The 110,150-nt window shown below is 32.2% G+C and overlaps 5 protein-coding genes and 3 long non-coding RNA genes across 9 annotated transcripts; 1 reads left to right on the top strand and 7 right to left on the bottom strand.

Annotated features, from left to right (window-relative positions):
* Window positions 1-9,987: 9,987 nt before the first annotated feature.
* LOC143043144 (uncharacterized) lies at window positions 9,988-12,507 on the bottom strand. The gene is made up of 2 exons (XR_012968219.1): window positions 12,417-12,507; window positions 9,988-10,155 (listed from the first exon to the last, which is right to left on the bottom strand). It is a non-coding gene; the product is annotated as an uncharacterized LOC143043144 (long non-coding RNA).
* Window positions 12,508-19,275: 6,768 nt separating this feature from the next.
* LOC143043143 (uncharacterized) lies at window positions 19,276-21,734 on the bottom strand. Its single transcript, XM_076215586.1, has 4 exons — window positions 21,606-21,734; window positions 20,507-20,651; window positions 20,099-20,179; window positions 19,276-19,447 (listed from the first exon to the last, which is right to left on the bottom strand). The coding sequence occupies exons 1-4, from the start codon at window positions 21,624-21,626 to the stop codon at window positions 19,317-19,319; spliced, it is 378 nt and encodes a 125-aa protein (XP_076071701.1). The 5' UTR covers window positions 21,627-21,734; the 3' UTR covers window positions 19,276-19,316.
* An 18,738-nt stretch (window positions 21,735-40,472) lies between these two features.
* Window positions 40,473-46,058, bottom strand: LOC143043142 (uncharacterized). Its single transcript, XM_076215585.1, has 4 exons — window positions 45,983-46,058; window positions 43,348-43,489; window positions 42,415-42,501; window positions 40,473-40,638 (listed from the first exon to the last, which is right to left on the bottom strand). The coding sequence occupies exons 1-4, from the start codon at window positions 46,001-46,003 to the stop codon at window positions 40,508-40,510; spliced, it is 381 nt and encodes a 126-aa protein (XP_076071700.1). The 5' UTR covers window positions 46,004-46,058; the 3' UTR covers window positions 40,473-40,507.
* Window positions 46,059-55,244: 9,186 nt separating this feature from the next.
* Window positions 55,245-60,343, top strand: LOC143085195 (uncharacterized). The gene is made up of 3 exons (XR_012981263.1): window positions 55,245-55,335; window positions 56,089-58,076; window positions 59,873-60,343. It is a non-coding gene; the product is annotated as an uncharacterized LOC143085195 (long non-coding RNA).
* Window positions 58,782-64,854, bottom strand: LOC143085194 (uncharacterized). The gene is made up of 4 exons (XR_012981262.1): window positions 64,695-64,854; window positions 62,014-62,152; window positions 60,418-60,507; window positions 58,782-59,163 (listed from the first exon to the last, which is right to left on the bottom strand). It is a non-coding gene; the product is annotated as an uncharacterized LOC143085194 (long non-coding RNA).
* A 1,686-nt stretch (window positions 64,855-66,540) lies between these two features.
* Window positions 66,541-70,594, bottom strand: LOC143085193 (uncharacterized). Its single transcript, XM_076261424.1, has 4 exons — window positions 70,451-70,594; window positions 68,519-68,666; window positions 67,836-67,925; window positions 66,541-66,803 (listed from the first exon to the last, which is right to left on the bottom strand). The coding sequence occupies exons 1-4, from the start codon at window positions 70,469-70,471 to the stop codon at window positions 66,673-66,675; spliced, it is 390 nt and encodes a 129-aa protein (XP_076117539.1). The 5' UTR covers window positions 70,472-70,594; the 3' UTR covers window positions 66,541-66,672.
* A 9,118-nt stretch (window positions 70,595-79,712) lies between these two features.
* LOC143085192 (uncharacterized) lies at window positions 79,713-84,892 on the bottom strand. Its single transcript, XM_076261423.1, has 4 exons — window positions 84,771-84,892; window positions 82,507-82,654; window positions 81,147-81,242; window positions 79,713-79,872 (listed from the first exon to the last, which is right to left on the bottom strand). The coding sequence occupies exons 1-4, from the start codon at window positions 84,789-84,791 to the stop codon at window positions 79,742-79,744; spliced, it is 396 nt and encodes a 131-aa protein (XP_076117538.1). The 5' UTR covers window positions 84,792-84,892; the 3' UTR covers window positions 79,713-79,741.
* Window positions 84,893-89,783: 4,891 nt separating this feature from the next.
* LOC143085196 (uncharacterized) lies at window positions 89,784-107,106 on the bottom strand. Of its 2 annotated transcripts, XM_076261426.1 has the most exons (7): window positions 106,968-107,018; window positions 100,647-100,826; window positions 94,030-94,840; window positions 93,076-93,168; window positions 92,357-92,416; window positions 90,976-91,082; window positions 89,784-90,560 (listed from the first exon to the last, which is right to left on the bottom strand). In XM_076261426.1, the coding sequence occupies exons 3-7, from the start codon at window positions 94,823-94,825 to the stop codon at window positions 90,069-90,071; spliced, it is 1,548 nt and encodes a 515-aa protein (XP_076117541.1). In that variant the 5' UTR covers window positions 94,826-94,840; window positions 100,647-100,826; window positions 106,968-107,018; the 3' UTR covers window positions 89,784-90,068. The 2 variants fall into 2 exon arrangements, with proteins under 2 accessions (XP_076117541.1, XP_076117542.1); XM_076261427.1 differs by lacking the exon at window positions 100,647-100,826 and having other exon boundaries at window positions 106,968-107,106.
* Window positions 107,107-110,150: the final 3,044 nt, after the last annotated feature.

Raw genomic sequence — 110,150 nt, 5'->3', positions numbered from 1 at the left:
TTTAAAACATCAAACATTTTCGCAGAACTAGAACACATATTTATATACAGCTAGCTTAGGCCCATTTCCGAATATTCTAAACGTTTTTCAATTCAATCACTCTTTTAAGTTGAAATTTAACCCGTTCGCTATGGCCGTGTCTGCAGTGACGTTTTTGGATTTCAATGAGCTTTATCACAGGTTTACACCCTAGAATGAATTAAGGTTTCTTTTATGTTAGATTGTCTTCAAAACGTCATTGTAAGTGCAGAAAAAACCTAAGAGTGACACCTCAAAAATGTTCCAATATCGTTTGAGTGGACTAGTTTGAGATACAATACAGTATTAGGTGTCAGACCACCAATTAAAAATCCCTATTTGTTCAACCAAATTTTGCAATTTTCACAGCTTTCTAAATATTTTACCTTAAGTTTAACTTCAAGGAAACCAGGTATATCCTGAATTGTACATGTGTCACCTTTCTACATGCCAATTTTCAACCAATGTTTAAAGTCTTGTAACAAATTTCTGATCTTGAAAAGACAGGTACTACCAAAATAACTCCCGGTTTTCTGGAAATCTTAAATTAGTGTACTATGTAGCGCATTAATCCTGAATTTTTAATGCAAACTCATAGACAAATGAATTTTGGTTCAAATAAAGGCAACAGTAGTATACCGCTGTTCAAAACTCATAAATCCATGGATAAAAAACAAAATCGGGATAACAAACTAAAACCGAGGGAAACGCATTAAATATAAGAGGAGAACAACGACATAACACTAAAATGTAACACACATAGACAAAATCCCACGAGAATAACAAATATAACATATATATATAACATCAAAACCAAATACATGAATTTGGGATAGACAAGTACCGTGACACGTCTTATCGCAATGTGAATTTACACTCAAAAATAAGAGAAAACAAACGACACAACGTTATAATGTAATACACACAGAAACGAACTATAATATAACAATGACCATATTCCTGACTTGGTACAGGGCATTTTTTAAGGAAAAAATGGTGGGTTGAACCTGGTTTTGTGGCATGCCAAACCTCGCACTTTTATGGCCATATGAAATATAACATCAAAATGACAACACAGGACTACAATATAAATAAATTGGAGAACACAATTGACAAAGAATCACACGAACAACAGCCAACAAAAGGCAACAAGTTCAAAATTTTAATACGCCAGAAGTGTATTTTGTCCACACAAGACCTATGTGTGACGCACAGATACAAAAGTTTGAAAGCCGAAACGAGTACAAAGTTGAACAGCATCGAGGACCAAAAGATCAAAAAGGTTGTGCCAAAAACGGCAAGGGTTTTCTGTTAAGTTACCAGAAAATCCCTATAATTTAGAGTAATTTATACTTTTGCAAACAGTAAATTTAATAAAATGAATATACAAAAGATGTACATGATAAAGCTGAAGTATTAACTAATTACAGGAAACAACTGAAATACATTTACATAACCAGACATTTGAAACACAAAAGTAGACACATCCGAATACGTTTAAACCTCTACGCCAAGTGACGTCCTATTTGAAACTGAAAAATGACGAAAAAATGACGTCATTTGAATTAGTAAAACAGAGCATCAAAAAATGAAAAATGACGTCACATAAGAATGAATAAGATAGAATTAGGATTAATTTAAGATTATATATTTGAACTAAATACTGATATTGCATTTAATAACAAAGCACATTTTAATTCTTATTAATATAAAACTGAGGTAGCAATTAACTATATTATAAAACTATGTCAGGTTTGTTATGAATCTAACTTCAAACGTAAAATATCGTACTGATTACTTTGAACGAAATCAAATCTGATAAATGAAGGCGGTGATTAATTTTCTTTACCATAACACATAAATATAATAGAAAAGACGTCAACACATTTGACAAAATCCGATGAGAATTACAAATATAACATTAAACATTTAAACTAAATATTACATGAATTTGGGATGGATAAGTACCGTACCACGTCTTATAGTAATGCGAGTTCACACTCGGCAAAACAGTCACAATCGGGAATAAGTCACGTTTGGTAATTAAAAGATTAGACGACATTATGACAAAACACAATCTACCATGTGGTAAAAATGTCCTTAGCTAGTCTGGTCAACGAAACATCGTATGGATCCACCAAATCGTGATGGTGTCCATAAAATTTACGGAGTGTCAATTTTAATCTGTCCTCCTCATAACTTTGTTGGAGCAGTTTCTGCGTAAGGAGCACACTCCTGTATAAGAAGTCCGTATAGTGTGAACAAGCACGAGAATAACGTATCAATTGTGATATGTAAACACCATACGAAGGGGCAGAGGGTATGTTACTGCTGAGAAATGGGAAATTGATAATTGGGAAGTTGAAATCGTCCCGTTTATCATAGATTTTCGTGTGAAGTCGTCCATCTACGTCAATATTGAGGAAAAGATCAAGGTATGAAGCAGTCCTTCTAGTATCAGTGGTATCCTTAATTTCAAGTTCACTTGGATATATGAGATGTAAGTATTGGCTGAAATATGGGTTATTCAATGATAGAACATCATCAATATATCGGAAAGTAAAATTAAAGAATTTCGCAAGGTGCTTTTTCTTTTTGTCTTTTAAAAGGTTCTGAATGAATTCTGCTTCATACGAGTACAAAAACAAATCAGCCAGCAGGGGTGCACAATTAGTACCCATTGGAATACCGACTGTCTGTTGAAATATAAATCCTCCAAACTCAACAAATATATTGTCGATCAAAAAGTCCAGCATTTTGATAATATCATCTTCTGTATATTTTCTGGGAGATTCAGTGTGATTTTTCACGAAATATGAATTATTGTAACCCAAAACAAGAAATTTGTATCTACGATTTCCATTTTTATAGAAAAAGCTCTGTTTTATGAGATGGTGTAGTCGATCTTTCAACTGAGCATGGGGAATAGTAGTATATAGCGTAGAAAAATCAAAAGTTTTTATGTTGCTGCAAAATTGCAAAGATTGTGATTGAAGGTTAAGCAGTAGATCTTTCGAATTTTTGAGAATCCACATCTGGTTAACACCACTGGTAGAATATATCTCCTCACAATATTTTTGAAGCCCATCTTTAACTGTCGAAAGAATAGTAGTCAGTACTTTAGAAAGATGTTTGGTTGAACATTTTGAAGACCCAGCTATTTATCGTTCTTTATATGGAGTTTTGTGTAATTTGGGTATCCAGTATAATGAAGGCAAGTTTTCTTCGTTTTCTTTGATGTTGATACCAAAAGAAAGAAGGACAGATTTATGATTTTGTAAAATTTCGTCCTTGGTAAATGATGTTAAAGAATATGTAGGATTACCAGTAGTTTTATCAATTCCAAGCTCTGTAGTGAGACATTGCAAATAATGTTTTTTACATATGAAGACAATATTATTGGAGGCTTAATCTGCTGGAACAACGACATAATGGTCTAAATATATTTCCCTTTCACCAAAAGTTTCATTTCTGCAAATTTGTGGGTTAGTTTAGGTAAACAATGACATCAAAAGCACTATTTTGTGTCAGAGTAGGACTACTTTTACATACGTTCTAAATTGGAGGGAGTAATTGGTGGTCTGACACCTATTAGCGTAGAATAATGCTACGGAGAAATAAATAAATTTTGGTGTAGAGTATGAGTGATACAATTTCTTCAAAAATCCCCAAAATGCTAGATTTGTTAAGCTTTTCGATATCCTTGATAATTGACCACGATCTACATTTTACACAATGGATGATATACAATCAAGATAATTTTTGAACTTTTAAGTAAAGGTTGTCCTTAGCTGATTTCTTCCAGAATCACATTATTTCCTGGATTCAGTTGTCAGTTGTCAAGGCTGGAGATAAAGTCTGGCATCATAATACGCATAACTGAAACAAAGTACAGTACCAGCGTTTTATAATGATTGTTATTGTGACACTTGTTTTTCATTCGTTTGATATGTTTAACTTTTTTTTAACATTTAATTTATTTATTCCGGAGCAACTGATTTCACTCCCTGTTTTTATTGCAGTTCGTGTTGTTTTTTAATTTTATACTTATAACTGTTGATGTAAATGTTCTTTCGTTTTGTGAGTCTTTGTTTACTCCTTGGTTTTGATTGTTATTGTCTTATTAAGGAATTTTCTGTTATGTTTTTTCCTTGGAGTTCGGTATTTGTGTTATAATACTTTAATTGTTGTCCTTTTTTACTACTGTCCAACGTTGCATAGAGGGTTTGGCGCTAGCATACATAGCTGTCCCCGCCACATTATGAAAGTGTCTGCTAGAAGTCAGAATCATGCTATTCAATATTTCTTTTGTGTATATCATATCTGTTTTTCGTTAATTGTTCGGGGTTTTTAACCTAAAAACAATTTTACCAATATACGCGCATTGAACTGATAACAGTATCGTTATTTGGTTGATAATCCATGGCGTGCCTTGCTTCAAGTAATTATGTATAACAAAATAGGATTGATTGTACGATCACTGTGTGCGATATCTCTGTAGATCAAAAAGATACTTTATTTTTTTTTTAAATCGGGTTTTTTTTTACAATACAATAATAGAGATTTTTACCGACATTTTTTTTTCTAAAAATATATTTACTCATTCATTCTAAACTTGTATCCAAAAACTCATTGCTTTCATGTGAATTAATATATAATATAATGTATTGAGTAATATTCAGGTCGTTAATTGTCTGTCAATATATTCTATACATTTACTAGAATTATCACAAACATGCTTTGAAAATTGAGAGTAATTCCGTTTTACACATATAAATAGACTTGTCTTTTTTTACCTGCTTCGATATTTTGTTTCCGCCGCTTTACACTCTTCGACTTAAAACATCTGCCGAACATTTGGAATGACATGACGTCCATTTGCCATAGATAAGGAATCTGCCGTAAATTTGGAACCTTCCATAGATTTAGGTTCTACATATATATTATTATACATGTAACCGATTGCCTAAAATATATTATTACTCCGTCATTACCACAGTTACCATTTAATACGCGGCTCAATATTTTCATTTTATTATGGTTTCATGGAGGTACAAAACATGTTGGTTGGTGACAATTAGCCCAGAGATCTTGTTGCTGTTTTACCAAAGCGGCGTCATAACATTTCCTTGGAGGACAGCAAACTCCAGATATTGGCCGATAACACGTATTTATTAAACCTACAGCATAATAAAAGAAAATCATCTTATACAAATATAATAATTATTTTGGATCTAGATTTGAATGAAATATAAATGTTGTAACTGAAGAACGCAATATGGTCTGTACATTTTATGACGATGTTATTTTAAATATATCATTAATTTTTTCCCTGTAGTTCTATTTTTCGGCGCAATACATTCATCATAAGATACATTTAATCATTTAATGAGTATTTTTAGCCGGTTTCCCATTAAACAAATTGTAGGCATCTGTGCCTGAGTAGTTAGTGTAGGTTATCTACATCCATCACTAGCCAGCTGTTAAACAAAGATTATCAGTTGGAATCAGCATATGACAAGTGCGTCTGATTCGTGTTCTAATTTGCCGTTTCAGAATGTAATGCATTCTGGGTAATATTTTTAAAAGTGTACACCACAACGTCCTGATTGGTTGATAATTGCAATTTAACCAATGACGTGACGTCATTTTAATTTTTGGGTACGAAAAATGAAATTACCCATGATGCTTTAGATTATGAAACGGCCAATTGACTAATATTGTCAGTTTTCCTTTCTAAATTGTATGTTGTGGTTCGCTCCAGGCTTCGTTCATCCAGTACAAGCTCATCGACATGATATAGCCAAAGAACTGAATGTTTTGTTAATTTTAACAACAACAATAAATATATAAAAAAAACACATGGTTATAATTAGCTATATGTGAGACTTTTATACTGTATGAAATAAAATATATACACATTAAGTCGACTTTTTAACATTTTCGGCAAAAACTGGTGACATCGACTAAATAAAAAATGGACGGATGCCTGATTCTTCATTTACGCTTTGCATTATTTAAGAACACACACTTTCTTTTTATCTTTATCATCGATGAATTTGAAAACATAGAAAATCCTTTTTATGATAAAATTTGATGCTGATAAAGATAAACCACTGATATACCACTGACAAACCACATAAAAAGAAAAAAAACATTTGTTTTTTTCAAAATCTTTTAGTTCTGTAGAAATCCAAACAGAGAAATAAAACATCGCTTTGTTATCGGACGGCTTTTCATTTTTACTTTAGGTGTCTTGTGTCAATAACGATAAAATTGATTGTCTTCTGCTGTACCCGTAAGTCGTAAGTACATGCATGCGAAATTATTAATCAAAGCTTAATTAGTATTTTTTTAATATACTAACCAGATTCGCATCCACAAGAAGAATCACACTATTCCCCTTTCGTTCCAAGTACACTGGAACAAATTCCACTTGGAGTTGAACCTCCTAGAACCGAACCGAATAAATAAATGAGTAGATAAACTAGGAAGATATGGTATGAGTGTCAATGAGACAACTCTCCATCCAAGTAACAGTTTATAAAAATAAACCGTTATAGGTCAGAGTACGGTCTTCAACAAGGAACATAGACTCACACCGACCAGGAAGCTGTAAAGTGCCCAAAAATAACTAGTGTAAAACCATTCAAATAGGACAAATGGTATAATCTACAAAAACAAACGAGAAACGAGATGAAAGGAGAAACACTTACGAACCTCACAAACAAATGACAACCACTGAACATCAGATTCCTGACTTAGGACAGGTGCAACCATTCAATTCGTTAGTTTAGTTAGTTCATTTCAACTTGAATACAGATGCTACGAAATTCCACGGTAATAGAAAAATGTAAAATAAAAAATACCGAACTGCGAAGAAAATTCTAAACGGAAACCTCCGAAGCAAATCGCAAAATAAAAAGCTCGAACACATCAAACGAACGGATAACAACTATCATATTACTGAATTGCTACCGGCATTTTTATGTATGTAGCAAATGGTGAAATAAACCTTGTTTTATCGAGACAGTCAACAAATCCCAACATGTGAAGAGTCGACGTAATCCTGACAAGACCGTACAAAATGCAATCAACGACAAAACACACAACCACAAAGAAATAAAAACAGTTAAAAAATAGATAAAATCTAGCATTTGAACTGATAATAAAACGAGTTGTATTGTAGCATAGTGATGAATCATTCATATTTCTTTTTAGTATATGCATTGTATTCCCTAAATAATTTTAAAAAAACGGTGTTCTGTGGTTATCATTCTTAAGGGCAAAAACAGATTATTAAAACATCGTGTATCAAGTCGGAAGCCAATTTTTATGCATGCCAATTCTATCAATGACCATGATCAAATTTTATAAAGTAATTGTTCCTTTTATACGTGAAGATAACGAAAGCACCTGCAGAAACAATGCAGATAAGGATTTTATGACACTAATTTCTTCTTGGAGCCAATATTGTTGATTTCATGAAAGAGAGTAATAGACATGCAACGTACAAAATCACTGAACTAGACGTATCAATGAAAGATGTGGACCTTCTGTTTCACAAAACACAGCTTTCGTGTTTTTGCAGGTAGTTGAATTTGACTTCTACCTATTGATTAATTATTTAATGTCAACTGATCTTGATATTATTGTCATAAGAACGACATAGAGTTTTGCTTTTTTGTATCATTGTGATGAATTTATTTATGGTTAAGGACATATAGGAATGACGAACAGGTCCGTAAACGATCTCTTTATCTGTTGGATCTGCAGAAGGCGTGTCTTAAATTATCATTTAATGGTACATGTACAATCCGCCAATTAGCAGTGCAAAAATACTGCGTTTAGCAAATAAAGGAAGATGAAGGAACTTTCTTTAAAAAAAATCAAGTATCATAGGTTATAGAAAATGATAAATTGTCATATAATATTAAAATGAACTGGCTGAATGGGTGGAATAAGTGTGGATATAACGAAAAAATCTCGAAAATACCGTCAATATATAATGACGAACGAGGAATATGACATTCTAAATCTTGTAATGTATTAGTCAATATATATGGAGTAAGAACTAAAATGATTTTTTGTTATATTTTTTATCATATAAACATCTGCATTACAGATAAAGTGTAATAGCAAGTTACATCTAAGTGTCCTTTGTATTTTTTTAAAAAATACATTTGAAAAGCCTTCTAACAGGTAATGACAACAAAATTTGAAGAGAAAATCCATACCTGCATATGAAAATTTTGGAAGGATATTTCTTTTCTATGTAGGGATTTTTATACTCTTGTTTGTCGTTTAATTGTTTTCGTTATTTCCACAGTGTTATACATTTATTGTCTACGTATAAATTTTATTATCCGTTAGATGTGGTATCTTTTGCTTTGATTTGGTTCAATGAATTTGGACGATGTATTACGTTTGACGTTTGATTCAGAATTAACCGGACATAGAGCAATTTTCTAATTGCTGCCTCAGTTTGATATTAATAAATATTGCAATTTTCATTGTTATTAAATGTAATATCAGTATTAAGTACAAATATAATCATAAATCAATCTTAATTCTATCTTACTTTTGATAGATAGATTTATTCATTCTAATGTGACGTCATTTTGTGTATGCGGTTTTACAATTTCAAACGTGACGTTAATTTTTTTTTTTTTTGTCCTTTTTTACCATTTCAGATGTGACGTCACTTAGCGTTGAGGCCTTCACTTATTCGGGTGTGTCTATTTTTTGTGTTGGATTGTGTTGGATTTTATCGGTGTATGTAATGTATCCGGTTGTTTTCTGTAATTAGTTAATACTTCAGTTGTATCATGTATATCTTTTATATAGTCATTTTCTAAAATGTACAGTCTGCCAAAGTATAAGCTATTCTAAATAATAGGGATGTTCTGGTCCCGAACAGAAAACTCTGGCCTTTTTTGGCACAACTTTTTTGAATTTTTGGTCCTCGATGCTGTTCAACTTTGTCCTTGTTTTTGTTTTCCAACTTTTGTATCTGGGCGTCATTAGTGGATATTGTTTGGACAAAACGCACTTCTGGCGTATTAAATTTTAAACCTGGTGCCTTTTGTTAGCTATTATTCGTGTGTTTCTTTGTCAAATATGTTCTATTAATTTTTATTGTAGTCCTGTAATGTTGTGTTGTCATTTTAATGTTACATTGAACATGGCCATTAAAGAGGGAGGTTTGGCATGCCACAAAACCAGGTTCAACCCACCATTTTTTTCTTTTCACAAAATGTCCTATACCAAGTCAGAAATATGGTCATTGTTACATTGTAGTTCGATTCTGTGAGTGTTACAATTTAACGTTGTGTTTACTCTTATATCTGAGTGTGAATTCACATTATTTTAAGACGTGGTACGGTACTTTTCTATCCCAAGTTTATGTATTTTGGATGTTATATTTGTTATTTTAATCGGATTTTGTCTAATGGTGAGTTCGTTTCTGTATTTGTTTTATTTTGTATGTGCATTTTAATGGTGTGTCGTCATTCTCCTCTTATATTTAATGCGTTTCCCGCGGTTTTGGTTTTTGACCCGGATTTGTTATTTTCTATCGATTTATGAGTTTTGAACATCGGTATACTACTGTTGCCTTTATTTTGTCTCTCTTGTAATATGTACAAGGTTTCCGATCGGAACCGACAGTAAAATCTCAAACCAATATTAGAATCTAGGTATTTTACTTATAAAAGTCAATGTTGCAGAAGCTTGTATAAGATAAAAATGAACGAAGTGAATACACATCACAATCGCTTGATCAGTGGAAAACAGGAATATCTGATGTTAAAATCAAATTTTAACCAATAAACAATAATTGTGATTGAACGGTAGTTTCCAAAAGATAAATTAATGCCAGGTCGGGATTAAAATCTGCTTAAAACTAACGCATAGGAGACTGCTCAAAACAATTATTACATTTGATTCACCACCATATAATACTACAAATTCACAGTTTTATATCTTTATTTTGTAATTGCATGAATTAACGAGGATAATGACATGTTGGTGGGTGACAATTAACCCAGTACAGTTGTCGTTCTTCTACCCACGTGGCATTATAACATCTCCTTGGAGGACAACAATGGTCAGACATTGGTCGATAACATGTATAGCCTATAGAATAAATGAAAAAATAAACATAATTTATAGCTGTATACAGATATAAGAAGTTATATATGATATGTCTTAAGTCAGGATTAATATTAGACTGAAAAACAAATGATGTATTTAGATGGTCTGTAAAGATAAATGCCGATGTTATTTTAGTTATGTTGTTATGAACATTATTGGATTTTACCTTGGCATTTGAAATAGCACAATAATTATGGAATACACTTATTATGTAATGAGTTCTAATGTCAGAATTATTGCAATATCAGGATATCTATTTAACACAACGTAGGCCTCAGTAGCCGAGTGGTTAAAGTAAAACAACTAAAACAATCACTAGCAGCTGTCAACACAGATGTTTTGAGTTCGAATCTGAAACGTGTCGTGTGTGTTCTACCCTTATGATTCTTTTGGGATAGATACTAGGATTAAAAGCTTAGTGTTAATAAAAGCTGGATATATGAACCGCTCAACATTTATCGAGGGATAAGTCAAGGATATCCATGCATTTTTAAAATATTTGTTATTGCTGTCGAGATATAAGCATATAGTATTATACAAGATCATAATCTTAAAACAAAATAGATGGGAAAACACATTTTTGAAAACTCTGTCAATATTCAGAACAAAGAAGAAATTTTAAAAACAGGGTTTGATTTAAACAGATCAAAAACAGAAGCCATTTTTGTTAGGGAAACAGAAACATTGCAAAGAAAAAAAAAACATCAACTTTACAGACAATATATATACTTGTTTATTTTATGATTAAAAATGATATATTATGATTTAGTTCAGATGTTAATGTATAATAAAAGTTACCAAAGAGTAAACCTGTACTTCTGGTAATTAAACAAAATGGCCTTTCAATAGATTGCTGGACTAGACAAATAAAATGTTAACAGTATGCAATATATTGTCGAATAGAAAAAACAATTGTGAGTGTACTGTGAAGATTTTGTGGATCTCTCTGGGCACTCCGGCCTACTCCATCCATTGTGATGAAAGTATTTAATTATAACGAACCGATCAATGATTTGATTCAACTTACAATTGGCATTTACGATCTACTTAAAAACCAACGAAACGCGTTTTCCTTTTGTAATCTTTTATGTTTGTCTCGTGATAATTGAAAATAAAAACAATTCAATTGTTTACAATCAGTTACTTCTGCAGAAATAACTACGGATTTTCTGCAATATTGTAGTACGTGAACAGCTAATGAAACCGATGTAATCATTAAATCTGGATTAAATTGGTTTCATTAGCTGTTCACGTACTACAAAGGGGGACGAAAGATACCAAAGGGACAATCAAACTCATAAATCTAAAACAAACTGACAACGCCATGGCTAAAAATAAAAAAAGACAAACAGAAAAACAATAGTACACACGACACAACATAGAAAACTAAAGAATAAACAACACGAACCCCACCAAAAACTAGGGGTGATCTCAGGTGCTCCGGAAGGGTAAGCAGATCCTGCTCCACATGTGGCACCCGTCGTGTTGCTTAAGTGATTACAAATCCGGTAAATAGTCTAATTCGGTAGGTCATATTCATGAAAGGGAAGGGGATTGTAGTTACGACGTAAGGAACATATCCGATATCATTTGTGAAACGGTTATTCCATAACGGTCAACCAACTCGTGATGGCGTCCGTAAAATTTACGAAGGGATGATTTCAACTTCACTATTTGGAACTCTTGGTTTAATAGCTTCCTTGTGAGCAGCAAACCTCTATCAAGAAAATCATGATAGGAAATGCAAGCACGGGAATATCGTATCAATTGGGAGATATATACCCCGTATGCAGGTGCTGCTGGAATGTTGCTACTTAGAAATGGAAAGTTCACAATTGGAAAGCTGAAATCATCTCTTTTGTCGTAAAGTTTTGTTTTCAACCGACCCTCATTGTCAATTTCTAGATGTAAGTCAAGATATGAAGCCGACTTAACTGTATCTGTAGTATCCTTTATCTCTAGTTCGATTGGATAGATGCGTTCCACATAGTCACCAAATTTTGAATTGTTTAGTGAAAGAACATCATCTATATAGCGGAAAGTAGAGTTAAAGGATATTGCTAACTTCTTATCTTTCTTCCTAAGAAGTTCCTGCATGAAGTCAGCCTCATAATAATAAAGAAACAAGTCGGCGAGTAGAGGGGCACAGTTTGTTCCCATTGGAATGCCGACATTGGAATGCCAACATTGCAGACATAATCCAAAATGTTTTCATTTATGTTTCATCATTGTTATACACTAACATGATTCACATCCACAAGAAGAATCACACACATCACCCTTCTTTCCAAGTACACTGGAACAAGTTCCACTTAAACCTCCTGGAACATGGACTGATAAAAAAAAAGGAATCATTCTTATCATAAGAAAGTAATCAAAAGAAACGGAAGGTACATATGTGAAAATCAAAACTGAAGAGTCGAAGTGAGAATAACAAAATCGTACAAAATACAAACAAATACTAAACAACCAACCAAACTAAAACAAAACGCAGTGTCTCTGGCAGGATTAGCAGATCTCTAATGCACGTAGATTTGATATAACATATGGCATTCAAAATAAGATAAATGGTTCGAATCAATTCAAATATATTGAGGACTCCAAAGAAAACATCAATAATGTATGTTTAAGGTATGTGCCACTGCTATACGACAGTTAGAAGATTCGTTTTGTTTTACTGTGTATGATTGTATGTTGTTAAAGCTATTGTCTTAAATGTTTAAAGAAAAATGCAGTAACACCGGAAAATTTGTTTTTTAAAGAAAAATGAAAGAAACTTGATAAGCCAATTTGTTAAACATGATAAAATATGAGATGGTATGTGTGAGCCTTTGAATAACTGACTTAAACAAAAACTGCACATGTCTTGCTTGATCCTACCTTTTGATACTTACCCTATTGAAGACTTGATATATTGTTTAACCATAAGACCAAAAAAAAAACTTTTAAAAATGTTTGGTACTTTTTCCTAATTACAAATGTCAATAATAATTTGCGTTTTCAGACTTCCAGTATTCAAATTTACTCTCGTTAATTTATCATACAAACTGTGCGGAACAAATGTACCTGGTCATAATTGGAAAATCTGACTTTTTAACAGATATTTGTTTCAGATAGTCTAACCATTCTTCAGTAACAGTAAAGCAATAACATACCATAGTGTTTTGCTGGTCTGCAGTAATTGTACGATTGTTAGCATCCCTACAGCAAGGTGCTGTTGAAGTACAGTCATATTTGGTACATGTTGTACTTCTTTGCAATCTTAAATGATAATCGGTACACCAAACAATTCCAAATACACTCTACAATAACATTAAATGACGCAGTTAGTATCAACAATGAAGATATATTTTTTAACCATTGCCGTTAGCCGATCATTGCTAAATTTAATGACAACATTTTTATGTTGTAAGAAAACAAAAATTATATGGGGACGAAGTCCCCTATTACGGTAGAATAATCAATAAAAAAATAATTAAAAAAAAATCTGCAAAATTTCCCGAAATTTCCATTCTACTAATGGACTCAAAATTGTTAACTTTTTTTTGTTTTCAGACATTTTTAAATTACCGCATTTGCACAGAAATCTACTTCCTGTTTCCGGTCTCTTTGCCAGGAGACTTCGAGTAATATATATATTTATCAGTCTAGTAAAATATTAGAAGGAACACAATACCAATTTCATTTCTAATAATTCTTTGATATAAAAAAAAACATTACCTGATGATAGCGTGTCTTTGTTTACATTGAATTTGACGTTATAACATAAATAACGTCACAACTAAAAGCCCTAACAACAGAACCAAAATCGGAAACGTTACGGCATTTCCGTTTTTTTTTTTTAGCCATTTTGAAATTAAAAAGTTTGAATTAAAATTTTAAAAAATATTCATACAGACTTCGTCCATTTTCACAGGTAATGCCTGCCTCATATTATATTGATCTGGGGAATTATGTCTGTATATACCGCTAATTTTATAGTACAGTATTTATATTTAATCTATAATGTAAATACACTTCTTTGTATTTATCTTATTTAACTTATGTTTAACTTGAACGATACTCCATCGCTTGAGTTTCATATTTTGTTTTCCGCAACAGCTTGTTCCTGCTTATAAGGTAAAGTAAACTCATCTCTTTGAATGTCATATATGTAACAAGGCCATATATATTAGCTTGATCATTTTGAAATATCTGTGTTGCCAATTACAATGAATATCTTAAATATTAGTATGGTTCTCTAGTTGTAGCAAAAATTATAACATGATCTGTTCACATGTAACTTCATATAATTCGACGACAAATAACCCGAAGGTTTTACTTCCATGAGTAACTATACAATTGCAACCAAAGTTGTCAATTCCTGGGGAATCATATCCTTTGTATTTCAAAAATGTAAAATTTTATTAAATAATCATCCTATATGGTGCATATCTGGGAACTCATTGACGATGCCATCACCTCAGTAGTCGCTGCTAAGGAACTGACATGAATAGTAATTTACTTGTCTTTACATATCCGTTGATAAATGTAATAAAATGTTAAGAAATTTAGAGTCTAGCTTGGAATCATAAGATTTTAAGCATCCATCAATTTTATTGTTCACAGTCAAAATGTCATACCAGGCATCGAATTCATCTCATATTCAAATGCTAAATGATCAATGTAATACGTTAAATTAGCATGTCTTTCTAAAAAACCTTTTTTCTTTAAACAAAATGGTGCAACACTTGTGCTAAAAAATACATCATAATTTAAATCAAAATTTTATATCAAAAGTTTAATATGAAAACGAACACCTGGTCCAAAATGTTCCCAAAAGATTGGTCTGTATATTTTTCGTGGTGTTCTGGAGTTGCACAACCAGAGTAAAATATACTTACAAGTATAATGAAATACTTCATCTTGCTTATATTCTTATCTTCAAATGAAGTTCATACACTCTTTCTTTTTCTAATCATATTTTACTAAACTGAGTGGGTGTTTTGATAACCGGATTATTCACAAAACACATACTTGTAATCTTCATGATTGTAGGTTATTTATTGTGATAGCTTCTGAACTGTTGGTTGGGCTGTTTGTTCCAGTAACGGATATATTTGTATCATAAAACTACATCGTATAAGTCTACTAATCAGCTATGTTTTTGTAAGTATGCTTTAATATTCAAATATGGGTTTTATAGCAAACTTAAGTATTGAAATCTTACAAATGTCACAGCTTGTATTTATATTTTTCTAAAAAAATGGAAATTAAGCACATTCAGTAACTAGATTTAAAATTCAAGATTTTATTTTATATAAAACCGCAACATTGTGATGCATGAAAAAGATATTCAAAAGGTAGATTTGACAATCTGAACAAATTTTTTTTATTCTATCTATTTTATATGATTTCTAAGATATCAGACAACTTATTCAAAAGAACAACCATTTTCAATAAATCAAGTTCACAATTTCCTGTTTTTGCTCTGAATTAAAAAAATATTGTATATTTTAACCTTCAAGAAATTACTCCATTGTTTAGAAACATTTTGTATACAACTGATGATTCATGAATACTCCTTAACTTTTACCCGTTCATCCGTCGGTCCCTCCCATCTATTTTTTATTGCATTTTTTTGGCATACAACTGATGAGTGCTTCGTGATTTTCCAACAAACTTCCAATGACGTAGGTGTTATCATTTTAAAGCAAAGAACATAAAAGAAAGCAGTACATATTTTACACAAAATTGTTCCGAAACATAGCTGTATCTTTGGCGATAGATGAATTATTTAGGTAGTTTTGGTGTCAATTGAAAGGCTTGGAGACTACGGGTCACTGTAAAAGTCTTTTAAAAAGTCACTTTTGAAAAAAAAGGTATATAAATTAACAATAGGCGGGCATGTTTACCCTGTTGTTCAGATCAGATTTATCTGTTTTTCTACTATCATACTTCCGAAAACCAGAACGCTTTAATATGCAATTAAAATATGTTTACATTCTCAGCATCAGTCAGGATAGGATATAGTTTTTAAAATGAAATGACTGCCAATTCTTTTAAACTTTTAACGAAGAAGACATTAATATTTGAAGCTCACATAGAAAGCAATGGGAACACGGACTAGTGTTTTATACATAAAGTCGACTGTCAAATTCACCTACAGAAAAATATATAAAACAGTTTAATTAACGACTAAACTTAGAATACAACAGTTAACAAAAAATAAATATAACAGACATGAACTAGAAGCTATCCCTGAATTACAAGCTCCCGACTTGGGATAGGCATTTTAGAGTGTGATAGGATTAAACACGCTTTCTTTGAAGGCGCTCCCTCTTTTAACATGAGACAGTGGAATAACAGTACATTGAAATAACTATAAAAAAATCTGTTGATAAGTACACAACTCATCAGATCTATAGAAAACAGACAAAACATCTAACGAATAAACTCATCACATATACACCAGGAGTAAAATTGTGAACGCATTACATCTTCATCGTCTACAAACACTTATCAGTGATGCTAGTATGCATGGGTCTTCTAAATCAAATATCTTTACACTATTCCACCTGCTTATCAAAAGCACTAACAACGTCAACACATCATTCGTTGTATCATTTGACGTATTGGTACCGGTGCAATCATTTCCAATAGTGGACAATCGTATGAGATAAAAAAAAAAAAAAGATAAAAGAAAGATAAAAAAAAAGAAGATCAAGAAAAAAAAAGAAGTAATCTTCAAGGTAAAATAATACCTGAAGTAAAATCTTAAATCTGAACTGTCCTATTTCAATGTAGCAACAATCCTTGTAAGAAGGTTGTTGCTCACTAGGACGCCATATCCTTAATTAGCTATAAAACCAGGTTTAATCAACCGTTTTCTACATCAGGAAATGCCTTTTTCTAGTCAGGGACATGACTGTTTTCCATTCGTTTGATGTTTTTGAGCTTTTAGTTGTACAGTTGTACGAGTGATAAAATGGAAATCTTCTCTTCTAAAACTTTACCGACACCATCACGAGTTGATTGATTGTTATGGAATATACGTTTCAAAGATGATAGCGAATATGTTTCAAATGTAGTTTCTACGTATACAATCTGCCGCTTTTTCCATATTTGATCATCAAAATTAGACGTATTACCGGTTGTGTACTTACATGGACAATACGACAGTGTCAGCTAAAAAGAAATCGCCTACAAGTTCGTAACATCTGGGATCATCCCAAGTTTTAGGTTGAGTTTTAATTGCTAAATTTTTAGTTTTCTATGTTTTGTTTTGTGTATTACTAGAACACACCCTCGATATCTCGGGTCATGCCGTAATTGAAGTAAAGTGTCTAATTATGTGTAAGCCTTATTTTATCCTGGATTTTTAGTACTGGTATTGTCATATGATAATGTCATGCTGATTTATAAGATGCACAGTTTCACTACTTTCAAAATCTTTCTGTTTGAACCGTCGACCTGGAACCTTTTAATTATTGGTAATATTTATCATTTGGAAAACAAAAGGGCCTGGAATGTCGAGTTATTGTACTATATAAGTTTTTCTTTGATTCGCCGTATATACGTCATGTCGGCTAACAAACTGGAAACTGTACCTACGCCTTATTTTAAGTGTTGATTGTTAGTATTCGTATTGTCATTTTATAAATGCATGTTAATTAGAATACTACAATAGGAAACAATGTGGTAATGATTGAATTTAGAAGTGTCAACCCTGTGAATATGACCCGTGTAATGTGGATTCATTATTATTCATTAGTTAACAATTTTCGTCAATTTCGTTGGTACAGAAGAATCACGAAATTAATTATCCAACGAATAACAAATTTTTATAACGTATGCATCTTCGGCAAAACCACGAAATTAAATGTCCAAGTACATGCAAGTTTAATATAATCCACGAAAATTGGTACCCACGAAAATAAATGAATCCCCAACAAATCCCAAATACATCGTTTTGTGGTGCACCTGACAGATGCAGAACGTTCAGAAAATGTAATAGGTAACATGTCACATAATGAAATGACTAAATCGCATCGGATTGTTCCAGAACTTAGTAATTTGTCTAATTGCTTATTGTTTGAAACAGTTATCGATATAAAAGTGTAAAATTGCCAGTATACCCTATCAAGTATATATATTTACACTTTTATAAGTTTGACGTGTGGCTTTCTTCGGTGATACGTTTATTAGGTGAACAAAAAACGATATTTAGATTTAGTTGTATAGATTGTTTGTCTGATGTCTTTTTTTTTTCTTTTACGCCATGGCGTTGTAAGTTTATTTTCGATGTATGCGTTTGGATGTTTCTTTGATATCTTTCGCGTCAGTTAAGTAGTCCAAACACTACAACAGTTCTGCCTTTTTTTTGTTCGTGATTTTTTTCTGCATAAACATATTCACATGTGCGAATTACTTTTTTTAAGGGACATTCGAGCTTCAAATTTTTAAATTATATAGAATCTTACCCAAATAAATCCCAGGAGAAGTAGTTTTTTTTAAATATAAATGAACACCTCGGAATGATGACATTTCGAACATTTTTGTTTCGGCATATTTTCTGCATCAACAGATATAAAAGAGGGACGAAAGATACCAAAGGGACAGTCAAACTCATAAATCTAAAACAAACTGACAACGCCATGGCTAAAAATGAAAAAGACAAACAGAAAAACAATAGTACACATGACACAACATAGAAAACTAAAGAATAAACAACACGAACCCCACAAAAAACTAGGGGTGATCTCAGGTGCTCCGGAAGGGTAAGCAGATCCTGCTCCACATGTGGCACCCGTCGTGTTGCTTATGTGATTACAAATTCGGTAAATAGTCTAATTCGGTAGGTCACATTCATGAAAGGGAAGGGGATTGCAGTTACGACGTAAGGAACATATCCGATATCATTTGTGAAACGGTTATTCCATAACGGTCAACCAACTCGTGATGGCGTCCGTAAAATTTACGAAGGGATTATTTCAACTTCACCATTTGGAACTCTTAGTTTAATAGCTTCCTTGTGAGCAGTACTCATATAATGTAGTCCATTATCACAACAACATAATGAATGTTGTCTTTGCCATTTGTTACATGAAGCAGACAATAAAAAACAAAATCTTATATTTTATTTCGTTGTTGTTCAACATATTTTACGCAGGAAAATAACATTTTGGTGGATGACAATTTCTCCAGAAGAGAATTTGTTGTAAAACCCACTTGGAATCATAACATTTTCGTGGAAGACAGCATGCTCCACTCATCGGCCGATAACATGTCAAACCTGTTAAATAATTGTTGCAATTAGCATTCCATAGAATGTTTATATTATTCCGAATGTACTAACGGCTGAGTGTCAAATAAAAAATTATATTACCGCAGAGGATTGATTGTCTGTATGAGTAAATGACTAAATTATCATTAATGTCATATGATTAACATTTTCTATAAAAAAAAAATATTTTTCATTGTTTTATCATTATTAGAAACATGTACATGATTTGTTATTTTGTCGTTTGAATTGTTTTATATTGTCATTTCGGGACCTTTTATAGCTGGCAACGCGGTATTAGTTTTGCTCATTGTTGAATGCCGTACAGTGACCTATAGTTGTTAATTTCTGTGTCATCTGGTCTCTTGTAGAGAGTTGTCTCGTTGGTTACCATACCACATTTACTGTTTTGCATCAAAATCTCTTCTGATAAAACTAATATAAGACTTACAAATGTACAAAGCGTATTACCTTAAGCGAGTCCTATTTTTTTTTCGTTGAAATCCTTGTATCCTCTTTTGTTATAATTTATTCTCGCAATAAACCAATTTAAAATCTAGTTTGATCAATGCAAAAGTATTTAACAACACGAATAGAAAGATAATTTTTTTGCATGCATTTTAATAGTTACTGCATGTACATGTATATTAAAACAGAACTAACCTAAATTGCAACCACAAGATGAATCGCAAATATCCCCCTCCTTTCCAATTACACTTGAGCAAGTTCCTCTGAGTGGTACACCTACAGATGGTAAAAAAAATGATAATTTTTATCAATTAGTTACATCAGTATAGTATATAACACATATAAACATGGCGTTTAAAGTGACAATCATGTTATACTCATTCGAAAAGTTTCATTTTGATGTAACACGATAAACTAAATGTAATCAAAAACGTCCGACAAGGGTTTTGTTTAAGAGTACTAAATGATGATAGATATCCTACTTTTATATATAATAACCGATTTATCTTTTATTCTGACTTTTGTTTTCAACTCAGTAAAAATATTCGACTTTTGGAGTTTCCAAATTTACAATTATTGAAATGCACATTCATTATAACATACCAAGTCCACCATCTTCCTCGGTAGTTAGTAATTCACCGTTAGCATCTCTACAGCAGGGTGTTGGTGAGGTACACTGATAAGAGTAGGTACATTGTGTACTTCTTTTTAACCGAAAACTAGTACACAACACAAAACATACTGCACTCTACAAAGATTAGGGTTCATTATAAAAATAATATGAACATTATATATGACCTGTTAAACATTCATTACAGACAATAAAAACCAAATCAAGTGCCATTTCATGTCAGTGCTACTTTGAAACAAGAAAACTCATGTTACTTTTAGGGAAAAGTATCTTAAGTCTTCCAAAGCAAGAGACAGATCAGTTACCAAAACGGTGGAGTGCAGCATAAATATTTATAAATAAAAAGGTTTTAACATTTGACGCGTTGTTTACAATTCAGGCGCAAAAATAACGATGAACGCTGTGGGTCACCCTAAAAATAAGTTGACATTAAAGAATAATATCTTATCAAAATAATGCTTGTTGAAATTTACAGTTTTTATCTTTTGATGAGAAAAAAACAAATTACTTTCTCGTAACAGATTTTGATATGGTTATTGAAAACAGTTTCTAATATGATTTCGGTAATGTAACAAACATTTTTAACATTAGTTCAGTTTAAATTTTATTTTTTTCAAAATTTGTGTTCGGTATGCTGATTTATCATTCCCCGTTGATAAAAATTAATTTGAACATACTGCGTTCGAAATAGTTTATAGTCGTAACTTTTAATCAAAATAGAATTACAAATCAGTAACCCTAAGGTAGAAGAAAGGATTGTCGACAAATCGCTTTTCTCGAACCCTCTTGTTTACACTGCATGATTTGCACTATATACATTAGTTTCATTTAGTTTGCAGCATTGTGCAATTTGTTTTCACAGTCAATAGATCAAACTTAAATGTCTTAAAAATAAAGCTTGAACGTTATTTTATGCAAGTGGTATATAATATATTCTAATACACAAATAATCAAAAAATAATTCAAAATATATGCGCAGTTTAAAAACATATTTCCCCGTTAGTGGGGGTATTGACAAAATTTCCAAGTTGTACTATAAAGATAAATAGACAGAAATAACAGCATTCTCACCAGTATGATCAAAATTTTCATTGTTGTAGAATTCGAATAATATCCTTATATTCAACAATTTCTTCCACTCCTTATTGTCAGGAAACAAACTTTACAAAAGTATCCTAAACAATTTTTTTATTAAACGACATATGTTATGTGCGACAGATGATATTTGTTATTGCATTATTGATTTAATGTAGTTGTTTTGCATGGAACCATGTAGTTAAACATTACTTTTTTTTCATTTTACTACGTATATTCGATGCCACAGAGTGTACTTTTTGATAATACTTGTTCTTCCAGTATTGATTTAATGTAGTATTTTTATCATGGAGTCATGTAGTTGAAAATTACAGTATATTATATAATTACGTATTAGACATTGAGCTACAAGTTGTACTTTATTGTTAAGTTGAGCTAAACTATTTAATGTGTAGACCTCTCAGGGCGTATTTCATTCTATATATAGATACAGAAGTAAAAAATAAAACTGATGGCACGTAAGCTAAATTGTAAGTGAACTGTGAATCCAAGCGTTTGTTTTACTTCCTGTACCCTAGGGCGCGTGTCTGGTGCTGTAGCAGTAAACACCTAAAAACTATTACGCCCTTAGTTAATTCTGGCCCAAGATCCTACACAACTTTTGAAATCATTTAAAATTAAGGAATGTATCTTCCTCACTCAAAGCTGTGATTCATTGCCCGGCCCAATCTTTGTACATGCCAACTAAATGAGAGAATTCTGTCGGGTATAATTTAACCAACTTTTGATTTTACGTGTTTCTTTACTAAACCCAAAATAAGTAATCCTCTTTTTATTCAATGAATAATATACAACCGATTGATATGTGCATATATCTTAGGTATTTCGTATTACTGACACAGGCGCTACACAAATATATTTTCCACACACAAATTTGTTATCATTTCGTTTGATGTGTTTGAGCGTTTGATTCAGACGCTTGATAAGGGACTTACTGTTTTGAATTTTCCACGGAGTTCAGCATTTTTTGTGATTCAAAATTTTATGATACCGTTTAGTTATGGTGCATTCCTATATATCCTGCTAATATAAAAGTTAACTGGATCAGTACAGTTTTGTTGTTCACCAATGAGTGATTAGATTCCATATCCGTGGTTTTTGATTGCTCGTTCTAATAATTAAAAATTCACCATTGTTAAAGTTCAACTTCAAGCATCCAATGTTTTTAAAATTTTTATACAATGTGCAAAAATAAAGAAACAATATTCAAACTTTCACCATTTTATATTTACTTGACCGTTAGCTTTCCACATTTTTAAACTATACTATTGAATTGATAGTCTTTGATTGATAAACATGTCCTTTAAACAGAGATACCAGGTTATTTTATGTTTATCGATTCGCATATCCATTAAAATATTGTATGCATACTAGTTTTGAAACAAAGTAATCTAATATCCAAGAAAATGCATTTTTTCTTTCATTATCGAAAATAATTACCCATGAGTACAATTTGATAAACATTAGGTAGACTGCTGAACTACACATAAACACACACATTGTCCATGAAACTTTTTATTTTGTGATCTATTGTTTGTCTGGGTTTTTTTTCTTTTTTAGCCATGTCGTTTTTTGTCAATTTATGAGTTTGCATGTCGCTCTGTGATCTTTTGTCCCTCTTTTACACATAGTCCTGCTTAGCTCGAAAGGCTAGGTCCAATATTATCGATGATTTCAAATGATAAATATCAGTTTATGTCATAGTGGGGTCAGAGTTTGAACAGTATCTATATGACTTACCTGTATGTGATTTGAAGGGTATTTATAATTTATCTTTATCTTTACAGTATTAGGACTGACAGGTTGCTTACAGTAAGTATAATCTAATAAAAGATTGAATACCCCTATAACTTTTAAATATTTGAGTAACAAAATCGTCTTCATATTTCGTGCAAAAATTGGATAATAATTTGAAATCGACTGGGATGATAAAAAGTTGTATGTAAACAAGTTGTATCAGGCATTGTTAAGCATGGGCAAAATGGTAAATTAAAAGCAAACTTAATATTATTGTTATATACATATATATCTTCCTTATTCTACAATCTATCCATACCTGTATCTTGGCATTGCACAAGGTCATGTTTTTATCTGACGTCTTAACACTAAGTACATTGGATGTTTGATGTGTACTGATTGATAATTTAGTCTGAGATACATATTTCTTTATTAGTTGTAAGTGGATTTAAACTAGCTGTCTGCCGAGTACTCTCAAATCTGTCCTTATTGTATTTTTGTTGTTTGGATATACAAGTACCCTACCACGTCACCTCTGTGTAGTATTTGTAATTGTATCCATCTGATTAGTAAGCCTGTTTCAACTGATTTTTATAGTTCTTTCTTATTTTGTACCGTTACACAACTGTCCCAGATTAGGGGAAGAGTTGGGATCGCGCCAACATGTTTAACCCAACCACATTCTATATTGATGTGCCTGTCCAAGAGCAGGAGCCTGTAATTCAATGGCTGTCGTTTGTTAATGTGTATCATATTTGTGTTTCTGTCATTTTTTAGTTAGTTAGTTTTCTCGTTTGAACTGTGTCGCATTGTCATTTCGGTGCCTTTTATAGATAACTATGTGGTATGGGTTTTGTTTATTTTTGAGGGCGGTACGGTGACCTATTGTTGTATTTTTTTTATTCGTTTTGTCTCTTTTGAAGAGTTGTCTCATTGGCAATCATTCCACATCTTTTTTTACATATACATGTGATAAGAAAAATGTAGACGATTCTAAGCTTGTACTTGAGACAACGCCTCGTTCGTGATGGAACACACATGCTCTATGAATCTGGTATATGTCTTTTGAAAAAAATCCACAACCGACGCAAAATTTTTACCAAAAATTGGATGCTTTTTACCTATGTTCATTTTTATTTATTCTAAGGGTATCGCAATATAATTAATAACGTACACAATAAGATCAAGAAGTTTCGATACATGTATTTATCAATTTGTTTGTTATAGTGAACTAGTATAAAGAAAATCGTCTTCTAATATTGTAAATCAAATGACTATGAATATGACAGTACCTTTTTATAATGATAACGTATTGTTTTTTCTTTAGTGACAACAGAACATGGTCACGACTCTGGATTTTCCAACCACTATAGTAATTCACATAACGGACTTTTTGAACTGGGAAGAAAAGTTCGACTTAGCATTAGCTATACCTGCATGGAAATATTTCTACAATTCGACAAAAGTATGGAAATGTATTGAACTAGACTATAGTGAACTTGAATCGAAGGTCGACATACAGCGTAGTATACACAAATTTGTAACATGCATTGTAAAATATGGGCGACATATTGAAAACCTATATTTTCATAAAGAAAATTTAGAAGATATTTTATATGTACTAGAAGCAACATCTAGTTCATGTTGGAATCTAAATGATCTTGCAATTGGGTATATCCCATTTAACAACATTTTACAACCAACTAAAGGTTTTACGAAATCTTACTCCTCATTCGTTTGCAAAATTTTGGCAAAATCTCCAGTTCTCAATTCTGTTGATATATCGTCTTTTAAGCCTTCGATAGATAATGACAAGGGTCTTTCAACTCTTTTGTCAATGATACACGATTAGCATGTAGGGCATAAAATTTCAGGAATAGATTTTCTTTTGGTAAGCCCCTATGGACAATTTGACTATATAAAGTTCCTCAACGTATTTGACAATTTGAAGAAGTTGGCAATCAGACGCGAATGCATAACAGCTAATTGTCTCCTACACATGGCAGATAGAAGTCTCTCTGAACTCGCTTTGTACGGAGATCATGAATCAGATGACACTACAGTTCCCAACGATCAATCTTTGAATGAACAGTTTTGGAATAAGATACTGACATAACGTCCAACTTTTCTTGTTGATCTGAAAATTAAGCAGTTGCCAGTAGTACTAGAAGACTTTCCATGTTTAATGCCTTTACGGAATATTGGACTTACCTTTTTCATAACTGATCTAGAACTAATAGATATTTTGAAGCACTTTACAAAGTTCTATTCAAAAACACTGGTTGATCTTTCATTTGTCTTTGACGATTCAGATGCCGATGGAGAGTTTGAGTTTGATGAACAATTCCAAAGGCTTTCTGTTGGTCTGTTGGAACTGGTAGGGACGTGTCCTAAATTATCTGTCTTACGGTACAATCTGCCAATTGACAGTGCAACAATACTATGTATAGCAAAGGGAAGGAAGATGCAAGAACTTTGTTTTTATGGAAACCAAGTACGTACATCGACGAAACCGATATATCGTCACATAATATAATATGAAGGTACAATGGCTGAATGAGTGTGGATATGGCAGAACAAAGCTCGAAGAAACTGTTTCATCAATATATAATAAAGAATGGCATTTGCTACTAGACGAAGAATATGAAATTTTAAATCATTAATCATTTAATATGTTATTTATATGATTAACTATGGAACGCCACAGCTGCCTTATGATAACAATAACCATATCATTACATGTAAAGATATATCATGAAGCAAATGTTCTATACTATAACAACATTTGCCTATTATACTCTGTCAATTTGCTATATCACTAAGATAAATTTATATACTATAAAGACACTTTGATACAACATTGAGCTACCTTTTTATACTATGAAGACATCAATGATCTTGATATAACATGGAGCTACATTTTCATACTGATTTGTGATTTAACTATTATGTGATATTGCTATGTCATAAAGATACATTTTATACATGAAGATATTTTAATATAACATGAAGCAATTTGTTCATACTATTTTGTAACCACAGTATATTATAACGATAAATTTGTATACTATACAATCATCACGATACAACATGGAACAATTTTGTCATACTATTATGTCATATAACTATCTTATAAGACATATTTTAATAATATCAAGCTAACAGTTCGTATATCACGAGGTGTCATTAATATACCAGTAGACTATTTGATAACACTATAAGACCATTTCATCATACCATAATACCATTTCACCATATCATAAGACCATTTTATCACACCATAAGACAAATCTATAAATAGCGGCGACATTCCCCGCGAAATTCATCCGCAACATCGATTGTAATGGGATAAGAAGTCCATGAAGGAATTTTTTTTTTGGGCCTTATGGAATCGCTTTCAAGATGACTGAATTTATCGACAGAAGGGGGCGCCACTAGGATTCTTGTGCGCTATCCTTTTCGTATATGAATGAATACAATATACACGTAATTTTCACCCAGCCAAAAAAATTACCGGGCTCTTTATTTAACAAGCAAATTTTTATGATTATTGCATAAAACTTCACACACTAGACAAGGCGTATCATGCGCTCATGGCGCAGCTGCTTAGTTTCAATCGTGAACAATCCAGCCTAAGACTTGAAATTCAACGGGATATTGTATATATATTTCGCATCGATGTTGTTATATTTTTGATTAATTTTCATTTTGTTTCGTTTATTTCTGTTTATTCATTCGTTTCTCTGTCGTATCGCACTTTATAATCACCCAATAGTATCGTACCTGTCTGATATTGGTACGGGGATAACTGTTCGGTTTGAGTACTGAAATCAGAGATGAACACTTCTTTTTTTAACACCTTCAAATAATATATATCAAAACATAAATGTTTTCAGCATATTGTCATCTCAACTTAGACTTCCTATATACTAGGATATTAGGTTATAGCAAGGATTTGTATAGTTAATATACATATCCTTGATTATAGGACGTGCGGCTGGAATATGTCACATTTGTCTGCTATTTGTTATGTGAATAGGTAGGAGAAAATATCAGAAATATATGATAAGTTTTAAAAAAAATCCCATTACTTGTTAAATAAAAAGCTCGGTATTTGTTTTCACAGCTACAAGTTTGGGTGTTCATTGCTGTGTTTCTGTCCACAAATTTTCCCTTGGCTTCGTCTCTTTGCATTTGTAGTAAATTTTTCAACACACCTCATGAAACCAAACCAAAATGGAAAAAAGTCACACTTTTACATACGCAAATTTTTAAATGTTATATGCATTTGTAGAATCTTAATTATACGAAAAGGGTAGGGTACCGGAACCCCAGCGTCTCCCCTATCAATTGAGTATTGAAATACACCCCTCCCACATTAACCCGAAGGTGTCTATGTATAACGTTAACGCTAGATAAAATCGTAAAATTTATATAGAAAAGTAAAGATTTATCAACTTTCAGCATGGATTTGTTAACTTCGTTTGAAAGATCATTTTGATTTTAACAATAATGTCATTCGAAACATTTTATTCCTATTTGGCTCTTAGCTTTTAGTTAATAATAATATTCAAGAATACGGCTTAATTGTAACGGGTAAGGGATACGGGTTACACATTTTGCATCGTATCTGTCAACATGATTTGCAAAGATGTGCTTTAAGTAAACCATCTAAAACAAACAGGTTGCTGTCATGATAATTAAAATTTGGCGAAAAGAATAAAGACCATCTTTTTGTTTTTGTCTTGTATGTTATTTAGTTTTTATTTATTTATTTTTAGGAGGTACCAATCTTTATGTATAAAAAAGAAGATGTGGTATGATTGCCAGTGAGACAACTGTCCACAAGAGACCAAAATGACACAGACATTAACAACTATAGGTCACCGTACGGCATTCAACAATGAGCAAAGCCCATGCCGCATAGTCAGCAATAAACAATTCAAAGAAAACTAACGGCCTTATTTATATAAAAAATGAACGAAAAACAAATATGTAACACATAAACAAACGACAATGTGCCTATCTTGTCGACACCAAGCCTTTGCAAATCCGCATCAATATTGTGATTACGACAATTTGTACATAGCCGTGTTCATCTTTGGTCAACTTGTAATGACGAGTAAAATCATTCTAAAAGATTACTTCTACTTAAGTACCGTTGTAGGCAGCACTAATATATCAAGGACACAGAATCAAATAAACTTATCATAAAACACCCCTCTTGACTATATTTCCAACCAAATGAATTTATCCTCCATATGCAGTCACACGTATTTAAGCATAAATGTTTTAGTTCACCACATGTTATGCTAGTTCAGACTATCTGGTCAATAAATAGTTTTGCTTGTTTTATGTATGCTCTTCTAATTCTTTCATATAAGCCTGATGTTGATGTGATGTTATCCTTCTAACGTCAGTAAATAAGGAGTATAATAGTAAAGGTAATGTTGTTGCAAGGTTTTATGTTAAAATGTAATAACTTTCATTTAAGATGTATACCATGTTAAAACTTAAACGTCCATTATATTTTTTATATGATACAATTTTTTAAAGCCTGCTCATTGAAGGTTGATGCTTCTAAAAAGTGCCGACATCCAAGAAAACCAGGACAAACAAGAGAGTGTGCATAACTGGGCAATATTTTCACATACCCTTCATAAAAAACGAGAAAAAAATTCTTCGTTGTGTATAATATGCTTTTGTTTGTCTGGTAGTCGTTTTTTTAAGCCATGGTATTTAGGAGATAACTAAATGGTATTTTAACCTTGGCCTTCGTAAAACGTAGAATATACTGTCGCAAATTGAGTTTACCTAGCGACACGGAGCGGAATAAGCTTCACATCCACAATAAGAATCACATATGTCGTCCGTCTTTACAAGTGCACTGAAACAAGTTCAATTTGAATGGTCTAGACGCATGACTAAAAGGCAAATGAGGAAATATTCATATCATTGAATAATCAGTCAATTTGCGGACACATCAATTTAAGTACCGATGTTTACGTAAGGTATCTGATGGGGGCGACATTTTATAAGTCACATTTGGAATGCGACGTTTGACAAATTGTTTCCCGTTTGAATTGTTTTACCCTAGTCGTTTGGTGCTCTTTAGGTAGAACTCCACAGTTAGGTGTGTAATTTGGCATTTTGGTCCCTGTTGATTTTCCAAATATGAAATATAGGCAATAAAATTCAAATCTATGGAAGATACTGATTACATACATATGCACTGTGCTACCTTACAGTCATTGTGACTTGGATGGAGTGTTGTCTCATGAGCACTGATACCAAATCTTCTTATTTCTATTAATTTAAACAATTGATAGTGAAAAGAGAGTGAAGACACATAGTGTATGAATATAACATAAATGAGGTAAATGGTATTATCTGATCCTCTAATGAATTTTATTTTCAATGCTATTATATGCGACTGTCATTCAAGTGAGAGGTTTAATTTGCTTCAAATCTGGTTTTACACATAAGGAACAACCTGTACCACTTCAGGAATGTGACAATTGTTTTCTTTCATTTGATGTATTTGATTTTTTTTGGTTTTGCCATTTGACAAGGGACAATCCTTTAGGAATTGTCAGTAAAATTCTGTATTTTTATTATTTTACTGTATACTACAAGTATCTAATATTTGTAAGAAAAAACACTAGCCAATATAAATACTATAATTATAAAAATGGTCTGACCCTGTTTGATTTTATAAGCAATTAGAAAAAAATTATTAAAAAAATATGTTGGATGTATTTTGACAGTTTTTATATTTATTTCATTTAAATGTATTTCATTGCATATGGTTAAAGTGGGGGGGAACAACCATACATGTACATGTATCATGATAGCAGCCAATTAAATATCTTTCTTAAATTGTATTTATTCAATGGGTAATTTATATAGATATAGGAAGATGTGGTGTGAGTGCCAATGAAACAGCTCTCCATCCAAATAACAATTTATAAAAGTAAACCATTATAGGTTAATGTACGGCCTTCAACACGGAGCTGAATCAATATATTTTTTTATATATTGTAAAAAGAACTTACTCCCAGGTTAGGGGAAGAGTTGGGATCCTGCTAACATGTTTAACCCCGCCACATTCTGTCTGTATGTACCTGTCCCAGGTCAGGAGACTGTAACTTAGTGGTTGTCGTCGGTTGATGTGTTACATATTCGTTTTTCGTCCATTTTTTTTTTTTTTACATAAATTAGGCCACTATTTTTCTCTTTTGAATTTGTATTATATTTGTCATTTGCTAATTATTGAAGGCCGTACGGTGACCTATAATTCTAAATTTCTGTGTCATTTGGTCTCTTATGGAGTGTTGTCTCATTGGTAATTATACCTCATATTCTTGTTTATATTGATATGCTAATTTGTCGATTATTTTTTTTGCGTGATCCGACCTTTTGTATATCACCCTTGATATCAGCTTATTTTATTGAGTAACGTTTAACTAAGGTATATAACATTTCTAAACCAAGAACAAGACACTAAATTACATGTTATCTTTTTCCTTATTCAGAATCAGTGCTAACTTTCGATACTTACAATTGCACCAACTCATTTTACATAGATAACATACCAAGGTGATCCTGGCTAGTAAGCATACGATTTTGTACATCCCTACAGCAAGGTGCAGTGGAAGTACAGTGACGTGACTTGGTACATGTTGTGTTTCTTCTTAAATGATAATTTGAGACTGTCACACAAGTGAGAGGTTAAGCGCTATGAAAACACTGTTTCTACAAAAGAAAATGCCTGTACCAAGTCAGGAATATGACAATTGATGTCCATTCGTATTATGCATTTGAGCTTTACATTTTGCCATTTGATCAGGGACTTTCCGTTTGAATTTAACTCTGATTTCAGAATTTTTGTGATTTTACATTTTTGTTGTACACCACACAATTCCTACTACACTCTACAAAGAAGGTTCATCGCTTGGTTTATTTCAAAATGTTTTTCGCAATGGCGTAATACAGGAATAGCCACTCCATATTAAATTTGGTGTAATATTCATTTGTATCATACAATACACATCATGCATTTGTTTAAAGAATATTATTCGATAACTTTTGAAAAATAATGAAATTATTCCCAAAAGGTTGTTTCACTAATTTCAAAGTGCAGTATTATGTTCATCTGTATTAAAATACACATCTTTTTACAATATGTTTACATCGTATCTGTGACGTATATATATGCCACCATTACCTCAGTAGTCGGTTCATAAGTATGATAAATAAAGTTACTTATCTTAATTTTCCGTTTATCAATTAAGAAAGTATTATGAACCTAAAACTCCAAGTAAGAATCAAGCGGTTTTCAACATCCATCAATGCCATTGTTTAATTAAAGGGCCATGCTCTGCTGAGTGATAAATTATTGTATATTCATCAAAGACAAATCGCAATATGTTCTATTGTATACGTTTAACTTTGCATTCATGCAAGAATTTTGTTTAACGAAATATGGCATAGCACATATGGTGATTAAAAAAAACTGATACTTGAATAAACTGGAACAAAAATCCCAATTATGAAAATTAGTTTCTCGCAAACAAATCCAAATGAGAAGTCCATTGACGCAAAAGGTTTAATGACTGACGATGCACATACTGAAGTAACAATACACTATACCTACCAGTATAATGAAATAATGTACCTTCATTATATCGTTATTTTCAATTGAAGTTTATACAGTCTATGTCTCATCAAAATTCGCCAAATGGAAAGGGGAGCGTTGTATTTTCAAGATTTTGTCAGGACGCACGTACAGTCCGGAAGATTAAATTTGTAACCTGTGTTCTTTATTGAAAAGTAAATTAAGTATAGAATGGATAGAAATGCCATTGATTGTATTTTTATTTAATGAATGGCTATTATTTATTTTGAATTTATTGAACCATAAAATAAATTTTTGACTCTTCATATTGAATAATCCGCGAATCGGATTATGTAAAATGTGAAGAGTCAAAAATATATTTGATGGTTAAATAAATTCAAAATGAATTATTGCCATTCATTATAAGTAAATGTCTATCAAAAATAATGTTCAAAGAACTTTTTATATTGTTTATACATGTTATATTAACAATAACAACGTACACACATGATGACGTATGAATACACAACGCCAGAGTGGGCGTGTCGCCATAAAAATTGACAACATTGAAAATAAAACTAATAATTTTAACCAATCAGAAGACAGTAAATACACCAAATTTATTTATAAGTTGATAACATCTTAAAGAATTCAAGATTATAATCCAAAGAACTACATTATTAAGATGCATGAGTATCCTTTAGTTTTTGTCTGATTTGTTTGACAATATTGATTTTAATAAATACCTGAATTTATCTCATGTACTTTATGAGGAAGATGTCAGTTTCAAAAGAAACCTTTTGTTTATTTCAATCTTGAGTCGATATAAACTCATATCGCTATGGCAAAAATAAATCGAGAGACGGAGATGAAGATACAAACAAATCACCTAACATTCTTAATATTTGAACAATAAGACTTAAGAATCAAGCTCCACCAAAACACTTGGGTTGATCGCAGTCATTCTGGAAGGGCATATAACGTATACCCTGTTCCTCTAGTGGAGTCCTTCGTGTAGTTCATTACATTTACAAATTAGTTTATGTCACAATCTGGAGAAAGAGGACGAAAGTGTAACAACGACAATCGGGAGAAAGAGGACAAGTGTGTAACAACGACAAACGAGAGAAAGGAGACAAGATGCAACTATGACAATCGCGAGAAAGAGGACGAGAAGGTAACTACGACAATCGCGAGAAAGAGGACGAGAAGGTAACTACGACAATCGCGAGAAAGAGGACGAGAAGGTAACTACGACAATCGCGAGAAAGAGGGCGAGAAGGTAACTACGACAATCGCGAGAAAGAGAGCGAGAAGGTAACTACGACAATCGCGAGAAAGAGGGCGAGAAGGTAACTACGACAATCGCGAGAAAGAGGACGAGAAGGTAACTACGACAATCGCGAGACAGAGGGCGAGAAGGTAACTACGACAATCGCGAGAAAGAGGGCGAGAAGGTAACTACGACAATCGCGAGAAAGAGAGCGAGAAAGTAACTACGACAATCGCGAGAAAGAGGGCGAGAAGGGAACTACGACAATCGCGAGAAAGAGGACGAGAAGGTAACTACGACAATCGCGAGAAAGAGAGCGAGAAGGTAACTACGACAATCGCGAGAAAGAGGGCGAGAAGGTAACTACGACAATCGCGAGAAAGAGGGCGAGAAGGTAACTACGACAATAATAATAATAATAATAATAATAATATCTTTATTTAGAGAGAGTAACTCATTTGGATTACACCAATTTTCAATAAGGCTCTCTTAATACAATAATAATTACATAACAAATAAACAATGCATCAATAAAAATGGTAAATAAAGATTATGTACAATTTAAAATACAATAAACAATTATGATATGGCATTACAGTAAAAATATGATGGTAATGTTAAAAGTACATAGATTTGTATTTATGTTTAAATTCTGATACTGTATTTGATTTTTTTATTGAATTAGGAAGAGAATTCCACACTTTTGGTCCATTGTACGAGAAACTAGACTTATACAACTCTGTATTTGGTTTTGGAATAATAAAATTATCTGAGGATGAAAATCTCGTATTATATTTTTGGTTTGCAGAAGCTGATACAATAAGACTGGGCATATATTCTGGAGCTAAGCCATGTTTTGCCTTATACATTAGTAATGATTTGTGATAAAGTATTCTTTGTGTGATTGGCACAATGTTACATTCGTGAAATAATTCTCTTGAAGGTTTGGTGTAATCATGTTCGTCTAAAATTATTCTTGCTGCCCTTTTTTGCAGTTTTAGTAAACTATCTAATAGAAAGTTATTACAGTTTCCCCATATTGAACAACAATAATCTAAGTGAGGTAAAACGTAAGCGTTATGGTACATTTGTCTAGCTTTATGATTTAAATATTTCTTTATCCTTTTTAGTAAAGCTAAAGAAGAGTTAACTTTTTTGATTATATAATCGATATGAGATGACCAAGATAGAGATGCATCAATAAAAACACCTAGAACTTTTTCACATGTACTTTCTATAATTTGTTGTCCATTTAAAGCAATATTAATGTTTTCATTCGATGTAACGGAAAGCTTTTGTTTAGATCCAATGCATATAGCTTTCGTTTTAGATACATTTACAGCCATTTTATTGTCATCACACCAGCGAAAAATATCTTGTAAAACCGTATTAAGTTTTTGACTGATGCAACTTTTGACGACAATCGCGAGAAAGAGAGCGAGAAGGTAACTACGACAATCGCGAAAAAGAGGGCGAGAAGGTAACTACGACAATCGCGAGAAAGAGGACGAGAAGGTAACTACGACAATCGCGAGAAAGAGGGCGAGAAGGTAACTACGACAATCGCGAGAAAGAGGGCGAGAAGGTAACTACGACAATCGCGAGAAAGAGGGCGAGAAGGTAACTACGACAATTGCGAGAAAGAGGGCGAGAAGGTAACTACGACAATCGCGAGAAAGAGGGCGAGAAGGTAACTACAACAATCGAGAGAAAGAGGATGAGAAGGTAACTACGACATTCAGGAGAAAGAGGACGATAGAGTAACTACAACAATCAGGAGAAAGAGGGCGAGAAGGTAACTTTGACAATCGGGATAACGAGAAACAATTGGGAGAAAGAGAACGGGAAGTTAACTACGACAAACGGTAGATAGAGAACGGACGAGAAGGTAACTACGGCAATCGCGAAAAAGAAAATGAGAGTGTAACTACGACATATTTTTGTTCATATTTTGAAAAGATGACTCCAACTTTACCTCTTGGAACCTTTTGTTCAATAGCATCCTTGTTAGCAGCAACCCTCTATCAAGGAAATAGTGATAGGTAACGTAAGTTCTGGAATATCGTACAAAGTAGAAGTAAGTAAAATGTATACTCCATATGGAGGCACTGCTACATCGAAATGAAAAGTTTACAATTGGGAACCTGAAATCTTTTGTTGTGTGGTAATGTTGTGTTCTGAACACACCCTCATTGACAATTTTATGTTATATGTTATGTTACTGATTGATCATTTATAGCCTCTCAACAGATAATTTTTTTTCTGCATCGTTTCTATTCGATTGTATAAAATATAGTCTATACTAATACATCTTGTGTTGATCTTTGTAAGTTTAGCTACGAGAACTGTATCTGTTGTATCCTTTATTCCATGTTAGATGGAACAGATAGAAAGCTGCACTCTGCACAGTGCAAAAATTACATTGTGTTCTTTACATGTACGACATAAGGGTCAGAAAGGCAAATTTTAAGTATTTAAGCACAAAATATTGGTTTAACCCCACCACACAGTATGCTTTGTGCCTTGATTAATGAATCCTTTTTCAATTGATTTTTATAGTTTGTTCTTAGGGAGAGGGTTTAACGCTTACAAACATGTTTAATACCGCCACATTCTTTATGTGCCATTCCCATATCAGGAGCCTGTAGTTCAGTGGTTGTCGCTGGTTCATGTCTGTCATATTTTTTTTTTCGTAAATTGTTTTGCTATTAATTAGGCCGTTAGTTTTCTCAATTCAGTTGTTTTTTAGTTTTCATGATTGTTTTTTTTTTATAGCCAACTATACTGTATGCTTTTTTTCTCATTATTGAAGGTCGTATGTTGCCTATAATTGCTTACATCTACTTTATATGAAATCTGGTGGATAGTTGTCTCATACCATATATCATTATTCTTATAGTGTACCAAAACATGCTATCTGCACTATGTTTAGTTCGGTGTTGTTCATCTTTGTATGTTCGTCTATTTCTTCCGGAGGAGCCTGGAGTTGGTGTGGTCTGTTGTAATGTCCAGTATGTTTGGTAATTCATGTTATTCTTGTTATGTATTAGTCAGTTATTAGAGGTACACACTTAAAATGATTTTGTTATCACGACTATTGTTAAGTAAGTATTTGCATTTATGATAAATAGCAAATTTTAACTTAAGGAGGCTCGAGGGTATAAAAATTTCAGAAAAAAAATAAATATTTGTTTTTCATTTCAAATTTTATTTGTTACCTTTTGTAGTTGTTACTTATCATATGGTACAAAAATCATTCAAAACAAACAATTCGTGTTGGCCCCAGATGACTTTTAAAATGTATACATCATTGAAAAAGTTCCAAATTATCTCCCTTTGGTGGAAAAATGCCATTTTTTGGCTTTAAAATTGAAATATCTTTTTTAACTCATCGGTGACCTATATTTTTTAATATAATTTCCATATAAGCTGCACTTAAACTAAATTATTGTAAAATTTGAGCGATTTCTGTAATAAATTTCTTTCTTTTTTTTCAATATTACCTTTATTTCTCCTATTACTTCAACAGAAAAAAACCACCTTTACAAAAATGTATGCTTCTTTTGAAAGCAGATTGTGAGCGCAAATAAACGGTGACCCCACTTTTTTATTTTATTTTTCTGTTAACTATAAGATAAAGTTCATGTATAGAAAAATATAGAGAAATGCTATATAAATGATTTAGACCCGAGAACCCCCTTAAGGGTCCTTGATATTCTATACTGTAAAAGCAGAACTTTTCGTTGGGGATTTAATTAAGAAAGTAAAACCCCAACGAAAATTTAACTGTAGATTTACATTAGTTTATGATCTAAAAAATCATAACATTATATAAATTATATAAATGATGTACATAGATGCATACAATGAAATTAATAGCTTAATTGATTAGACAACGATATGAAAACGTTTGCTTTAAGTCAGATGATAATCCTAATCTTTTGTTTGTTCAGTAATAAATAATGATCAATGACTGTCAATCAATATCAATAAAAAGTCTAATGCGTCTGTAATGCCCTCAAGTCGGAATACATTTATTACACAATAATTGTCCTGAGATAAAACACCAAAGGTGTGTAAAAGCCAGTTAGCCTGTGCAGTTAACAACACTTAATTAGTGTTCACTGTTCCTATGAAATGCAATTACTGATTTTACCAACGGAGAAAGTTAAGATCAGTTTTATTGAGTATTCAATTTGTCAATTATAAAGTTGCATTTACATAATTTTTTTCTCAACTTAAAAACACAAAAATAATCCTCACGAACTTACTTTTGGATACAAAACCACGAAATGTTAACCCCACGAAAATTAATGTTTATACAGTATATTTTTTAAACATCTGTCCATTTGATGTAGACACTTTTCAAAAGCGCCGCCAAAAAAGACATACAGGGGAAACTGCATATCTGAAAATTATTTTCGCATATACAAAATAACAAACGAAAGTTGTTTTCTACGTTGTGTTGTGCATACTGTTGTTTGTCTTATAGTCGTTTTTGGTTATTGACATGGCGTTAAAAGTTTGTCATCCACTTATGAGTTTGAATGTCCGTTTAATTAGGTATCTTCCCCCCTCTCTTGTCATATTTACAAGGTATTCAACCGGATCATAACGATTTGGTACAATAAAGTAGGTATTTTCCTTATCAAAATAAGCGCGAAAGAAGCGTGTATGCGATAAACAACGAAGAGGGTACATACGATAATTACTAGATCAGAGGAAGGCAAGAAAATATGACGTCATAATCAAATTTTGATCAATGAAAAATTGTGATAAAACGAACACTAACAAAGAAGAAATAAGTATTAGTTCGGGAAAAGTGAAAAACTGGCTCTAGGAAATAGAACCGATTGCTTACAAAAGTTTACATTTTTTTCTCCGCCTTAAACAGGTCAGGAACACTACCTTATATGGAAATGCATAAATTAGCATAGTTATGGTCTCGCACGGGTAATTATTTATTTACGTGTGACGCAATTTATTGTAACCTGGTTTTTTTACCAATCCACTAAATGAGAAACAATGCATTATGGACTACTACGTGTATACAATCAACCGAGAACACGTGCTACTTACTGAAATACAACACATTTTTTCGTGCAATGCGGGATTAACTATTTCGCTTAGTTTGTCATTTTTTTGTATCCACATTTATAGTCCGTGATATAAAGTATTCGTTCCATGCTCAGATTAATGAAGAGTTGTTTATATGCGAAGAACCAAGTGTTTTTAATTACCAGATATATAGTTATTTACATGTTTGATGATGACATTCAGATTCCATGTATTCGTCCACCAGACAGCAACGAAACAACAGTGAAAAACCAATTACCCATAAGACAAACATTCAAGTGTAAAGCTAGCCGTCGATAACAGCCGATTCTAATATTCATGTCTTTTGAGTGCAGCAACTTTCGTATAGATAGTTAAAGAGAAATATGTGATCCATGCATTTTGTGTTCATACAAAAGACGAAGACTTAGAGTTTGTCAAGTATCTGATTGGGTCACTAAACTTTTTAAGTTTTCATAATTTTTTTGTTGATATTGTACCTACTTTTATGTTCAAAAAGTAATTTAAATCGATGAAAAAATGTGTTTATATATTTGTCTTTAAGAAACAATAGCGTATAATCATCAATCGGGGCCATTTATAGCCGACTATACGGTATGGGTTTTGCTCATTGTTGAAGGCATTGCAGTCGCCAATCATTACTTAATCCACTTCATTTGTGCTTAGTTGTCCCATTTGGCAATCATACCCCATCTCCTTATTTTTGTATATAAACATCCCTCAGAAGTTCGGGTTTCCATTATGAAATATTTAATTTCATACATGACAGTGTTTACAAAATCTATAAATATTGGTTTTTGACATAATTCAGTATTTGGGACTTCAAACATTTCCCTTTGCTCTGACGGTAGGGGCAAACAACTGTAGTTTCATATTGTTTTCGTCTTTGCTAAGATTTTTGTCAAATGGAGATAGTAGATTTTTTTAAAATTTTTAACGGACTCGACCTCGACCATTTGTCAATCTCAATAAAATCATTAATGATGTTATCCTGTTTATGTTCGACAACGTGGGAACTTTGATATGTTTTGTGAAAATCGCAGCGTTAGACCTAAACCTACTATATTTCTTTCATATTGGATATAAAAATTTCTATTTTTGTATATGAAATAAGGCCGTTTTTTTGGGTTTTTTTTATGTTGTTAACACAGATAATGTTTGGTTCCTTTTATAGCTTACTTTTTAGCAACAAACCTAATATGATTGCTTACTTTACTAGATTGTGTCTTGAATGGAAAGATGACTCATTTGGCACTCATACCTCATCGTTGTATTTCTAACTTAATAGGTAACATTGCATCCACTATGATCCAGAGGTTTTATAAAGTCGAAGATATTGCTCATGCGTCAATAGGACAGCAGCCGAACGATAAAAATACCTCTGACGGAATCTGTTGTTGTCTGTTCAATGGTCGGTTCTTGTCTCTTTGACACATTCCCCATTTCCATTCTCAATTTTATTAATCGAGTGATGAAACTATACACAATATGATAAGTTATTTGCCGCCCGAGCTTTTATAACACTTATTTTTAGCATACTGAATATTATGATGTTCAGATCCTGATAAAAGTTTAAACATCCAGTACATATAGAAGTGTTTTTGTGCCAGTTTCGTGTTTTTTCGAGGCAGAAATGCTTTGGAATGACATTATATATGTTTAAAAGAGATAACAAAATTTTCATACTTGACAGTGATCATTTCATCCGAAATTTCACGGTTTCACGCCGTGAAATTATTGCACAGGTACAATGCATAAAAATGGGGAAAAAAATGTTTAACTACTTTTTTAAGGCGAGAAAGAAAGTCGAACAGTGAAGCTCGTAACCAATACCTTTTAAATCTGAGCTTGCAAATTGAAGATTATGTTATATATTTTACAATGAACATGTTCGCAGAACAAAAACATTTATTTTGAGAGTCACAGACACTATATTAGTTGACAGTCTTTTCACTAATTCCACGTGTTTTCGAGTTGTAATAAACTCGTAGTAGCCCACAATGCATTGTAGTTCATTGAGTCGATTGGTCAGTGTTTCAAGGACATTTTTGGCCTTGTATTTTGAAAATTACTATGCAAATTTATTCTGACGTCAGGAAATCTAGAGTTCTCGACCTTTTAAAATAGTTAACTATGCATACGCGGTTTTGTATTTTTATTTTGTTATGGTATGAATTATGGAGGATAAAAACATGTTACCGGGTTACAATTAGCCCAGTAATGTTGTTGCTGTTCTACCCACGTGGCATTATAACATCTCATTGGAGGACAGCATCTCCCAGACACTGGTCGATAACATTTATAACCTATAGAATAATACAAAGATATCAATAGATACAGCGACATGTATTTATTTGGGATTTTAATTTGAGTGAAATACAAATGATGTTACTAAAGAATTAAGATGGTCTGTAAAGATTGAAGGCGATGTTATTTTCAAATGTTATGATGAACATTATTGGATTTTTTTCTCTATATTTTGGCATAGTTCATTCATCATGGGATATATTTGTTTTTTAATGAGCGTTTCACTATACATGTCATAATCATCTGATTTAACCGGTTTTCATTAAACAAATCGTAGTCCTCGGTGGCCGAGTCGTTCAAGTAGTTCATTTACAGCAATCACTAGCCAGCTGTCAATACAGAGGTTATGAGTTTGAATTCCGCATGTGGCAGGTGCATTCAACTCTTATCTTAATTGACTAGTATTGAGTTTCCCTGTGAGGGTTTGTGGTTATCTCCAGCTTCCTCCATCCATTACAAACTTGTCGCCGTCATATAGCCAATAGTGCTGAAAAAGTTGTTTTTTAACACCAACAATCAATCAATCAATCAATTAAACACATCGTTATCATTAGATATGAAATTTGTGTCATATAAATAAGACGATGTGGTATGAATGCTAATGAGACAAACATCCATCCAAGTCACAATGTGAAAAAAGTAAGCAATTATAAGTCAAAGTACGGCCTTGAACATGGTGTCTTGGCTCACACTGAATAGAAAGCTATAAAAGGCCTCAAAATGACTAGAGTAAAACAATTCAAACAAGAAAACCATCGGTATTATATATATATATATAAAAAACGAGAAACGAGAAACACACCAACAAAAGACAACCACTGCACAACAGGTTTCACTTAGGACAGGTGCATAATGCCGCAGGGTTAAAAGGTTTTAACAGACGCCAACCATCACACTAAACTGAAACAGTGGTGTAACATTACAACATAAAAATCTAAGACATACAATAAATTAACAATTGAAATGGCTTAACTCGATCAAAAACATGTAAATATACACTGAACGAATACGTTTGATCTATGACACAATATAAATGATAGAAATATAAAAGATGTAGCAATGTCAAAAAGACAACTTTAACCTAGGACAATACCTTTATAGTGTATAAAATAAACATTAGAACGGAAAACATGTTAAAACATTCAGTCCACTTTTTAACATTTGATGCAAAAACTGGTGACATCGACTGAATAAAGATGTACTAATGTGTGACTGTTCTTAATTTATTCTTGATATGTGCACAGGATCTTTTAAACTATAAACATGGGCGAATGTACTTTAAATTAGAAACTCCAGCTTCCAGAATAGTGGTTTGTAATGAATTTTGTTTCTGTTTCTACTCTATTTTAACTACATGTATCGGCCGTATCTTAAAAGGAACTACTTACTTCTTGTAAGAAGACTTCCGGACCGCTCTTTCTTTTTGTACTGGAGATTTTTCTTCTTTTTAGTGTTTTTGTCGTTGTCATTGTTACATTTAAAAACATAGCCATTTATTAGAAATCCATTGAAGTTGAAATATGTTGATCAAGATAAAACGCTTATAAACTACACGAATAGAAAAAAAACTTCCATTTTTCCATACTGTGAGTTCTGGCAAAATGCAAACAGAGAAGGAAAACATGGCCTTTTTGTACCTTTTACTTTTACTTCAGATATTCTTTTTAAGTAACGATTTAATTGACTTTCCTTTGTTGTACGCGTATAACAATATCGCATGTATAATATGAAGTAATAATGTGTATGCCTCATTCATGTCTTTTTAATAAACTTACCTGATTCGCATCCACAAGAATCACAAACGTCACCCTTCTTTCCAAGAACACTGGAACAAGTTCCAACTGCACCATCTAGGGGTGAAGCTAATGGGTAAATGAGGTATATATTCAATTTTAGATTAGAAGGCAATTTGCAGACCTTTCATAATGTTATTTCAATTTGAATACATATTTTACGAGATATACTCCCCGAGTGAGACATTCAAGAAATCCCATTTGAAATTTAAAGCTTGAAATTGAAAAAAAGAAAGATATTTATCGAAAGAGACATAAGGGGGAATCAAAACTAAATATTCCAAGAGAGACTGACAATATCGTACAAAATGCGAAATACGACAAAAAAAGAAAACCAACAGCTTTCATGATATAACATACAAAACTAAAGACTAAGCAAAACGAACTCAACCACAAAAAAAAAGCAGCTACTCCGGAAGGGTTACAAGATCTCTATTGCATATAAGGCACACAAAATTCATGAATATCATAACAATAAGGTAAAATTGTAGAATCTGTTTCTTATATGATTTGAAATTTATAAAAAAAACTATTATATTATTAAGGAATTTGTAGATATAAAACGTGGCATTTGAAACAAAATAATTATGAAAATGGTTTGAACAAGTGAAAGTGTAAAAATAATAAGAGATAATAAAAGTAATATAAAAAACTTAATATGTCAGAACAAGTCAAAATCTCTATATTACTTCGTAACCGATAACTATGCTAGATCGGATTTTAAACCAAAAAATAAAACAAGACGTTAAATTTCCTTTTGGACACTCTCGGTAAGTTTATAAGTTTTTTTAGTATTTACACTTACGTTAATACATTATACCTACACACTCTGCGGGACAAGTTTGCCATTCCAGGATTGATAAATCTGACTTCTTACTAGTAAGAGATATTGTAAACAGTAAAGCAATTACTTACGAAAATATCCTAGCTGGTGAGGAAGTTTTTGATTGTTAGCATCTCTACAGCAAGGTGCGGAGGAAGGACAGTCATGTGATATGGTACATTTGGTATTTCTTCTTAAATGATAATTGGTACACCACACAATTTCTAATACACACTACAAAGAAAGTAAATGACGCAGTTAGTTTGTATAATGTAGACAAACATTTTTCGAGGAAGACAAGAATAGCCGATCCTTGTTAAATTTAATAAGTTCCTTTGTCTTAAGAAAATAAATATCAAGTATTGATTTTTGGGATTGTGGCTCTACACTTTATCAAATAGAAGCAAAAATTATTCAAAAGGGCTGCTTTACTAATCTTAAAGTCCAAAATTTATTTTTCATCTTTTGTCGATATATTTCTTTTTGATTTGTTTTTATATTTCTGATTTGAGTTGGAACGATATTTCAAAGCTTGAGTTTTCTATTTTGATTTCTTTAAATGATTTGTCTGCTTCCAAAGGTTCTATATAGAACAGTCATTGCCGAAAAAGTGTTATGGACACCATATAGATTGGACTGACCGTTGTTAAATATCTGTGTTACGGATGACCATGAATGTTAGTATGTTCCTCTAGATCTAGTTGTAGCCAAAATACTGTCATCATCTATTCGAATGTAGCATTATATAATGCGATAAATGACCCGAATTTTCCTTGCCAAGAACAACAAGACGGGTACGAGACTAGTGGTGCATTGAAGTTTAAACCATCTGCAGGACCTGACTGACTCTACCTCGGTTTTTTGGTGAATTTGTATTGCTCAGTCTTCAAATTGCTATGATATATGTACTGATAAATGTCTTCTCGTCGTTTTTGCATTTTAATATAATGTTGTCTTTTGCATTCTACTAATCATTTTTTCAAATACCGTACTTTGATGCGCTTGTACAAAAATAACAATGCGGGACGCGAATATTGTAAATATTGTAAATATTACAAATCCTAAAAAGTACTGTAAATATAACTTATAGAAATGTGATCCCTTCACACTCTGTTGCATTTAGAGACAAAGGTCAGATATATTAAAGGATGTATGAGAGCCATTTTTTGGTCCCTGAAATAACAAATTAGTAACATTAATCAAGCTATTCAAAATAATGCTTCGTTTATTGATTAATGAGAAGATTAATAATCCAAACACTTTAGAGCACAAAAGTCACAGTGATGTTGAAATTGACATAATCAACCTACAATGGCAATTTTACACACATCTTTTTTTTGCACAAGGGATATGAACAAGGACCTTACCAAAAAATAATTTAATACACATTAACGTCTTTATAAAATACATCTTATAGTAAATATCTTTTTTGGTAAAGGATTGGCTAAAATTTACATATTTGAGACAAGATCTGAAAATGATACGATTTTAGCAGTTATTACAGGTTTCGATAACTAAATTGAAGAAGTTTATACAATGTAAATATAGAAGATTTTATTTTAAAAATATAAATGATGATGTCTAACAGACTTTTTCGTGCATAAAACAGGTCGTTAGTTTTCTGGTTTGCATTGTTTTGCATTTGTCATTTCGGGGCCTTTTATGGCTGACTTTGCGGTATGGTTATGGTACTTGAAGGCAATTCGGTGATCTATAGTTGTTCATTTTTTTGTCATTTGGTCTCTTGCATAATGTCTTGTGGGGAGTTGTTTCATAGGAAATCATACTACATCTTCTTATTTTTATTTTGTCTGATAACCTCTGAAGAATATTTTTTATAGATTTATGATACCTTCTGATTTTCAAATTCGCGGGACCTAAAAATATTATTTTTATCACATCTAGTCCTTGTGCATGCTATATTTTGATGGGTTTTTTTTCCAATGCTGAGTTTAGAGATTATAAAGAGGTATGATAACAGATTGTGTATCTACCTATTGCAGTTTGCGCGTTTCGTGTACGAAACACTCATCAGTGACGCGCTCTTATAATGTAGACAACGTAAAGAACGAACTTCAATGGAAGAGCATTGAGGACTAAAATTTTCGAACGGTTCTGTTAAATACAGCTAAGGCAATCTATTCCTGTGGTAGACAATCCTTAGTATTTCTAAAAAAATAAAGTTTTTTTTTTTTAAATGTTATATGTTACATAGCTGATTTCAGCTAATTTACAGGATATTAATAGTACGGTGGTGTTTACATCGTATTTGTGACCTTAATGAGGCATCATCTTAATAGTCAGTGCTTATAAACTGACATGATTAATAAAGTACCTTGCTTAAATTTTTCGTTGATAAATTTAAAAATTATTAAGAAACTAAAAGTCTAGCTTTGTAACATGAGGTTTTCAATATTTATCAATTTCATTGTTAACAATCAAAAGATCATACGAATTTATTCAATATTCATCAATTCAAAAATTGCAATATGATCAATAATGTATGTGAAATGTGCATGTCATCAATGCTTTCTTTCCATAAACATTCTTTTTTCAATGTAAAGTGGTACAACACATTGTGATAAAAAGACAACATAATCCTTTCAAGAAGATGCGCATTTTGAAAATAATTTTTCTCGTCAATGCTGCCAATTCAGAAGTCTGTTGGCGGAAATGCTTTAGTGGTATGCTGAAGATCACAATCTAAAAAAAGTCAAACATACTTACAAGTACAATGAAATACTTCATTTTCTGTATATCCTTATCTTCAACTGAAGTTCATACATACTTCTAATCATAATATATTTACAAAAGTGGGCATTTTAATAACCACATTTATCACGGAACCATACAATCTGCACGAATAAATATTGTTATCTTCTTGAGTTCAGACTATTTCTTGTGATAGCCACTGAATCAATGGTGAGACTCTTGGCACAGTAGCGGTTTTATTTTATTATTTGCATTGTATCGTCAAGAAACATCATAGTATATCATGTCTTATAAGTAATCGGCTATGTTTTTTTCACAAGTAAACTTTAATATTGAAAGCATACAAATGCCATAGCCTGTATTTCTATTTGTATCAAAGACATCAAAATTCAGCACATTTCGTAACTAAGATTAAAAGTAGTGGATTATATTTAATATTACCACAAAATTTGCTGCATGAGAAAGATGTAGAGCAGGTAGATCTTGACATTTTGAACAATTTTGACATGTCAGATTTTCTCGTTATAAAACTACCTCCAATGTATGAGGAGATTCTTTTTTGCATTTGACCGCTTTCTTGTTGGCAGGCATGCAGGATCATTGGACATATTGTTTTTAAACTATTCTTAGGTTGATTATGGTCATATTTGGTTCCCATTGACCAAATATCTTCGAAGAATATTTTTGGGAAAATATCGTTCTATGGACGCCAGTGATTGCAACAGCTCATGCTGGTCCTTATGGTCTTGAAAAAATGACAGCAACATGTAACATCTAATTAAAACATACACGAAATCATGTCAAAATGATTATAGGATGCAAATTTATCTTACCGCATTTAACGAAATATTTTTAAATGCTTTTAACTTCTAACATCCCATCTACATCTCTCTTGTTATCAATTGTAGTAGTATCCTTTTAAAACATACGTTAACTAAGGTTTCAATTGAATAAAAATGTACGGTAAACGAAAGAATCAAAGTGAACATAAATGTTGCAAAAAAAATATTTTGTTATCACAACACACACGCACAACTTAATTTAAAAACTTACTGATCATTGCTTCATAGTTCACTGGATAATCAGAGTTTTATTGAAGTTTCATGTTGAGTGCAACTTTTGGTACGAAACCATATTGATATCTTGTAGAAAACCTACTTACTGCAATAATTTAATATAAATCCTGTATTTTCAACAAATTTCAATTTTTCTAGGAGAAAAAACATTTAAAAGGAAAAAATGTTCCCTTTGAAAAATATATGAAGAATTATTCCCATGGGAGGATAAATTGTTCCCATAGGAGAAGTTAAATTCCCATGGTAACTTTTTGTATTCATGTTTTCCCATGGAAACCTGAAAATTCCCATGAGAAAAGTACTTTTTCCAATAGGAACTTTAAATTTTCCTGTGGGAAATTCTAATATTCTATGTACTTTTAATCAGCTGTAGTGACAATAGTAACAACAGTGACATGTTAGATCATATGGGAAACATTATCTGTTTTTATTGTGTATCACTTGCAATTCTGAATGGCAAATTTGTCCCACACAGTGTTATTATCTTAAATGTTTGTGATTTACAAATACATTTAAACGAACAATGAGCAAGCCATTTGTCTAGTATTGAAATTTCTTTAAAAAAAAGACACAGTTTTGGAGTTTGTATCACGTGATATTTCATGCAAAAATAAATCTACTTGGCCACTACAGAACTGAAAATGGATATTTCTATAATAAGAATTTACGAAATATATTCACTTTTTATACAAACATGGCACCTTTTCAATATTTCTTATTTGTAAATAAACTCATCTTATTTGTATGTGAGTACAGCCTTTTGATTTTTTTCATTTTAGACATCATCTTCAAATCTCAGCAGGTAACAAAGATACAGCATTTCAAACTTGCTTTGGACAATACAGAATGTGGTGCTAGCTGTTTAAATGACTAATGATAGTTTGATCCAATATTAATTTTATCCTGTATCTCTAACATATTTCAGCTTGCAATTTCCACAAGTAAGAGCATGTATACTATATATTTTCCGTAGTGTTTACATACAAATTGTATTGCTGCTCTGTTACTGTGTTGTTGTCTCAAAACCACAATTGTTTAAACCTCTTGTTTGTGGTCCCTTAAATTGAGGGCTCTTATTTTTCATTCGATATGTAACTTATATATCGTTGAGATTTCTAGGCCTTTTTATACAATGTGACTTGGATGGAGAGTTGTTGCATTGACACTTATACCACATCTTCTTATTTATACTGTTATAAGTCATGATACGGAATTGAAATTTTAAAACCAACACAGTGCTTGCGGATAATATATCTACAGCTATGTATCTATTGTCTTAAATTCGATCCAACAACGTCAGAGCAAAGGCATTTTTTTTATATTTTCCTCGGCAGAACACATGCTTCTGTGACATTGCGTCAATACCGATCAGTTATATCCTGTCAAATTTATATCTGAGCTTTAACGTTGTTTATTAACCAGTTTAAGGAGTTATGTATGAATCTGCCCCATTATTAATAAAACAAAACTCGTCCATTACAGACTAACAGGGCATTAATACAGGGCCATTATGAATAAACAGGGCCATTTTGAATAAAAACAGGGCCATTATGACTAAACAGGGCCATTATTCAAATACATTTCTGGGGAAAATGAAAGTTTCTTTTGAATATTGCATTTGGTATAATTATATATATTCAATTTCTCCACAAATAATATTACACATTGACGATTCGGTTATTAAAAGTGTTAAGAAATTGGTGTTTTCAAATTAACCTTGTTATTTGTCCTAGGTCAGTAATAGTGGCCTTGAAGGCTGTAATGTCCCTCGGCGTTGACTCATGCCAATACAGGCATCCTCGACCGTTATAAAAGACCTTGGACATATAACAAGGTCATTCTGAAATCACCCATTGATTATCACTATAATAACAAATGAATATTTTTTAACTGCATATGAGACTACTGGTTCATAGAAATAAGAAGAGGTTCGACAATAATTTGCTCTGGTCACATAAAAAATTTAATGTGTATTAGCGAATTAATAATAACGAGCTGTACTTTTGTTTGATAGGTCTGAAATGGGCTTCCGTAGAAAATAATTTGCAAACTTTTAGACTAGTAGGCACTTTAAATTTCGGTTTGCCTTTTAGGTGAACGCGTTTTGTTCTTTTATAAATAGATAGATGTTTTTGTGTTCTGTTAAATTGTTCCTTTTAAAATTGTTATACGATAAATTCTATATATAACTTTTGAATTATTTTCAATCTCGGTCTATTTCTGAAATTTATTCTTACATACTTTTAATTTTTAACCCTATATGCTAACATTGCCTATGTAAATTTTAGAATTGATCGTATGCACATTGAACGACAAATTTATGTGACGTATAAAATTTTCTGCCGTCAGACACACAAATCAATAAATGTGTTTGTAGATATATGTTTTTGTGTTCTGTTAAATTGTTCCTTTTAAATTGTTATACGATGATGACTGATGTACCCATATTTTGACTATTTTATTTATTGTGTCTGTTTAGTTAACACATCAATGTAAATATAACGGAATTTGATGAGACTGTCATCAAAGTGAGAGGTTTAGCGTTATAAAACAAGGTTTAATCCACCATTTTCTACATTTGAAAATGCCTGTACCAAGTCAGGAATATGACAGTTCTTGTCCATTCGTTTTTGATGCGTTTTGTTATTTGATTTTGCCATGTGATTATGGACTTTCCGAATTGATTTTCCTCTAAGTTCAGTATTTTTGTGATTTTACTTTTTAGAACCAATAAACCTTATCACTGTCAATGTCATTACAAGAATTAATTTTTTATAAGTTAAAATTAATTTCGAGATAATTTACATACATTTTTTTAACTGCAATGTAAAACAATTAAAACGAGAAATCTCAAGGCCTGATTTTTATACAAAACAATAAAAACAAATATGATGTACAACAACAAACGACAACTTCTAAATTATAAGCTATTGACTTTTGACAGGCACATACATAATGTGGCGTGGTTAAATATGTTTGCTGGCGCCAAACCCTCCCCCTGACCTAGGACATGCATTTCACAACAAACAATACAGTTTGCTGTTCTGCGTTATATCCTACTTGATTACCTTACGCACGAAGATGAAAAGCTGAAAAAAGACCACAAAACAATACATTGAAAACCAAAAGCCGAGGAAACACGATTTCAACAAACAAACTTTGAGTTATATCAGGAGATCCGAAAGAGTAAATATATCATGTTCCAGATGCGACACTAGTCATGCTGCTTATGTCGATGGTGAGTCTCTGTCCGTTATGTCACATTCGGGGAAAATAGACCGGGTTGTGGTTACAACAATTGAAACAAATCCGAGAGGATAACGGTATTTGAATACGCTTACAATGAAAAAAGTCCGTAGAAGGACTGGTGTAATAAGTAGAATAAAACAAATTCCAAATTCCAAGGAAAATTCAAAATGGAAAGTCCGTTTTTAAATGGCAAAATCAAAAGCTCAAAAACACCAATCGAATGGAAAACAACTCTCCTATTCCTAACCTTTAACATGCATTTCCTTATGTAGAAACTGGTAGATTCAATCTGGTTTTATCACTAGCTAAACCTCTCACTTGTATGACAATCGCATAGAATTCTTTTACATTATATCATACTATAATTTAAAAAAGCATAGTACAATATAGTTACCTTCTATATACGCCGTAGAAGGAAATCAGACATATGAAAATGGACATAATTTATATAAATTCGGAAAGAAAGGTTAAAAATGTAGAATTGCACGATTTTCATTCCAAGACACTGCTGACTGAATAAAAAATTTCATACCTAAATATAACACGTGTTTTATAAGGTAAATAGATCATTTTAGTCCAGAGACCAATGCCTGTTATTTTATTGTGGTTGCATGAAAAATGCTGTACTTACAATGTAATAAAGATATCATTTCCTAAAAGAGAGGAGGCGAAATAAGTCATAGGAATATTCAAACTCATACGTCAAACATAAACTGGAAACAACATGGCAAAAAATGTAAAAGACAAAAAGACAAACAACAGTATACAAAACCCAACATAGAAAGCCAAAGACTGATCCACATGTGACACCCGTTGTGTTGCTAACATAAGTACAATAAGTCTAATTCGCTAGTTAACATTTGTGGAAACAATTTGGACACTTAATACAATTGCGTAGTACCCTAAGTAGTTGTTTTATGATACAAATGCTATGTGTCTGCCTCTTTGTGACTTATAAGCTTGACAAAGTTGCGCGATGTAGTATGGGAATTAAACCTTGGAACAGTAGGTTAACAAAACGGAGTGTCTTATGTATTTTCCCAAAAGAGGTATGTATTTATACAAAAATTAAATATAAATAAATATACTTCATTTTTCAAAAGAATTCTTGGAAATTCCTGTAAAACTATGTAACAGAGAGATGGATGCCCGGCATAAATGTTTAATAGTATTCGTTTACACTGTATAAAAATAGTTATATTATGTATATGGTACAAGCATTACTGTACAGCCTACTGTTTGTATTTTAGTTTGATTATCAATACTCAATATATTGTGATTGTCCTCTTCAATTATCCATTCATTTCCTAAACATGTTTATCACTGATCTTAAGCTGAAACAGAAAATATAATACTTTAACATAAAATTACAGATGGAAACGAACATTTACTTAATAAATATTTTGATTAGACAGATATTTATAATGTACACCAATTTATTCTATCACACATTGAAATCATTTACATTGTCTTCACCATCAATGATTGGTTAATTTAGTTTTTGGTGTAAATGAAAAGGCAAGAATAGATACTTTGACCTATAATTTACTTTTTACACATTGTCACTGGGATAAAGAGTTGTCTCATTGGCACTCATATCACATCTTCTTATTTATATTAAACCGAAACGACGAAATATCAATTCCATAGTATAAATGAAAATAATACTTAGTAGATTTGCACTATTGAATTTACCTCCCTCGGGAACACTCAACCCCAAAATTGATAGGCCACTGATGTATGAGTAAATGATTACATAAGGACTCGTATGACCAAAAGAGCCATTAAAAACATTTCCATACTTCATTGAAGGTCATTTGCCTCAAGATTTAAAATTCCTTTCTATCTTTTAAAATATAATTAATTCAATGAATATTTGAAAAAAGTATTAGAAAGGGAATCAATACTATCTTTAGTCAAATTCGATTTGAACACATATTTCATCCACTATTCCGTACTTGGGCGATTGAGGGCTGGTCATATTGTTCAGTCTCTGTTCTCGAAGAGAAGACTGTAATGTTGTCTCCTGGTGTTTTATGGTTATTTTTGTCGTTAGGGTATGGTCTTAGCAATGTACACCTCTCAGTTCTTTTTTACATGTTTTACAGTTCATGAATGATAACTTAAAGACCTACTGTATCTTAATATCAATGCCTCACGTACAAGTGTAGTCAATTTTATATTTATATCAACCAAACAGGGTATGAGGTTAAGAAATTATAAAAGACGTATCAAAGGCGACATAGAAACTGTGTTTCCTAACAATTAGCTGTATGTAGAGGTTGGATGTTGGAAAATATATAAACATTCTATCCAATCACTGGTATCAAAGGACACGACTTTGAGTGACTATGCGAGTAAATTTTAACCAATATGGTACACACCACAGAAATCATAAATGAGGTTTGCCTCGGATAACTTTTAGTCGATGGTATTGCGTGTATTGTGTTTCTCCGTATATTTAATCACACTCGGTTGGCATTGAACACAGCTCGGTCTATATTGTGTTGAGGAGGCTGTTTGTTTTTTGGTAGTTATTCGGTTTTTGACATGACGTGGACAGTTTGTCTTCGACTAATGTGTCAAAATATCCCTTTGGTATCCTCTACCTCTCTTTTAAGGCCCTATCGTGAACTTTTTTTTACTGAGTCTAGAATCGCCTTGCAGGTGATGCATGCATAGTTAGACTACTGAAGTTGCAAAAATAATAACATTTACAGTATACTATATAAAAATGTGTACTGTATTGTCATGTTGAGCTGAATTATTGGATATATAGAAATTTGAGGGCTTGTATCATTCTAAATTTACATGAACGAAAGTAAAAAATCAAAACTGAGGAGACAAGTGTATGCTTTACTTCCTACACCCAGTGCTTATTTAAACGGAATCACTCATGCATTCATTACCATCTGACGGTTGTGGAAAAAATAATTTTTAAGATTTCATAGTTAATCATATTTAAAAGAATTCTAATTCGATATTTTTTGTGGTGGTACAGTATTTGGGTTATTATATATATATGTAGGTACCGAATATTTTGTTTAATAAATCTTTTTTAACGTAGTGTTACAACAATGCAACCCAAGCTGGCAAATCCAAGAAACCAGAAAAAGAGCATGATGAAGTATGGAATATCTGATTCAGGTATGACCATTACGCTACAGAAAAGTTGAAATAACTAATAGTAAAAAAAACTTTTAAAAGGTGAAGATTTCATTACTACATGAAGAACATTTTTCAAGACTTAAAAAAAATCAAAGTGGTATTATAACATACTTGTTATGAAATTCCATCAAAAGTAGGTAATTTCTTGTACTATATGGAAACATCTACAATGTATACATCCATGGCCATTTTAAATTAGAATAGAAATGTCACAATAGGGAATAGGGTACAATATGTATCCTCACCAGCATCGTTTAGCAAAAACACAAATCAATCACTCTTTATTCGACAAAGCTTTTTTTACATTTTTTGTTTGTTTGCAATGTACTGAATTAATTAAGCAATAACAACTTTAAGTGTCGAAATTGTATAGCAATCATAGTTTTTTTCCGGGTAATGAAATGAGCGACTCTTTTCAAAAAAAATATTACGATTAAAATTGATCTTATGTTATACTGAAAGGGTATGATTTACAAGTATTTTTAGCCTAAGATTTTTTGTGAAAAGAGCACTATAATTTTAGCACTTATGCGATATATATAACGTTAAATGTTGAAATTGTATAACATTCCTGTTTATGCTAAAATTTTAAAGTTTACAGAATCATTTAACTTTTCTAAGCAGTTCATAGCTACTTTCAATCAGTTAATTGCTGGTTTTTTATGTTGTTTTTTTTTGTTTTTTTGGGGGTTTTTTTTCTTGACTTCATAGTTAGTCAGTTTCAAGACAAACGTTTATAAATTATATTTTGTTCATTTTATCCCTATCCAACTGTTACGGCTGTTTTCATTCTTTTGCGTCTCATCTATAAATAGGCTTTCTACCGATGCAATGTCAAAAACAAAGTTGTTGATCACCGATGAATGATGAGACCATATTAAAATGAGTTGTTAATAATTAAAGATTCACCATTGTTAAAGTTTAAAGTTGAGCATCAAACGTTTTTACAATTTTTACACAATGTGCTAAAATTAAGAAATGCAATTCAAATTTTAAGCATTTAAGATTAATAAAATTAACGGTACCAATTTTCTTGCACCAGATGCGCTTTTCGACAATACATGTCTCTTCAGTGATGCTCGTAGCCAAAATATTTGAAATCCAAAGCTTATATAAAAGATGAAGAGCTATAATCCAAAAGGTCCAAAAAGTATAGCCAAATCCGTGAAAGGAATCAGAGGTTTGCATGAGGGAGATACATTCCTTAATTTATAATAATTTCTAATATTTTGTAACAGCAAATTTTAATAACACAAAAAATCCGTATTTTCATGCCAGTACCGAAGTACTGGCTACTGGGCTGGTGATACCCTCGGGGACTAATAGTCCACCAGCAGAGGAACTTGTCCGTTAGCTTTCCTAACTTTTTAAATACTATTCCTTCTCATTATTCGTTGGATACAAAACTTCGTTGATTTCCTGGTAACAGGGATACCGCGTATTTTAAATGTTCAACGATTTGCAAATCCTTTAAAAGATTGTATGCATACATTTTTAAAACCAAGGTAATCAAATATGCACGTAAATGCAAGTTTTCTTCAATTCTTGAAAATAAGTACTCATAAAAATAAATGAATATACAGTAGGTAAAATGCAGAAAGACATATTAAACTCACATTTCCTATAAATTTATAGGGATCGATGACAGTCATGTGTAAATTAATATTTACACATAGACCTGATTAGTCCTGTAAAGATACTAGGTCAACTATTATGGATTTCAAATGATAAATATCAGTTTAAATCATTGTTGATCAAAGTTTAAATAGTATCTATATGAATAACCTGCATGTGATAGGACGGGTATTTATTATTTAACCTTTATTATTACAGACTGACTAGTCGCATAAAGTATTTATGTTTTCATCTAATTGAGTAAGTATTGTATTTTTTTAGTAATATGATAAAAAGATTTACTTCCTCTCCAACACTTTTAAAATCTGTGTAATAAATATCGTCGTCGTTTGTCGTGCAAACTTACTCACTTTGTGTAATTCAACATCACACTTTTGATCTTTGAAGTATTCTGTTTATAAAATCAATAATGATACTATAAGGGATATATTCAAAATATTATTTAGGATGCAATATTCATTTTTATAAGACAAAAGCTTGATAATGAATTGAACTCGACTGGGATGACATACAGCAGAGTATACACAAGTCGTATCGGGCATTGTTAAGTATGGGCGATATGCTAAACACCTTAAACTTGATTATAATAAGGAGAATTTAGAAGAAATTCAACACTTACTTGACGCAACTCCTCGTTTGTTATGGAATGCGCAGGCTCTTTGAATCGGGTATATGTCTTTAAAAGAAAATTCACAACCAACTCAAAACTCTACAAAAATTTGTTTTCAAATATGTTAATATTCATTTATTTTAAGGGTACATGTACCACCATAGAAGGTTTGACTTTACACAATATAATCAAAGAGTTTCGACAAAATTACTTTGCAATTTGTTTGGTATAGTGATCCAAATAAGTGTTATTTAGTAGCTAGTCCTCTCATTTTTTTGTTTAGCTTGGATGACTTTGAATATCATGAATATGACAGGTCTTGTTATTTTTCATAACGAATTGTTTTGTATAGTGAACACATATTTTCGTTCTCAATTTTACAGGACATGTTTACGATTCTGGATTTGCCAACCACTACAGTAATTCACATAACAGATTTTCTGAACTGGGAAGAAAAGTTCGACTTGGCATGGGCTATACCTGCATGGAAAGATCTCTTCAATTCGACAAAAGTTTGGAAATATATTGAACTAGACTGTGGTGAATTGGAATCCAAGGTCGACATAAAGCGGAGTATACACAAATTTGTATCATGTATGGTAAAGTATGGGCGAAATGTTAAAAACCTTAAACTATATTTCTATAAAGAAAATTTAGAAGATATTTTACATGTACTAGAAGCAGCTTGTACTTCGTGTTGGAACCTTAATTATCTTGGAATTGGGTATATGCCATTTAGAAACATTTCAGAACCAACTCAAAATTTTACAAAATCGTTCTCCTCGTTCCTTTGCAATCTTTTGGCTAAATGTGCAGATCTCAATTCTGTTGATATATCGTCTTTTAAGCCTTCGATGGATAATGACGAGGGACTTTCAACTCTTTTGTCAATCATACAAGATCAACATGTAGGGCATAAAATTTCAGGAATAGATTTTCTTTTGATAAGCCCTTATGGAAACTTTGACTATATGAAATTTTTCAACGTATTTGACAATTTGAAGAAGTTGGCAATCAGACGCGAATGCATAACAGGTTATTGCCTCCTGCAAATGGTAGATAGAAATCTCTGTGAATTAGCTTTGTACGGAGATAGTGAATCAGATGACATTCCAGTTCCCAACGATGAACCATTAAATGATCAAATTTGGAATAAGATACTTACAAAACGCCCAACTTTTCTTGTTGACCTGGAAATTAAGCATTTGCCAGTAGCACTAGGTGACTTTCCATGCTGTATGCCTTTACGAAATATTGGACTGACCTTTTTCAAAACTGATCTAGAACTAATAGATCTTTTGAAGCACTTTACAAAATGCTATTCCAAAACACTGGTATATCTTTCATTCGTGTTTGACGATTCAGAAGAGGATGGAGGGTTTGATTTTGATGAGCAGTTCCGTGGCCTGTCATTTGGTCTGTTGGAACTGGTAAGGGCGTGTACTAAATTATCTTACTTACGGTACAATATGCCAATAAACAGTGGAACAGTATTGTGTATAGCAAAAGAAAGGAAGATGCAAGAACTTTGTCTTTATGAAAATAAAGTATCATACATTATAGAAAACGATATGTCATCACATAATATGAAAGTAGAATGGTTGAAAGAGTGTGGATATAACCAATCCAAGCTCGAAGATACCGTTTCATCAATATGTTATAAAGGATGGCACTTGTTACCGGACGAAGAATATGAAATTCTAAATCATTAGTTTTTATTTTTATATGAGTGAATTTTTGACATGTTATGTCACAAACTCGCTGAAAGTTGTGTATCTTCAAAAACAGTAGTTTTTATAGGTGAACGTTTTCAACCCAGCTTATGTGTTGTTTTGTTGGCATGAAGAATTCAAAGTTTTTTACGAGACAATAATATAATACGTTAGCATAATAAAATCATTAAATTGCACACTGAAATATATTGATGATGTTCTACCACGTTTCTCATTTCACTATGGAGTATTAAGCATTCCAGATAAAGTTGAATTCAGAAAAGCACTACGGACACACAAAAGTAATAAAAGGGTAATCTTATTTTCAAAACTCTTGAGTTAAAGAGGTTTTGATAACGCTATGGCAAAAACATAACAAAAAAAAATCAAATCAAATCAACAAAATACTACATTAAATAGTTAGGACTGAGGAAAACGAACTCGACCAAAAACTCGGTTGATTTGGAAGGGTAAGAATATCTGGTATCACTAGAAGTGTTCGTCATGTTGTTCATTGTAAATACAAATTTGGTTATGTCACAACTGAGGAAAAGGACAATAGTGTGATTACGACATTTTATCTTTAGTCAACTCGTAATGACTTGCGATGTCTCCGACTTTAGCAACCTTGTGAGCAGCAATTCTATATCAAGGACAAAGTAAGTAAATACTCCTCTTAACTATCATACCAACCAAATGAAATATATCCTACATATGCAGTCATATATATTTAAGCATGAAGAAATTAGTTTCAATCCACCACATGTTATGCTTGTACAAGTTCAGGCTATCAGTTCCATGATTTGTTCGGTGTTGCTATTTTTTTTATGTTCCCCGAATTCTTTCACATGAACCTGATGTTAGTGTGATGTTATCCTTGTACGTTTTAGTTAGTAAATAAGAAGTATACGAGTAAATCTTATGTTGTTACAAAGTTTCTAGTTAATATGTAATAATTTCAATTTCAGATAAATACCAAGCTTAACTTAAGTGCCCTTTATACTTTATATTCTATATACATTTTTAAAGCCTGCTCACTGAAGGATTATGCTTTCAAAACGTGCCGACAACAAAGACAACCAAGATTAGCAAGAGAGTGTGAATAACTGAAAAATATTTTCACGTACACTAAATAACAAACGAAAATTATGTTCTTTTTTGTGAATAATAAACTTTTGGTGGTCTGTTAATCTTTTTAAGTTTGTCATCGAGTTGAATGTTCATTTGGTATCTTTCGTTTCTCTTCTCACATTTCCTAGGCTTTCGTCCAGTACATAACATAAAATCGCAAACCCATAATGCAATCGTTGTATTTTCATTATCAAAATCAACTCGGAAGACGAGTGTCTGAGATAAACAACGAAGAGGCTTATTTTTTTTATCATAAAATCAGAGAAGACAAGAAAATACGATGTCACAATTAAATTTTGACCATAAAATAAAACGAACCACAAATTATATTTTTTATAAAATATTTAAAGGTCGGGAAATGTTAAAACTTCCTCAGAACTGTCTATGAAAAATGTTTATAAAATATAACAGATTGCTTTTAACAATCAAGGGGTTTTTTTTCTGACATAATACTAGTCTACTATAAACACGTGGTTCACTATCTTTATTTTGGAGGATAAAGACATCTATGTCCGTGACAATTGGACCATTTATGTTGTTGCTGATCTACCCACGTGGCATTATAACATCTCGTTGGAAGTTCTATTCCAGCCATAGGACTATAACATTGGTAACCTGTAGAATAGTTGAAAAATCATTAGAAATATGTATTTGTTTGAGATTTAAATCATAGCTTGAGTAAAATAAAAATAAGGTTACTGTAGAGGCTAGATGAATGACGGGTTTTTTTTGGGAGAAGACTATATAAATTGATTAACTTGTGTCTCATCCCTTTTGCATATTTAAGCAAATAGAATATGTTTAAACCAAACTAAACTAAACGAGCTTTTAATGAAACATGTATGTTTAAACCCGCTACATTTATTTCCACCTGTTCTATGTTAGGAGCCTGTTGTTCAGTGGTTGTGGTTTGTTGGTGTGGTTCATAAGTGTTCCTCGTTACTCGTTTTTTTTATATATATTATGTCGTTGGTTTTCCTGTTTGAATTGTTTTACACTAGTCATTTTGGGGCTCTTTATAGCTTACTGTTCGGTGTGAGCCAAGCTCTGTGTTGAAGGCCGTACTTTGACCTTTAATTGTTTACTTTTTATACATTGTGACTTGAATGGAGAGTTGTCTTATTGACACTCATACCAGAACTTTTTTAAATCTTTTTTATCTTTTGGCATGGTGTTTTTATAATAAAATACATATTTTCGGCTTCTTTTATTTATAATAGATACATATATGATTTGTTCACTTATCATTTCAGAGTAATCTAATTTTTATTAAACCAATTGTTTTCACTAGGTATGAACTTTGTGCCATACCTTTATATTTTAGGATAACAGCATGAAAACTCTAACCACATTAAGTCGTCTTTTCTTATCATTTGATGCAAACACTGGTGGCATGAATCGAAAAAAGGTATTGAAGTATGAATCTTCTCATTAAACGCTTGACGTTATTCAAACAATACTTAGAGTTCAGATACGAGTTGTTTTAGATTTGTTTAGTACTTGTGATATATTTTTCTATTTAATGTTTTTAACGTTTTGTCTTTTTAATGTTTTTAACGTTATCATTGTTAATTTTGAAAACATAGGTATTTATTGGAAATCAATTGAACAAAACATGTCATTGTTTTAGAGATGTAACGCTTATAAACCACACGAATATTGTGAGTTTTGTATAGAGATGCGAACAGTGAGAGAAAACATGTATTTATTTTTGTCCTTTATACAAAATAGACCGCCTTACATTTTTTACCACAGGTTTTCTGTGTTCCTCACGATTAAATTGAATTTCTTTTATTGTTCGAATATGACAACATCGCATTTATAATAACACAATACTAATGTTTATGCTTCATTTATTAACAAAGTTACCTGATTCGCATCCACAATAAGAATCACATAAGTCATATTTCTTTCCAAGTGCACTGAAACAAGTTCCATTTGAACGGTCTAGACGCGGGACTAAAAGGTAAATGAGGGTATATTCATATCATTAAATTAGCTAACAATTTGCAGACCTATCAATTTCAATACAGATTTATACGAACATTCCGCAATGAGTGCGACATTCAAAAAGTAAGATTTGAAATGCAAGGCTTGAATTTGTTATCCTGTTTGAATTGTTTTACACATGTTTTAGTCATTCTGGGGCCCTTTATAGCTGTTCGGTATTAGCCAAGGCTCTGTGTTGAAGGCCGTATTTTTTATCTATTATTGTTTACTTTTTGCAAATTGTGACTTAAATGGAGAGTTGTCTCTTAAGCACTCATACCACATCTTCCTATTTATATTGAATTTAAACAATCGATTGTGAAAAGAGACTGGAGATACATTAGGGAGAATCAAAACTGAAGAGTCAGAGTAAGAATGACATAATCGGACAAAAAAAAGAAAAATTACTACAGGACAACCAACAGCCTACAAAATACCACATACAACACAAAAGACAAGTCAACACGAACCAACCAAATAGCAGCGGTGATCACATGCACTCTGGTAGGGTAGACAAATACCTACTCAACATGAGGCTCACGTAGTGTATGAATATCATATAAATGAGGTAAATGGTAGAAGCTGTTCCTCTTGTGATTTCTTTTTTAATTCTATATTATGCGATGTCATTCAGGTGAGAGGTTTAGCTAGCTATAAAAACGGGTTTAATCCACACTTGTCTACATAAGAACTGCCTGTACAAAGTCAGGAATACGACAGTTGTTGTCCATTCATTTAATGTGTTTTAGCTTCTGATTTTGCCATTTGATATGGGACATTACGTTATGAATTTTCATTTAAGGTCGGTATTTTTGTTATTTTACTTTTTACTACTAGATATATAGTATCCAAAAGAATTTGTTGGAAATAACAACTGACAATTAAAAGTATATCATTATAAAAATGGTCTGCCCGGTTAAATTGTATAAACAATTCGAAAAAAAAATATTTCAAAATATGTTAGACGTAGTTTTCACTCCCACCTGACAGTTGGTATATTCATCTAATTTTACTGCATTTGATTGTATATTGTTAAAGTAAGGCAATACAAGCATTTCATGAAAGACACAGCTTCTATCAAAATATCTTTCTACAATTGTATATTCAATGTCAATTTTACAGGCACTATCAAAAGCAGAAAGAAAACGTATGTTTTCTATCAATTGAAAAAGAACTTAATATGCCAATTTATCAAAACGGTATTAAATGGTGGGGAGGTGCTAGGGCTTGTGAATAACATAAACGATCCCAGTGTTGTTGACCATTTTTTACTTGATCCTAGATCTCAGTCTTTTTTTATTATTTTACTTTTTACTAGGCTGGATAGAATTACTAAACCACGAAACAGAACATGCAGAACGATACACTAAATTTTTATTTTATTTTTCTCTCAATTTAGAATCAATGATGATTTTCGTTGCAGGTTTCAGTATAATATTTACAATTGTGCTAGCTCATTATACATGAATAACATACCAAGATGTTCCTGGTTAGTAAGTGTACGATTGTGTGCATCCCTACAGCAAGGTGCGGTAAAAGTACAGTCATATGACTTGGTACATGTGGTATTTCTTCTTAAATGATAGTTTGTACACCACACAATTCCTACAACACTCTACAAAGAAAGTTCATCGCTTGGTTAATATCAACAATGGTTTCGCCTTTACTTAAGACGGGAATAGCCGCTCCTTCTTAAATTTTAGAACAATGCTCATTTATCTAAGGAAATAAACAGTATGCTTTTTTATTCCGGATAATGTTGCTCTAGACCATTTGAAAAGAACTGAAATATTCACCAAAAGGCTGTTTCACTAATTTTAAAGTGCAGCATTTATATTCATCTATGTTAATACACTCCTTTGTTGTTGTTTTTTTATTTTTCCTTTTTTACTTGAAAACATATTCCTTAGCTTGAGTTTCCTTCTTTTACTTCCTTTAAAGAAGAAATCTGCTTCCAGTACTTCCTAATAATTCCTTATAAAAAAATCATACAGACGCCATAATGATTGGACTGATGATAATGAAATTTTTGTCTTGCGAATGACCAAGAATAAAAGTATATTCCTTTAGTTGTAGTGAAAAGACTGCCCTCGTCTCAACGATTCTAGCATCAGATAATGCGACTCATTCCCGCATTTTACTTCCCATGACGGGTGTAAACAGTCATGCAATGACGTTCTAATCGGTGTTGGACCTGATCGATGACTTCACCTCAGATATTTTGTGAATTTTAGTTACTCAAGCTTCAACTTCTGTGGACTGATGTTAGTCTTTTTTTATTCTACTAGCGGTTTAAAAAAAATTGATGCGTTAATCCATCTGTGGCAAACATTGTGCATATATTCACAGACGATTCCGTTAAAATCAATCATCATGAAATATGGAGCTATCAGCACAACACATTAGCTGTAACTTTAGAATTAAAATTTCTTTAATGTACTCCTTAGACCATGAGGGGTTCTGCAGGATAAGGGACGATTTTCGCGACGTCAAACTCTGACATATCGGGAAAAGATGCATTTTTCGACTGATTTTTATCATTCAAACTGATTTAATTTGAAAACGAGTGCATGGACCCCTATTTTTAAAAACAGCAATTTGTTTCATTTTGCAAGGAGATTATTTGTTTAATTTTGATAAACATGCAGCAAAAAATGACGTTTTTCCCCTCTATTCATGAACATTTGATAAAAATAAAAATTGCATAATTTTTAATGATACTTATAAAATACAGAAATTACCGATTATTTAACAAAAACCATTTTGTGTTTATCTTTTAAAACAAAAAAGTTATGTCTCTCTTTCGAAAAAGAAAATACGGACACAAATCTGAATTTTGAGCAAATATACAAAATTTCGAACTCATTTTACTCAAAAAGTAGCACATGAAAGTATATTTTGTATTACATATTTGATTTAATGAGGTAAAAAATAGCCTATATGCAAATTTTCATCAACTTGTAAATACAGGTTTAATACTGTATCGTATGCCCTTAAGTCTGATTCTCTTAATTTTAAAGTCCGGTTTTGAATTGTTATTATGTTTTGTTGTTCAGATTTGTAGAAAAGTTACTCCACCATTCTCTATTCATTTGAGGCAAAAACTTAATTGAGGGGTTTTATTGATAAATGAACAGAATAAAATACAATCAGGACACTTAAGTGCACAAAAGTCAGTATGATGTCATGAAAAAATACACATAGTTTTTTATACAAAGGATCTGTGCACGCCCTGACCAAACAAATATATATGTAAACAAAAATATCTCTGAACACCACATCATGTAACAACATATTTTCTTTGTAAGTCATGGTTCAAACTTTAGGATTCAAAGCAAAATCTAAAAATGAGTATAGTTTAGTAGTTGTTATCCGAGTGTCCCAAATGCAAATAATTATGCAAGATACTATTTCAAACATGTAAATAAATATATCTGAAAGACTGTCTAAGAGCCTCTGAATGATGTTCTTTGGTAGATTTATGATACTTTTTGATTTTGGAATTGGATAAGGTTTTGTTTGCTCGGATGTTCCTCTTGTTAAGAGCTGATAAAGTGGTATGATAACAGATTGTGTATATATCTATAACAGTGTCCTGGATACCAAAAGCTATAAATGCCTTATTCTACAATGTTATATGATTCATTTGTTTAGAAATTCCTGAGTTCAGTCAATTACTTACATCATATTGAGTAAATGATGTGTGACTAATGTATGCCATCATTACATGCATTACCTCAGTAGTCGTTACTTAAGTATGATTAATAAAGTTCCATATTTCAATACTCCGTTGATAAATTTAGAAATTGTTATGAAACTAAGGATCAAAATTGGTATCAAAAGGTTTTCAACATCCATCAATTTCACAGTTCACAATCAAATGGTCGTGCTGAGCTGATAATTAATTGTATATTCATTAAAGAAAAATAGCAATCTGTTTTATAATATAAGTTTAATATTGAAATGTCTTCAAGACTTTGTTTTAAACATAAAGTGGTAGAACACATATTGTGATACACATGAAAAACCTTAAATAAAATTGAACAAAATGCGCTTTATGACAATACATATCTCGCAAACAAATCCAGATGAGAAGTCTATTTACGCAAACGTGTTCTGAATTTGCACATACTAAAATACCAATACACTGTACTTACCAAAATAATGAAATAGTGCATCTTCATTATATCCTCAGTTTCAACTTAAGTTCATATAGACTTTCTACGTCTCATCATAATTTACTAAACGAAAGTGGGCGATGAAATAACAAGATTTTGTCAGGAAGCACGTACAATCCGGACGTTTAATCTTGTAAACTGTGTTTTTATTGACAAGTTAACTAAGTATAAAATGCATAGAAATGTCATTGCTTGTATTTTTACAAGTTGAAAATATCGAAGTTTAAGGATTATATTTCAAAGAACCGCAACATTTCGATGCATGAGTATCTGCATAGGTTCTTTTCTGATTTGTTTTACAATAATTATTTTAATAAATACCTTAATTAACTAAATGTACTTTATGAGGAAAATATCAGTTTTAAAAGATACCTTTTGCCTTATTTTCATTCTTTAGTCGAAAGAAACTGATATCGCTATGGCAAAACAAATCAAACGAAGAGATAAACTAGTCCCCAAATATATTTTTTATTTTAGAACTATGATACTGAGCGAATCAAACTCCACGAAACACTTGGGTTGATCTCAGTCAATCTGGAAGATTAAGGTAAAAATATCCTGCTCCTCTAGTGGCGTCCTTCGCGTAGTTCATTATATGTACAAATTAGTTGATGTCACAATCTAGTGAAAGAGGACGAGAGTGTAACTACGACAATCGGGAGAAAGAGGACGAGAGTGTAACTACAACAATCGGGAGAAAGAGTACGAGAGTGTAACTACGACACTCGGGAGAAAGAGGACGAGAGTGTAACTACGACAAACGGGAGAAAGTTTATAAAAAGACCATAAGACCATAAACTCACCATACACTCAATTATTCATGGTATGGTATCAATATTTCTGACCTGAAAAAACTGTTATGAAACAGATACACATCTATCTACTATATTAGATACGGAATAAATATATATAAAAGTCGACGGCTGATAAGGATTTACCTGGGATTATTCCCGAAAGAACCCGAAACATTGCATATTAAATTCTAAAAGAAATAAGCAATAAAAAAAACGTAGTGTCAGGTCAGAAATATTGATACCATACCATGAATAAGTGGGTTTATGGTCATTTTATAAAACAAAGTGGGAGTTAATAAAATATATACTTTATATACAGGCCCTGCTACATCGAAATGAAAATTTTACAATTGGAAACTTGAAATCATATCTTTTGTCGTAATGTTGTGTTCTGAACACACCCTCATTGACAATTTCAATATGTAAGTTTAGCTACGAGACCTGTATCTCTGGTATCCTTTAATTCACGTTGGATGGAAAATGTAGAATGCAGTATTTTATTGTCTTCTTTACTTGAACGACATAAGTGATAGAATGGCAAATTTTAAAGAAGTGTGGACAAAAAAGACAAGACAGTCTGCATATTTGAAAATAAATTTCACATAAACAATACCAGACAAAAATTGGGTTCTTTGTTGTGGTTTGTATATTGTTGTTTTTATTCTGTTCGGTTTTTTTTTTTCGTATTTTACCATGGTGTTTGACATTGACTTGAATTTGAATACCTGTTTGATATCTTCCGGTTTTCTTGTCATATTTACTTCGTTTTCGACAGGTACCTATCCATGTGTTACAATTAAGTAAAATCTCAAACTCATAATGGAATAGTAGTATTTTCAGAATCAAAATCAACGCAAAAGAAGCATGTCTAAGATAAACAACGAAGAGGCTATATATCACAATAACAAAATCAATGGAAGTCAAGGCAATATGACGTCATAATCAATTTGACCAATCAACAATTAAGATCAAACAACCACTCGTTGATTATAAAACAAATAATCGACAGGTCAGGAAACGTTCAAATCTGATTTAGTTCTCAAATTATTAGAGATATTTATTCATATACATATAACCGATTCCTTTAAGCTGTTTATAACACCGGCATAAACGTTGTTAACTTTAAATACGCGTTTTATATTTTTAATTCGTCATGGTAGAAATTAGGGAGGATAATAACATGTTGGTGGATGACAATTAGCCCAGTAATGCTGTTGCTGTTCTACCCAAGTGGCATTATAGCATCTCATTGGAGGACAACACATTCCAGACATTGGTCGATAACATTTATAACCTATAGAAAAATTAGAAAAATCATTAGACATAGATATGTGTATTTCTTTTGGATTTAAATTTGAGTGAAATACAAATAGTGTTATTGAAGAATTTAGATCTGTATAGATTAATGACGATGTTATTTTAAAAATAGTATATAATTGATTTTTTTTTATATTTTGGCTTAGTTCATTCATCATGAGATACATTTATTATTTTATGAGTGTTTAATTTTACATGTCCGAATAATGGCCTCAGTGGCCGAGTTGTTTATGTAGTTTATTAATAGCAGTCGCTGTCAATACAGATGTTATGAGTTCGAATCCCGCACGTGGCAGGTGCGTTCGACTTATCTTAATTGACTAGGATTGAGAGATTTCCTGTGACAGTTTGTGGTTCTCTCCGGGCACTCCGGCTTCCTCCATCCAGTAAAAACTGGCCGCCATGATATAACCAATAGTCCTGAAAGTCAGTCAATTAAACACGTGCATATGATTATCATTAGCTCTGAAAATTGGGTCATACCTTTATATGATATAAACGTTAGAACGGAAAACATGTAAACACATTCAGTCGACTTTTTAACATTTGATGCAAAAACGTGTGACATCGACTGAATAAAATGCACAGATGTAAAGATACCTGACTCTTCATTATTTACGCTTGATATTATTTAAGAACTGCGTCAAGACTTACGAAACGCACTTTCTTTTTGTACCTGTGATATTTTTTTTTTATGTTTTTATCTTTATTATTGATAAATTGGAAAACAAATGTATTCATAAGAAATCAATTTAAGATAACATTTTATGTTAATAAAGATAAAACGCTTATAAACCACACAAATAGAAAGAAAAAATCTTTTTATTTTTAAATCTGTGAGTTCTGTGGAAATGCAAAAAGAGGAAAAAAACATGGCCCTATTTTCTGAACGGCATTTCATTTTTACTTCAGGTTTGTTAACGAATAAATTGAGTTTCTCTTGCTGTTCACGCTAGATAACATCGCATGTATGATAAAAATAACACTTTCATTTTTTTAATACACTAACCTGGTTCGCATCCACAAGAAGAGTCACAAACATCACCCTTCTTTCCAAGAACACTGGAACAAGTTCCACTTGAACCTCCTAGAACCGGAGCTAATAAATATATTGATATTCATTTATATTATAAGTTAAGTAAGGAATTTGCAGACCTTTCATTATTATGTTTCAACTTAAATACAGATTCTATTAAAAGTCCCCTGTAATTGAAAAACAGGTAATTTAACAAATACCGAACTCCGAGGAAGATTCTAAGCGGAAAGTCTCTCAGCAAATGGCAAAATCAAAAACTGAAACACATGAAACGAATAAATAACAATTGTCATATTCCTGACTTGCTACAGGCATTTTCTTAGGTAGAAAATGATGGATTAAACCTGGGTTTATAGAGACATTCAACAAGTCCCATTTGAAATGTTATGCATGAAAAAAAAATCGAAAAATATCGAAAGAGACTAATGATACATAAAGGAGAATCACAACGTTTACTGAAGAGTCGAATTGAGAGCAACAAAATCGTACAAAAACAAACGCAATTGTATGTACTTCAAGTATATACAATTACGCTGATGCATTTATCCTATTCACTGTGCGGGACAAATTTCCCATTCCAAAATTGATAAATCTGACTTTTTACTGGTAAGAGATATTGTAAAACTTCTTTCAACAACATTAAGGCAATAACATACCGAAGTGTTGTTCCTGGTCAGTAAGTGTATGATTGTTAGCATCCCTACAGCAAGGTGCTGTTGAAGTACAGTCATATGATTTGGTACATGTTGTACTTCTTCTTAATCTTAAATGATAATTGGAACACCACACAATTCCTAATATACTCTACAAAGAAAGATAAATGACGCAGTTAGTTTAAACGACGTAAACAAAATGTTTCGCTATTGCACAAAATACGAATAGCCGATCCTTGTTATAATTATTGTTCCTTTGTCTTGAGGAAATAAATATCATGTATTGATTTGGGGGATTGTTGCTTTTCACCATACAAAATAGAAGCAAAACAACACCAAATGCAGCATTTTTCTTTAATTATGTCAACACATTTGTGTATTTTGTTGAAACAATCGATAGCTTCTGTTCCTTAATATGATTTTCGTGAAAGATTGTTTCGGTTTCAAAGGGTCCTTTGGATGGCAAAACGTAGATTCAAGTATTTTATCATTGGGACAGATAAATCCTACCGTGCAAAAAATGACTCTGATTCCAAAAAAAAATCTGACATGATCAAGATACTTGATTTTTTGATTGACAACACGTTTATTACCGAGAAATTATTCAAACGTGTTGTTTTCAATTTTTTACATCACTGGGCATCTGCTGGTGATCTATCAGTCCCCGAGGGTATCATCAGCTCAGTAGTCAGTATTTCAGTACCGACATGATTTAACCAACTTAACTTAAATTATCCGTTTTTAAATTTATAAATTATTAAGAAACTAAGGTTTCAACTCCCTACGGCAAAGTTTGCTTTAGATTTATTTGGCTATTTATTTTAGGTATTTTTGACATATTGCTAGCTCTTCAACGGTTTCGGTACTTATACATCTTCCAAATGTTTGACTTTGAGCGTTCCTGACGAAGGTAAATCCAGAAAAGCGCTTTGGATGCAAGAAATTATTCAAACGTGTTGTTTTCAATTTGTTACATTTGGTGATGTGTTTTTAAACAAACCATTGGCATTTCCATATGAACCAACTGTGCCTCTCTTCTTGCCGACCTGTTCTTTTATTCTTATGAGGCTGAAATTGGGTGTTTTTGCCAATGATGATCCCACAAAACTAGAGATAAAGGATACTACAGATACAGTTAAGTCGGCCTCAAATCTGCTTACCCTTCCGGAGCACATGAGATCACCCCTAGTTTTTGGTGGGGTTCCTGTTGCTTATTCTTTAGTTTTCTATGTTGTGTCATGTGTACTATTGTTTGTCTGTTTGGTTTTTTTTCTTTTTTAGCCATGGCGTTGTCAGTTTATTTTCGATCTATGAGTTTGACTGTCCCTTTGATATATTTCGTCCCTCTTTTAGAGCTATTATAAACGTTGTTGAAGGATTAAAATCGTGTCTAAAAAAAGATCAATCAGAAATGGTAATATATTCCTTGGGTCGTAAATCCTAATTTTTCTGATCAATTTCAAGTTTTTAAAACAATTTTATATGGTGCTTAGCTTACATAGCACTGATTACAGTCAATTATTACAGGGTATTTATCAGTATGTAGCACGATCGTAGTTGTGACCTTATTGAATTATCAAAAGTCGGTGCTTACGAACACATCAATTATAAAGTGCCTTTCTTAAAATGTCCGCTGATAAATTTAAAGTATTAAAATACTAAGTGTCTAGCTTGAAATCATAAGATTGTCAACATGCATCAATTTTATAAAATTAAGACTTGGAAAATTGCCATGAAGATAAATTAAATGTGCATGTTCATATATAACTTCCTTCATTGATATGACTTGATACAACGCCATAATTTTTAATCAACTCTGTACCAAATTTGCATTATGAGAGATAATTACTCGTAAAAATGCTTCCAATTGTCAACAAAAGTTCTTTGGTGTTATGATAAAGCTGTTCACCCTGAAATTAAATAAAATATACATACCAGTATAATTAAATACTTCATATTCCTTATATCCTTATCTTCAAATGATGTTCACTTTCTATTTCTTATCATTATATACTTAACAATAGTGGGCGTGTTGATAACCGCATTAGTCAGGAAAGACGTACGATCCAATCTTTTTAACTTTTTTATCATCATAAGTTCAGATTAGTATTGTGATACACACTGAACAATTGGTTGGGCTGTTTGTTACAGAAGGGATTTATTTTTATCATTTGCATTTTATCATAAAATACATCATATTACATCATGTCTAGTATTCAGCTATGGTCTTAAAGTAAACTTTAGTATTGAAAGCGTACAATTGTCACAGCTTGTATTTCTATGAATAAATAGAAATTCAGTACATTCTTTGATTAAGATTTAAATTGAAAAATATATTTTATATACCCGCAACATCATGATCAAGAAAAACAAATGTACAAAAGGAAGGTCTCCACATTCTAAACAATCTTTTCCTTTTAGATTTTCTATTTATCTAATACTTTTTAAGATAACAAACGGATTTTCGTTTTGACATTTTGCCCTTTATTTTATTATGTTTAGTCATGACTCTTTTGTTGGTCATAGGACCCCTAGGAAGGGTTGTGATATAGATTCATCAATTCTAATATGTTTGACGTGAAATTTGAACAAGTTTTGATAAAAATATATATACTCAGCAAGACAAATATTGGAACATTTTCAAACTTTCAGTTTCACAATGTCATGTTGTGTTTGCTACAAAGTTGCAAAATCTGGTTTAGTTTAAGCATTAACAGAGCACGTGGTACACTGCTGCTTCAAAAAAAAGGATGTATACTGGTTGACTTTTACCCGTCCGTCCGGTCGCATTGTTTTCGCATTGGTATGAATATTGATTCACTTATAGGGTCTTTGCATCGGAAATAAACACATCCATTCTAAAACCAGTCGTTGGTATGATACGGGTAATATATTCTCATATCCCCCTCCCCCAAATGGGATGGATTTTGCTTAATTTTCCCATTTTGAAGACTTAATCTTTCAATCAGTTTCATTAAGGTTGGAGCTGGCATGTCAGTAACTGATCATGATAGTAGTCCTTGGTTTATATATGTCATTGTCATTTTTCTTATATTCTTTTGTTACCTATTCTGACATCGGACTCATTCTTCTTTTAAACTGGGTTTTACTGTGCGAACTATTGTGTGTTTCTTGATTATGCATTGACTTGGGATATAGTGAGAGGGTTGAGATCTCAGAAAACATGTTTAACCCAGCTGCATATGTTTTGGAGTTTAGTATGACGTCCATTTTCACTTAAATAGTACACATTTTTATTTAGAGGCAAGCTAAAGTCCACCTTTAGGTGCAGGATTTTCTCGTTACAATTTATACCCATTTGTGGCCTTCTTTTGTGATCTGTTCTTTGGTCGTGTTGTCTCTTTGACATTTTCCCCATTTGCATTCTCAATTTTATGGTATACTTCTGATTCGTTTTCACATCAATTGCTCATCACCTTCCTGTTAACGGAATACTTATATATTCTTTCACATATGGGCCATGTTCGTTTCAAATATGACACGAAATACATATGTAGACTTTCTTAAACTCAAAATCAACATTCATCTAATTTGAAATTAATTAAATTGGTATGATTGCAAAAAAGACAATTATCCGCAAAATTTCTAATAAGTGAATGGAATCAAAATATAAGCAATCGAATGTCATTCGATACTGAAAAAACATACCGTATAATTAATGAATGGCTATTATTTATTTGGAATTTATTGAACCATAAAACTAATTTTTGACTCTTCACATTGAATAATTCGCGAAGCGGATTATGTAAAATGTGAAGAGTCAAAAATTAGTTTTATGGTTCAATAAAATCAAAATAAATTATTGCCATTCATTATAAATAAATTTCTATCAAAAATAAGGCTCAAAGAACTTTTTATATTAATTATATTAAAACATTAACAACGTACACACAAGTTGGCGTATGAATATACAACGTCAGAGTGGGCGTGTCGCCATAAAAATTGACAACATTGAAAATAAAACTAATAATTTTAACCAATCAGAAGACAGTAAATACACCAAATTTATTTATTTGGCTATAAAAAATGAAAACAACATGTTATACACTGCATGCCCTTAAAGGGCTTGTCTGGAATTACCTTCATCATGATCAGTTAAAGCAAAATGTTTGAAACCCACTGATGTATAAAAGCCGACAAAGATAAAGACCTATACAATATACTTATACCTAGACGATCAATAAAGGCCTTCAAAATAGTTAATCATCATAGGGCAACTTTGCTTTAGGAAGTTGAAACCTTACTTTCCTAATTGTTTCAAAATATATAAACGGACAATTTTAGAAATATTTGTTACAAATCATGTTCGGTCTTTTTCTGAAATTAGTTCCATCAAAACTTTTGATTTTTCAACCCTGTATACCACCATTCCCCATGTGAAATTGAAAAATCGCCTAAAAGAAATAATCCACAATGCCTTTCAACATAAAAATGGTAGCATACGCTATAAATTTATTACTTTGGGATTTCATAAGACATATTTCGTAAATAGTGACAAACAAAAAGGTAAAATATGCTACACAGAAGAACAAGTGGTCAGTATGCTGGAGTTTCTTATCGACAACATATTTGTTGAGTTTGGAGGTAGACTTTTCCAACAAATTGTCGGCATTCCTATGGGAACAAACTGTGCGCCTCTTCTTGCCGACCTCTTCTTATTTGCATATGAATCGGAGTTCCTCCAGACACTTGTAAAAAACAAGAGAATCAAAGAAGCCAGATTATTTAATTTCACTTTCAGATATATTGATGATGTTCTTTCCATAAACAATCCGAATTTTTCTGAATGGGTTCCATTAATATATCCTAAAGAACTAGAGATTAAAGAAACAACAGACACGGCTTCCTCCGCCTCATTTTTAGACTTATATCTCGAATTTGACTTACACAGTCATCTCAGTACCAGAATCTATGACAAACGAGACGATTTTAATTTTGAAATCATAAATTTCCCCCACCTTAGTAGCAATATACCAACTGCACCTGCATATGGGATATATATTTCCCAACTTATTCGATATTCAAGAGCTTGCAGCTCCTACTCAGACTTTGTAATACGTCATCAGTGTCTGAGTAGAAAGTTGATGAAACAGGGGTATGTCAAAGAACGTCTCGTTCTTTTTCTAAAAAAGTTCATCGGAAGGTACCAAGACCTTGTTGATAAATATTCCGTATCAACTTCTCAAATAATACACGATGGTCTTGATGTATAGATTCTTCGTACTGATGTTGTTTATCATCTTAACAACGTGTTTTATAGTTCTTTCATTTGTCTTTGTTCTATTATTAATATTACTTTTACTGTTGAATGGTTTCATGTGATATCCGTTTCACGTGGCTCGGTACTTATACATCTCGTCAATGTGTTTGTATTGGCTTTCATTTTTTTGTGGTTTGTTTTGTATTTGCGACCTTTTGTATTTCTTTTGTTCTTATAACGTGACTCTGTACTTTAAAAGATCCCGTCAGTATGATATTGTTCTATTATATGTCATTATGATATATTTCTATTATGAATTACAATATACGTTGAACCACAAACGTCAAAATCATTCAATCGCGTAGTGGAATTAACTATTTTTGGATTCTTATAAATTCTATACATAATTTTTGGACTAGTTTAAATCTCGGTCTATTTCTTAAATTTATTCTTACATACTTTTGATTTTTTAACCCTGTATGCTAACATTCCCATGAAAATTTTAAAATTGTTTGTACGCACATTGAACGACAAATTTATGTGACGTATAAAATTTTCTGACGTCAGACACTCAAATCAATCCATGTGTTCGTAGATAGTAGATGTTTTTGTGTTCTGTTAAATTGTTCCTTTTAAAATTGTTAAACGATGATGACTGATGTACCCATATTTTGACTATTATATTTATTGTGTCTGTTTATTTAAAGCATTAATGTAAAAATATCGGAAATTGATGAGAGTGAGAGGGTTAGCGCTATAGAACCAGGTTTAATCCACCACTTTCTACATTTGAAAATGCCTGTACCAAGTCAGGAATATGACAGTTTTTGTCCATTCGTTTTTGATGCGTTTTGTTATTTGATTTTGCCATGTGATTATGGACTTTCCCAATTGATCTTCCTCTAAGTTCAGTATTTTTGTGATTTTACTTTTTACTATTAAAGCCCAAACATTAAAATAAGAAACATTTCAATCGAGAAAAATAATGGCCTAATTTAAAACAAATATGACGTTTAGACATGCTTTGATAAAAGGCACCAACCATCTCCTTAAAATAGGACTGTGGTGAAACAGAACAACATAAAAACAAACAACAAAATCAAATGAAAAGGGCTTTAAACTCATCATATCGATTCTAATCAGAAAATATCTAATTAATAAACTCATCTATTAAGCCAGACGCGCTTTTTGACTGCAAAAGACTCATGAGTGATGCTAGAATTGTCCCTATTTAAAACGAAACAAGTATCTACCAGGTAAAATGAAACGTGAAACAAACATTTAAGTAGTCTAAAAGCTGTAACAGTTCCTTTTTAGCTCACCTGGCCCAAAAGACCAAGTGAACTTTTCTCATCACTTTGCGTCCGTCGTCCGTCGTCGTCGTTAACTTTTACAAAAATCTTCTCCTTTGAAACTACTGGGCCAAATTTAACCAAACCTGGGCACAATCATCATTGGGGTATCTAGTTTGAAAATTTTGTCCGGTGACCTGCCAAACCAACTAAGATGGCCGCCATGGCTAAAAATGAAACATAGGGGTAAAATGTATATTTTGGCTTATAACTCTGAAACCAAAGAATTTAAAGTAATCTGACACGAGTAAAAATTGTTTACTAAGTCAAGATCTATCTGCCCTGTAATTTTCAGATGAATCGGACAATGGGTTGTTGGGTTGCTGCCCCTGAATTGGTAATTTTAAGGAAACTTTGTCCGTTTTCGGTTATTATCTTGAAAATTATTATAGATAGAGATAAACTGTAAACAGCAATAATGTTCAGCAAAGTAAGATTTACAAATAAGTCAACATGATCAAAATGGTCAGTTGACCCCTTAAGGAGTTATTGCCCTAAATAGTCATTTTTTTTCCAATTTTTCGTAAATTTTGTAATCTTTTACAAAAATTTTCTCCTCTGAAACTACTGGACCAATTTAACAAAATTTAGCCACAATCATTATAAGGGTATCTAGTGTTACATTGTGTGCAGTGATCCGGTCAGCCAACCAAGATGGCCGCCATTGGCTAAAAATAAAAGATAGGGGTAAAATGTAGATTTTGGCTTATACCTCTAAAACCAAAGCATTTAAAGCAAATCTTACAAGGGGTTAACTTGTTTATCTAGTAAATATATATCTGCCCTGAAATTTTTAGATGAATTGGACATCTGATTGTTAGGTTGCTGTCCCCCCCCCCCCCCCCAAACCCCAAATTGGTAATTTTTAAAGAAATTTGGCCGTTTTTTGTTATTATCTTGAATACTGGTATAGATAGAAATAAACTGTTTACAGCAATAATGTTCAGCAAATTAAGATCTACATTGTTTTTCAAGTCATTATCTATGTGCCCTGAAATTTGTTAATGAATTGGACAACTGGTTGTTGGGTTGCTTCCATTTTTAAAGAAATATTGCCGTTTATTTGTTATTATCTTGAATACTATTATAGATAGAGATAAACTGTAAACAGCAATAATGTTCAGCAAAGTAAGATCTACAAATAAGTTAACATTACCAAAATGGTCAGTAGACCCGACCCCTTAAGGAGTTATTGCCCTTTATAGTCAATTTTTAACAATTTTCATTAAGTTGGTCAATTTTGGTAAGTTTTTACAAAATGTTTTCCTCTGTTGCTAAAGGGCCAAGTTCATTACAGATAGAGAAAATTGTAAGAAGCAAGAATGATCAGTACAGTTTGATCTACAAACACATCACCATCACGAAAACACAATTTTGTCATGAATCCATCTGTTTCCTTTGTTTAATATGCACATAGACCAAGGTGAGCGCCACAGGCTCTTAAGAGCCTCAAGTTTGTTTATGAATGTTCATGTATAAATTTGAAACAAGTTCACAGAAACGATTGTCTTTTTTACGAGCAGTGTAGTTTTCATTTAATTTTTAATTCTAGGATAATACCCGAATATTCTAAACGTTTGTTATTATCGTGTCTGTTGTGACGTTTTGGATTTAAATGAGCGTTATCAAAGGTATACACAATAGAATGTTTGACTTAATGGAATAAATGTTTCTTTTATGTTAAATTCAATTTAAAAAAACATTGTAATTGCAAAAGAAAACCTAAAAGTGACACTCTCGAATAATTTCCACTATATATTGAGTGGGAATATGTGTAGATACAATCCAGTAATTACCTAGAGAGAAATATAATTCAATTTTTGCGTAGAGTAAGAGTAGGGAGTGATACAATTTCATCAAAAATACCAATAATGTTTTATTTGTTCAGCCTTCATAATTGACCATGATCTACATTTAAGGCTTCATAAAACAAAGAAATGATCACGGGCAATATTTTGACACTGGCATTAACTGGTATTTCCGTGATATTCTTTTTTACATAATGACTCTTATATCAACGTTAATTGTTTTTTTTTTTATCTATCATTGCGTCAGACGGTTATTAGTTAAATTTTTTAAATCAACAATAGTTAGTGCATATATATGAGAAGATGTGAGTGCCAATGAGACAACTCTCCATCCAAATAACAATTTATAAAAGTAAACCATTATAGGTCAAGGTACGGCCTTCCACACGGAACATTGGCTCACACCGAACAACACGTTTTAAAGGGCCCTAAAATTACTAATGTAAAACCATTAAAACGTTAAAACCAATTCTAATCTATATTAAAAACACGATAAACGAGAAACACGTATACATTACATAAACAAACGACAACTACTGTACATCAGATGCCTAACTTCGGAAAGGTGCAAACATTTGTAGCGAGATTAAATGTTTTTATGGTACAAAACCTTCTCCCATTTTTGATACAATAGTATAACATCACAATATAGAAAAGCACACGATAAAATATCAATTGAAAGGCTTAACTCAATCAAAAACGTAAATTACGACACTATGGAAGAATAAATTTGATCTGCGATACCTGAATGCAATACATAGTTAATAAAATTATTAGGGATAAATATTCAAGGTCAAAAGTAAATAATCGAGTTCATACAAAGCTATGGTAAGATACCACTGTGAAATATTTAACAATTTTTAGAAAATCATCACTTTTGGAGAAAAAAAAACGGTTTCATATTCTACACAGGTAAATGAAAAATAGCTTTATTGTTACTCCAAATAATCAAAGCTGGTATAATGACAAAATCTATATTAACATAAAATAACAAAAAGCATCACAAATAGTATCAAGAGGTCAAATTAACAATAAAGAACTGTATATCCTCATAATGTTAGCTCATGCCAAGTACACAACTTTTTACATTTCCCCAAGGAGAAAAAAAAAAACTAGAAACTGATGAATCATCACTGTAAAATAGCCTCATCACCTCAATGGCTGATATCCATTAATTGTTAACTGGTCTCTTTTGTACTTTTATGTACAGGTTGTCCTCATCTTAAGTCTAAAGTGTAATCATAAAATGAATTTAGTTTTTAAAGACGCTGATGAAGTCTGGCATAATAGTACGCATAACTGAAGCAATGTATTGCGCTTTACACAGCTTGGCTTTTTTAAACTTTTATTTGCCATTTATAAGGAATTTTCCTTGGAGTTCGGTATTTTTGTTATTTAACTTTTAAAGTTGTACTTTTTTACTACTGTCCAATGTTGCATAGAGGGTTTGGCGCTAGCAGACATATCTATCCTCGCCACATTATGTAAGTGTCTGTCTGGACTCAGTATCCAGTAACTCAATGGTACTTTTCGTTAATTGTTCCTGTCCCGGTTTTTCAACTCTAAACAATTTTACCAATCAATATACGCGCATTTAACTTATAACAGTATCGTCATTTGGTTGACAATGCATTGTGCGCCTTGCTTCAAGTAATGATGTATAAAACAAATGGGATTGCACGATCATTGTGTACAATATCTCTGTAGATAAAAAGATCACGTATCGACAGAACTTTTTCAAAAAATATTTTTACTCATTCTAAACTCATATCAAAAAACTAATTGCTTTCATGTGAATTAATATATACATGTATTAAGTAATATTCAGGTCGTTAATTGTCTGTCTATAAAAAAGAAGATGTGGTTTGATTGCCAATGAGACAACTATCCACAAAAGACCAAAATGACACAGACATTAACAACTATAGCATGTATAGGTCACCGTACGGCCTTCAACAATGAGCAAAGCCCATACCGCATAGTTAGCTATAAAAGGCCCCGATAAGACAATGTAAAACAATTCAAACGAGAAAACAAACTGCCTTATTTATGTACAAATAAATGAACGAAAAACAAATATGCAACACACAAACAAACGACAACCACTGAATTACAGGCTCCTGACTCGGGACAGGCACATACATAAATAATGTTGCGGGTTAAACATGTTAACGGGATCCCAACTCTCCCCCTAACCTGGGACAGTGGTATAACAGTACAACATAAGAAAGAACTATAAAAATGAGTTGAAAAAGGCTTAACTCATCAGATGGACAAAAATACAAGTGGACGTGGCCCGGTACTTATACCCCCGACACCAAAAGACACAGTGAACAGATCTGAAAGTACTCGCAGTTATCAGACAGCTAGTTCAAAGCCACTAACAACTAATAAAAAATCATGCAACTAAGACTAAACTATCAATCCGTACACATCCAACATCCCATGGATTTAGTGTAAAGACGTCATAAACAGCCAGAGAAAAACAATATATATTTTATACATTAACTAGAATTATAACAAAAATGTTTTGCAAATTGAGAGTAATTCATATTTACACATATACTAGTAAATAGACTTGTCTTTTTTTTTACCTACTTCGATATTTTGTCTCCGGCGCTTCATACTCTTCGTCTTAGAAAATCTGCCGTACATTTGGAATGACATGACGTCTAATTTGCCATAGATTAGGAATCTGCCATAAATTTGGAACGCACCATAGATTTAAGTCCTACATATATATTAGTATACATGTAACCGATTGTCCAAAATATATTAATACTCCGTCATTAACATACTTAACATTAAATACGCGCTCAATATTTTCATTTTATTATGGTTTGATTTATGGAGGTACAAAACATGTTGGTGGGTGACAATTAGCCCAGTGATCTTGTTGCTGTTTTACCCAAGCGGCATCATAGCATCTTCTTGGAGGACAGCAAACTCCAGACATTGGCCGATAACATGTATAACCTACAGCATAATAAAAAAAAATCATCATATACAGATATAAGAATTTATTTTGGATCTAGATTTGAATGAAATATAAATGTTGTAACTGAAGAATGCTATATGGTCTGTACATTTTATGACGATGTTAATTTTAATATATTATTATTTTTTTCCCTGTAGTTCCGTTTTTTTGGCGTAGTCCAATCATCATAAGATTCATAAATCATTTATTGAGTATTCATAATTTAACTTGTCAGAGTTATTTAGCCGGTTTCCCATTAAACAAAATGTAGGCATCGGTGCCTGAGTGGTTAGAGTAGGTCTTCTACAGCCATCACTAGCCAGCTGTTAAACAAAGATTATAAGTTGTAATCAGCATGTGACAAGTGCGTCTGATTCTTATTCTAATTTGCCGTTTCAGTATGTAATGCATCCTGGGTAAAATTTTCAAAAGTGTACACCAAAATGTCCTGATTGGTTAAAATGTCATAAACAATGGAAATTTAACCAATGACGTGACGTTATTTTCATTTTTGGATACGAACAATGAAATTACCCGTAATGCTTTAGATTATGAAACGGCCAATTGTCTAGTATTGTGAGTTTTCTTTTGTATGTTTTGGTTTGCTCAAGGCTTCATTCATCCAATACAAGCTGATCGCCATGGTATAGCCAATATAACTGAATATGTTGTTATTTCTAACAGCAACAATAAATATTTCAATTAAACACATGGTTATCATTAGCTATATGTGGGACTTTTATACTGTATGAAATAAAATATAAACACATTAAGTCGGCTTTTTAACATTTGATGCAAAAACTGGTGACATCAACTAAATAAAAAATGTACTGATGCCTGATTCTTCATCATTTACGCTTTGCATTATTTAAGAACTGCTTTACGAAACACACTTTCTTTTTGTACCTTTGATGTTTCGGTATTTTGTGTTTTTTAATATGTTTTATTTTTATCATCGATGAATTTGAAAACATAGGAAATCATTTTATGATAAAATTACATGCTAATAAAGATAAACGACTGATATACCACCGATAAATCACATAGAAAGAAAAAATCATTTGTTTTTCAAAATCTATTAGTTCTGTAGAAATCCACACAGAGGAACAAAACAACGCCTTATTATCGGACAGCCTTTAATTTTTACTTTACGTGTCCTGTGTCAATAACGATAGAATTGAGGTTCTTCTGCTGTACACGTAAGACAACATCGCATGCATGCAAAATTTATATTTAATGCTAAATTAGTATTTTATAATATACATGTACTAACCAGATTCGCATCCACAAGAAGAGTCACATTCTTCCCCTTTCTTTCCAAGTTCACTCGAACATATTCCACTTGGAGTTGAACCTCCTAGAACCGAACCTAATAAATAAATAAGTAGATATACTAGGAAGATGTGGGATGAGTTCCAATGACGCAACTCTCCATCCAAGTCACAATTTATAAAAATAAACCATTATAGGTCAAGGTAGGTCTTCAACAAGGAGTCTAGGTTCACACCGAACAGCAAGCTATAAAGTGCCCCAACCATTACTGGTGTAAAACCATTCAAACGGGACAAACGGTCTAATCTATATAAAAAACGAGAAACACTGATGAACCACATAAACATACGACAACCACTGAACATCAGATTCATGACTTAGGACAGGTGCAAACACTCATATCATTATTTAAGTTAGTTCATTTCAACTTAAATACAGATTCTACGAAATTCCCCGGTTATAGAAAAATGTAAAATAAACAATACCGAGCTCCGAGGAAATTTCTAAACGGAAACTCCCGAAGCAAATGGCAAAATCAAAAGCTCAAACACATCAAACACGTCAAACGAATGGATAACAACTATCATATTACTGACTTGCTACCGGCATTTTTTTGTATGTAGAAAATGGTGAAAGAACCCTGGTTTTATGGAGACAGTCAACAAATCCCAACCTGTGAAGAGTCGAAGTGAGACTGACAAGATCGTACAAAATACCATTAACGACAAGACAACCAACGGTCTTTATCAACTACCCAGAAAATTGAAGAATCTATTACTCTTTAACGTTGCATTCAAAAAAGGTAATTATAGAAATGATTCGAACTAGTTAAAGTGTGTAAGTGATTTCAGAGAAACATCAACAATGTTTGTTTAATGTATTTATCTCCGCCAATAGACAGTTGGGAGATTCTTTTTTTGTTACTGTGGATGTTTGTATGTTGTTAAAATTGTATTTACAATATTATAATAAAAACCACTAATATGTAAAAATGATATGCCAGTAATAATTTCAAAACATATTGAAAAAGGGGCATGCGTAAGCTTGTGAATAAAATAAAAGATAAATTTTACTGAATATTTGTTGCGTGTTCCTACCTACTGAAAGTCATCGTAGATCTCATGCTATGTTATAGAGTAACTGATAACTAAGCTAGAGATTCTAAAATAAAACGATTTTCTAAATTTCGTTTGGCTTAATATTAATGATAATTTGCGTTTACATACTTTCAGTATATACAATTACGCTGCTGCATTAATCATACACAATGTGAGGGACAAATTTGCCATTCAAAAATTAGTTAATCTGACTTTTAAGTGGTAACAGATATCGTAAAACTTCTTACTACAACAGTAACATACCGAAGTGATTTTCCTGGTCAGTAAGTGTATTATTATAAGCATCCCTACAACATGGTGCAGTTGAAGTACAATCACGTGATTTGGTACATATAGTACTGTTACTTGATCTTAAATGATAATTGGAACACCACACAATTCCTAATATACTCTGCAAAGAAAGGTAATTAGCGCAGTTAGTTATAACGACGTAAACAAAGTATTTTTCATTGCACAAACTAAGGTAGCCGATCCTTGTCATATCTAATAACATTGTTCCTTTGACTTGAGGAAATTAATGTCATGTATTGATTTAGGGGATTGTTTCTCTATACATTACAAAACACAAAGCATCAATCCCATAAAACTTAAGATAAAGAATACAACACATACAGTTAAGTCTGTTTCATATATTGACTCACATATAGAAATTGACAATGAGTCTCAACACTTTACGACAAAAGAGATAATTTCAGGTCTCCAATTGTCAACTTTCCATTTCTATGTAGCAACATCCCCTCCGTGCCTGTATATGGAGTATATTTCTCCTTTTTCATAAGATATATCCTTAGGTGGTTTTTTTTCTGTCATGATTTCCTTGATAGAGGGTTGCTGGTCAAAAGAAGGCTATCTAACCAAAAGTTATAACGATGAGGTTGAAATAACTCCTTCGTAAATTTTACGGATGCAATCACGAGTTGGTTGACCGTTATAGAATATTCGTTTCACAGATGATAACGGATATGTTCATAATGTCGCACTACAATCTCGTCTGCTTTTCACGAATGTGATCTACAGAATTAGACTTGTTACCAGGTTTGTATAAACACGATCAACACGATATATCACAAGATCTGTAAATGATACGATTAAATCAGTTTTTACAGATTTCTGGTAGTTTACAAAGAAATATGTTACTGTGTTAACATAATGTTCATATGGCAGATTTTATTAACGAATATAAATAATGAAGTCCGACAGAATTAATGTATGATAACATTTTGAAAGGTTTTTTTTTATAGATGTATGAAACTTTCTAATTTTCGATGTCTAGTTTCGAATAGAAGTAGTTTTATCACACCTAGTCATGTTATATTTTGTTAGTTGTTACCCAATTATGAGTTGAGATATTATAAACATTTTTGAAGGATTAAAATTTTGTCTTCAAAAGATCCATCAGAAATGGTAATTTATTCCTTGGGTAGTCAATCCTTATTATTTTCATAAATGATGTAATATTTGTATAGATTTAAAATCAATAATATATTGTGCATAGCTAACATAGCATTGCGTGTAGTCTATTATTTACTGGGTATTAATAGTACGGAGCCCGAAGTATTTACATCGTAGTTATGAACTTATTGACGTTATCAGTGGTTGTTGCTTACGAACTGACATGAATAATAAATTGCTTTTCTTACAATCTACGTTGATAAGTTTAAATTATTAATAAACTAAGAGTCTAGCTATCTTATCCCAGGCATAGATTACCTTAGCCGTATTTGGCACAACTTTTTGGAATTTTGGATCCTCAATCCTCTTCAACTTTGTACTTGTTTGGCTTTATAACTATTTTAATCTGAGCGTCACTGATGTCTTATGTAGACGAAACGCGCGTCTGGCGTACTAAAATATATTCCTGGTACTTTGATAACTATTTGTATCATAAGGTTTTCAAATTACATCATTTTCATTTTTCACAGCCAAAAGGTTAATACGGAGCATCCAATTAAATTATATTTTTATTAGATTAAGAATTTTAATGTGATCAACAAAACACATTAAATGTGCATGTTCATATATAACTTCCTTATAGTCCCTAGTGTTGACAGTGGGTTACTTGCCATTATTTTTTTTACCCCTTCCTAATTTATTTCTCCATGTTTAATGCCTCAAATTGCAAGTAGGGGGTGAAATTACACTGTAAAAAAATTTGGTCCCAGAATTTTAATGGAAAGCAGTGATTTGGGCCAGCTGAAAAAGGTTTAAAATTAGCACTTCGGAAGCTGTCAAAAGATTTCAAGACGCCCTAAACATAAAATTGTTCATATTTTGAGTTAGAGCCGATGCAGTTTTCTATAATTTTGATATAATTTGTCCCAAAAGTAGTACAACACACTGTAGAAGTTTCTTTGAGAAAGCGCAGTTGGGATTATTTTTACTTTCATTTATGTTCTAAAAGAAATGCACTATGAAATAATTGTGGTCTCGGACCATAAGTCTATTTACGAAAGGTCTTTAGTGGTATGTTGAAGATGCTTTCTGAAATAAAAGTTAAATATACTTACCAGTATAATAAAATACTTCATATTCTTTATAACCTTATATTCAAATGACGTTCATTTTCCATTTCTGGTCATTATATACTAAACAATAGTGGGCGTTTTGATAACCGCATTTGTCAGGAAACACGTACGATCCAAACTAATAACTCTTTTAATCACCATAAGTTCAGAACTGGGTTGCACAAACGTCATTTAACTTATTAATAAGTATTAGTTAAATATATCTTAAACCTCAATTAAAACTAAATGACCGTTATTTCTGTTGCACAAAGGTTTATTAGAGTTGAATAACGTTTAAATGTGACACTGTTGTTTGGTAATAGATCCAAAGCCACCCAGAAAATATAGAAAAAGGCTACTTACATAAGATGACCTCACAGATAAGGAGCTCCGAGCAAGGTACAGATACGGGAGAAATTCGATCATAAGGATCACCAACATAGTGCGGAAGAACATCGAACATACTACCCAGAGAAGTCATTCTCTCAGTGTAGAGATGCAGGTAACCGAAAAACAAAATAACTTCACAGTGTGATATTTCTCAAAGTTTTAACATATTTTACTACGTAAAGAAGTATCCTACACATTTTAATGATAAGTGTAACAGAAATGTAATGTTCTTGATTGATAAACACATGATAGGCAAAGGAAATCGTCAAAAAGTCGAATCGTTTCCCTCCAATATCTTTGTTTGTTTTGTTTTTTTCCACACAAATGAATGTATAAAAAATAAATGGTATGGTAAATGAGGTTCCTTGAGAGATTTTAAAGACAAATACCGTCAATCTACTTGTATAGTGCAATCAAACTGTCGTCGACAGGGACGTTCCTAAGCCCCAAACTTAACCCCACTTCCCGTCCCCTCCATCATTACTCCTGGCACATCAAACACCGTTTCCTCAGACCTCTTCCTTTTTCATTTTGCTTTCTAATTCTTCATGCACCGATCCCGCCCCTTTATCCCCCTTTTCGACATCTACACCTACTACCTCTGCCTCCTCTCCTTATTATTATCAGCATGGGGGGCTCAAAACTCAGTTCTTTTTTATTGGGATTGCCACTGAACAATTGGATTGGCTGTTTGTAACAGTTGAGGATTTATTTTTATCCTTTGTATATTTTTTTTATAAAATTACATTATATTACAGCATGTCTAGTATTGTCTAGCATTCAGTTATAATAAACATTAGTATTAAAAGCGTATAAGAGTCACAGCTTGAATTTCAAATTTCTAAAGAAATCGAAATTCAGCACCTTGTGATTAGGATTTTAAATTGAAAAATATATTTTGTATAACCGCAATACGGTGATGCATGAAAAAGACGAACAGAAGGTAGATCTCCACATTCTAAAAAAATCTGTCAGATTTTCTATTCATTTAAAGATTCATGAGATATCAGAAATAAAATTGAGAATTGAAATGGGGAATGTGTCACAGAGACAACAATCAGAACAAAGAGAAGACAACAGCCGAAGGTCACCAATGGGTCTTTTCTTTCTAACGTTTTACATTTTACTTATATTTTTAACCGTGGATCCCTTGTTGGTTGGCAGGAGAATCATTTGTAGAATATGAGCCTTTCTATACACAAACAGATGTGAGTTGCACTTTGGCTGTTTGATCAATATCTAATATTTCGCTCTACAATTTCATGTGATTTAGATTCAATAAATTCAAATATGTATTATGTGAAATTTGATATTTTGAAGTTTAATATACACCCAAGACACTTATAAAAGAGGAAATCCTGGATAATCATATATCTGTTCTATGTTCCTTTGGAATATCAACCAAAGATGAAAAACTGAATTTTCCATCCCTGAATATTCCCCAGCTTCCTTAACCAATAAAAAATGGCCGCCACGAAATAGCCTAAATGCGGGTGCATCAAAGTGGCGTTAAACCACCAAAAATCAATCAATCAATCCATCCCTGAATTGGTTACTTAAACTTGAATGTCCCTACGCACAATGGTTTACTGCTTGATCTTCCAAGTGCTCAACGTAACCTCTTTCTACATTATTAACATCAATGATATAAGCAATCAAAGCTGGGCGTCAAAGTTTTTGTGAAAATGACAATTAAAGAGGTGGCGTGAATCAAACAAGAATGCTAAAAGAATCCGAAGATTGTTTACAGTATATACAGTCTAAATCCCTTTCGTCTTGCAATAGTATTAAAACATTTGACTTTTTTACACTTTACACAAGTATTTCCAAACTAAAAGACAACTTGAGAGAGTAATTATTGCTTTGTTTCTTTAAAAAAAAACGACCGAGGTAGATACAAGTATTAGGGAGAGACAAATCCTACTTTGTAAATAATCTCTCTGCTTCAGACAAAACAAAATCTCTGAAACTGACATTATCAGGATGCTAGATTTCTTGATTGACAACAGCACGTTTGGAGGACGTGTTTTTTTCAACAAACTATCGGCATATCCAATGGGAACCAAAGGTGCCCTCTTCTTGCCAACTTTTTTCTCTATTCTTACGAGGCTGACTTCATACAGTATCATCTTAGGAGAAAGAAAAGAGGTGAGCAGTATCCTTTAATTTTACTTTTCACTATACAGATGATGTTCTCTCACTCAATAATTCAAAATTTGGTAACTATGTTGAACGAATCTATCCCTTCAAATAAGAGATAAAGGATACAACGAATACAGTTAATTCTGCCTCAGAGCTGGACTTACATTATGAAATAGACAATGAGGGTGATTTGAGATGATTTCAGCTTTCAATTTATATGTCTCAAATATGGCAGGAAAAACAAATTTAGGCTTTCTTAAACTTGAAATCAACATTCATGTGATATATTAGTTGTAGTATGCTTGCCAATGAGACATGTACTCGCCAGATTTCAAATGAAGTGGATGTAGTCAAATATAGGCAACTGTATGGCCTTCGATAAAAAAAAATATCGTATTGTCGGCTATAAAAATAAAAACACACGACATTTCCACGCGTTCGAAGCGATTTCTGGATTTATTATCAACCCAAATATTTGAAAAATGAATAAGAACCGGAACAGTTAAGAAGCTATAAAACAAAAGACCTAAAATATATAGCCAAATCCCTCTCAGGTCAACTTTGCTTGAGGGAGTTGAAACCTGAATTTAAACTCATCAGACCGATTCTAATCAGACAATATTAAACAAATTAACTCATCACATAGATACCAAGATTAAAATAGTGTAGGCCATACGCGCTTTTTGACACATTAATGACGGTAGAATGGTTCTACTGTAAAACATGTTCCAACCATTCGAGCTGCCTAGAAAAAAAATTAACACTCTAGGTCAAAATGTTGTGATGCACATCATTGACAGTAGTGGAGGGTTCTATGAAATAAGAAACAAAGGATCTACCAGGCAAAATGACACGGTAGTCAAACATTTAAGTGGCCCAAAAGCTGCACCAAATCTTTTTTGTACATTAATTTTCATGTATAAACTTTTCATTAATTCACAGATGTTTATAAAGGGCAGTCTAGTTTAAAAAACAATTTCTATCTAAGTTTGTTCAAATTTTATTATTATTATTTTATTTAATTTTATTTTGTGCACTGCTGTCCATAGAAATAGTTATGGTAAAAACGAAGGTAGAACAAAATACTCAAGAGTTCTTCTAATGTATTATTGTTATTATTGCTGTTTTCATTGGTCTATAATAATATCTGTTACGTTATAAACTGTTCAATGTCACAAGTTTGTTTCTTATACTATCATAATAGTTAATTGTTAATGCCACCTGTGGGACCATGATCAGAATAAAATATTTGATTTGATTTGATTTATACCCAAATATTGTAAACGTGTTTTATCACTCTTTAACACGTATATCCCAACTCGTCTGTTATTGTAGTGTCTGTAGTAACGTTTTGGATTTCAATTTGCTTAACTAAAGGTATACACAATAGAATTTTTGATTCTAATAAAATTACTGAAGGTTGTTGTAAGTTTAATTTACATCAAAAGTTCATTGTTATAGCAAAAATGATAAACAAAAAGTGACACCCTTGAATAATGTTCCAGTATAATTTGAGTAGGACTAGGGGAGATATAGTCCAGTTTAAAAAAAGGCTATGGAGAACTACAATTTTGGCGTAGAGTAAGAGTAGGAAGTGATACAATTTCAGAGAAAAATCTTTTGCACTTTTAAGTGCAGTTTTCCTTAACTAATGTGCATATTGTTTAAAAGAACTTTCATATTTCCTGAATCACGTTTTCTCCTGGATTTAATTGTCAAGGATGCAGGTTAAGTCTTACATCATAGTACGCATAACTGAAGCAATGTTTCACAATTTTTGTTTTTGGTTGAATTTATTATTTGCCGTTTAGTAAGGAATTTTCCGTTTTGAATTTCCCTAGGAGTTCGGTATTTGGGTTATTTTACTTTTAATGTTGTACTTTTTTGCTAATGTCCAATGTTAAAGGAGGGTTTTGCGCTACCATACATCTCAATACCCGTCACATTATGTAAGTGTCTGTCAGATGTCAGTATCTTGTAATTCAATGGGTTTTTTTTTCTTTATATCATATCTGTTTTTGGTTAATTGTTTTGTACATGAATCGGTTCGTTTGTTGTAATCTCGCTTGAATTCATTTACATGTCTCACTTTGTGCCTTATAAAGCTTGATATGCAGTTAGGGTTTTGCGCATTTTTGAAGCCCATGCATAGACCAATTGTTGTTCAATTCTATGTCATTTCTTCGCTGATGGAAAGTTGTCTCATTGTAAATCATACCACATCTTTATTTTTATTTTTAAACATAGTCTGAATTTTTTAACAAAAAAAAAAGTTTGAAATGACTTCTGTTTTAAACAATGAGATAAACAGTACATTTTTGTAGTTTATATTTCTGTCCACTTGCTTCCGTTTTTTAAAAACAATTTTACCAATCCATATATGCGCACCTAAAAACTAGCAGTATCGCCAGATCAGTTGACAAGTCATCGCGCTCCTTATTTCAAGTATTGATCTATAAAAAATGGGAGTGTGCCATATCTGTATAGATTAAAAGATACTTTATTTACAAAACTTTTATATTTACAATACACTGAAAGAGATTTTCCCGACCGAATTTTTACAAAAAATATATTTACTCATTCTAAAATTATATCAAAGACTAATTGCTATCAAATGATCAAGTAAATTAATGTATTGTTCAATGCATTAAGTAAGATTCCGGTCGTTATTTTTTTTATATCTTTTATATATTTACTAGAATTATCACAAACATGTTTTGCACGTTAACAGTAATTCATATTTACACACAGAAACGGAATTGTCTTTTTTTAACCTGCTTCGATATTTTCTCTTTGGCGCTTTACACTCTTCGACGCAGCAATCATTCCGGTCTTGACCAATGCTTTCACAAGTTCCTTGCCATTCCCAACTTGTGTGCTGTATGCTTGACCAGTTACACAATATGTTGCTAAGTGTTCACAGTTGTTGCTGAACACACTGTATATAGTTATCCTATCCTCTTCATTGTACCCAATCATAACTTCTGCCATGGTAGCTGTGGCCTCGTGAGGATAACGATCTTCGTACTCTAAGACATAAAACGCTTCATCTAATTGTTTTATTTCCTGTCTGATGAGTGGTGAATCGTTTATTTTATTTCCAGAAGATGGCGGTTGAAAATGAACGATTTCATATTCATTACTTTCCGGAAATACATTGGTTACTATTGCATGATGGGAGTAGCCAAAGAGTCTTTTATATTTTATATGATCTCCCCTCAATAACTGAGATATTTTCATCACTCTCCCTTCTTTTGGAATCTACAAGACCAAATGAATGTTTATTCATATTTATTTGAAATTTAGATACATTTATGTTCTTAATTCTTTTATGATAAAAGGAAATAATACAGTTGTCCTCCATTTATTCATATAATGTATTGACAAAAATATAAAACATTTCAAGTATATGTTGGTTTGTAGCTCTTATGATTGTTTTTTTAATAATTTTAAAAAAAGAATAGACAAAAGGAAATAACAGAAAATCACATTATCAGCAGATCGTACGACGGCATTCGTTTCTGTATTGACATAACGGGCACAAATATGGGAAAATGTACATGTTGTTTTTACTAAGATAAAATTAACATCTAGGAGAATAACTTTAAGTTTGAAAAATGTACTTTTTGGTACCAATGGCCATTAGTTCTGGTGGGTTTCAATTTAAATGACTTACTGGAAATGATTTAGACCGTTCCAATGCTTCTATCTCTTTACTTTCAGAAGTTTTATTTCTCAATCTGGCAGAGCTACTTCCCTGTAGAGTATTTATCAGGAATTCGCCTACATAAAAGAATATATTATTATTCATAAGAATTGTAGATTTACAGAGATTTTCTCTTTGCAGTTCTAATACTAGTAATTTATTTGTTAAAAAAAGCGTTCAGTACAGTATCAATACTTCTTCCTTTTTTGGCTGATGATTACAAGTGATTTATAGCTGATGTTAATACCATGAACATGATCATAGATCAACTTCCCGCCTCAAATCAATTTCACAATCTGCATGGAACTTCTTAGGGTAAAGAAAGTGTTGTAATTTCGAATTCAGTCATTCTTACAATTCTTATCAAACAAACATGCGTATGTTAACTTTTATACAACAAATTGTACCTTTTGAACTATTCCAACTTGTTTAATCCATGCGCTGTTCGGTTAAAGGGTCACAGTTCTATTTTAACAAAACGTGAATTGATAAAAGAAATAAAAAAAAGGAAAAAACATTTATTTTTTTTTTCAAATACAGATCTCGATTTTTTATTTTATAAACATGCACATGTACAATATAACCTAAAAACAAAAGTGTGGGACGATGCCTTGTAAAACTGTTCTCGAACATTATAAACTTCAATGATATCCTGTATACTCGAGACCAACAATTAAGAAAGCCAAAAAAAATATTTTTCAATAATGTAAAGGTGTATCGATTTATCGATTTGTGTTCGAGTCTAAAATCAGAAAAAAAAACTGTTGTATTTTTTACATGAATAAAGTAAAAACCAAAGGTGTAATAACTGAAAAAATATAGTTTATGCAAAAATTGTTAAAGGTACAATTTTCCGAATCAGCTTTAACATGATCTATTCAAAGACACCAGGCTTTCAATTCAGTATCTCAGACTCATCAGTTCGGATGAAAGACGGTGGAATCTCAAATCATTTACAAAGCATTTTAACAAAAAAATGTATGTATTATAAGACTAAGTTTTGCGTTATTATCATGATTGGCAACATACGCTTGGGTAAATATAATATGCGACACCCGTTAAACAAAACACTGAATATTAGTAAGTATAACGCCAGACCACTGCTAGAATCAAAAAACATATTTGCACCAAATTACAATTAACGGTTTTGTCGTGAATGACTACTGATACTTATCACGTCAGCGTTGCTTTGAAAAGGAAACAGAAACAAGCGCACGCATCAAATGTGAAGTTTCATTTTTATCTGTTCATGTATCAAGTGCATGGGTTTTGAAAACCTCAATTCTTTCAAGTCTTTAGTCTACTTATTGCCTTCATTTTTGTCAATTTAAGTATTATTAAACATAAATACCTGCCGAGCTGTTGTCCATTATCCCTTTAGAAGCTACGATTACTTTACCCATGGTTGCAGCTGTTAAAATTGATAATATTCAAATTATAATTGGTTTTTCATTCTTTAGATCACTATCTTTGGATTAAATATTGATTTCAACTTGCATACAGGATTACACTATAAGTTTTGTAGACTCGACACAAGTGGTGTTATTTTCATTATTGTGATTTCTCTAAAAAAAACATTACCGACATTCGCAGTCTCTGCTAAAACCCACTAACCATTAGTCCATGTAAAGTAAAAGAAATGGTTAGAATATAGGAATATTTTCTTTATATGAGGTTCAGATTTAGAAGTTTTTTGTCCCGACTGCAGACTTGAGAGAGTTTGTGCATATTTATGATTCATATACGTTTATAAACTAATAAGGAAAATAATTGTTGGTCTTAATAATATATTTCTCTGATTAAGTTAAATTGAACCTCATTTATTTGTTATAACTTATTTTGTATTCGAACTCGTTTGCCTAGTATTCTGTTTATTATAATCCTTTCTTGAACTAACTCCCAACAGATGTATATACCTTGATTTTATTAAGAAAAATAGTTCAACAATGTATATGTATTTGCAATGTAAGAGGTTTTTTCAATACATATTTTGTTTTCATAATTTATTCATACAATCTTATGTTGCAGTATTGTAACAATAATAAGCAGCATTATAAAAAATGTTTGTACCTGCATCAGTTGTAGACTCAGTAAAATCTGCAATGGCTGATGTGACTGAATATGATGGCTGAGGCGTATGGGTTTCTTGGTTACCATTTGGTTCTGAGGAAAAAAATACCAAACAGCAGTGAACAAAAACCTTCATTAACAACACATATAAATTGTATTTTCATACGCGAGATGTAATCTGCCTATGACTTTGGTATTCTTATTGATCGCTATTTTTATAAAACAAAATTTTTTTTTTTGACAATGCCACTGTTTACCGCGGACTTATTTTAAAAGATCAATAATGTATTTTCATTTGCTAGTAGTATATGGTAGGAAATCATTTAAATATAGTAAGGAATCTTAATTGATTTACATAATTGAACTGTTCAACGTGCAACTTATTGGTTTTTAACGATAACAGAATAAGTTTTATTATAAAAATTGAATCATTCGTTATAGTATGTTCTATAATAGGGTCAATACAGATGCTGGTGAATTGGTTTCCCCAAGGCTTTGGCACAAACATGTTTTAACAATTTTGTTGTTAATTTCATGCATATATACCTATACAGTTGTATGTAATTCCCTTGTGGAAATATGATTTTATAGTAGCTTAGCTGTTCCGAATAGTGTTTTATACTTTATATTTCATATATAGACTCACCAGTGCTGACCCCCGACTTGATACCTATGCTCGATTACATTTGAGACAGATTTGTCAGTCTTGATAAAGCACGTGCCGTGATTATACATGATATATACATAGGTATATGTAGCACTTATATGTAATAACCGATGAAACTTGCCATCAAGAATATCATGATTAGTTAATACAGGTGCTGATATCAGTGTTAGGACACACATACAATTTACAATTAATTTTCGCAGTCAACGAATAAAATTGGCATCCTTTCGGACGATGGTCCTGCACTGTTGAAGGACGGATGTATAATGGATTATCTCATAACATACCTGATAACACAACAGTAGATTGAGCATTAGACTTGGCACACTGTGCATTTGACATCTTGCTTTTGGAGTCCGACTGTTTTAGTATTTTATAATCAGTATTTCGGTTATTATTTTCAGTTTTCCCTTTCGGTTTTATCGGGGATGGTTTTTTATTTTTTTTACTTTTGACTTTATTTTTGTTCTTTTTTGCCTTGGCCGTTTCTTTCGTCGTTTGTTGATTGTACGCCACTCCTGCTGTATGTCCTGCAAGACCATCCAGAGCTAGTGAAGTAGCAATATCAACCCATTGACCCGCGTCACCGGGTTTTTCTTTTATTTGTTTTATTTGATTAAAATATCCGTATGGCCTATCCTCGTCATGGATTAATGTGTCCGCTGTTGTAATGGTTGCATCCATTATTGCTCCTCCTGTTATCCCTCCAGCAATTGCACCAATAGGTCCTAATAATCCAAAGCCAGCAATACCACCTCCTATAGTACCAGTCGTATGTGAGGCGGACTTCATAGCCTCATCGCCTCCCATTTTGTCACCGGCTACATAGTGCACCATACCTTTGGCATGCCCTACTATAGGAATACTATTCACTGTGTCATTTATCATGCCAAGAAACTCCATCTGTGTTTCCTTAGCACCTACCATGTCACCGTTGAAAGCTTGATACACAGATACGGTTTGGGAAACAATAGGACATCGTTTGGCAAATGTTTCCTGTGTTTGTTTAGCACCTTCTTCGTCGCCAGCAGATATCTGGACGATCGACTTAACTTGTGCTACCAAAGGAATCCAATCCGACATCTTTGACTTAAAGAGCTGAAATAGAGGTTATTGTAACTATAAACCGTTGACACAGTTACATTGTATAAGTCTCGCCTGTATGTATTGAAAGTAAAATGCAAATTCTGAAATTTAAAATAGCGATAACTTAACATGGAAATTATGCAAAATCGTCAAAATTAATGAACTATGAATAGAAGAGGTCCAAATAATGTCAGGGGCAAATAGAAATAAGATATGTCTGTACACCAAATATCTTGTACATATGTTGTTCCCTTATACATACCTTTTCATACATATATTTAGAAAACTAATCGTTCCCAATATGAAATAAGCGTTAATCTAGATGAACAAAAGATGTGTTCGAGTCTACACCTGCTAAAGTATTCGACAAAAACTTAGTCCGAGTTTCGAATGGTGAAAACAATAATATAATGGTGCCCAGCTCGTTTGCATTTTACAATTTTTAGTGAAAAGATATTGAATGTAAGAATCAATGTATTACTGAATAAAATGGACCAAAAAATCAAAAAGCATAAAAGAAAGACGAAAACTGTATTCATTCCTGAAAAAGGCGTGACTATAACAGAGACAGACGTTCTATGGAAACTAGAAGAAGCTAAAGAAAAGATGAAAAGAACTAGAGGCTCTTAAGAGCCTGTGTCGCTCACCTTGGTCTATGTGCATATTAAACAAAGGACACAGATGGATTCATGACAAAATTGTGTTTTTGGTGATGGTGATATGTTTGTAGATCTTCCTTTACTGAACATTCTTGCTTCTTACAATTTTTCTCTATCTTCAATAAACCTACCTTTTAGTTACAGAGGAAAATATTTATAAAAATTTACAAAAATTTACCAAATTAATGAAAATTGTTAAAATTGACTATAAAGGGCAATAACTCCTTAACGGGTCAACTGACCATTTTGGTGATGTTAACTTATTTGTAGATCTTACTTTGCTGAACATTATTGCTGTTTACAGTTTATCTCTGTTTATAATAGTATTCAAGATAATAACCAAAAAACGGCTAAGTTTGTTTAAAAATGGCAGCAACCCAACAACCAGTTGTCCAATTCATCTAAAAATTTCAGGGCACATAGATAATGACTTGATAAACAATTTAATCCCTTGTCAGATTGCTCTAAATGCTTTGGTTTCAGAGTTAAAAGCCAAAATCTACATTTTACCCCTATGTTCTATTTTTAGCCATTGTGGCCATCTTGGTTGGTTGGCTTGGTCACCGCACACATTTTTTAGACAAGATACCCTAATAATGATTTTGGCTTAATTTTGGTTAAATTTAGCTCAGTAGTTTCAGAAAAGATTTTTGTAAAAGGTTACAAAAATTTACGAAAAATTGATAAAAAATTACTATAAAGGGCAATAACTCCTTAAGAGTTCAACTGACCATTTTAGTCATGTTGACTTATTTATAGATCTTACTTTGCTGAACATTATTACTGCTTACAGTTTATCTCTATCTATAATATTATTCAAGATAATAACCAAAAAACAGCAAAATATCCGTAAAATTACCAATTCAGCGGCAGCAACCCAACAACTGGTTGTCTGATTCATCTGAAAATTTCAGAGTAAATAGATGTTGACATGATAAATAAATTTACCCTGTCAGATTTGCTCTAAATGCTTTGGTTTCAGAGTTATAAGAAGCCAAAATCTTCTTTTTTACCCCTATGTTCTACTGTTAGTCATTGTGGCCATCTTGGTTGGTTGCCTGGGTCACCGCATACACTTTTTAAACTAAATACCCTAATAATGATTTTGGCTTAGTTTGGTTAAATTTAGCCCTAGTAGTTCAGAGGAGAAGATTTTTGTAAAAGTTAACGACGACAGACGACGGACGCCAATTGATGAGAAAATCTCACTTGGCCCATTGGGCCAGGTGAGCTAAAAAGCAACCGACAGAAAGCTGACAGCTAAAATATAGAAAAAGAAAACTAATAACATTAAGAAAAACGAAAAACAGATGATAGATTAAAGAAATGAAAGCGCTTATGATAAAGAAATTGTACAACTAGATCGAAGCTGTAACCACATTGTGTCGCTCATATCGATCTATGACATCTTCAACGATAACGATTGTACACTAGAATCTAGTTCATGACTAATATCTTTAGGTTTTTTTCTATCTTGTATTGGTGATTATGTTTTCTTATACAATTTCTCTCTTTCTACTATAGTACCATGTTTGTCTAAAACACAATTATTAGTATATAGTTCCCCATTCAAGAACAATAACTCCAATAAGAAGATATATATAAATTCAACTGTCTGTGTTCTAGTAAAAATTGCGCATTTGATGTTGAATTTTTTATATGAAACATTCTTTAAGAATGATATTTTTCAAAGTTGAAGTGTGATTACGATATCATAACATACTCGAAGGCTGATATCTTGACTGAGGGTTTATGCTTAATAGAATTTGAAAACATCCCAGTAATACTATATATAATACTCCGATATTACAGATAAATCAAGATAGTATATATAGACATTTATGCGCAATAACTCTGATGAAAACTCGGAAAACTTTATAATTAGTAACGAAAGAACAATTTTGTTCTGTCATACTTCCTCCATCTATAACGGTTTTCAAAATATCAAACGAAACTTAAGTTTTACATTATGTTCCGTTTTCATTCATGGCAACAATAATAATTCAAAATTTGGTGACTATGCGGCACGCATCTATCCCATCGAACTAGAGATAAAGGATACTACAGATACAGTTAAGTCGACCTCATATCTTGACTTACATCTAGAAATTGACAATGAGGGTCGGTTGAAAACAAAACTTTACGACAAAAGAGATGATTTCAGCTTTCCAATTGTGAACTTTCCATTTCTAGGTAGCAACATTCCAGCAGCACCTGCATACGGGGTATATATCTCCCAATTGATACGATATGCCCGTGCTTGCATTTCCTATCATGACTTTCTTGATAGAGGGTTGCTGGTCACAAGGAAGCTTTTAAACCAAGAGTTCCAAATGGTGAAGTTGAAATTATCCCTTCGTAAATTTTACGGACGCCATCACGAGTTGGTTGACCTTTATGGAATAACCGTTTCACAAATGATTTCGGATATGTTCCTTACGTCGTAACTACAATCCCCTTCCTTTTCATGAATGTGACCTACCGAATTAGACTATTTACCGGATTTGTTATTACATAAGCAACACGACGGGTGCCACATGTGGAGCAGGATCTGCTTACCCTTCCGAAGCATCTGAGATCACCCCTAGTTTTTGGTGGGGCTGGTGTAACTTATTCTTTAGTTTTCTATGTTGTGTCGTGTGTACTATTGATTGTCTGTTTGTCTTTTTTTATTTTTAGCCGTGACGTTGTCAGTTTATTTTCGATTTATGAGTTGACTGTCCCTCTGGTATCTTTCGTCCCTCTAGGACCTTTTGGATTATAGCTCTTCATGTTTTATACAAGTTTTGGATTTCAAATATTTTGACCACGAGCATCACTGAAGAGACATGTTTTATCGAAATGCGCATCTGGTTCAAGAAAATTGGTACCGTTATTGTATTAAATATATCAATTATATTACCGATTTTAAAAAAAAGGACCCACAATTTGTGAATGTTTAATTTTATCACTGAGGAATTATAATTTGAAAATTTAGAGCTTAAAATTTCTATGCGACTGCTACACTGTTGAAAAGAATATGATGTTATCTGAAGTTACCACGATCCCAATATGGCGGAGGGGAATCCCCGTAAGATATTTCCCTCTTAAATTTCTTTGTTTTTACATAAACGTGGCTGACATTACTCAGCCGTCGTTTGGTTAATAACATTTTCAATGAGTTATTAAAATATTAACCTTAAAGCTAGGTTCACACTGCCGATCAGATCAACTCGATCAAGCCCGATCAAGACAAATTACGTGATCGTGAGACTGGTCTGACTCAATCGACAAGGATGTGCGGGATAGTCTACCTTACTCGTCATCGATCTGATCATCTACCCGAGAGTTTTTGACATGTCAAAAACAATCGAGTAAGGACCGAGAAGCAAGTCACTCGAAAAGAGATCGAGAATTCGTCGAGTAGCGTTCGAATAGATCGGGAAAGGATAGTGTAGAGATCGAGATTGGTCGGAATACAACAAAATTCCCGATCAGTACTCGATCATTTCGACCTTTACTCGACTAATGTCTGATCATTTCCATATTAACTCGACCAATGTCCGATCGCTTCCAGATCACTGCGACTTCTATATTTATTTTACCCCAGACCAACTCGACCAATACCCGATCCCTTATTTTTTACATGTCAAAAACTCTCGGGTAGATGGTCAGATCGATGAACTCGATAATTATGGTACTCCAAGATGGGATGGTGGTAATTGTCGAACAAACTAGTTAGGTGATAGTAACCTTTATGTAACACGAGGTTTCTTTTCAATCATACAGTGTTTAACATCACTGTACATGAAATGAAACACAATTACCGATTTTGACTTAAACAACTATATTGGAGTAAAGACCAATACAAGCGCAAGAGACAAAAATGAGTCGGGGAAACAAATTCAATTATTTTGTCAAATGAAACTTTCTTTAATGCTACTCGCTGTTTGGATACACATTGATAACATTCAGTGATGATTCACCGTCCTATTTGGATTTGGCAACATATCAAAATATACTTTACTGACTGAATACCGGACGACGAAACATTTATTCATACTTTTATATATTTTTAGTTTATTTTCACCTGTTAACATCCTGTTAAAAATTAGTTTTACTCAGTTACTTAATCTAAAGTACTTAGTGTGCCATTCAACCGAAATTATTTTATAATCAATTCGTTGTGTGATTTACCAAAAGTTTTTCTAAATACTGAAATATCAGAATATGTAAATATATCATAATAACATAGACGTAACAGACCGTACACCATGAAACATGTATTGAATCATTGATTAATGTTAATACATACACGAAGTTCAATTGTACTTTAATGGTGCATTTAAAAATAAACATTACACAAATATCCTTATTTCACCTTGACTTTGGAGAAAAATATTATACTGTGCATAACTAGTCACTAAACTTAATTTTACATTATCGTTTTTCTCAAACATTTGTTATGTACGAGGGCTTATAAGATATATGTTAATCAATTTGTCAATTATTTACTTAAATGTGTTGTATAAATTACAAAAGGAATTATTGGCCAGTTTTACTTATTTACTCATCGGTTGTCATGGTTGTTTTTTGTTGGTTTTTTTTTTTTTTTTTTTTTTGCGTCCCGTAGCCAATATCACAGTTATGTCATTCTATGCACAACAATAATTGTAACAATAAGAATAAGTTGCAAGTAAAAAAAGATGAGGTATCTGCTTTGATTAAATTATCACTCCAACTATGGTGCCACAGACGAGATGTCACCTGCTCCGTATATAATCAACAGATGAAAAGTTGACAAACATTTTCTTACAAATGCAAATGTATATGACCTATGCACATACATATGATAAGGATAAGCCGTAGAACATTTATCAATATATAAAACTACAAATATAAAACATATAAACATGCACAATGCATCATTTCATTTATATTGACATTGTGTCTACACACAATTTTTTATAACAATGTGGTGTTTATTTCCATTTTCTTCATTCTAAATCGCTTCTGTCAGCTGATATCAACAATAAGTAATGACAGGATCAGGTGAACACATATTGACATATTAAATAAATCTATATATAGTCATAGCCATGAAGTTGATTGAGAAATATGCATTCACATTTATATTTCAATCAACAATAATGAAGATACATCTGATTTATATTGTTTACCTTGTGTCAAACTAGGTATAATATCCGACTTTCATTTACACAAACGACACAAAAGTGCCTCCCTTTTTAAGCAGATGACGTAACATCCTGGTTCAAATGTATAGCTCTGTACCTCGAGGACCACTTACTATGCAATGAGTGGTAGGGATGAGCCGCTGGAATAGGTCACTTTTTCATGCTCTATGATATATGAAAAGGGAGAGAAATTCAGATTAAATATAGCAATAGGTTGATATTTTCAATTGCTTGATTATATCATAAGTGTCTGAAACTATTCAGATGTCCTTAATTTTTTGTGATGCGGTTAAACCACAGTCGTAAATGCAGCTATTTTTCAAACCAATTAAAGTCTATTTATTCAAATGTGATAGTTCCACTGATGCTAGTAATAGATGCTATAAATGTCATCATTTCGACATTTGAACCTAAACATTGAAAGTTTTGTTTACATGAAACATGATAACTATTATTTAAAGACATTCCATATTGTCAGCTTTGAGAGGGAATGGCAATGTCTCGGGCAATGTAACTTTTGATCCGTTTTTCATTAATATAAAACTCAGTGAAAGTGTTTCTCTATGGAGTGCTACTACACTTATCTGACCAAACATCTTTTATTGTCTGTTCAAATTAAAATTTCTTTTTTAACGAAAGATATATAAGGGGCAAAAAGAGGACAGTGTTACAGATTTGACTAATCTATTAAATTAATTGTGATTATTGAGACTGCGTTGCTTCTAACGAAGAACGTGAAGATAAGCGGGATCCAAAACAAATTATATATACTAATGTACCAGAAGATGACAAATATCCAAATATATCAATAGGTTTATCTTTTGTTAATTAATATATGACAAGGTATATATTTTTGATAAACAAAATATATGAAAAAGATGGGGTACTTGATGTCTCAGCTGGTCACTCCTACCAAACAAAGTTTGAAATGCACCCCCCCCCCCCGAGGTTCTGCAACACTAAATACAGGTGAGATTTTTAAAAAATGTGCATGGTTGACTTTTTTTGTATAGCATGTATGTTAATCGTTTGTCTGTTTTATATAGTGTTTTGGTCTATAATTTAAATACCATTTCCTATACCTTATAATTATTTACCACTAATCTTGAGAAATGATAAGCACTTAGGGAGCCACCATTTAATTTTTAGGGGGGGGGGGGGGTGAAATTTAAAAAAAAAGGCAGGACAGGAGTTTTGATTAGCAACTTGGAAAAAAGGCATGATGACAATTTACGTAAAAAAGTCGAGATAGACTAAGAAAAAAAAGACAGGACGGAAAAGAGGGAAAAATAGAAAAGCAAGACAGAGATTACAACAAAAAAAAAGTGCAGTACAATTTTTTCATCCTAAAAACTAGTTTGGCATTACAATTAGACAATTTCTAATTAGTATAAATATACAAATTTGTTGATCAACTTCAACGAGACAGGAACAAGACAACACAAATAGCACTAGGTTCAAACTCGTCCTTGTTTAATGTGTTTTTCTTTTTTTACGTGAAAATCAAATTGAATAATCACGGGAAGGATACGAAACATTTCTACATACAAATAGACCCGGAGTGTTTGCTTATGTATTGGAATGTTGTCGTTACTTAAAAAATTAACTTCTCACATCGGACAGTTACACGCAAGAAGGCGGTTTTTTTTTTTTTTTTTTTTTTTTGCTGTTTTTTTCACAGCCACGTCAGTTCTAAATGGGAACTTTTAATCGCAAACCTTGTCTAGGTACAGTGTCACCCGATGTGGACATTAAAGAATCATTGACACAACCCTTTTCCCTATTTTGGGTGTGTTAGCAGTCCTCTTTAAGGCAACGTTTCTGCCACTATCCAACATGATCTCATTTATGTGATCAGAAAGATTGAAAATTCAGCCGTTCTCCCCAACTCATTGTGCAGCATATACATATATGATTGTTTGTTTATTTTTAATCATCCTGAATGTGTTTGAAATAAAAATTTGACACTGGAAGTTTTGTACATAAAATCAATACAGATTTGAAAGGAGTAGGTCCGGTAAGGACCGATTTTGGCCTAAACATTTAGGTCCATCTGATAAAAAGACTGTGGACACTTTTGTAACATGAACGTGTCTACTTTAGTAGATTCAATTAGTTTATGTGAAAGATTTGAACTTATTTAGTCATTAAAGACGTTCAAGTCAAGCTTAAATACTAAAAATCCATCAAATGTGACTATAATTATGTCACTTAGTCAAAAATGAAAGTGGCTGCATCCGTGTTCATCCTCAACCTTTATATATTTTTTAAGACTTTACGCGCATGTTCTTGCCTAATATAAGTGTAACAGACACATCTATGCAAATAGTATACTACACTTATATATGTTAAGTTTTATTGAATTCAGAAGTGACTAGAATTTACAAATTAATCTTGACAAAACATAGCATAAGTAACATTCCAAAACAATTTTGTAACTAATACTGAACCTGACAACCGTCAGTAAACTCGTGAATAACATTTACATAATATCGAATCCAGTCTAAATACTCCTTGACAAGGGTTTGAACTTTTTTTATTGTTTTCGCTATTTGAAACGACGTCAAGTTGCCGTCGTAGTAAATTTTATGCGTGTGACATCTTTTTCACCATTTTTCGAACATTTTTTTTTTCTCGGAAAGTACAAATGCAACGGAGATCAATATAGATATTTTGAAAAGACTAAAAAATATCATGTCTTTATTAGAACTTCCTTGTCGACAATCAAGTGCAAAACTAAACATGGTTAACTTTAATTATGACTGTACGCAAAGTTTTTGCAAAAAAATCAACGTGTGACATTTTATTTACCAAATTTTAAAATTTAGCATCTTTTTTGTTTTTGTGTTTGAACAATTTTGCTTTTGAAATTAGTTAATTACAGAAAAACAACATTTTATTAGCTATATCATTTTCTCACCTGAAGACATCATTTATCCGTATTTTTTAACTATTTTCTATGGCAAGCCGTTTTGCTATTTATTCTGACTTCAAGATATCTCTTTAACTTTATAAGATATCTTATATCTTATATAGTTTATACGATATCTTATATAGTTTATTAGATATCTTATATAGTTTATAAGATATCTTATATAGTTTATAAGATATCTTATATATTTTATCAGATAAATTATATAATTGTCTTTATAAGACAAACAAAATTTAATGAAAATCGGCAAAAAAAGAAGGCGAAAAGAAGGTGTATACTTCAGTTTTCATCGTCAGATGTTACCCAGGACAACCCATTATTTCTCCAAAATCTAGAATCAAAGACTTATCAACTCGAACAAATGTGTTTTATATTGTTTTAATAGAGATAATTGAACAAGGACATTTATATCCAGCACACAATGATAATACAATTGTCTTTGTTTAAATTAAAATACGTTTTTTTTCTGCACCTGCACCGCAGTTTTACTCACTAACCACGCAATAATTTAATAAAATACAACTTACATTTAAATATTAAGAATGAACACGAATGCGGCCACTTCCGTCTAAAAATTAACTGAAATGCTAAAATTGTGAAGATTTATGCTAAATCGAATTTTGAAACATCCCAGTAATACTCCGATACAACAGGTAAATCAAGATAGTAGATATTTATGCGCAATAACTCATATGAAAACTCGGAAAATTTTAGTAACAAATGATCAATTTTGTACTGTCAAATTTTCTGCATCCATAACGGTTTCAAAATATCACAAGGAACTTGCATTTTACTTCTATGTTCCATTTTCAGTCATGGCAACAATCATACATATATATATATATATATATATATATATATATATATATATATATATATATACAACTCGTCTAAACATCAACCCAACAATGTTAGATCTGTAAATTTGCTTTCGCAAATTTTTGGTTCTTCCCTCGCCGGGATTCGAACCCATGCTACTGTGATATCGTGACACCAAATCGCCTGCACTGCAGCCGTCCCGCTAGACCACACGACCACCTGGTCAAAAAAAGAGCTTTCGCTGGCCGTGTGTTACCTTTCCACGTCAGTTTTAATCTAGCGGCGTACTGCAGTACATGATATATAAGGCATGAAGATGTTATTGTTACGTACTTATATATATATATATATATATATATATATATATATATATATATATATATATATATATATATATATATATATATATATATTAAAAATTGAATACACAAAAATTTTGTGTATTTAATTTTTAATATATAATTCTGTACACTGCTTGAAAAGAAACTTTTTTTGAATATATATATATATATATATATATATATATATATATATATATATATATATATATATATATATCAATCATATTAGCGATTTTAAAAAAAGAACCCGCAATTTGTGAATGTTTATTCTTATCACGAAGGAATTATAATTTGAAGAAGGGCCAATGGGGAGTCTGTTAACATGTTAACTACACCTCGATTTTGGCAAAAACAGTTCACAACAAATTCAAAAGTGCTGATAACCAGTGGGTTGAAAATATCTCGTATAACATTTTAACAACACATTGAAAAAGGCAAAAACAGGATAACAAAAAAAGGTATGCCCCCCTCTTTGGAAATAAAGAGCCTGCTACTGCTACTAGCTGTTTGGATAACACATTGAAAACATTTACCTTCATATTTGGATTTGGTAACATATAAAAATAAAATTTACACCTGACTGAATACAGACCGACGATACATTTATTCATACTATATATTTTGGTTTATTTTCACATTTTAACATCCTGTGAGAAACAGTTTTACTCCGTTATTCAATCTAAAGTACTAAGTGTGCCATTGAATCGAAATTATTTTATAATCAACTCGTTGTGTGATTTACCAAAATTTTGCTATGATACATGATTGTTTTTTTTTTGTAAATATTGAAGTATGTAAATAAATCATTATAGCATCGATGTAACAGACCTCACAACATGAAACATGTATTGATTAATGTTAATACATACACGAAGTTCAATGGTACTTTCTTGGTGCGTTTAAAAATAAACATTACAAAAATATCCTTATTTCACCTTGACTTTTGAGACAAACATTATACTGCACATAATTAGCCACTAAACATTATTATACATGGTTCTTTGAAAGTTATGTACGAGGGCTTGTAAGATCTATGTTGATCATTTTGTCAATTATTAGTTTTAAAATTAAAAGGATAAATAAAGATCAGTTTATTGGACAGTGTTCACTTGTTTATTCACCATGAATGGCTTTAAGGGTGTTTTGTAGAAACTATCATATAATATCTCCCCAAGTTAACTTTAAAATACTCTCCCAACATTTTTCTCCCTTACTAAAAGAGCAAATCTATTGTCAGTATCATATTATTAAAATAACAGGGGTTGATAATTCAATCTAAAGATGATGAATTTAGGATGTATTGACTTTTTATCTTAGTTTTTTTTTTTAATCGAAGAAAAATTGAAACAATTTACGTGTACAAGCATAACATTAATTTTGCTTGAGTTTAAACATGCACAGGAGCTTCTGTATTTAGCTATCTAGATTCAACTGGTAAAACTAAAACACATAATCAGCATGTTATACTCAAGTAAACCCCAAAGTCAATGGAGTGTAACACTGACATGAGAGGTGCAAAATGTGTCGTTATTCTTTGAAAGTTTCAAACAATTCTTGGACACTGGCGGATGCAAATACAAAACAGAACAGATATACAAACGGAAGAATGGACAGACTCTCCAAACCAATAACACAAAGGTGAAATTTCCCGCTCGTTGTTACTATTTTTTTGTTTACGTCCAGTAGCCAGTATCACAGAAATGTCATTCCTTGCACAACCTTACATTAACCTGTTAACATTTTAGAATAAGTTGCAAGTGAAAAAAGAGATGCAACCCTTTGCTTTGAATACATTTTCACTCCGACTCCTTGGCCAGAAGAGACATGTTCCGTATATAATCAACAGACGGAAAGTTAACAGAAAGAATACAAATGCAAATGACTGTTACCTATGCACATACATATAATTAGCCTTAAGACAAATTATCAACATAAAACTACAAGTGTAAAACCTATAAACATGCACAATGTATCAATTTTCATCTGTATTGACATTATGTCTACACACAATTTTTTGAAGTGTGTGTAATTTATTTTCATTTCAAAATAGTGTAGTATGATCGCTTTTGTCAGCTGACATCAACATTAAGTTGTGACAGGAAAAGGAGAACACATTTTGTATGCTCATATAAAAAAGAAGATGACGTTAATCATGAAATACGCGCATTCACATTTATATTTCATTCAACAATAATGAAGATGCATCTGATTTACCTTGTCTCATACTAGTTACAATATCCTACTTTCATTTTACACAAACAACACAAAAGTGCGTCTATTTTTAAGCAGATGACGTAACATCTTGGTTCAAATGCAAAGTTCTGCAACACTAAATATAGGTGAGACTTTAAAAACAAACTATGTGCATGGTCAACTTTTTTTGTATAGCATATGTATGCTAGTCGTTTGTCTGTTTAATATAGTGTTTTGGACTATAATTTAAATACCATTTTCTAAACCTTATAATTATTTATCACTAACTTTGAAAAATGAAAAGCACTTAGGGGTGTGATGCAACAAAAGACTACACTGAAGCACTTGTGTAAACAACCTTCCCATAGAAATAAAATTAATTTCTTGGGTTATTTGCAACTTCAGCAATTAGTCCTCTATAAACATGATAAAGTTCGATTAATATGTTGGCCAGTAATATCATTATAGCATGATGGTTAAAAGTTTCAAATTGCAGGAGTATGATATAGTTAAGGTAATGTGTGTATTGCTGAAGTCTCCGAAAATTCCCAGTATACTACAAATTGACAGATATAATACACAAGAAAGTGTCCCGAGTACAAGGATGTTCTACTCGCACTATCATTTTCTATTTTCAGTGGACCATCAAATTTGGAGACAAAAAAACTTAGTTTGGCATTACAATAAGACAATTTCTCATTAGAATAAATATACAAATTTGTTGATAAACTTCAACGAGACAGAAACAAGACAACAAAAATGGCACTAGGTTCAAACTCGTCCTTGTTTAATGTGTTTTTCTTTTTTTTTACGAGAAAATCAAATTGAATAATCATTGGAAGGAGACGAAATATTTCTACATAAAAATAGAAGTGTTTACTTAAGTATTGGAATGTGGTCGTTCCTTAAAAAATTAACTTCTCACATCGGACAGTTACAGACAATGCAAGAAGGCGGTTTTTTTTCTTTTTTTTTTTTTTGGCTGTTCTGGATGTATTAATACACAACCACGTCAGTTCTAAATGGAACTTTTAATCGCAAACCTTGTCTAGGTAACAGTGTCACGCGATGTGCACATCAAAGAATCATTGACACAATCTTTCTCCCTATTTCGGGTGTGTAAGCAGTCCTCTTAAAGGCAACTATTTAACATTATCTCATTTATGTGATCAGAAAGATTGAAAATTTGGCCTTTTTAGCTTTTTTGGATTCGAGCGTCACTGATGAGTCTTTAGAAGAAGAAACGCGCGTCTGGCGTTTATACAAAATTTAGTCCTGGTATCTATGATGAGTTTCAAATTCAAGCTTAAATACTAAAAATCCATCAAATGTGACAATATAATTATGTCACTTAGTCAAAAATGAAAGTGGCTGCATCCGTGTTCATCCTCAATTTTTATATATGTTAAGACGTTACGAGCGATGTTCGTGCCTAATATAAGCGTAACAGACGTTATCGCTAAAATCGGATGCTTTTTATGGTGTAGTCGCTACAAAAAAACTTCTAGATTAAGTAACGTTAATAACGATCGTACTTTAATGATACGTATTCCGAATACAATAAATATGATTACTATTTGCAAACCATTTGACTTCTTTTAAAATGATTCATTTAAAAGAGGGACGAAAGATACGAAAGGGACAGTCAAACTCATAAATCCAAAACAAACTGACAACGCCATAGCTAAAAACAAAAAGACAAACAAACAACAGCACACACGACACAACATAGAAAACCAAAGAATAAACAACACGAACCCCACCAAAAAACTAGGGGTGATCTCAGGTGCTCCGGAAGGGTAAGCAGATCCTGCTCCACGTGTGGCACCCGTCGTGTTGCTTATGTGATAACAAATCCGGTAAATAGTCTAATTCGGTAGGTCACATTCATGAAAGGAAAGGGGATTGTAGTTACGACGTAAGGAACATGTCCGACATCATTTGTGAAACGGTTATTCCATAACGGTCAACCAACTCGTGATGACGTCCGTAAAATTTACGAAGGGATGATTTCAACTTCACCATTTGGAACTCTTGGTTTAATAGCTTCCTTGTGAGCAGCAACCCTCTAACAAGAAAATCATGATAGGAAATGCAAGCACGGGAATATCGTATCAATTGGGAGATATATACCCCGTATGTAGGTGCTGCTGGAATGTTGCTACTTAGAAATGGAAAGTTCACAATTGGAAAGCTGAAATCATCTCTTTTGTCGTAAAGTTTTGTTTTCAACCGACCCTCAGTGTCAATTTCTAGATGTAAGTCAAGATATGAGGCCGACTTAACTGTATCTGTAGTATCGATTGGATATATGCGTTCCACATAGTCACCAAATTTTGAATTATTTAGTGAAAGAACATCATCTATATAGCGAAAAGGGGAGTTAAAGGATATTGCTAACTTCTGATCTTTCTTCCTAAGAAGTTCCTGCATGAAATCAGCCTCATAATAATAAAGAAACAAGTCGGCAAGTAGAGGGGCACAGTTTGTTCCCATTGGAATGCCGACAGTCTGTTGAAAAACACGTCCTCCGAACGTAACAAATATGTTGTCAATCAAGAAATCAAGCATCTTGATAATATCAGTTTCAGAGAATTTTTTGTTGGAATCAGAGTGATCCTTTACAAAGTAGGATTTATCCCTCCCTAAAACAAGATACTTGTATCTACGTTGGCCATTCTTTTTTACGAAGCAAAGCAATATCAACTCTTTCGATTTGTATTTTAGTTTGAAATGTGGAATACTAGTATAAAGAGTAGAAAAGTCAAATGTTTTAATATTGTTACAAGATGAAAGAGAGTTAGTTTGTATGTACTCTTAAAGATCTTTGGAATTAAGTATCCACATCTGATTCACGCCCCCTCTAGAATAGGCAGTTTCACAATAACTTTGAAGCCCGTCTTTGATTGCTGATGAAATAGATGTAAAATAATTTAGAAAGAGGTTTAGTTGAGCACTTGGAAGACCCAGCAATATACCGTTGTTTGTAAGGGGACACTTGTGTAGTTTAGGTATCCAATACAGTGATGGCAGATCCAGTTCTTTATCTTTGGTTGAAATTCTAAAGGAACACAGAACAGACCTATGATTATCCAGGATTTCCTCTTTGGTTAGTGTCGTGAGGGTATATGTTGAGTTTCCAAGTGAATTGTCAATACCTAATTCGTTTATCAAGCAGTTAATGTAATGAGTTTTACACACACA

This window comes from Mytilus galloprovincialis, chromosome 8, assembly GCF_965363235.1.
Source record: "Mytilus galloprovincialis chromosome 8, xbMytGall1.hap1.1, whole genome shotgun sequence".
NCBI lineage: Eukaryota > Metazoa > Mollusca > Bivalvia > Mytilida > Mytilidae > Mytilus > Mytilus galloprovincialis.
The sequence above is the reverse complement of the archived record's forward strand: the minus strand, read 5'-3'. Positions and strand labels throughout refer to the sequence as shown.

Coding starts and splice junctions, on each gene's coding strand:
- LOC143085193 (XM_076261424.1), bottom strand. CDS start 70,471: ATGAAGTATTTAATTATACTG. Junction 67,926..68,518: donor TGACCAGGAACAACACTTCG/GTATGTTATTGC, acceptor TATATTTATTAG/CTCCGGTTCTAGGAGGTTCA. Junction 66,804..67,835: donor TTCTTGTGGATGCGAACCAG/GTTAGTGTATTA, acceptor ATTTTTCTATAG/GTTATAAATGTTATCGACCA.
- LOC143085196 (XM_076261427.1), bottom strand. CDS start 94,825: ATGTCGGATTGGATTCCTTTGGTAGCACAAGTTAAGTCGATCGTCCAG. Junction 93,169..94,029: donor ATCTACTGTTGTGTTATCAG/GTATGTTATGAG, acceptor TTTTTTCCTCAG/AACCAAATGGTAACCAAGAA. Junction 91,083..92,356: donor AATGGACAACAGCTCGGCAG/GTATTTATGTTT, acceptor TCTTTTATGTAG/GCGAATTCCTGATAAATACT.
- LOC143043142 (XM_076215585.1), bottom strand. CDS start 46,003: ATGAAGTATTTCATTGTACTT. Junction 42,502..43,347: donor TCACCAGCTAGGATATTTTC/GTAAGTAATTGC, acceptor TTTACCCATTAG/CTTCACCCCTAGATGGTGCA. Junction 40,639..42,414: donor TTCTTGTGGATGCGAATCAG/GTAAGTTTATTA, acceptor ATTATTCTATAG/GTTATAAATGTTATCGACCA.
- LOC143085192 (XM_076261423.1), bottom strand. CDS start 84,791: ATGAAGTATTTTATTATACTG. Junction 82,655..84,770: donor TGAAGTATTTTATTATACTG/GTAAGTATATTT, acceptor CTTTCTTTGCAG/AGTATATTAGGAATTGTGTG. Junction 79,873..81,146: donor TTCTTGTGGATGCGAATCTG/GTTAGTACATGT, acceptor ATTATGCTGTAG/GTTATACATGTTATCGGCCA.
- LOC143043143 (XM_076215586.1), bottom strand. CDS start 21,626: ATGAAAATTTTGATCATACTG. Junction 20,652..21,605: donor TGAAAATTTTGATCATACTG/GTGAGAATGCTG, acceptor TAATCTTTGTAG/AGTGCAGTATGTTTTGTGTT. Junction 20,180..20,506: donor CGAGGAAGATGGTGGACTTG/GTATGTTATAAT, acceptor TACCATCTGTAG/GTGTACCACTCAGAGGAACT.